A 117,889-nucleotide genomic window follows, 5' to 3' on the forward strand; every position below is an offset into this window, starting at 1 on the left:
TTGTTGTAGAATCGCTGAACTCATATGAGATCCAGACTCCCAAGGAAGTGCCAGACTGCATCGACTTTAAGTCGATCCCGGATGAGTCAGTACTAGATTACAAGAAAACTTAATGTGGACAGATTTTTCAATTTTTCAACTATCTCACTAGTCAAGATTTTCCAATCATGGGTCTACCTAATGACAAAGAGTCATACACGTTCTCAGTTAACGTTCCATTCTTCTTGTTGACCTTCAACAGCTTGTACTTGTGCCAATTTAAATTATTCATGCTTTAAACAAATTTTCAAAATAATTGCGGTAGCTGAGGAGAGAGAATTGGTTTGTTTGTTTGAAAAACACTTGTTTTATTGACGCTATAAACTAGAAGTCCGGTATAAAATCTTTAACCTTATGAATTTTAATTACTTATTGAAAATAGTTTCTCAATTCACTCGAGAATTAGTGACCGTGTCTGCGGTCGAATAGCAATTATTCTAATTCTATCCAGTTTCTCAAACTTCAACTTATAGTCAGAATGTTACAGCAAATTTGTTCAAGATGTAATGGCTAATGAATCAGTCTATAAATAATATATTTCGCAAATGGAAAACCTATACGTATATATACACAACTAAATATGTATAACTAATGATCTTTGTGCTCTATTGGCTCAATAGCAATATATGTATCATTATTTGGCAAAGGTAAATTGTAATTGTGCGACTTACTTTACGTCTCAACATAATAAACAAATAATTTAGGCTAGATTTCTCATTTCAATAATGACATAGTGAGCGAATAGTATAATAATGTTATCATATTATATTTAGGGTGCTACAAATGTGATTATAAAATTGTGTTTGTTAAAGCACGAAGTGTTTGCTTTAAAATATATCGGATAAGCATCGTGGGCGCATATTTCCTTTTCCTCTGTCTATCAAATCTTATTTTCCATTTTTCTCCATGTTTTTCTAGTTTGCACGTATAAAAATAGTTTGTAGCCAAGCTGATTAGAGTATTTCTAAAAATATCTTATCATCAATTTAGGTCGACGTGATATTTACGGCACCATGATTTTCATTTTGGACTAGAATATACAATGTATACTAACTACGTAGTAAAAAGATTAGCATTTAACGGGAATGTGATCATCAGTTCCGTATATATTGCCGTTGAAACTGATACGTGCGAAACTTGACCGTTTACACAATAAGTAATAGATAAACAGAGACATCTCCGAATCGATCGAATGCGTCTCATTGAGATTACAGAAACAACGGCAATATGCATACAATTCACTCACATATGGATTCATGCATACGTACAAAGCGAAGTTCACTAAAGGAATAACGATTTTTTTAAATTCGTAATATTATAATACACCTTGTAAAAATTGACGTAACGTTAAAGTTTCTTTTTTTTACCACTATCGCCGCCTCTGCCATTCGACGGAACTTCCTCAACGTTGTTGCAAAGCTGGGCTTTGTGAAACGAGATGTGAGAATGAACGAAATTGAACGCATCCTTTCCGGCACATATCAAATTGCAAATGATCTCTGAAGGGGATTCATACTCGTTTGGAACAATCCCGTCAACCGACGACTCGAAGAAGCTGAACAGTGGAAACCAAATTCTTGTTCGATTGGAATCCCGTTGCATTAAGGCTTGATTGTTAGCCAGTGTATGATAATACAAAAAGAGTCGAGAAGTTATGTAAAATGCAACAAACACGTCGATAGAGTAGTGCTCGTGCGCTGCCAGAATAAAAAATATTCCAAACATATTAAGCATCCACGTGAACGTGTGCAGGAAGTACAACTGCCTTGATGTATCTGAAAATGAAAAGATTAAGTTGATAGTGTTACTCTCCATTCCTTACTGCAATTTGATATTAGCTATACTGAATGGTGTAGCTTACATTCAGTTATGAAGAAGTTCAACATAGTTAATGCCACTGTATGCCCGCTGAACATGTAATCACCGCAAGTTCGAACTCCTTGAATGGACATACCGGCGCCTCTCCAGATTACATACGCCATAGATATCTTGTTGTAGAGTTCACCATACGCAGTCCTGTAAAAAGACAATAATGTATAATCAGTACTGAAAATCACGTTTACTTACGTCGAAATGAGATCTTATACGTACGCATACCCCGACCATTCTTCATCAGACCCCTTCCTTGGCTGACACTGCAGATGAGCACCAGGTACAGACAGAGAAGTTATGAGCATGGTTACGCATCTCAAAAGGAAGACTGTCCCGGACAGGGCAAAGAATCTTCGTAGTAATATAAACCTGGTGAAAATGTCAAGTCTAGATTAAAATAGGTTTCGCAGAATACAAACAGTTTTGAGGTAAAAATCTGAAATAAACTTTATATAATGAGGAATGTGATTCGATATACGATATTACCTATATCTGTGAAAGATAAGCACCACCAGCCAAATCGCAAACAGTAACGTTCCTGTTACTTCGCACATATCGAAAGCCCACGGTATGTGTGGAACATTATCTAAAAATATGTCTGGTAATGGTGGGTATTTTTTCATGTCAGGTACTCGATCGTGAACAATGACCATAACGAAGGCAGTGATCCATGTGACAATGAAGAGGTACCCTAAGCTTATGAAAGTTTTCCAAATTTCTGGTGGTAGATGAGATGCTTGGCCATCTTCAGACACGGATGCCGAGTACGACTCGTGTTCCATGGAGGCGTCATTGTTAACCACTCCATTGCTGGGTACCTGAAACATCAGTAAAACATTGACTCCAATACTGACTAATTTTGAATAATAATAATAATACCATGTTTGACCGTATCTACTTTGTTCAGAAAGTTGAATTCAAAGATAAGTAAGAAATATATGCGTGAAAAATTGTCACATGACTTCCAGTGTCATTTTACTTTAAGGAGGTTTGTTAGTTTTATGAAGATGCAAAGAAATATTCCACGACTTTTTCAATACTATCCCCACGATTGTAGATATACCTGGATTGAAAATTTTTGTCTACACCATGCACTCGTAGTAAAAAGAAAAAATAAAATTTTCATGCATGGGCTCGTATGAAAGATGCAGCAAAATATTGCATTTTCAATTGAAAATTAGTTGTTGAACAGAATAGAGCTGAACACAGAACTATTGAAACTACAGAGAACATATTCAGGAAGTTGAATAAAAAATTTGATTTGCTTCGCCTGAATCGTTTATAAGTAATCAACACAAATGTAAGCAAATGTGCTAATTGATAGGTTCCATGACCCATAGAGCAGCTCTGTGGGAAAGGTCGATTGGGCCTGAACCAGTATTCTCTGTCACCCTCACCAAAACTAGTGAACCTCTCTAATTCTTACTATTTTTTATCTATACATTCGTAGCTTCACAAATTTCAGCCTTGCTCATTTACTCACATCTTGGCGTTGATGAGTATAGTAAGTGGTCGATGGGAACAAGTCGATCTGTCCCAACTCGTACAAAGTAGTGATGTTGTCTCTTTGCAACTGTTTAATACTGATGTGCAGTCTTTTGATATCTCCAATGCATCTGATACTCATCACTTCAGGCTTCAGATCCTCTTCCGTTAGGGTCAAGAGTGCTCTGCCATCTATTGAATGTACATTTTCAAAAGCGTCCTTAAATCGGCAATGACCATTTTCTTCCAACCAGATTGCAACATCTTGGGTTGTCCATTCCGCCACACTCTTAGTGACCATTTTTCTGGTTATGCATTAATTTGGTTATCGTATATTTTTCTAACTGTGCGTTTTGCCGGTTGGAATAAAGTAAAGTTTTCTGGAAAATGATAGGATTAAGTAAATACAGTAGTAACATTAGACATGTTAGTATGGATAACGAGAATGTCTATTATATATTTGGTATTAAATATAACAATCCATTGTAGGGGGTGATGAGACTTTATAATTTTTGTTAGAACACTAAGAATCTAGTTTATAAATTATGAATAGTGCTCAGCTACAATACTGTGACATACCGATTGACATTCAAATAGAGAAATACATCGTCAGACAGCTAAGAAGTTAAAATTAAAATACACTTCTCATGGCTGCAATAAAAGGGCAATTAGAGGTGTTCCGTATCTAGAAATAGAATGTCCAAAGTGAGTGTCACCTCCACCAATTTTGAGTTTAGCGAACAGCGAGTATATAAAAGTTATAGTAGATAAAACTAAAGAGTGTATATACGTATTACTACATAAAAATTTTATCACTATGACTGTGTCACAATTCTCTCATTACCGAGGAACTGCAATTGTCCAGCTAATGTTGTGCGGAAATATGCATGAACGTTTCAACAAAGGTCAGTGTAATGAATTTCGAAGATGAAAAAAAAAAATTACTGCTTCCCAATATTTGAATCATCAGGAATAGTGCAACAAGTGAGAAATAACTGCAGATCTATTGCGACTTTTATCAGTCATTATATCAGCTGTGCGGGTAAAATGAAGAGCTGAGCATGTGATATTTTAAAAATAAATACATGTATACGCACGTACGTACAGACATGCTACAAAGAAAACTTGTTATTTAGCAACAATTGGCTCAACGATTGACGGTTATAGGTCACGAAATACGTCTGCCAAATTAGATAACACTTATCGCGTGCATCAGCATGCGCCAAATTATATCCAGAAGACAAGAAACGTTTACAGTACGTGTAGAAAATGAGGACATAACAGTACATGTGAGCGGAACACTCGCTGCACTGCCTGATCCTGCCTGTCAGCGACGCGTGTTGCATAGATGCATGGGTGAAATTTTACTCAAATTCTAAATACGTGCCTGGGAAAGTATCAGCGTATTACCAGAATTACACCTCGACGATGCGCTGTCTCTTCTTGTAGAAAAGGAACAATCGGAATAATGCGGAACGCAACATCAGCGACGGAGAAGATTCTGAACCGAGAATCAAAATAAAGTACACTACGAATTGTTTGACGACTCGCGAGCTCTTGCGTAGCACAGCTGACCAGCTGAACGAACGCGGGTCAATTGGAACGCGCCATGTTACGGTATGTACTGAAGTTTTTCCCAGATCCCTCCCTCCGACAGTCGATCGAGTTGCCCGTACGCGCAGGGATGACTCATCGGTCGGTAAGAAAGAGCGGTAAGACAGCGTCACGAGCGCGTCGGATGGACTCTGCCGCGGTTCAAAGGTATATTGGTGTAGTACAGTACAGAGATAACCGAGAGATAAAGAGTGACCAGAAATTCAATTGAACCCGTTGAGTTGGCGAAAATCTTACCGTACGACGATGTTGAATCTGATAACAATTTCGAGTTACGTGTTGCTGAAAAAAAAAAATAGAATAAGCGAAGTTTCAAGCGACAAAAACTATACGCACGTACCAAATTTTGTCAAATTCAAATTCGCCTGTAGCCCCACGCAACTATGCACTGCCTTAAAAAGAATATCGAAAATACGAAGAAGCATACGTTTCGAAATTCCCCAGTTTTACTGTAGCGAGAGCTGATTTGCGTCTATTTCCTGTATACGTACGTGTCGTCAAACGAACTCCCGATCGGCGTAGAATCGAGGATGTCTAAGTAAACTGAGGTGTTTCAATAACAATAATAAGAAGAACAATTACACGGCACAGCGGAGTACCAGGCAATTTCTTTGTACGGCAAATTATACGCTCGATTTAACACTGGAGCAGGTGAATGTCGCAAATGACGAATATGAACTGACCTAAACGCGCAATGACCGTTTCGCATATCCTATTATGTCTATGTCGTACATAGGCGTGATGGATATGCGCATAAGAGATTTACGATACAAATATCAGCACCAATAACAGCAACTATAATCTATGTCGAAATATCGATGAAAACATACAGTACAGAGTATCATTCTATTTACAGATCACATTCTACTACTATGTACTGCATATTGGCAGAGCTGTATCCAAGGCACGTGACATGTGCGTGTCAATTGCCACGAGAATATATTTGTAGCTTTTACCATTTCATACCGCATATTATATTTAAAATTCTGATGCGTTGATACGCTATTCGTCGCGAGAACCCGAGCTTTGTACTTTACATACATACGATAACGCCTGAAAATATAGTACAGAATACCTTTGTTCGGACATGGCATTATATAATACCTGTACGTATGCGTTGGTTGTGTTATTTTTCCTGCCAGCTCTTGAACGATGATATCCATTCCAAATCGTTCAATTTACGATGACCGATTCCGTGAACTATGTAGTAAAAGTTATCATTGCATCGATGTAATTAGTGTGTCCATCGACAGTTAGCACCTCATAAGCACATCGAATTCCTGTGTGCTCACCGCAGCAATCAATCGCTAGATAATTACAGAGATAGCATTTATTCGACACTATTTACTTGTACTTTCTACCGTAGTAAACGATTGTGTTTACTCATCAAAATAAATGCTTAAATAGACATCCGGTAGTGTTAATCGCAAACGGGAGTACAAAAAATGGTGTACAATGATCTTGACTTGAATACTTACTCAAGTGTTTCAAAATACTGCGGATATGCATTTCAAGGACATATACCGAACGGCCTTAACCTTGGCTTGAAACAGAGACCGGTCACGAGACGAGAAAAATATCATTTCAACCATGAAAATATTTACAAATAAAAATACTATAGATTTTGCCTCACAATTAAATAAGCGATTGTTTTGGAACGCAGTTCAGACTGTTTCTATTGTTCGACCTCCCGTTATAAAAACGACCGAGCATCTTACAGGATTTGTAATTATAACCTGATTATAAACTGTGCAGATATAATCACCCCATTTTATGCTAGAGCACGTAGAAGCTGGTGAGCGATATACGTTACGGGAAAAATTCTGCGAGTGTATCATTGCCTGAAATTGGTTGACTTCCTCTGCCTTAGGGATACGAATTTTTTTTCTATACCTATTGCAATGATGTTTCAATTTATGTAACTAAAATGGGGCCCAGGCTGCTGCGCTCCTAAAAAAACAACAGCGCACGTAGATTATAAGTACAGCCACGGTCACGGCTATTTGTTGCCCTTGAGATAGGCAATATAAATTGAACGTGTAACTCCGGTTGCCTAACCCAGGGGTGACAGATGCCGTGACCGTGGCTACACATGCGATAAGCCGCGTACTTCAACTATCGGGCAGTAGAAATGATTTTTTATTTCATTATATAGCTCAGATTCAATGAAATGTTCAATTACTTGATCAAGCTCCGATCTTCAAGATAGCTACAGATTTACTTGTGCATTTGCAAATGCACTCACGTAACTGTTCTGAATTTGTGGGGCCGGATAATATTAGATATCGTATCTAGATCTGTATGTGCGTCACGCAGTAATCATTATTGAATTCAAAGTTCAATTAATTATCTTCTGCATGGGTATAAGTTCGCTATGTAATTTGTTTTTTTCTGAAAATGTTACGATCTGTTAACAAAGACAAAATGTGATACATGTTACATTGACATAGAAGAGATCACTGTAAAAATATCCCTTATTATATTTTACTCTCACATTCTGCATATAAGATACATTCTTGCAAATCTATAATATTAAGTATACTATTGAAAAACAGAGTCAATTTCACCCCTTTGATTTTCCATACATTCGTATAAATTCTTCATAAAATTGCAGAGTGTAATCGATTGTCTTTTATACCTATACATTTTACTCCCTATCAACTAATTAGTCCTGCTATCGTGTACCGTTTTACATTTGGAAGACATCAGAACGTTGCACATTTACTTATACAGATAGCCTGGAAACCAAAATTACCCGACTAGTTTTCGGATATATGAAAAATTTTGTCCGACGACGTTTTGCACTGAGTTTTGTGGGCCTGATTATCATCGCCTGAAGGACACTCCAAGGAGCAATCAGCACTCGAGGTGTCCGAATCCCTGTTTCTCCGCTGGCAGGAGTTATAATTTTCGTTTAAAGCACAGAGATTCGGCGTGCTTGCAGCTGTCTGGGCAATGATTATCTGAGCAGTTGGAACGCTGCCGATGGTTTTCCTCCGATTGGTCGGCTCACCTGTATCGTCAACGACAGATTTCCACCGAACACCCTTTTTCTTACCGCTCCCCATCGACTTGTGCCGTCGAACAAGATACTTGGGAGAGTTATGCGTTCGCAAAGGAGGCCGCGAGCGCGTGTTGTGTTGGCAAAAGTTTTTGCGACGTACGCACGAATGTTTTTGACACGTTTCCAAACGGTTCTCATCATGAGCACTATCCCAACTGCAGTTGGTACTATTTTCCTCCCTCTTCTTGTAGCTACTAGGCGACAATCGCTCTTGGGAAAACGCCGTGTTAACAATGCCCTGCACACCGCATTGCACGGCGTTCCGAACTTGTTCAACGGGCACAGATTGCTCGCCCCCGTTATAATGGGGGCACTGCTTCACCTTGAGAGAACTTTTTCTCTGTGGAGTATAATTAACGTCTATGGTCTCTGTCGCAGGCACGGGCATTGCGGAAAGCTGCATGTCTCCGGCATTTTGTGCGTTGTACCGCGCAATGTTCGTGGCGCTTGGCCACGGCTGGAGATTCGCCGTGACCTTTCCAGTGCCAAAAAACGATTTTTTCGCCGCCTGAGGCGTAACGTTGTAGAGGGACTTTGACGCGAGCTTTTTCACAGCGTCTGCTATCGTTCGGTGTTCTCTTTCCGATTCGATCGAAGCCTCACCAAACTGGATAATGGTTTCAGAAAGGTTTCGAGGTAATCGCGGAGTAGCTGGAGGGGACTCGCTGATCTGGCTGAAACAAACGAAATTAATTTACTAACGATCATGACTCCAGATATTCAATTTGCCTTATTTCTCTCTTTGTATTCGACGTTCTTATTTAAGCTTAGGTATGGAAACTGCATAACTGTTTCTAATCAGCTTAAACCTTACCGCCTGTTATTGAGTGGACTATCAGTCGCATGAGTAGCTAGGCTCGCTGATGACGCACGCGGCGTTGGTAACGTCGCTCCGGTCTCTTCAAGTTCTTCGGAAATGTCGGGTAAAAACATGGTTTGTTTTTCTTCCGGTACCCTAGATACGCGCATGGTTTAAATATTGTAAAATTTGAAGGTAAGAAAGTCTATCGAACTCTAAAGAGCCTAAGTGTGAAAGTCGACAATGTCCAACAGAGTGCCATAATTTTTGCTTAATTGTTGATGAATAATTCACAATAGAAGTGGGGGACTTACGTCATATTGGCAACACTTCCACGGTACGTTTTCTTCTTATAAGGAACCGATGCTTCAGTGTACGGAAGCGTCAAGTCCTCGGTGTCGAAGTAAATATCTTTAACCAGCGGTGGACATCTCATCATCAAAGTATCAACACCCAAATAGGAAACCTGCGAAAAAGTAATCGTTTGCTAATTTATCACTCTGGCAAAATGTCCAACTTTCGACGTATGTTTGAAATATCGAGATTTACAAATTGTGTAGATCAGTGTCCAATTGCAATACTTTGTTTGACTACCCGTCAGTTACCTTTGTATGCCTGTCGATCAGCCAGTTCAACTCAAAGTCCTCATCATCATCTCCGAAAGGATTGATCAGTTGCTCGGCAACCTGTAAAAAATCGTAGCTCAACTGATCTGCAGCTTACTGTACGGCAGAAAGTATTTGAATTCGGTCTGATATTGGTCAAAAAGCTGTGAAGTACCTTGAGCAATCCCATGAAGAAGAAGAACTGCAAAATCGTGAAAAGTGGCAGGTAGATGTCGACTTGCATTTGGAACGGCTTTTTAGCTCCTTCTATGTACTGACGACCAACGAGAGCAATTGCGAAGAAGCTGTACGTCGCCAAAGTAACGACTTGGGTGTACACCAATGGAATCGACACCCAGTCGTAGCTCCATAGAAGACCGCATTTGGACCGAAATTCGTTAAATTCCTGTGTCGATAAAAAAACCGGATGTAAGATCTACGCTTTGTGAATCTACTTGAATGTGCAAGCGGGGACTTTAAATTCGATCGAAAAATATATATGGCTTTTACTCAATCACAATGGTCTACTAGTCTCGGTGTAATTATTAAATTTGGAATGCTTTTTAGTATTAGGTTTATCAGATTTACATCTGCACTGTTTTATCCATGATTAACTTGTTGAACCAAAACTCGCTTCATATTAATTGATTATTGCCCAACGAGAAGGTTTGCTACGAACCTCCATTATTATCTTCAGCCCCTGCGAATCCGTCAACCGTTGGCTATGACGTGCTTCCTTTAGTAAATTGATAAACCACGTGCATGGTATCCAGTAAGTGTTGAACTCCACACTGGGTACGGATTGGAACAGTTCTAGTTCCAAAGCAGTCATAAAACCTGTTGAGCAAACACGACCGCGGCTGAATAAATTCGCAACAAATTCGAATCAAAGCCACTTCAAAGATGAGCCGTTTTGCATGGACAATGATAGAAAATAGCACAAAAGTATAGTTGGTTCGTTCCTATTCATAGTTCAGACGACGGCGGGACATATAGTTCATTGAAGAATGTAGACGTAGCCAATAGACGGTCCAACTATACTTTTTCCTCAGTGACTCAGCTTGTACTCTCAGATATCTCGTAAAGTCGAATTCTTACCAACAGGTGCCAGACGACTGTGAATCGGCTTTCGCAACATGCTTGAATTTTTCTCACCTGAATCGACGACGTGGTCGAGGGTTGGAAAACGCCTTTTAACAGCTGAGCTGATTGAACGGAGGACCAGAATCAAGGAGAGATTTAGGTACCGCATTAAGGACCTCCTCAGTACACGTCCATACTCGTCATTACCAGTCACATAAAGCGCCACGGAATGCATCACTCTTAAACGTGATGAATATGGCTTTAATGCATGCTATGCGGAGCAATACAAATCGGATTGTAAAACTTGATCACGCTTATTCTCTTAAACTCACTTATCAGGCCAAGGTATGGCCATGTATTGTTCCCACCACCGACCAGCGACGTACGATACGTAAAATCCGAGCACAAAACTCAGAGGAATCAAGCTGATGAAAGTGTCACAGTATACCACGATTTGTTCAAAATCTCTGAAAAGAAATAGTTTTAGATACGTGTTCATCTATCGAATCTTAACAACTCCGCTGTGAACCTCCTTAGAGGTGAAAGAAATTTGTGACACTGGAAAAGTACTATAAACGAACCTTTTTTGGGTGGCGGTAAATACGTTGCGGTAAAGGGTTGAAAGAATGGCGAAGAGTACCAGGAAGAGTAGAAGTTCCCTGTAGATCAGTTTGTACAGTGATCCACGCCACATAAGCAGCAGCCTGGTGAAACCCCCGCTAGTTGAGCTTGCAACTTCATATTGATACGAGACCGTCATTATGCAATACCCTTCACTTGCTACCCCGTTTCAGACTGTCTTTGTCCTCGCAACCTTGAACATCTTTTTCGTAACGCTTCGGCTCATTTCGCACGTCCCAGGATGAACATAACTCACTGGATTAGGGGATGGCTGACAAATATGTAATCGAAGCAATGGATCGCCCCGTATAATCGCCGCGTCTTTTCCACATCATCACAAACCATTCGCAGTCACGTCGATGTGCAGATTTTTGCGCCCTGAATATTCGAGGCCTCATTTTACATGCTAACAGCAATTTACATTGTTTCTCTTGCGGTTTCAATCTGCGACCTTTTTTCAGAACACATCGCTTTTGAAATCGTGATGGTATAGGCACACGATAAAACTAATATATGACCCTGAAAAATTCACAACGATTTAATGGGAATGTCCCAGGGGGAGAGGGCAAGACAATACCAAGAGCTTGCGAGGTACGACGAACTTGCTCTTGGAAAAGCGCTAGGCCATCCTTGACAAACTCAAGGGAAAAAACCGGGCGTGTCATGTACTCTGAATATTTTCGCTTTTAAAATACCGCTCATACTGCAGCAGCAATGTTTGCCGGAAATAACCGCTGAAGGATTGTAGTACATACATCAGGACAGTAGGTGCGTTTGGGTCGGGGAAGAATCCACGTTCATTTCCATTCAAGATGCACATTGCCGTCTGTAGTTATTTTCGCAACATTTATTGCTGTATCCGATTTATCAAACGTGTTCATTCCTACTGCGTGATAAATTGCTACTCAAATTTGGGGAGGTATGCATGTTGAACCGATGCCTAAAGTAGAGATGAAAGAAATGATCTGCAACTAGCTGCAGAAAGTTGTGATGAGGACGGATTCGCGATATAACGACGTTGTTAATAAGATCGTTCGCCAATCATGTATTTTGTAAACGATCCTAGTCGTTTCCCTGCAGTTTCCGGTCAACCTCATGTGTTATTACAAAATAAACACGAAAACGGATCATTAAAAAGTCGTACGACATGCACTGAATCCATAAAAGCAAAACGATTGGCGTTATGAATCGTGCATGCGAAGCCGGATTACGATCGTGTTGTAAATTCAATAACTAATCGTCGTTCTGTTTATGTAATAACCAAACCACGTTGGAAATGACGCGATGCCATAGGGTGATCTATGAAAACGCGAATTTCGCATCATTACAGCTAACTCCAATTTTTTCAAGTATCTACAGCTGAAACAGAGAGCACCAGATCAAACACTCAAAGTATAGGCGCTTGACATTTATGGCGGGTGACTTGAATCGTACGCGGTTAAAGACTGAAAATATAATTCGGATGCTTCCCGCCTTTGTTGACCAAGTCGATCAATCGTGTGGCTTATGAGAGTGGAGGTCATTCTGTTCTCTTTGAGACACGCCGTAGAGCCTCGCAGCGTGGGAATCGCGCCAGTATGCAGCCCGGCGGTAAATATAGCTGTGTCCAAAAATGATTTCGCCTGAGAAAATAGTTTTATATTAGATTTCCGGGGCTGTCCAATCGCGTTTACCCGGCTTGCTCGTTTCAATCATGAGATAATGATATCGCGCTACCTTTTCTCCAATACAGGCGAATGATTCTTGCGCCGTTTGATCGCCGCAGAACATCGAAACTGTTCATTAAGTTCTAACTTTGATCAGGCATGGAGCAAACGAGCAAAAAGATGAAAAATTAACTATTACTGGCTCGTCAAAAAATCATAAAATTATAATGTTTCATTTAGTTTGAAGTCGAAGAGATATTACGACTTGACCTCCGTCAATTCGGTATAGCGACTGTTCGTATTTTAATATAGGTATATTTCTTCGAGCAAAACCGTAGAGTCCAAAATCTGAATACGAGAATAGAAATAAAATAATAATAATAATAAGAGTAATGACATGCCGCGAAAAATGCTCGGAGCGTTGACTTACCCTCTTTGGTCATTGCACCGAGTGATTGACCCAGTGAAGAATGTGTTAACAGGATATTGTTATGCATTTTTTCACTCTTATATAAATATTTGCTTCTTTTAGAGCCACCGAGAATGCCGGGTTTGTAAACATTCCTGGATAAATATGACTACACAGGCAATATCGGCTTGGAATGCTTGCACCGTGATTAACCGCATGCAGAGCATTAAATTCATGGCACCGCGTGACGAACACGTCACGTACCTAGCGGAAGATAACTCTAATACGATCAGAATCATGCGTCTGAAACGAATTTATGGAAATTAATAAATCACGATGGATTCCCAATTTTGTTTTCATCGTTTCGTAACGAGTTTAAAGGAATTTCGATGGAGAAAACCATCGGCTTCGGACAGTGTAACACTTGCTAACACTCGATCTATAGAAGACAGATAGTTGAGTTAGTTCCCTCCATTCGTTTCTTGGCGAACGTCAGCGGAAAGCTTTTTGGAAAATTGTTAACTCGTACAAGTTGACGACAAACTGATTTCATCTCACACGACACGTTGAAGGCGGCATAAGTAGGTGCACCGGTTATGCGCTATTCCGCAACCGCCGCGGAGAAGAATTTTCAGCCACAGAGTGCTGTGCAGTCGAGTATCAAGGTAGAACGAGAGTGTTTACGAGCATTCTTAAACGTTCCTTAACGGTAAGTGATCAGAAATAAAATGATAAAATGCACGTTTGCAATTTTTGGTATTTTATACCTCGAAGCATAGTTCCCAAAACGATGAAACCACTTGATCAAACAGTATGGTCACAAGGTTTCGATAAGATCATCAAGGACCTGCATGGATCGGATAATTTGCAGTGTATCATGTTTACGTTTATCAACGCGGATTAATTAGACGAGCGATTGTAACAATATGAAGCAATTATTTCAGCAAATATTTCATGTTCTTTTTTCAAGGAACAAACAAGCCCCAGTAATAACCTCGATGAACATCGTGAGATTGTTTATAGGTATACGGAGAGCAACGGAGCAGGTGACATGCCCTTCAAAAAACTTATAAAACCGTCTACCGTTGGCCTATTTTCGGTCTCCTGTTGGCGAATTTTATTTTTGTTATTCCTTTTTGCGCGGTGCTTCTAAAGTATATAGCGTTAGACGATCTCGGGCGTATCTTACGTATCTTACGTATCGTATGATTAAAACGGCCGTTGAATTACCTTCGAAAAATGTCGGGTCTACTTCACTCTGTCATTGTAGCGGGTCGTTCCGCGGCATTGGAATGGTCCCAAAGATTCGCCAACTAATTTCTAGAAATTACGAAGAGTAATCTATAAGAGCGCTCATGCTTTACATCTCGACTGCATCCACTTGTAGCGTGCTTTTCTTTTGTTTTTATTTTTTTGTTTGTTAAGTGTGCGAATCAGAGCAAACACCGATTAGCCGTTGTTAATCACGAGCACAGTGTTTTAATTTGGTTGATTTTTTCATGTTTGTGGTACAAAGGAGCTTGAAGGCACATCCAAAAATTGAAGAATTTTCATTCGCAACGCAAGATGTGCGCTGTTTAGTATGTCGAAACAGATAAATTCACCAGACAAATTATTGGGAAATAAAATGTCACTGGTTTAGAACTAACAAGTTTTTATCACTATATCCACCACGGAGTGTTAGGGTACAATTTCGAAAATTGTTTTTACAATGCAGACCCGCAAAGCACACAGGTGTGTTTCCATCGGGCGTTACTCGCTTACTGCTGCGAACTGGCATCACAAAACTGGCCGGCAGCCACTCGTCTGTGCATCGTGGCAATAATTAACATTGAGGCTAGTCGATCTTGATTCGATGGCAGTTTCCCAAAATCTAAAAGGGTCGAATGTCAAGCTCAATGCCTGCATACTCGGTAATGCTTGACACAGGCTGCGACGTTGTCCAGTTCCCTTCATCCTTGAGGAAATCTGGATAATCTGCACTGTATCGTTTACCTGGAAAAATACTGCACTCAAATATTTTCAGCAGAGGTATTTGGAAATAGTGAATAACGTGTAGTGTGGCCAAAAATGACCCGGCCAAAGGACAGACGGAAGCAAAATAAATTTGTTTATTTTTTAATAAGACTACCTAGAGTGGTTCGAAAATTACCTCCCCTTCTTTTTCAATTTCTTGACATTAGATGAACTCTATCGAAGCCATTTTTCCTAACATGACGCTGTATTATCCAAGCAGATGTGGTACAATAGCGAAATATTGTCTGGCCTGCGGAGATTAATATCAGCTACTTTCCCTCATACATGCCATGGTTAATGTTTTGCAAGACCATCGATTTTTTATCTTCAATTAAAGAGATTGAACAAGTTAGTAGTTATGAAGCATAAAAATGAAATCGTCAACTTCTAAAACAGTTGAAAAATTTATTCTTACTACCAACTTATGGGTAATTTATTTTTTCGCATAAATAATTTGTACGCATGTTATCTTACCTTTCGGTAAACGTGACATTCCTCGTGAGGTAATAAACAATCTTATCGTTAGTCGCATGTGAGAGGAGATAATATGAAATAAGGACGTACAATTGGTCAGTAACCAATATAAAAGCATTCCATTTTCTTGTGTAAGATTGAAACACAGGTCTCTGTTATATTGTACTGCAGATGTTACAAATATCTCCTGCACCATTGACTCTGAAAACTGATAGTGACAATTAGTATACTTAAAACTTTTTTAAAGTCTATAAACGTATCGTAAACCTTCTCATTTATCTCTATGTATGACATTGTATATTTCTATTCACAAATGTGAATGCTGCCACATAAATGCCCAAAAAAAAACCCAAAATAAAAATCTGCAGAATTTCCCAAGTAACGCTTTTATTCAAAATGTACTCCGCAAAATTATAATTTAAATAGTTCGTAAGTATACGATAGAGCGAATATCGCGGCAGTGTTGCTTTATTGAATAATAAAACTGCCAGCGATAAAGACTTTCCTTCCCATAAATTAAATTCGACCCAATTCCTTGCAACTTGGTCCGCCACGATACGAGTGACCTTAGTCCGATTTCAATGGTCATCCATAGCATTTCGCTCAAATACATCTTGTTCCGGTCATGGATGAATTGCATAAATGTACGCTTTGTTGTTTGTATAAAGAAAAACGACGAAGAAATTATACACAGCAAGGCGGAATGTAATAGCAAGTCGTAACTACATTTTTCAGTCATATGTATACGTTAGGCTTCTAAAGTTCACCAACAATTATCTAATTAGACAATGACCCGATATCATTAGTCGATTTATTCATTAGCGCATTCTTACTACCCTCCGTAAGTTGCAAGTGATGCAACAGAGTATGCAATAAGGTATATTTTTAATTCGAGGACAATTACATAATATATCGTCAATCTCGTACGCGCCTCTATTCGTATTGTCTTCCTTCGGAGTTTGGTGATCGTGTTCGTTGACTGAAAACAGTTAATTAAAATTTGTGACTTAGGGGATTGCGTGTTAAACAGCTCCCGATGATAAAGAAACTACCGGGTCTCCTCTTTCTTTCTTCTATCAATGTCATGTTTAATTATTCAAAGTTTAAATAGCGCTTCATACGGCGAACGCGAAGCACTAAATCGCAATTTTTCAAATTACCCGCCAAACGAATCGGACTTTGCATGCCATCTTTAAATCTTTGATCAATGGTTGAGTCGAGTCGCCTCCACGGTCTTACGACCATAGACTCTATAACTCCATGATATCCACAGCTGAGTCCGCTGAGTCAGTTCAGTCGGTTCAAAAGACAAAAAACCGAAAACTTAGATATTTTGGGATTCGGGATTTGAAAGAAATTCAGCAACTGAGCAGTTAAACAAGCGTGACACGCAACCCTTTCATCAAAATTCACGCGATATTAATCTCCTACTCAGGCGCGTCAGTAAAATTCCATAAAAACTATCAAATCATAACCCATAAATTGTTGTTTTGCCTATATGTTATTTACTCGGAATCAACATTTATTCAAATAGTTGAGAGTTATTTTCACGATATGTAAATAGAGAATCAGTTCTAACAAATAAATATAGAAACAAAATTTAGGGACCTGAGCAAAAACGGAACAAAATATAAAGAACAATTTTGGAGACTCAACACGTACATGAATCTCCAATTCTGAAATCTGTTATATTTCAGTTATAATGGAGGTGGACAGGTCGATACTGCTGCAAAAGCAGGTCCGTGACAATTCCTCCGATCTGCAGAGTGAATTTTACGACATGAAAAACTGGGAAGAACAAATGAAGCGTAAAGACTCTGAGCTTTTGCATGCATCGGGGGATCGGGTATATTTTCCTGAATTACTATTTCATTATTATTACAAGGTTATGTCGTTTGAGTTAAGGAGGAATCAATTAGTTTTTTAATTCAACCGTGCTTGCTATTTTGGCTGAAAGGTACTTCCGCCAATCAGAAGCCGTAAAAAGAGCGCTGCCAAACAAGTTAAGCCAAAGACAACAGAGAATGAGGCAAATAGGAAACGGATCAAGTCGTCAGATTACACTTCGTGGGATAAATTTGATGTGGTAAATGTCACAAGTTTAGAGTTGAAAATTTTTAATCAAAGCACTAGCTTCGCATTGTCTTTAGATTAATTTTGAGCTCTTTTACCTTGAATTTGCTGACGTTCCAGGACAAAGCCTGTGAAGAATTGGATAGGCAGGAAGAACACGAATCATCAGACGAGGAATTGTCCAAAGAAGAACTTGAAAAAAATCACAATCAAGCAGTAGCTCATAAAGAGAAAGGGAACGTTTTTGTCAAAAAACAACAGTGGAGCCAAGCGGTTCAGTCTTACGATGAAGCAATTAAAGTATTTCCCTACGATGCTGTGTTCTACGCTAATCGAGCACTCTGCCATCTCAAGATGGACAAGTGAGTTCTCTGTGCTCAAAGTGCAAAACTCTGGATTGCTCGCGATTTTCAGTTGTGGACGATTTATTCGAGTAGCATAATAAGCTGGCATTTGATATCTTCGATAACAAGAAAAATTTGTTTTCTACTAGTTTATATTCGGCAGAAGCTGACTGCACAGCAGCTATTCAACTCGATGAACTTTACGTAAAAGCCTATCATCGACGAGCCACTGCGAGAAAAGAACTGAAGCAATATAAAGAGGCAATGGAGGATTTAGAAAAAGTGTTGAAACTGGATCCGTCAAACAAGGATGCCAGCAAAATGCTGACATTAGTGAAAAAAAAAATCGAAAGCTCAAAGGTGAGGTGAAAAATGACCGAAAATTTAACGTTTTGATTTGCAATTGTCTATGGGTGTATTGGAAATTCGTAAAATGTGAAACAGTCCGGATAAAAATCTTATATTTTTAGCCCTTACTTGTATCACAATCTGATCTTACTGATGATACACCAATTGAAAAGAAAATTGGGGAAAAACTATGTGGTGGTCCTGTTAAAAAGCCTCAGAATATAGAGGCCACATCTTCAGTAGTTCCAAAACCAACAATTCCCTGTTGGTCATTGGGAGAAGGAGAAGATGTCGCTATTATACAACCGGTCATGAAACCTCCTCACCAGAGATCTAAAGTAGGTGCTGGGACAAGTAACAACAAAGCCATTTGATTTGTCGATACTCGTGATTCCCAATAAATATCTACTAAATTAAATGAAACGAGAAATTGTCAACTTAAAATTTTCAGAAACCGCTACGAAGAATAGAAGTTAGAGAAACAGAATCCAGGAACAGCAATATAGAAGGTACCGTCAAGAAAATAGAACCACTGATAAGTGAAGTAATTCCAGTGCAAGAAGTTGAGCACGATAAAGTTAGACCAACAAATCTCGAGCACGTTGAATTACCACCTGTGCCAAGAACTACGGTACAATTTTTCATGAATTGGAAAAAAAATAAGGACCCGGAATTTCGCTTCCTGTACTTGGAGGTAACGTTTGACGATAATTCTACAAGATTTAGCAGTCCGAATGATCAATTCGACACATTGTTACTTATTTTTTATATTATTTCAGCAAATGCCTGTAGATACAATACACAAGTTATTTAAAGACTCTATGGAACCGGATACATTCAGTGAGATATTAACAATTTTGTCGACTGAATTTATAAACAGAAAAAAGCCATTATTTCGATATCTCGAAGACCTTGCACAAGTAAAGCGATTCGGTGCTCTTACTATGTTCATGTCTACTGCTGATAAAAATGGTAAGATGTTTGTAAGCAGCTAAACATTACGGAAATGATTGTACTCTATATATAATAATCTTTTACAGCTTTGAAAACGATTTTCAAATACTGTGAAGTGTCTGAACATAAATCGCAGGATGAACTTGCATCTCTACAAAAGAAGTATGAAGTTTAAAGAAAACCACGGTATGCTTGATTTGGCACAGCAGCTAGTTTATGAGGTGTTGAATCGCCAGTAAAATAGCTATTGTAGATGAAAATTTCACATAAATTTAAGAAAAAAGAAGTCGACACTTGTGTTTGTAAATCTTTACATTTTGAGTTATCATATTCCAAGATCTTGTGAGAATTGATTCATTATCCGTTCCTAACAAAATAAAAAAGGATGTTAATTTTCCGACTCAAGATCTTACTCTTTAGCCTAATAGCTGTTGATAACGAATCTGATTGTACACATCTTCCAATATCTGACTTTTTTTTTGGCAATTCAGCATTATACATCATAATGTTTCTTTTGGTAAATAAAAGTGACCGTTTCGAAGAAAAAATTTATGTTGCTTTGTTTTTCCTTTTACATCGACGTATTAAAAACAAGAAAACCGGATTGACCGGAATGAGCTCGTTTTTGCCGCAGATCATGCTGGGCCAGTCGTCTATAAATAAGCCCAACGCAAGTCAAGTTTCAAACAATCGTGGGTAACGCGCTACGCGTGGCACATGCGCAGGATTCGGCGTGTGCGAGGGACTCTGCATCGTTTCTACGCGGCCGTAATAAACCGCAACAGAGATTGTCGAGCTGTTGAAGCCCGACTTGAGATGCAGGATTAGTCGAACCGAGCTGATCGCGGTGGACGAGATAATTATTTATAACGATACAAAATACTTACTCGGCATATTCTGCGTATCGAACACGGACGTCGGTAAGTCAGCGCCCTGTAGACTTGGCGCATTTGACATACGTATGATTCGGCAGCTTCGACAGTCAGCTGTAAATCCCAATCCTGCATTATAAAGTAGTCCGATCCTCGTGTCGTCTTCACCATGGTATAAGTATGTAAGGTGTGTTCTTGCGCATCCACATCCGCTTCGTCCGCACACAACGTCATTTACATTTAACTATCATTGTCATGACGTCACGTGGGGGGCTTGTCACGTGACTTTGCTACTCCGCATCTTCGTTTAGAGCATAAAGTATATTCTTACACTATGGTCTGCACTAAAGCTGTGAGAACGCGGTGCGCTGTAAATCTTCGATCACACGGCACATGGGACGAAAAGTTTTGTTCACGAACCGAGGACCTGGCGAGCGGAATTGGTACTAAACGCTCAATGTTCTACGGATGGAGGTTCTTTTGAAAAGCATTGACAATTTCATCAATTTTTCTTTTCCAGATAGATGTCTCGAGCCAAATGGCAAGTTCGACAACGTTAAAATACGTCGCAGCGCTCGACGTTGGGACGACAACTGTTCGATGTCACATCATAGACAAGAATGTGAGAACCATTGGTGCTGCATCGGAAAAGGTTTGATCTATTACAATACATCTAGATGAATTAAAAGTATTAAACCCAACACGGAATTAGCTTCACATTTCTGTGCAGGATCGCGATATGTCTAATTGTTTATATAGTTACGTAAGTGCAGCACTCGAATCTTGGGTGATAAATTATTACATCTACACAGAGATCCATCAATTATCTAGATCTGGCAATATCTGTGCCTGATATCAGAACAGTGACCTAAATAATAATTTTCATTATCCATAATTCATAACAGTGCGTATAATAAATGCTAAAGTTCCTTTCAATTTATTCTGTTACATTTTTCGGTGTAAAAATCGACAAATTTGCTACGGAAATAAGCAATAACATCACTCTAAAGGTGAAATTCGTTACACGTATATCGCAATTATACACAACGCGCATTTCAGTTGCAAAAAAGACTTATTCGTACTTTCGAATACCATTGTTTCGTGATTATTGCGACGGAATTCACTACTGCTGTATTTTAATTAACCGCATCGACAAAATAGCCTCTTTTTGTACGCCAGAACTGGAGCGGTATATATTTATTCAAACCAAAAATTGCCTGAATATAAACAATCTGTTTTAAGCGTCGGTTCGCGATAAGACGGTATATATAATAATTACAGTAATAGATTATATAATACTGAAATTATATACAAATGTATAAGCTGCCAGATTTTAGTATGCAACACAGGTGGATCAGAATAGTTCTGCAAATATTTCTGCACCTTATTCAGTGTTTACTGAATTTTTTGTAACTCCTTTGTCAGCGTAAGCTGAGAAGAATGAGCGTCGTTACTGAGAATCTATGTCCCACAAGAATAACACACATTTACTTGATCGTTGTAGAGAACTAAATTCAAAGCACCTTGTGTCCAACATTTCTGTTGACTTTGCTGCGAAACTGATTAAGTATACATACACACGGTTCATATTACAACTTCAACTTTATATACTGCAATAAAACTTGGAGGCTTCTATTCAGAATATATTAGAGTGTCAATAGATGGTGACTGTAAAGTAAATAAACTGCTTTTGACCATTGCAACTTTTGGCCGATTCTCGCTAGTCCGCAATAATTGTATCTGTTTGAAGAAAAAATTAATTTCTTGTAACCATCAAAGCTGCACGTCTGAATTGAAATAAATAAACAAAACAACACAGAAAACAATCCGGAATAATATAACGTGGATGAATGGACTGCCGTTATCAAACCTTGCACTCATTGTCAGCGTGATGTAATCATATACCACGGTAGAAAGACGGATGAATGTATGACTGGCACAGACGCTTTTATTAGTAGCGATGTGGGCGCGAGATCCATGTAGTACTGTTAGATATATTTTACAGTAACGGTCTCACAATCAACGTGCTTGACATTAAAGCGTAGTGGCTGAAGCTGCGAACACGCTGTTTGTACGAATACTTTTGTACAGCGCGCCTAACTCGATGGAAGCTATGTTTAATCATTATATCCATACTTGATTATTCAGCGCAAATCTATAATTCAGACAAATGTTCTCAGTAACGTGCTTTAATATTATAGGAATCTACGATTAGATATCAGTCAAATACTTGTCGGAACTTTAAGAACACTTTGTTTACATGAGAAAGTAGGATGTAAGAATGTTGAGCTGTTATGGTTACGACAAGTTTTCGGATTTCGAAATTACATTTAGATAATTATGCAAAGTACCGCTGCATTAAACTTAATCGTAAAACTTTTTTCAGGTGGAAATAATATATCCGAAACCCGGATATGTAGAAATCGACCCGGACCGATTATGGGAGACTATAATTCGAGTGATGAAAGATGCTTTGCAAGGTGTTTTTTTTATTTTTTTATTGTCGATCGTTTGAACAGACTTTAAAATGAAACACTTGGCGGAACATTTATTATACCAATAAAATTTTTTCACTACAGATGCAAACTTGGAAGCTAATCAGATCACCTGCATTGGTATATCGACACAACGAGGCAGCTTCACAACATGGAATCGCGAGACAGGGAAACATTATCACAAGTACGTTGTGATCTTCAAAATTTTTATAATTCTTTTACAAACTGGCCTTGTTCTCGAATAAAATTCCTACTGTACCGAATTTACCTGTTATTAAAAATCCGATGCAGTTTCATCACCTGGAAGGACTTGCGAGCAGACCAAATGGTGAAGGATTGGAACTCTTCTTTAACAATGAAGGGGTTGCGTTCCGGTGCACATTTTCTCTACATGATTTCTGGGAGTAAACGTTTCCTAGCTGGCAGCGTATTGAAGCTGATGAATACTCAGGTACATATATACAATATTAGTACGCTCGGATAGACGGGATATATGAGTAAGTACGTTATACCAATCTCGATTTTTTCAGTATTATCGACTCACGTAACGAAGCGTACTTACAAAGATCTCACGTTAATTAAATTAAAATGATCCGCATAAAATTACTCAGCAGATTTCAAGAAACTTGTATAATCTAATACTCAGATACGTAAATTTGAATACTAGTGCCGAACAATATTTGGCGAATTAATATTAAGTTTTTTTAACGCAAGGTTATTCTCGACGTCAACGATACGTGAAAATGTCACGTCCGCTTGCTTTGATTAAAATTCCAATGAATATAAATATAAATTTGACATTGAAATCATACCTATTCTCTGTGTGGAATATAAATTCTCGTTAATCCCGCCAACGACAGTTTTATACAATGTATTTATTTTATAAAAGTGGAATCTCTGATCGGCACACGACGTTAACTACATCAGCATTTCCGAAACAATTTTAAGCTGAGTTTGGGATACTATATTCATAAATGTATTTCATGATATACCTATAATTACCTTTCATTGTTAGACGACGTTGCGGTTGACTTGGGCGTTACACAATGTGCCTGGTCTGAAGGAAGCTGCGATGGGAGGCAAAGCGGTGTTCGGAGGAGTAGATTGCTGGCTTCTCTACAAATTTACAGGTTGGCATACTTATAATCGTTATTACCAATATATCAGTAATCCTGAATCGCTACATGAACGTATTGTCAAGATCTGATTCGATCTCCTTGGAGCGTAGAATAATTCTACCCCACTGCGACTCAAATTGCAAAACAAATAAAATAGTTCATTTTCGAGCTCACTACTCACGAATGTAAAATATAATTCAGGTAAACATATAACCGACGCATCCAGCGCTTCCGCCACCGGACTCTTCGATCCTTTTACGATGCAATGGGCAGGCTGGGCTATAAAGATGTTCAAACTGCCCCGACACATGTTCCCCGAGGTAGTCGACACCGCTGGGAATTTCGGTAACGTCCCAAAGAATTTGTTCGGGGCTGAAATACCAATTCGTTGCTCGGTAAGTATATCTTCGAGGAAATAACACTGTTTTTGGATAAGGCGTTTGAATAGCTGCACTTCGTTACAGAGTATGAGAAACGCTTTCAATCTCATTGTAAATGATTTGACACGTGATCAATCATCACTTTCTGATTTTGTTTTAATTCGTGTAATTTGAAACATGCGGTCAGCGGCATATTTTTCTTATGGGTATATCTAGATAAGTTTTAATAAATTCATTTGATAGTAATTTTCAATTCACGTTTCGCAGATGGCAGATCAAGCAGCTTCCTTGTTTGGATCGACCAGTTTTCAGCCAGGGGATTTGAAGATCACCTTGGGAACGGGGACCTTCGTGAATGTTAACACAGGCACTAATCCTCACGCCTCTTTGACTGGTGAAAACTTTATGCCACGTTTTTCCCGTTCCTATTTTAACGTCGATACTTACAACTATTCAAATTTATGCAGGACTCTATCCGCTCGTGGGCTGGCGATTAGGAGCAGAAACGATCTACGTGGTCGAAGGTGCATCGAACGACACGGGTTCCCTTATCGAATGGGCCAAGTCCATTGGTGGGTGAAGATTAACCATTTAAATGCATCGATAACTCACTGTCTGTTTCAATATTTGCATCCAATTTTCCGATAGGTGCATTAATTGCAGATGTAATTATGCGACTTGATTGCGTAAAAGAATTGAGAAAATGTGCGTTACATGTCTTCTGAGACAGTCAATCTGATCAAACTTTATAAGAGGACAGTATACTTGTATACGAATTGTCGTACAATCTTGAAATTTACAGGAATAATTAACGAGCCTGAGGAAACGTCTGATCTAGCAAAATCCGTCAAAGACTCCGATGGAGTTTATTTTATCCCCGCGTTTAGCGGATTGCAAGTGAGTCCTAAATTTTTATTTCACATCCGCGTTATAATACAAGCATCGTTGCAATTCGTACGTCGACAATGGCAATTCACTAATTACTGTTGTTGCTGACGTAGATTATACCTGTTCTAATTGAAATACTTAATAAATGAATAATCTATTTCCTGCATCGACAGGCACCGATCAATGATCACACAGCGGCCGCGGGTTTCCTCGCAGTGAAGCCTACGTCTCGCAAGGCGCATCTAGTTCGCTCGATCCTGGAAAGTATTGTATTCAGGATACTTCTGATATACGAGTCTCTCCAGCAGGAAACAGAATTTACATATCACAGGATAAGGTGCGTATAATAAACCACGCCATAATTACATGGCACAAAGTCAATTTGGATTATGTTGACCAAGATTTTTGCAAAAAGCATTATATTTTGAATCTATACGGTATATTGCATAAACACGAAATAACTTGTGATAATTTTGAATCCTCAGAGTTGACGGTGGCGTCTCGAAAAACGATTTCATGATGCAGCTACTTGCTGACGTGACTGGTTTGCAAGTCGAACGCGCCATAAGCAGCGAAATGTCTATTTTAGGGGTTGCATTTTTGGCTGGGTTATCCTTTGGTAAGTCGTTCCTCTGTTAAAATAGCACAATCATCAAACACCGTTACTGTGGGTTGCGATTCTACGTAATGAACGTCAAAAATGCGAGCGCATGACCGTTCCAAATTTTTATAAATTGGGGTTCAAGCAACATCTGATACGTGTTACATAGAACTGTGCGCGACATAAGCTTCTAATTCACTTGTGTATGCGTAGGTGTGTGGAATAGCAGAGAAGAATTACTTCAACTTCGTGAAGTGGAGAAAGTGTTCAGTCCAAAACGCGAAAGGCAACAGGATTATCAAGCGATAGTAGAACTATGGCAGAAAGCAGTTGAACGGTTCAAGGATTGGTATTGATACTAATAAAAAAAATTAGATAAAGTTTTCATATCGTTCCTCATCAAAGCGTGACCTTCTATCGCATCTGCAACTGAACCTGGCAAAAATGTTTTACAGCGAAAAATCTAAAAGTAGAGAGTAAATGTACGTACTAAAATGTTGTTTCTGCCTGTGAACGACGATCAGATGTATTTATAACTATGATTGAAGCTGTTCAAAAATATGCGAGAACTAAATATTTGTATCGAATTGTGTTCGGCGCAAGCAGCTCTTTGTACATATTATATAGTAATTAAGAATCGGCACGTAGTAATCATGAGGTTTATATTTTTTGCATATAAGTCTATGTCGTTCTGCGCTAACCAATCCAGTTGACCTTAAATTAAATATTTATATATTAGAATGACCGATTAGCTTTTGAATAGCTCATATGAAAATCGTTGCAATAAAAAACCTTAACTAAAAGTCTGGAACATAAATCGATTTTTACACACGCCATGCATTTAATCTTGCAAACCCAGTTGGCAGCGCTCATTTTGTACAGTGCCTTTTTCAAAAGTATAACTAATTTGGAAACGAAAGAATTATGCATATGATGATATACGTGTATCATGTATGCACATACGTAGGTATATGATAGATATACATGTTATTGTTTTTTGTTCTTCTGAAAACTGATATCATACATGTACAGATATTTTTTACGTATAACAAATGAATAAATCGTTATATTTTATAACCATATACGTCTGATCTCTGAATGGCCCTCCGAAAAACACATCTCGCTTAACTATTATAGGTTTTATTGACGGATGAATAGCGTTTCTAAATTTTCGTTGATTTTGTGTGATAGTTCACTAATCCATGTTTGTTCCCGAACCAGCTGAGTGACTTGCAGTAGAAGCAAAAGGCTGAATAGATTCGGGTTCTTGTCCTATATCAAGGCTTTTAATTATTCTACTTAATCTTCGGGTTCGTGTCCTATATCAAGGCTTTCAATTATTCTACTTAACCTTAGTCGAATCTGTCAACAATTTCTTTGGAGGCAGTTTATCAGATATCAGTTATGAAAGTGGTGTTCTAGCTCCTTGCGATTATTCAGCGTACCCCATTCAATATTGATGTAGGTTTTCTTTTTTTATCGATTACTGGATTTTGTTTATTGGTTCAATTTTTCGCGGGGCCAATGTCTGCATGCAATGTCAATGCATGACAATCTGCTTCGTTGTTACATAAACAGGCATTTTCGTTGTGGTCAATATATTCTTAAGGAAAGCGAAAGGAATAAAATTATTTCACATGGACATATGTATACGCGTATGCTTTGGAGCAATATAAGTCGTTTGTCTATCAGGCATGGAACGTTTTGGGGAAAGTTATGTTTTTCGTAAAAATTTTCGAAAATTCTTACGCACAAATGAACACAAATCAAAAATTACGAGTCGAGTAACCTGCAGTGGCTGATACTCGAATACTTCTTAATATCAATTTCGTTAATAATGCCTCTTCACATATTCTTGTGTCGCTGATAAAAGAATGTAGTGATATTTTAATTTAATAATTTGTGAATATCAATTAATCATTTCACCGATAGTCTATTCCAACATACAATTATAGCAATCGACGTCTAGTCTATTCCCAAGAGTCGTATAGAAGAGTCGTACAGATAGTGATAGCGTACGACTTGTGTCAAAATACACATGTTCCACTATCACCGATGTAATGTACTAAATGCATAATTTATATCATCACTACTTTGCCAATGAAAGATAATTCGGCCCTAACTTTCTCTAGAAAAACAACCTCTTACTTCAATCAGTCGGATTGCAGGTAGTACCGATGGTGTCAATCATTCAAATTAAAAAAGACATCAACAAGAAGGTTTTTTCAAAAAAAAAAAAATATATATATATATATATATACATATACAATTATACATATACATTAGGGTGGTTCTTATTTAGGGTGTTTTCGAAAATTCCTGCGGACGAAACACAACTTTGAGGTTGTGGGATTTCGAAACTTTTATCGCTGGAAATCAGCCAATTTTTTTTTTAAATACCTATGACTACAGGGAAAACGTAAACCAAATTTCAGATTTTTCGAAGCACTATTAAGGCGGGAAAAAAAAAAGAATGTAGTAAGCTCGAATTCCCATGTTATTTAAATGGGAAATTTCACTGCCTTGGAGGCAGTTCTTAGAGTTGACCTCCAGGCTTCAAGTTTTGCGTAAAGTTTTTTTGATTTTTTTTGCAAACTTTTTCCACCTTGTCCGCAGAAATTTTCTAAAACACTCTAAATAAGGACCAGCCTAATATACATATATGTTGGAAAAAAGATGTTGTCCCAATTAGTTGATAGTAGCGTATATATAATAAGTATTCCTCGAGAATGTCGTGTATCCAGAAAATCCACTGTTCAATCTTTAGTTCAATAAATAAATCGAACTACAAAACATCATCCATTACCATTCCCACACTCTATAGGTGACTGGATGAATTCGCGAATGCCTTAACTTTCGACAAAATTTATCTCTGAAGATAAAAGGAATAAAACGATTATCGAGTAGATGAAATAAATATATTGGGCAATAAAAAATGAAATGCTGTTATAGTCGAATGCGAAGAAGTTCTGGAGGGTTCCAAGCATAAAAATTGTTCACACAGGTATCCTCGGCAGCAGTATCCTGCGAGAGCAACCGCCGATTCAAGATACAGCAGAAACCGTTTTCGCCAGAGGCAGTAAATAATTCTACGGAGGATAACTATACGCGTCGAACGTGTATGGTATAAAAGTTTTCGGCCGTTTATTCCCTTCCCTGCAAGCAAAGATCAGGTTTCTAACGCGTCCGTACCGACGAATGCTCAACGTTATACGTATAATATACGTGTGTAAAGTGAGCACAAGTGAGCTTTGTCGCAATACTTATACGGCTGGAAAACACGCAAACTTGTGCTGACTCGAATCATCTAAGTGTTACTCTCGGCGTAGTTGGCGTTTTTTCCCCGCAAGTGCAAGCATGGTGAGTACATAACGTTCCGAACAGTTGTACCGTAGTTGCGAATTGACGCTAACGGATATGATAAAAATTTAGGAAAAATCGTCCTCGTCTTTCCTGTTACATGAGCGATGATCGGGAGCGTAACTCGCTCAGGTTGACAGTATGAAAGTTTGTCCGAGCAGACTTTCTAGTTCACATAATCGCGGAGAGAAAGAAAGGGAGTCAGATCTGCAGTTGTGTATTTATGCACTTGCACGGGGAAACGTGTTCGCGTTATGGATGTGTACCGGATTTTTTTATATCACGGAACAAGCAATCGAACCGCGGCCCGACCAAGTATCGGCATATAACAATCTACCGTAGCCATACGTGCATACGTGTAAATGCGACTTGTTACTGTGACTTTTTATACGAGTTGATAAACGACACAGCTTGTGGGGATAATAAATAAAAATAAGGCCCGAAGGTTAAAATTAAAACACACGACCGACTGTCATTCGTCCCAGTCATTAGAGTCGACCGTCATATTAAATTTGTTAGTTGAAGCTGCGATCTTTAGTAGCCGATCACTCATGGAGGCTGGAATATTGAGGAACTCGTCGCGCGTACGTACTTTCAGTGAGACTTTTTTTGTCCCCCGTTCAAAGGTGTTCGATCTGACTTGCAGCATTACGTACTTCGTATTTTGAGACCTTGTGTATCGAATGATCTTTCAGGGTGATTACAGCACCGTGGTTGACTTGGCGGGAGCCGTCCCTACAGACGTTCGCGCAGTTCCCAACTACAGGATTGACTTTTCATCCTGTGAAAGTCCGGACCGCGAGCATGAATCTGCACAAAACGTCGACGGGTCTAAAGTGAATTTGTTACAACCTACGGATATCGTTCTACAAGTCGGTGAAACTTGTGAGTAAATTATCAATTAATGATTACAGATTATCTCTGTCGCCGTCAGCTTGCCGATAGCGAGAAATGTACATTTTATTGTCATCGGCGATACCTCACGACCCAATGAAAAACGTAGCTCTCTTTCATCAGTTTTGTATAATCTACGCTCACTGGTTTGCGATTCCAATACATAGTTTGTATTTATTTACACAAGCCTGGTCGATGTTCAAGCCGCCAAGTTGAAGAATCGCAGATTAAATACCTGCCAATAAGGTAGGGTTAAATTCAGATTTTGAATTGATAATATTAGCGCCACTCAACAATATCATTAAACTGCAAGCCTCATTGTTTGATGTTAAGCACTTATCGTTTCTTCATCAGCAGCGCATTTGATATCTTGTTGATTGCTTGTCAGATATGATAATTAGTACAATGTTTTTCCCGCGCTTCGTGTTTCCATGGCATCAAACCAGAGTGTTTTTATATTATTTTTAACTCTATCCAATGCCAACAACTTCTTGTTTTCACAACCTGGCTATTGAATTCATTAAATACACTATTCCGACGGAAATTTCGCCGTAGAGCAACTTGGCGATAATCCTGTATTCATCACGGGTTATAAATATTTGCGCAGGTTTCAACACCTCTAGAGATATTTGATTAGCAAGATCGATGTGAATTTTATAAGAGGAATCGAGAGACGCGTTTAAGAAAAGAAAGAAAACTACTAAAGAACAAATAAAACGTCCGTGCGTTACACATTTAAAACATACTCTGAAAGCTTAAGTTTTATCCAAAAGATATCCAAATTCATGTGTTGTATTATTATTAAATTACTAAATTATTATTGATCGGGTACTCTGGTTTGAGCTCGCTCTATTTGTCAAAATGTACTGCATTATTAGAACTTCACGGTCGACGGAACGGTAAAACTGGGAACGCGGAAATTACAAACTGATTAAGTAGTAATTAGAACCCATCATTAATCGCTCTGTCGAACAAGATCAGGAAGCATATTGTAAACGAAAGAAATCACTTGAAAATTGTTCGTAATTATGTGATATATTATCCGTGCACTTTCTTCGCTTTCGTTTTCATTGATTACCGTATAATATTATACACGTGGTATATCGATCAAATATATAGTTAGTAGCTCAATGCAAGACCGGAATGGCTCTCAGACCGTACAGGTAACGTCTGGAATTTTCCAGCAGCTCTGCGTGTGCTGATTATTTATTATTTATGCGCCTCGTACACATGTTCGATTTCCACGACAGTCCCGGTTCTGTGTAACACGCAAGTCGTAATTTCACTGCCAATTTATTCTTAAGGGGGCATAATTTACCAATACTGTATTTACGCCGACGATATTCAGATCTCGATATTTTCGGCATAAGATTATAGACAGGTATATTAGCTATGAGACATTGAAATATTTCACATTATATCGATTACAAATAACAATGCAGGATAGATAATTCTCATACTAAAATAATAATCTCGCGATACAGCGATTTACACTAGGCAGCACTATAGGTCTGAATCCCGAACATAAGTGAGCCACATTTTTTCGGAAACTGAAAATGCGTTTCATCGGACTCGCTTTCGATTACAATTAGATTTCGTGTCTGAAAGTTGTAACAATTGCCATAAATAGGCTGAAAATTTTTATTTTGATCTAGATGGGAACGTCGGCGCTCAATACAAAAAAAAGAGAGAAAAAACTAAAAAAATACCTTGTGGGAAATATGATTTCAATCAACTAAGCAATACAAATCGTTAATCTAAATATTTTGTCGTCTAATCACCTTCATAGGTATTCAAACCAATTAGTCATTCGTCGGTAGAACTGTTTTTCGTTTAATTTGTTCAGGTCACGGAAGGTTGTATCAACCTGATATTTACATCATCACCCATATCCTGTAGCGTTCATAGTTGACTGAAGTCTATTTTTTTTTTGATTCAACGAGTTTTTACTCTCCGTGTATGCTAATCGGAGATTTTATAGGTACGATTATCGATACGCATCAACGCTGCATAAAACAGCGTGTCAAGCATAAGCGTAATGTATATTCTTATACATATATTGCAGCTGTAACTTTTTTGGCAACTGCAGTGTGCATATATACTTAAGCTCGGACAAAGATTTGACAGTGTTCAAAAGATCTCACAACGCTGGCTTATCAACACTGGCGAGTACCGGCTGAGCTGCGGATACTTTGAATGCTTTGAGACACTCGTTGTGAGACTTCGGACTCTCTGCCATAGGCCAGTGACATAATTCGTAAATAACCGGTCGCTTCGATAGTCAGCCGACGTGTTTTCCTTTTTTTGAGAGTCACGTTCTCGCTTTCAAACCCACGCTTAACTCCAGTCTGATCGTTGGCGGACCAGGCGCACCGATTGATAACAGGTGAGATAGATTATATCGAGTGTGCGGTATTCAACCTGCGAATTGTGCAAGTTTCATTTTGTGACAACAGCTATTATATGTGCGTACAGTGTGTAAGTAGTGTAAGCTGATTTTGAATATCGCTTTCAGTTTCGCATGAGAGACTTGTCGGAGTTCTCAACCGTCACAAGTGTTCACAGATAGAGATAAACGAAGTGTGTAGAGTTCACGAGAAGAAGTGAACGTGAGATGGTGCATGGAAATCTTGGCGTCGATTCGTAGACACATTGCGCGGTTTATTTAGATTTTTCATATTTTTTGTCTAACGAGACAAATTCCCGGTTTGAATTGAATCGAAAATCATTTTTAAAACCTCGGCATTCGTCGATCATTGTGTATCGTACTATTTTCAAAATTCCTAATCAACCGGTAAGTTAGCGGAATAAGCTAATCGACTTCTAAAGTGTAATGCGTTACTTATTTCCTCTGACCTCGGTATAAAAATCCATAAACAACAATCAGACTTTTCAATGGGGATTATATAAATACTGCCGACGAATGTGACTGGGGAAAATTCCAGTACATTTCGAATGATTCCTTGTATATTGCCAATGACGTGCGACATATTCCTGCGAACATATCATGTGTAATTTACTGCGGTCAGTGACTTTGATAAAAAGTAATTTTACCACAATATTCACTGTGGACATAAATCTTACAACTTAGAGCATTTGCCTTAAAATAAAGCACGGGTAATTGGAGCAGATATGCGTGATCTAATAGAATACATGAGTTATCAATGCGTAATAAGTAAAAATGGGAATTGGACTGGCAATTTACGATTAGCGTTTTGCATGACCAATTGAAGCGCTTTTTGCGCAGGTGCGGATAACCGGCCTTCTCCCACGTGAATAATTTGACGCTTTATACGTATTACTGTTTAATAAATTGCGTTGAATGTTTCCTGTGTCTCGTCGTTAGATCTAATCCATTGCCGGGAGTGCGTGAAGCATTGTACTTACAATGTTGCGGACATAACTGAAAGGCGGACATTCTCAAATTGAAAATCGAAACTAGTTATTTCGGTCCGTGGCGCCAGACTCGGGAATCGAACTTTAACCGGAGATTTCGACGGGCCATGAATCACAGTGACCGTATAAATTAAACGAGGAGAAATCGCATTAATTTCATATCTGACCCTGGACGATGGACTCTGAATTTAGTGACGTAGATGAATCGCTAACAAATGTCAGAGACGTCTCGGATTAATCCACCGTTCAATTTAAATTATATCATTGTTTTTTCATATACACAGTGGTGCTTTCTATCGTCGAACGAAATCAATGGTTGTTGAAGTTGAAAATTTATTGTTATAAATTATGTCGGCAGAAATTGTTTTCCGCACCGAATCACTCGAATCTATCGAATCCTCCACGGTGCTGAACGATATACTCGCGGAAACAAACTCTAGAGAGTCGCAAAGCTCTGTCAGGATTCTCGTAGAACCATCCCCGCATCAAAATGAATCTTTGCGAATTCACGGTGAGATGTTCCGACGGTTAAATCGTGACAACAATTAAAATACCGTGCACGCAAAAATAAATTACGAATAATACCAGTGTCACGTGTGTTATAAATACCTAACACTTTATATGATACGAAGATGCGTGCGAAAAATAATAAATCATACCTACGCTATGAATAACTGCAACCGTATCAAGTTATTTATTCGTTATAATGTTTCTCTCTCGTGCCGGTAATCACAAAGTCAATCGGCTGCCGTAAGCGACTCGCGTCTTTGAACAACAAATTCTATAAATTGACGTCACCTGCGACACGTGCAAAAACATTATCGACTATACTTTTAAAGCTAACTTACCCGGCGATAATATCATGTTAGTTGTATACAGTAAAAAGGCCCGAGGCGTATTTTGTGATCGGTATTTTCGCAGTCGCCTCGCGCCGATTTGATTACACCTTCATGACCATGGCCTCTGACCGCATGAATAAACTTGATGTGATTGCAAGCATCAGGCATGCTTACTGGAATTTTCTTTGTGGTTCAACAATTATTTTATTACACGCAACAGGATAAATGAATTCGTTTTTCGATTAACGGCACGAGTGGTTTTCTTATCGCGGACTCCGACCTTTGGCTTTATGAAAGTTTAACTTGTGCCATATTGTAAACGTTCAATTCATACCGTCCCAATCTCCTCGTGTTTTGGCCAACCATCCAATTCTCAATTTATCGTTATATTAAAATGAAGGGTTTCGTATCAGTAGCACATCGTGTAGTGTATTAATTTCGAAGGTTAAGAGCCAAGAAAGAAAAAAATTTTTGTAGCTTGTCGATACGCATGTTGAAGCGTTATGGTACCTGTAAGAAATTACATTACCATACCTATAATATGGGTCGCGAGAAAAAGTTGTTGGCATTGAACACGGATGACAATGCGCGGTGTTAATTAATTGGGAAGAAATAATAAGTATGATTTTATTTTCACCTGATTTTAAAGGTTTAAGTTTGACTCAGCTATGGAAAGCAATGCGAGGATTTGTGATGAACAAAGTGTACGAATGACCTCCTGCGGTTTTGCAATACCTTCGTGACGAGATCTAGTTGTACGTACTTGGTTAGTTCACGCGATGATATTACAACATACCCAGTCATCATAAAATTCTGGCTAGAATATATGCTTTCAATTACGTTCCGATAATTTTATTTTGTCAATTTTTGACAAAGATTATATTTTTCTGCAATATTGTACAGAATTATAATATATCTGATTTCTGACGAACAAGCTGTAATAATATTCTTCTGCTCGTCCCGTAATCAATATTTTATAAATAGATTTGCAACCCGGTCCAAAACAAATCGTAAGTATAGTCGTTTTTGTGGCATAGTTTTCAACATTTTAGAAACCAATTCAATTACTACGAGTACCATCAAGTATGATCAAAATCTTATGTCATTAAAACTGTCTTTTTTTCCTCAAAATTGTTTCCCATTGCATTTATAATTTTATTACTATTCAACGTAAAGTCGTCTAAATTTCAGAAATTTAACCGAGACATTTCGTGATCGTGGGGAAAGATTGTCGGGTCAGACAGATAGACCGAAATTATTCTAAAAACTTGTTTTGGGAATACTAGAGCTCCAACAACGTGAAGACTCATGGATATCAAAAAAAGTCATATACGACTGAAACCGATTTCTTATATCACCGTATGAAGAAGAAAAGTTAATTAAGGCCCGGCAGAAATATAGTATTATACCTAATTGTCCAGTAATACGATGTTTACGACATCATGAAATAATTACACATTAAAAATATTTTACTGATTTCTTGAAACGTATTAATTTAATATAATGCATCTTCTATTATCAATACACCTGAGCAAAGTGGAACAGGCCACCAAATTCATGTAATTAATCATTAATCACTCTCCAAGTGTAATTAGATTGTATGCGAGAGAATCTTAACGTTTCTTTGTTCTTCGAGAAGATCTACGTCAATGTTTACTCCCCAAAATGCCCAACCATATTATAAATGCAAGAGCAAATTTTTCCAAACCTTTAAGATGTATGAATTGAACCATGGTGCTGTATAGCGTATCTGACTAGAGTCTTACCCTCATCCTTTCCATTTTGGGCCTTACAATTAGTGATACGCGAGGCATTCTGTCAGCTGTATTTATGAAAACGGTGAATTGGATATTTCTGAAAGTTATGCAAAAAAATTACATAAATTCTGTAGCCAAAACCAAAAATATCAAGCAGGGTAGTTTTTTTTTATTGACTTCTTAACCAATTCATCTTTTTTTTTTATCAAGCTTCTAGGTTACAACATAGCTTCTCTAATACAAAAACCATCTGAACAGTAATAATTTACGGAAGAATTTTTGCAAAGCTTGAATCCTTCAAACGTGCATTGACCTCTGAAAATTAAAAAAAAAAAAGAAAAACTTAAAATAACTATGAAACAAAAATTAATCGGTTAAAAATTAATAAAAAATTACGATTTTACTTGGCCATGATAATTTCGGTTGGAATATTTTTTTTTTTATGGAATTTCAAAACTGCATGTACACACCGTTCGCAGAAATGTTTAATTAATTTACTGACGTCTTCTGAATTTACCCATTGCATGCAAATAAATACGCGGTGATATCAACGTACGGAATGTTGTCACGCAATTAAGATAATCATCGAGGGCAGACCTGTTTTATCTTCGTAATGTTGCCGCCGCCGTCAATAACGGCGTTTGCTGAGCAGGGGCTTTAATTTCATTGTTTTAAAATTAGTTTTACGGATGGGAATCTCCACGAACCGCGCTTACAGCGACTCACAATGAACCACAATTCCAGAGTCGCGATGCAGATGATCGCGCGTGCGCAATGCATGAGTGTGAAGTTAGCTTCGGTTTCCGGATTTTCATTCTAGACGCTCAGTGATCAGCTGATTCACGAAACAATCAAAGGCGAGGTGAAGTTATTTCGCGGTAATGACAAGTTCGATTTCTGAGAACTATGCGATTACATTTTATTCGAAGGATACGTTTGAACTTTTCTTGAGTCACATATTTCCGCGGGAAAAAAAAATATTGCTTTAATCTTAGGATTATACCGACTATTGTTACTTCTCCGATGACAACTACTCTGTAAACGATTCCTGCAGCTGAATTCTGAATCGCAATTGTTTGCGAAAGCCGGAATACATTCTCAACAATTTTTTTTACGCCTACGCGTTTCACAAACTGTTTGTTGACTCTCGCACTGCGTGTAATTCACCGCGTGCATTCCGAATCTTTTATTTATTTTTTAACATTATTTTTCTTTTTTTGTTCACAGCCCAAGCGAACGGAACAGCACAACCAACTATGTCAAGCTACGCTGATGTGAGTTGGTTTACTTTGCATTTTTAGTAGTGCCTAAACTTTCATTAATCAACTTAAGTCCTCATTTTATTCAAGGATGTATGTCTTACTGCATAATTATCGCTCATCTGATCAGTTTGAGATGACAATGAGGGACTAAAAAACTTGTTCTTAGTTTAACGTATTTTCTCTAAAATTTCATATCTCGATATTGCGAAGTTAAATTGTACTTCAACAATATAAAAGTGTAACTATACAACCCCATTGAATTTTGAGTTATTCTTGTATTTTTTCTCAACGAATACGATTTCAGCTGCTACTCGATATTCCACTCCTTTAACAAAACATGTTACAGCGCATAGACATGTTAATTTTAAGCATAAGTCAAATAACCAAGGTCATCATCCATATTCAATCAACGGTTACTTTAGAGTCAAGTACATGACTGTTCGGCTCAACGAAATGGTCATCTATTTAAAAGCAGTGCAGCTAACTCTCAAAGACAAATATACCGCACAGTTACTTGAGATTTAGCCAGTTACGGTTAAATGATGAAATGAAATCAGTCATACATAAAAAGAATGGAATGTGTCAATATCTCATCTTCCTTGTTTATACTTTTTCAAAAATACCAGTATAATGCAATATGTGTACTTTGGTAGTTTGAAACACTATATTTTAATTACGGAGATAAGGAAGATGAAAACTCTATTGATCGAATTACTTTCTTGTTCTAGATTGTACAAAGATCGAGAGACGCGTTCCTGAGTGGTAAGACACGCCCACTGAAATGGAGAATCCAACAATTGAAAGCATTTATTAAAATGATCGATGAAAACATTGCTGATATACACGCAGCTCTGACAACTGATTTGAGACGAGTATGTAAAAGTGTTTCTGACTCTGCTGTACTCAGAGCTACTTTCCTATATTGCTTTGATAAGTAAGAAAATTTTTGTTTTAGTGTAAATATGAGAACGTAGTGTTGGACTTAGACTTTGCAAAAAATGAAGCTATCCTTCTACTGGATAATCTAGCAGAGTGGTCAGCCCCTGAGAAGGTAGATTTATTGATTGTTGTCATTTGTATTACATTCTTACAGCCATCGATGTTAAATTTTTTTTTTTAATTTCAGCCACCGAAAGGGATTGTCAACATTTTAGATTCCGTTAAAATATATAAAGATCCGTATGGTGTGGTTCTAATTATTGGACCATGGAATTATCCTTTCCAACTTTCGGTGGTTCCTATGATAGCTGCTATGGCTGCCGGTAACTGTGTTATTCTTAAACCTTCGGAAGTTTCTTCAGCAACGTCAAAAATTATGGCTGAATTGATTCCAAAGTATTTGGACAACGTAAGTTAACCTAATGATCTACTTTTTGAAGTAACTAAACTCCAGGAAATTGTATCGAGCTTCTAAATTCATTCCAGGAATGCTGTCATGTGATATTGGGTGGTGTGCCTGAGACAACAGAACTGTTGAAGCAAAGATTTGATTACATATTTTATACGGGATCAACGATGGTTGGAAAAATAGTTCGCGATGCTGCGAACAAGTATTTGACTCCAGTGACGCTTGAGCTTGGTGGAAAAAGGTCAGTGACTAGGCGAATTTCTTTACTATCTACCATTTTGAAAACCATCTCAAGCTTTATAATACATTTCTTTTATAGTCCAGTATACATAGACAGCACTGCAGACATAGGGATTACTACTAGGCGACTATTATGGGGAAAATGTATAAATTCTGGACAGACTTGCGTTGCTCCAGATTATGTATTGTGTACTCATGAAGTACAGGAGGCACTCATTAATGAAGCTAAGAAAGTCCTAAAAGAGTGGTACGGCGACAATCCAAAGGACAGTCCAGATCTTACTCGGATGATCAGCGATCGTCATTTTCAGTGAGGCATACTTTATACTTGGGCTGGAAATCAGTTGACAGTCAAATCGTCTAGATAGGAAAGGATTTGTACAAAGAACCATAAATAATAGAATTTACATTTTTATCAAGACGCTTAGCTGGCTTTCTGTCTGGAAATGGTAAAGTCGCTGTCGGAGGAGATATAGACTCTGCTGAGAAATTCATTGCCCCAACAATCTTGGTTGATGTTAAACCAACGGACCCAATAATGAATGATGAAATATTTGGACCTATTCTACCTATCGTTTCCATAGCAAATGCATACGAAGCCATAAAATTCATTAATAGCCGGTATGATTGTATTTTACTAATTGAATTTAACCACGAAGCAAGTTTATCAATACACTCTCTACTTTTTAATCTCATCCTTTTTGCAAAATTCGTTTGGCTGAAATACAATGACGAAAAGAAACTGCCTCACAATAATAATACTGTGTCTATTGAATGTTTTTGGTACAGGGAGAAGCCACTGGCACTTTACATATTCAGTAAAAACGAAGCTGATGTATCTCTGATTTTGGAAAATACAAGTAGCGGGGGCGTATGCGTGAATGAAACGGTCTTACATCTCGCAGGTATACTGACAATCATTTTCTCAATGCGTAAAAATCATTCGTCCTATTTCAAATAACTGATATGCTTCGATTTCATATTACTTATTGGTGGTTTTTGTTGGGCAATACACCATCCCAACCCATACTTTAGTTGCAATGTAATCAGGATTAAATTACTAATCAGAATAGTCTAGCGAGGTTCAATATTGCACCAGACATAACTTATTGTAGATCAGTTTTGAGATACGCATTCTTAACTGTGACAACTTATTTATCACTGAGTAATTCAAACTGATTTTCTGATTTAGTTGACACATTGCCATTCGGTGGTGTCGGTGCTTCCGGAATGGGATCTTATCATGGAAAGTACAGCTTTGATACGTTTGTACATAAAAAAGGAGCCCTCATCAAATCGTTTAATGGTTTGGGAGAGGCTATTGCCTCGTGAGTATTACCTTCCATTTTTATTTTTCTGCATCTTTGATGCTTTTATTTAACCTCAGGTTTGTGTTCATACTGAATTATTTATTCTGAATAATAATTCCAGGTGTCGCTATCCCCCATATACTGATGGCAAACTGAAGTTGCTCGGCATGTTGACCGCGAAGCGAAATATTCCTGGATTTAAATACTTGCCCCATGCTGTTATGTTTGGCTTAGGAATTCTCGTTACTATTGGCTTTAAAGCTGCTCTAAAGGTACACTCCGTTAAGTCTTCATAAATTTAAACCGTTTCACATTTTCATATTTTTCTAACGATCATTCCCCGTTATACGTATAGAGCCAACCTAATCGAAACTTTCATAGATTTATTTCGGATCATCGAACGAATAAAATTTTTTATGTCATTGTTATAATATGCTAGTTTTATTTTTGATTTTTTACGTATTTGTATTCGCAGTTCTACCATTGCCATGTTTTTCTTTTATTTAGTAATATCTTTATCATTGTATATTTGGTTCCATATCTGTGATACCATAACTTTCGCACTTGTTTCGAATTGATAATAATTTTATGCCCGTTGCAAAAAAGTGGCGAATTGCCAAACGATTTCGCTAATAGTCTTCCAGTGAAAAATAGACAGAATCGATTCATCTCAGTAAAATCGTTTCATATGTCTATTTAAAATAGATACTACGTAGAAATAGGAAAAAGAGTAAATCTAATGAAGAATTACGGACCCGAATAGGCTGTCTCATCTTCCATAAGTTCGAAAGTACAAGTCTTACTTTCCTACGTGATAAGCGAAAAAAAAACTGTAAAACCTACCTATACATCTATATCCCATTGTCTTGTTCATTCTATGTATTTTATAGCTGAAAATGATATATGTATACGCACAATTATCTACGCACCCAAGCTTTATAATATCACGTATAAGATTATACACGTCCAAATATAATTTTCAGTATTCTATTATACAGAATATGTAATTGTGTGAAAATAAATACGATACATATTATTCGTTAAATGCTCTGTAAACAACAGCCTGTTGTTCTTTTTTCTGCCATATTGCAAATTTTAGGTACATTTGAAAGTTCCGTAATTTCAATTTTCAAGCTTGGTTCTTTGATTGTTCACTGAAAATTAATAATCCATCTGAGCCATTCATAAAAGTCACTCAAGAACGTAACCGAAATTGAATTGAATATATGAAAACTCTAACTCATCTGCAAAAATATGTTTTTTCAGAGTTTCGGCAGCAACGAGGAATGAATTTATCACAGCGCTACTTTTAACTTATTGTGATTTAGCCTGCATTCCTAACTATACTGTATGGAAGTTGTTTCTACCAACGTGGATCATACATACTCGAACTAATCAACAAGTAAAATTACGCGCTAGTCATTTGATGAAATGTGTGTGATCATTTTTTATAGAATCAATCCTACTTCAAATTCTTCTTGCACAATTTGTACTGAAAGTAGATTAGTGAAAAATGATTAGTGAAACACGGTCTAACAAGTTTCCATCTGACATAGTGATTTTTGAAAGAGTTGTCGGGTGAATAATAATAAAAGTTGTATATAATATGTAATATTTAGTGGAATCAGGACTAAAGTTATTCAAGCATAGATTTTTTTAATGTACTGTTGAATGTTATTGTACTACGTTAGTTTAATATTATTTTTATACTCTAATTAAAAAAAAATACCTCTACTATTATTGCTATTTTATTACGGTGGTTGTAAAGTTGAACGAATTCTCGGTAATCAGCACATCACATTACTATACTGTTATTTTCATAGTTTAATTACAAATGAAAACTAGTGGATTATGTTTTACCGTTGTCCGAAATGTTACGAGGCTGCTGACGTTTCCGCTGTACAAACACGGTGAAACTAAACCCTATCATTTGTTCATTGCCAGGCTTACTCATCTGAAATCTTATATGTCATTTTATAGACCACTTTGGAATTACTTGCAATGATCAATAAAGTTTTTTTCAAAGGCGTCCAACTTACTCAAAACTCTATAATTTGACGTATATTTGTAACCAATCCATCGCGATTTTCGAATCTGAACCGGTGTTCGAGACTGAAATATCAGCTGGTCAAGTACACGCCTTGTATAATCAATTTGCATAAGTATAAAGGTCGCCGAAAAGCTAATAAGATATAAGCTATAGAGTATAAGGTACATACATGCATATGGGCACATTAACCATATTCCTAAATATACGTACCGACGAATGTAAAATGTATAAACTTTGAAGTTAAAAGTGATGTATGTATCATAGAAACGGCGCAAAATATTATAATAAGATGAAATAAAGTACTTTTTCAAATTATATTACCGATTTTTTAAAATTCCATTGCACTGTATGCAGAAAACCGATCATTCGCGGAATACAGGTATAAGGTGCACGATCAACCTTCAAAACACGTTATTCCTGAACGTATATTGAAATGCTAATGTGGAATCTGATCTTGACACTGACACAGTAGCAGTCGTTGGACGAGACTGTACCGACATATAATTGACGATTTTTTTTTCTTAAAAAATAGACCTACAAATGTGAATAGTTTGCAAAACTACAGCAGGAGCCGGTTTTCTTGAGCAACACCTTCGTCGGTGTTATATATTATAGTTTTTCTGCGAAGATATAATAGGGGAACGATAAAATTACCGATCAAAACACGTTTTACCGCAGGTTTCGAGCTATAAGTATAGGTGTGACTGCGAAACTATAATTTCATCCGTTCGATGAGAAAATTAATATGCAGAATGCAATGAGTGTATAGCGTGACTGTCGGTCACATCATATCGATTATAACCGATTATCTTCATATCTGCATAATAAAGGAAATTTCCGACTATCGTGTGATATATTTTGTTGAAACTTGTAATTCCATCGCAGAATATTAGATACATGTAACGTTTCGGATAATTATGCTTGGGAATCTCTGGCGGATTTCGGATGGGGAAATTCGTGGTCAAAAAATGATGTAACGACTAATTGTAAGTAAATATTGTTCTACGATATGGTAAACAGATAAAGACACCTTATCCAAATTTCGCTCAACTATTACAGTGACCACATACGTGACCGAGGTTGTATTGCGAGTCATAAAAACCCGAATTTTGGCAATCGGCTCACAACCAAACACGCACGCAAATTAGATATATCCGACTTTTATGTGAAAAGACTGTTATAGACGTGGGTTACGTGTAATTTTTCTATCCGAATAGGCGACATTACGCTAACACAACCTGTAGTTGGCTCCAATTTCAAATCTATAAATGTCACGTGAAAAAAATGGGAAAACGCAGATTCTGTTCGCTCGTTTGACAGGCAGAAACTTGAGTAGTTTTCTTCAGGGTTTGCACAATGCGATATTTCATTGTCGAACGAGGTATCTCGAGGATTCAAACAGTTTTAACAAGTGTAACAGCTGCATACAGAGTCTCACAAATTTCTGTGTAAAACGATACCAGTCGGCTTTTTTGTCCCGAGCATTGAGCACCTCGGTGAGATTTTATCAAAGAAGAACCAAGACCTGGATACCAGTTAAATGCTGTGGCTGAATCACATTGTTTGAGACAAGAGTTGATCGGTCGATACACGATGCACAATAATCACTCAGAGCATTGAAGATGCACATTGAAATTATGCAACGGAGAAACTGACAAGTGTGCATCGTACCCTGGGGTGCATTTATGCAGATGTGCATTACTTACGCTTATCTATGGGCGGAAATAGCGCTGCGTAAACGTAGACATCGATGTGGGATAGAAAATTTTCATACTTACAAGCGTAAGGATTGCATCGGTCGTTGGATCGTCAGGAAATTTGCTGTCTGATCGTTTTCGGGGTCCAAGATGCGGCCTTTTTATATCGTGGTGTGTTTGGCGACGATTTACGGACTCGTAAGAACGGAACGGATCGTCACCGGTCATCTGATCGAGGATTTTTATCAACAGAAATACGTTCACCAGGTCACTGTCTTTGCCTGCTGGAATAATTTTGGTAGGTCCATCCAGAGACAATTGTCACTAGTTCACAACTTGCGCACAATTAATAAACATCATTTTTCACACAATCAGATTACCGTTTATTCACTGACCTACGGCTGTGATCGAAGCCAAGGTCAGAATGATTCGAAATGATTTAATATCTAGTTTTTACACATTTCTTTCCTGTTTACTGTCAATATTGAACCGTTAGAGAACTGCACCACATTGAAAATTGAACAGTGTTTTAATTATCCACGACAGAAACAACGGCTTTCAATCGAGAGCTGATGAATTCTGGTATAAAAACTGGATTCGTCTACGTTCCCAACGAGAGCTTGAATATGCGCCAAATTCTGACCGTCAACTATTACAAACTCGGCGTTGTCTTGGACTTGGACTGTCCGGGGAGCCGTTTGGTTCTTGATCAGGTGACGTATCGGTTAGGCTTTTCATTTCGGCAGATTTTCACAACGTATCAATTTCCGCCCTTTTCACTTCTCACGCACAAAAAACGTCGATTGAAATCTATAACGCGAACGAAATATCTCAACAGTTTACGGAACAAAACATCCCCTTCAACGAGTCCTACTCTTGGCTCCTCGTTACGAACCAGACGATGCCGAGAACTTTACTGAGCACGCTGCCTCTTACAATCGAAACCGAGTTGGTCGTTGCTCTTGTCGTAGCAAACGACATTTTCGAACTCTACGATGTTTACAACCCGAGTTATCGACACGGGGGTGATCTAAACGTGACTTATATGGGACAGTGGGATGTGCAACAAGGTCTGACCGTCAATTTGACGCAGTACAAGTACCAACGACGTGGCGATCTTCGCGGACTTTCCCTCAACGTCTCGATCGCTGTACGTTGAGCATGCATTGACTTGTTGTTGGCGATTTTTTTAAAACTTAAGCTGACCGGGCTCAACAATTTGATTAACCATATGATTGTGTTTTTAGATCACTCATACTCCTACTCCAGACTTCATGACGTACATAACGTATCCCATTAACCGGCACCTGGATACGATGCACCGTTTCAATTACGCCCTGGTTTGTCAGCTGCGTGACTCTTACAATTTCAAGTAACTGTTACACATGTTTATGTTGATTTTATGACGGAATGTTTTGTACTGATTCAGAAAAACATTCGTTTGTCAAGTCATCGTGCAATTAGTTACGAGACATAGCACGCTTAACGTTCGACGGATTTTCTTGATCGTACAAAACACCCTCCGCTGATTTTCACCCAGTCGACTTTAGTGTCAGACTTATGCCGCGATTAACGAGTGATTCTTTAGGATGAATTTGATGAAAGCCACTTCGTGGGGATATCTCATGGAGAACGGTTCGTTTAACGGAATGCTTGGTGACATGATTGCTGGCAGAGTTGATATTGGCGCAACGCCTCTGCAGTTCAAGGAAGAACGAATCGACGTCGCCGAATTTACAGTTCAAACTTGGCTGGCGAGGTTGAAATTATCATCGTTACATTATAAAAAAAAATTCAAATCGCGGAACTTGGGTCTCTCTAGAGGAGAAATTCGTGTTTAATGCACTCAGGATTCAGGAACACATAGAATTTAATTTTCAACTTCAATGCAAATAAGCAAATACGTAGTTTAATGGAACCCAGAAAATCGAGGCAAATACAGATTGACCGAATCGTTTCTCTTTTTACAATTAGACCCTGCTTCATATTTCGCCATCCAAAGAAAAACACAGTTCGCAACGGTTTCCTTCGGCCCTTCGCGCCCAACGTTTGGATACTCACGATACTGACGGCCTTTGTGTGCTGGTTTCTATTGTACATTACAGTGAAGGTAGAACCTTGTTTGACTCACCGTACGGCCGAAACTACCCTCGATATTCACGCTGCTTCGGAGACTGCTCTGATAGTTGCCGCCTCTTTGTGCCAGCAAGGTAAATTGCCAAGATTTTCCCCTGCTCCGTAATCATCTTTATTTGAACTTGATCGTGGACTCGGTTCACAGTACGAAAATTCCAATATTTGTACGTTACTAAATTTTGCTGCGTTACCTTCTAGTCGGAGACACGCGACGTGACTGCAAGTCGTCAAGCGAACCGAATGAGGTCAATACTGTTTTGTTTTGATTCAGAATTGTCTACTTCACTTCGGTTGTGTATTCCTGATAGGTCACTCTGGGTGAATTTCATCTCAAACATTACACACGTTACCTTAACTTTGCCGACGTTTTACAATATTTAGACAATCAGTTTTGGTCAGAAAAACTGATAGAGCTTCTTCTACGATCCTTAAACAACACGCATATATTTTATTTACATTTTTAGACCTCATCGTTGAAGCAGGATATCACTTTTCACCCCGTGTGACCGTTACGCGATTCTGCCGAAGTCCGACCTATTAGGCATACGTAATTTTCAGGTCTAACGGATGGGCCGCAGTTGTTCTCCGGGCGAATCGTCTTCATCTTCCTTTTCATCTGGGGCCTGCTTTTGTATCAGTTTTACTCAGCCAGTATCGTGGGTTCCTTGCTCGCTCAGCACCCTAGGTATATAAACACCCTAAAGGACCTCCTGGACAGCGATCTGCGTGTAGGAATCGAGGATATCGCCTACAACTACGATTTTTTTGCGGTAAGGCTTGCCTCGTCCGATCTTTCCGAATTTACTCTCGCCTTTATCCGTAAACTTTCGATGTGACGACAGACGACCACTGATCCAGTGGCGCTGCAGCTCTACAAGAAAAAAGTAGCACCCTCCAGGAAGCGGAAGCAGCCCGCGTATTACAGCCCTCGCGATGGTCTTAGCCTCGTACAAAAGGGCGGTTTTGCTTTTCACGTCGACGTTGCCACCGCCTACAAGATAATCACGGTAACCGATCAATATTCGCCCGATCCACTTCCGGAATTCACCTACGATGTTCCCAATTTTCAGGACACTTTTGCCGAGGACGAAATATGCGATCTCGTAGAAATCCAATTGTTTCCTCCGAAACATACGGCTACGGTTACGAGTAAACATTCACCGTTTAAAAAAATGGTCACTTACGGGTCAGTGAGGCGTCTTACTTGTCGAATATACCTCCAAGCCACAAAAGTCTCTGCGATTATTCTTTTTTTTTTCTCACACAGGATGCGGAAAATCATCGAACGAGGGATGGCCGAACGTCTGCGGCACGTTTGGCACTACCGGAAGCCGATTTGTCCAGAGAGTCACAGTGCAATCCCGGTTCCTGTATCCCTCGAGGAATTCTCACCAGCTTTATTTTTGCTCTCGATGGGTATGACGCTGGCTGGCACTCTTATATACCTCGAGAAATACGCCAAGCGACGAACCGCTTTGAAAAAGAAACAGAACTTCCTCGTGACATGTTAACATTTTCATCGCCGTTCGCTTGTACTTACTCTAGGGTGCAAAATACTGTTCGACGGTAGTGCAAGTTTTTCATTTCTTATACGATTCCCGTAGAGCATGGTTTCTAGCTGTATAAACTGTTGAACGAACCAAAAATTATACTTGTACAGCAGATGACTGTAAAGAATATAAAAGTTGTCGGTTAACCGTAAACGTAGACATACATGAATATTTGATCGTAGCCAATCATTGGCAATGGCGAATGGTGATTAATGCAAATCGTAATTGTAGTGACGTATGTATAGAAACACTTACATGAAATCCAAACAGACGTTTGGAATTTAATGCAATAATGTGGAGTATAAAGTATTTAACGGAACAGGGCGATGCGTTTGTAGCAAGTCGCTGATCAAAGGCGGACGATGCGATGAGCACGTAATATCGAGTATGGATGACTGGCGGTCATGTCGTAAATGTCTCGTTGAGGTATTGAGAAAGGTATGACAGTTCGGGTAAAGGGATATTTCCGCGTGTAAACTGTCGTAACGCCAAAGCAGGAAAATGATCAAAGGATTTTCGCGAAGAGATAATAGATGCACGAGAGGTCTTTCAGTATCCATCTGGGCGGATGAAAGACTCGTCGAAATTCACCCCACGTAGGTATCTCCTTCGATTCAAAGAATAAACGTAACGTGATGTTTGAGTTTCCTTTAGCCTCAAGGTAACTTGTCACTTTCATAGATATTGACACGCGTTCGAATAGATTGTGCATATATTTATGTGTATTGATTCAGAGATGAGACCAGAAGCATTAAAAATACGTGGATACTATTTTACGGAATCAATGGCAATAAAAGCATCAGTCGCACGTAATCATTTCGAGTTAATGCTCAGGCTTGAAATAATTGGTTAACGCGTGAGATTCGTTGGAAATGAAAAAAACTCAATAGCTGTGCAGTCGGACAGACGACGATAATCTAAGCTTCTAAATTTTCATACTTTTAGTTTATGGCTCGTTTTTATACACTTGGAATAAACAAGCTTTTGCTTGGTTTTTTTTTTGCATCGAAAGCATTGAATTGTTGACCAAACTGTGCTCACGGCCAGCAGGTACCAAAATGTATTTGATCGGCGAGAAATGGTCTCCTTGACGCTTGACTTTACTTCTGACACTAAAGTCAAACTCATAAAATGTAACGAGTACCGATCACGTTACCTTTCACGGTTTATAGTTCAATAAATGACTATCGTAAATGGGAGTGTGCCTAACATTGCGCAAAACTGCAATGACTTGGCCTTTTTTTCAATATCAAAAACCAGTTATACCCTGATGTGATGTCTTACAGTTATAGTTGACAAATGGTTTCTGCTTTTGCAAGATATGTATCTTTCGATTTTTCTGACCTTCGCACAGCTGTTGGCCAGTGTCACGGCCTCGATAGATCAGAATGAGCTGAGCAATTTAATCATCGACTACATTGATTACAAAAATGCCAGTCGTTTGATTTCGGCATTCCTTTGTCTGCGAGATCTTGGTAAGAACATTGATTTTCCCATCCACAGTAGGTTCAATTCAACTAAGATTGTTGTATTTCTTTTTTAGCGATAATTTGGCACAATTTGTCGATTTTAATACAGTCGAATATTATCGGTATCCTTATTATTTTATTCACAGACTCGGTGTCACTGAGCCAAAAAATAATGAATGCGTCGATTAGCGCAACGATATTTAATCCGTCGAAAATATGCGGTGATAGAGAATCGCTGGAGGATCTCCTCCGCTATAATTACCATAGTATAAATATCGCAACAGACCTTGATTGCGAGAGTAGCAAGGAACTGCTGACTGGGGTGACATTGCCTACTCGTATGAATCTAGAGCTCGAAAGTTGATTTTAGGTCAATGTTCATATGAATATAGCAGACTTGTTTACCTTCCAGATTTCGGCTGGCAAAATGTTCAACCATTCCTACTCCTGGCTTTTGACCAGCAATAATAAGAGCGACGCCCTAGCGTTCATGGGAGGGTTGAATCTGAGCGTCGATGCCGACGTCGTGGTGGCAATCACAGCTGAGGAAACCGTCAAATTATACGATATATTTAATACGGGAAGTGATCGAAACGGGACGTTGAACGCGACATTTATCGGTACCTGGCGGTCGTTGTCCCCTCGTTTGAACATCTTCAAACTGCAAAGCCCGGTTTATCGCCGCCAAAACCTCACCGGGATTACTCTGAAATTTGCTGCCGTGGTGAGACCATCGTTTCCCCGCATCTATCCCCTTTTTTTCATCTACAAAGTCGACTACTGAGCTATTGCTCAATTGCAGACGGCGTACATGGATCCGCGGGAAGATGACCCGATCAAGTATCTTTCCAACCCTGCGAACAGAAGCTACGACACCATATCCAAGATCAATTACGCCCTGGGTGTAATCCCTCGCGACTTCTTCAACTATTCGTAAGTGCGGTTGGTTTAACTATGTACGAACGGCCGAAAACTCAAATAGAATAAACGGTGTACGAACGTTGAGAAAATTTCTTACCAGAGTGGAAATATCCACGTGGTTCGACTACGGTGGACGATGGAATGGGACGCCCTTCTTCGGGATGATGGGTGCCTTGGGACGCAGGGAGGCCGATTTCACTCTTGGCGGTACCGTTGTGACGCAAGAACGGTTGGAGTACTGCACTCCAGTCGTGCAGAACTACCCATTTTGGCGAGCAATGCTTACAGTTATTACTTTGATTAACGCACGAAATTGAGTTTTAAAATCATTTAAGTAAAACGGCTTACAGGACTGGTTTCCTGTTCAAACATCCCGTCAGTCACTCCGTCAGGAATGTTTTCCTGGAGCCGTTGTCGCCTTCTACGTGGAACGCGGTGATGGTCTTGTCACTTCTTGTCACTGTCGTTCTAAGTATCGGGACGCGCTATCACAGGCAAGAAAATGGTAACCCTTGGTCCTTTGGGATCTATTCGACTCTGGCCACACTCTTTCAGCAAGGTGGAGATATAAGAAACCATCGTTGTTGCGAACCGCGGCTTCAAGCCCCTCGAGATCTAAAACTCCAACTGTTCTCAGGGTGGCACAGCTCTCTACCTGGTCAGAGCGGACATCTCCTCTTCATAGTTTTCACGCTCTTCAGCATGCTGCTGTACAACTTTTACAGCGCTTCTGTAGTCTCGTCGCTGCTCTCGACCCCCCCACAAAATATTCGTACGATTGGGGACTTGTTGAATTTTGGAATGCCATCTGCCTACGAGAACGCTTCGTATGTTCCACACTACTTCAAAGTATGTGTATTTCTTCTTGTTGCTCTATCACAGCCGACTGACACCGCATGCGGTTCCATTTGTTTCGAATTTCACGGGGCTTCCAATGAGTATAGATATCAACTGTACCCGCGGAAAAGATGTTCTACGAGAAGATGCTGCTGGATAAAGGTAAACCAAAGATTCTTCCCCGCTCTGATGGCATCCGAAGGGTTAAGGAAGGGGCGTTCGCCTATCACACCACCCCTGCTGACGCTTACGAGGAGATTGCCCAAGAGTTCGCTCAACCTGAGATTTGCAGCTTGGCCGAGATCCCGTTCATCAGGAAGTCAGTGCTTGCGATGTGGGCATCGCGCGAGAATCCCTACAGAGAGCATCTCAAGATCATGTGAGCATAATGGACAAAGGTGACAGCTTCGACAAATGCGAGCACAAATTATGTACTTTTAAATTCTTACATGGCGCAGACATCGGCGTCTGCAGGAAGTCGGAATCCTGGCCAGAGAACAGAAGCGTTGGATTGCTCCGAAACCGGAATGCCTCGGTAGCACCGCAGTTATTAACAGCCTTGCGTTGAACGATGTAGCCCCGGCATTTCTGGGTCTCCTGTGTGGCACTTTTGCCGCAGTATTCATATTCGCTCTGGAACTCGCACACCGTTCGTTGAAAGAAAAGGGGTTAGAAATGCATTTTTTTTCTACCACTTTTCCAATTTTCACTCAAAATGTACAGCAATACGGGACAGTTTGCGACGCGGAATTTATTCGTCAATAAATCGTTGCAATTAGTTACGATGAAAAGTGAAACCGATGCACTAAATTTTGCGGAGAACATGCGGGTTATGATAATTTTTTTCGTTGTAGCCAAGCCACAGGACGTCATAGGCGGAAAAAAATCAGAGTCGGAAAACAACGAGATCCAACGACGGTTAGTCAGCGCATTTCGTATTCAAGTCACTGATGGGCTTGTGTCCTTGTCGACCGTCACAAAATGACCGAAGGCTTTGGTCTTGTCTCCGTTCTCATATATTTAATGTGGTTTTGCGTAAATCACATAACGTGTCAATATCATTTCCATCGTTATGTAGCGCACACACGATATATGTATACTCGCACGTTACTTACATGCTAAATAAAAATCCGGTTTGAAGCAATGAAGCACGTTAGGTATTGTTGGCCATCAACTTCCGAAGGCCTGCGAATCAAGATCATTGATTCAATTAACATCATTCGTTTGGTATGTATAAGTTATTGTGTAAGTAAATAACGGATATCATTAACCATAAATTATCTGTAAATAACAAAGTCCGAATATTATATACAGGCCGCGTGTGGATCCAATGCGGAAAACATTTTGCTGGCACATTACATTCGGGGAAAAAGATTCCGGCTCATTGTAAAGTCGAAGCATATGTTATCCATTCGGATGAATTTCTCAGTACAAATCGCTCGTTTACAAGCATCAATGCCACGTGCTAGTATATCATTGCCCCTCAAAAAGAATAGTGACACAAGGAACAAACACTAGCATGGAATACGGGATTAATTCGTGCCGCATTCAAATGGCATGTTCATATATTTATCTGCATTTCGGAGGCACCACGACCTCTAGGTTAACGATAAGTGGGGGATAAACTCATCCAGGGTATAATACTCACCTGCAAGTGCTCTCCGTTTACACTTTCCTTTGTCTCGACAATAGTCTTCTGCTGCTTAGGTGTATTCGGTAAGTGAAGATTATTTTGCAGCGAATGATATCGTCCCGAATTTCGCACGGACAATTCATAGTCAATTTCAGCAGTGATCTGCAAAGTTACTGTACGACTGTTGATATTGACGTTCTAATCGCATTATCTTGATACAATTGCATGCTTACCAGGAAGTCCAATTTATAGGATCAATTAGCCTCGGCTCTTTTACGTTTTTCTTTATTTATTTATTTAATTTTTTGATTTCTTTTGTTTTTAAACAGTACAGCACGTGATAAGATTTCATTGATCGTTGATTATCCAACTTCTATGCATATTCATTGTTCAGGCATGCAATCGACGATGATGGTATTACCGGCGCTAGTTGTTGTGCTCTTGACTTTGGGATCGACAATGTCCCTCGAGACGTATTCCAATAAATACGACAACGTCAACGTAGACGTTATTCTTCACAGCGACCGACTCCTAAACCAATACATAGCCTGCGTCTTGGACTACGGACCTTGCTCTCCGGACGGACGATATTTCCGAAGTGAGTATTTCAAATTTACAAGCGATTGTCAAAAAGTTTTATTCGGAAGGTCATCGCTATTTTCGATTTCTTTCATCCGGAACTATAATTATGTTTGCACGTCATTTGCATCTATTAAATTTATATATTTGCAAGCAATAAACGTACGAGTGATAATTTCGACTTTCCGGCTTACCAGTTCAAATATTATTGACCAACACTTGGGATGATCGAGATTTTAACAGCACTGATTCGCGATTCTACACGTGTGCAAAAAGTACGGCAAGCAAAAATATTGCTTCATTTATATTTTTTTTTTTTTCGTCCGGTTTGGAGCAGTTTTGGAAAATTCAACCGTCGGAGGTGAAATTGAAAATCGAAAAGAACCGGAGAAACGGAATCGTTCACTTGGTCATTTTTTGTCGGGTTAAATTGACGTGAACTTGTTTCTGCTTCTTTCAGCTATTCTGCCCGACGCACTTGCCACGAACTGTGCTAAGTGTACGGACAAAATGAAGGGTAATGTTCGAAAGATGTCGAACCACATCATGAAGCGGAGACCCGAGGACTGGGCCAAGTTTGTTCAGAAATATGACATTGATGGGAAGTACAGAGAATCTTTCGCACGATTTCTAAACGAACAGAGCTAACCGACGTGTGATACCGCATTACGATTTCCAGTTTGAATCTCGAAATCTTCACTTCAGGCCATTCGTCACTAAGTTTATTTTACTTGAACTATGTATACTTGTATACGATATATCGTATGGAATTGTTGTCTAAAATAAAAAATACTCATTTTTATGAATAAATAAGTAATGATTCATCGTCACATTCAAATGATTCAAAAACATTAATATTCATCGTCGTGTAACTTTCCTTCGTCGCAATCATGTTGTCTAGAACTGCGTATAGTTTCGTCCGACGAATACAACGTTTCGAATAAGTAGTAGCTCGTTGTAAACGATCGTTAGTATAAAACGTAGTACCTCGTACATTTGCCATTACAAAAAAAAACAAAGATTCTTAAAGTTACCGGTGAAACAAGTTTTTCATTCAAAAAAGACTGCGGTAATTTTCCAAAGTGCGTATACGTGATCACGGATTTAATGCGGTTAGCATTCCAGTCGAACCACTGAATCGATTTGGACGAAATTTCCACGGAGCACTGCTCGTATCGAGAAGCTGTGCCGAAATGAGGTTTCACGCCCCGTCACATTTTCGGTTTCGAAATAGCAGTCGCCAATTACGCCATCTTTCGGGATATTCAAATTCGAATATCAGGAAAATCAGCGCTGTGCGATCGCACCTTACGCAAATAAGCGAAGCGCTTTTAAGTTAAGATCGGTTAGGTTTTTACATGCTTACTTTTTCAAGTTTATTTGATTAATTCCACCGAAACTCTCCGTGGGTAAATATTTTATTTATCGTATTTATAATATCGTACGTTTTAACAAAACCATAATAACAAATAATTTAACAATAATAACAAATTCTACATGCATGTTTTAAAAACGACCGAAGACATTTGCGACGGAAATACAAAGTTTTCACTTCATATTTTTTCAGCATCCGCGTTCATTTCCCTCATTGAGTAAATATGCTTTTTCAATTTTTATTCTTCTGGACATCTTGAAGAAATTTGGCGACAAGGGCGTTCCACTGTTCCGGCTCATTTTTGGCGTACCATTCCACCAAAATATCCAAAGTCTTTTTTTGTTTTTCCGTACATTTACGGCACTTCGTTAATACTGCTTCCGGAAAGAATCCTGTTTAATAAACGTAAAGTCATAGGTCAGGCAGAAATATCTACACAAAAAAAAATGCGTTTGGCGGAAAGCTTGAAATTATCAACTTCCGTCTGAGAAAATGCACTTTTGCAGGATATTTGACACGTATTATTGCAATAATCCTAACATTACGTCTTTCAAGGAAATTTCCACTGATAATATATTTACTACGCTCAACACTCTTCACTAAGGATGGAAAAATTTCAGATTAATTCGATTCAAAACTTGAAATATCGATTCTATATGCGGCTTACAGTATGAGATTTATATATTTCGATAAGACTTCCGAACCGCATTCTCGATTGCAACATCATCCGGTTTCTACAGATTTTTCATAAATTCGAGGTGTGAACTATAGTATGAATATTTTCTCTTACAGTTGAAATACGGAGGGAAAAAATTAAAATTCAGACAAATACGTTCCTTTGAAGAATACAGCATCGGCGGTAATGCAGGGTCCCGAGCCTATGAAGCACTTGTAGTACTGATTACGGAGGCGATCGTTTTGAAGAATTTCTATCGCATTAATGTCGTCGTACTTATCGGGGTAAAGTTCCTCGGCTGCGATCATTCCCAAAACGGCGACGGCAAAACCGACAAGAAACGTGATACGGAGCATTGTTGATAGTGTCGAGATAATCTTTCACATCAAACTGGCACTGATTACCGGTTAAACCCCGATATTTATACGGTTATTTAACACGTGTGGGAAGTCCTTCGGCGAGCTAACTTATACGCAATCATCATCCCCTCCTCGACCGCCATGTCACTCGATGGGGATAAATATGCCATTACAAACTGCGGCCTGGTGATGTCTAATTGCTATTGTGCAGCTTAGGTTGTGATCGTTTCTACTTATCTTGTTCATTTTATCATTTGCATATATTTCTTTTTTTTTTCCTATTTTTTCTCGTACCTTGCCAACAAAACGCAAACGCTACAATACCGAGAGTTATAACCGTGGTTACAATCTCAAGTTCAGATACGGCAAAAGTAAATATGACGAGATTCAAAAAAAGATGTTTCGTCTGTAATTATAAGGATATACCTACACGTAGGATACACAACTTTTCTTTTACTATATATGCAGTAAAAACCTTATCCAAAAACTAGAAAAAATACGACGACTCCCCAATATTTTTGACCTTTTAAAGTCCCGTTGCCACGGTTTTTTTTTTTTCCTTCTCATACCATTTATTCACCCAGCCGGCTCTGGAAGGCTTTGGCAATGAATACTACGTGTAGACCTTGACACAGCTTATGATTGAGACTTTCTTCCCGATATCATTGGCGTGAATTTATTGACCTTTCGGCAAGTGAGAAATATTCTGGTTGAATGATCAACTTCTTTCTACAGCAAAAGTTTGCCGTGTTTTAAAGATATTAAATGGTCAGCCGTTGCGTTCGAAGAATAACGCGATAATTGCATGACTGTAATGTTATTGTGGACTTCAATTGGACGCTGTTACGAAACCATAATAATTATCTACCAGATAATTAATATATCAGCTAGAACTGCACTAGTTAAACGCAATTAAATCTTCGGTATTGATTTCTCACTGTATTTTACATCGGTATTAAATCAAACTCGCTATACATACAGTCTGTCAACAAGATATTTCAAAAGCGGAATTGATATTGCTGTCTGGTAATTTGAAATTCTCCACATACCCGAGTTCCGGAATCACAATTGCTGAATTTTTCTTCGTTTTGAATACTTTCTTTTTTTTTTTTTTGCGTAACGAAGCGTTTTTTCACATGCTGGCCTGACGCGCGGATAAAATTTTTTGTTGAAATACTCTCGAGCAAAACTTTGAACAAGCAATATTTTATTGAACATCTACGACTGCACGTTGAAACAAAAAGCTGCTTTCACAAGAATTTCAACGACGACAACGAAATATGCATACAGAATTTTGATATTACAAGCATGTATAATTGAAATATCAAGAGGTATTAATTAATATTGGGATCCAGAAGGTTTCACGCGGAGATCGGCGATCTAGGATCGATGTTTCTTCAGCATCTCCCTTATTTCCCGCTGTGGGCGTCCGCGATGCCTTTGGCGATCAGAGTTTTCCACTCTTCCGGCTCGTTTTCGGTGTACCATACAGCCACGGTGTCGAAATGCTCCCTCTGCTTTACCGTGCATCTACGGCAGTGGCTGGCTACTGCATCCGGAAAATGTGCTGTTTTCATAAAGACAAATCAGCGGTTAGACGCGAAACCCTATACGCCGAATTAGTGACGTTTGGCAGAAGGTTCAAGTTTCTCGTTGCGGAAATTTCGGTCAAATCCATAACGAGAAAATGCGTTTTTGTAAGAAACGTTACGAACTTTTTTTTTTTTTTTCTTTCCTCAACCCAATATCTTGATAATTTTTTATCCAGGCAGAAAATATATTTATCATACGTATTACTGTTTACACATAACCATCGAAACCTGTTATAATTTATCATCCGTGACGGTGTAAAATATTAGGTGAAATTTGGTTAAAAATAGTTTTGTCACGTATTCGGAAGGAAAGCTTCGTGTACATCGTTTAACAAAATTTGTATAATTACAGTTGCGTAAATTTTTGAGTAAGATTTAAATTTGAGCATTCACTCGCAGCGACTTAAGGTGTGAAATTTTGATTCGAATATCGCGTCTTCATCGAAATGATGAACCATCAAGGCTTTTCTAAATCTCAACCTCCTCGGTAACTCGATTTAAAGTAAACGACATATACGTTCCTTTGAAGAATTTCGCGTCCTCGGTAACGCATGGTCCCAAATCCATGAAGCAGTCGTAGTAAGTTTTGCGGACCGCGGGGTTTTGGAGAATTCCCATCACGTCAATGTCGTCGTGTATGTCGGAGTAGAGTTCCTCGGCCGAGACTATCGCCAGAGCGACGATAGCGAAACAGGCGGCAAAGGTGATTCGAAACATCGTTGACGGAAGATGTCGAGATAACGTTTTGCATTAGACTAACTCCGACCGCACGGTAACCCCCGATATTTATACGGTTATTCAACGTGCGGGAAGTGCTTCGCCGAGTTAATAGACGTGCAATCAACATCCACCTCCTTGCCAACCCTTGTCACCCAGGGGAGGTACGGCATGGAATTATAAATTACAGCCCGGTAATGGCCGTAGGTGTGCGCGTTGGGCTGTGATCATTCCTGCGGTGCTCGACGCATTTTATCATTCGCGAAAAGCTTTGCGTCAGCTCATGCCGTGCGCCGATGAAACGCAGGAACTGATGCGAAGAGTTGACCACTCGCATTGCAAATTTCATGTTTGCACATGACTAAACCGGCGATTATAAAAAATTGCATTATATTGTTGTATTATGTCGCAAGTCATTACAGATATTTCATGTAATGACGTGCTTTGAGAATGGCCACCGACCAACGTCAATTAATGCCGATCATAGTGAGTTACAGGGGAAATTATTTCAAAGCACATTGCATGTTTAGTGGGGACTCGTCATTTGCACGATGCTTCGTAACGCGTAGAGCGGATAGCGTTTAACAATTCTACCGCTTAGATCCGTCCATCCGCAAACGTACGGAAATTTCTTTGGATACAAAAATAAATCTTTCACGTCTGGTGGAAGAACCTATGAAATTGATAAAACTCGCCGAGTCACCTAGAATAGATTTATTGATTGAAATGACTGATAGAAACTGTCGGAGTCGATGCAATCAATCAAATTCTACCGGGGTCAAATATTATGGCTGGGCGAGTAGAGTTACCTTGATTCCACGATTTCATTACATGCATATTAATTTCCGTTGTTTTATTCTGCCACAGTGACATTTTGCAGCACTTTCAGACGTAGAATAGTGCTGAAAGTAACGGTGACGATTTTTTTCGATTTTATATCCACAGGAGAATGCAGTTGCCCGAGAGGACATCCGTGTTTTATAGTTAAGATAACTATTTTCATCCAGTGCTAAACTCTAATATTAAATGCGGAGTGGCAATTGAATAATCGCAGTGGCTTGCCATTAAAATAGTTATCGTAATCATGAAATTTGGATATCCTTTTCTTTTCCTTTCTATATGTGTTTACTGTTTTCCTATTAAAGAGAACAGTGGATTTCTAAAATCGAATGTAAACTTAAGTACAGGATCAATATTGTTTTCTCGAAAGCGTCAAACATATCCTTTACTATAACTCTGCGATCGTATTTCTGATCTCTGCTGTTTTTGTAACCGGCAATTTTTTGTTTATACCATTTAAATTATTGGCAGGTTTTAAAGCGTTTCAACTGTCCCGTATTGGACTTTGAGACTAATTGCAATCGTCAATTTTTTACTATCCGAAAATGCTCGGTATTTGAGTTGGTAGATATACCGATTAGATCATGAGTATTTTTAATCGGCAAAGGCTTACGGGCTTAGTTAAGGTATTGATCGTTGAAGCAATTCTGAGAGTAATGCAACAACTGCGTGCCTCTGATTTAGCGTATATGTATAAATACAATAAGATGCTGTCACGACCACAACCAACCCAACGAACAGGCAATATCCGTTTATGTATAACTCGCTTCAAGCGTTCCAATATATTCAGTAGAATATCGAACCTAATTCACTATAAACATTTTTTTTTAACCAATCAAATCCGCAGTATGGGCGATGAGAATTACTTATTTAAATACGCAGGCTTCGAATTGGTTTGCGTAACGATAAAACATTTTTTCTTCCACATGGGAGATGACTCCGTAGTTTGATAAAAAGAACGAAGTTACGTTTATTGAACAATATAATTCAACAACTCTCACATCGTCGAGTTGTAGAATTGCTAATGCTGAATAAATAAAATCAGTATACGGTTTTATGTGTGATCCGGTTGGAAAATTACAATTGTATAATGCTTTCTAATCAGCAGAACTTTTTTTTATTGAAATCCACTGCGAAATACGAGAAAGTGATATAATTATATGCATTTGGCTAAAAAAAATTGGTAACCCAAACTTGAATTTACTCTGATCTGTCTAATTTACATACTGCTGTACGCTTTGGATTAGAAATCTGCCGTTACCCGCGTCAGAGCAAAGAACAGCAATTATCTAGTCAACTCCTATTTAGTCGTTCGTAGGTAGCAAGGCTTCGCGGTATGAAGACTGTGCTAAAATGATTTTTGCACACCTCGCGATCACCTGCAGGTACCATTACCCTCAGCCAGTAAAACGCGAGACAACGATCATTGGCCGGTAGCTACTTCTCAAGCTTCGGTCGATCGATCAGTGGTTCAACTTGTCGGACTTCCATCGATCAGAATACATCGTATATATACATATATATATATATATTTTTTTTTTTTTGCCATACCCGTATATATATATATATTGTGTTGTGTTATATATATATATATATATATATATATATATATATATATATATATATATAGCCTAAGCCCGGATTATTTTGGTGTAAGAAATTGTACGAATAAGCAGAACTGATAATGAGATTAATTTAAATGCTGTCAAAGTTTAACGTCTCGGTCACCGTGCTTTTTGTAATATTGAATATTCGGCTCCAGCTTCGGTGTATAAGATGTACCTATAATGCATGCGTATAAAACTTTTCTCGTTTTTGCGTTTACATCGTTTTTATAAAATAAAAAAAAAAAAAAAGATCGAGACGAACTGTATATATTGCAGATTATTTGGCTCCGAGTCTTTGTTCTCTTTCCTGATTTTTAAGGCCGCTGAAGAGTACATTTTTCACCACTGTCAATGGGATACCTACCGCCCTCTCTTTTTGCACCATCCGTTGAGCTGATTACAGCGGTATTTAAAAGAAAAGATCAATTATCGACTATCGTGCAACGACCGGCCTTGTCATTACACGCACACGCACCGTACACACTCGGGAAAAATGCAGGTCACGCGAAAGTTGTACGAATCGGTTATTTCACTCGAAACGGAACCAGAAATGCAAATATCATGACTAGTCGTCTTGGTCCGAGGTTCGACCGGTTATAGTTATCCATAGCCAGTCTGTGAGGCATAGATCTTCCTCGGGATATAAACCTATCGTCATCAGGGTCATTCAATAGAAAAGAGATCAACGCGGTTTGGCGGCTGTCGGAGGTGTTACGGCACTGCAGATATGCAAAAATACAATTCCACCCCTTTCCTGCAATGTGAAATACCGTTTCGTTTACTCATATGTCAACAAATCCCGCGAGTCGGGATAAATATATGTATGTATATGCATACATGATATACGTATATAAACCGTGGCTAGATAAAATATCGTTACCGTTTTACTGCACAAATTCCGGTACGCTTTCGCAATCGTTAACCTAGATCGCGTTTCCACTCTTCCTATGGTGTTATTATTGCCTTTGGAAAATAAAGCTAATTCATTTAGAATTAGAGATTGCAGATTTTAACCAAGAAACATCATTTCAACCTTCGTTTTTCTTTCACTTTCCTTCTCAAGCATCAACAACAAATTCGCGTGTATAATTTATATGAAGCATGTAAGATTTCTTGACAGCTCCGATAAATCAACATGTGAGAATAATAAGATTCGAAATTTAGTTTGAGTTTATTGTAGATTGAAAAACATGCGCAGTTATACGTTTGTTTCATCGAAATTTTACGAAATGTTAATCTCTCCTAGTGTTTGAGGCCAGGTTTTAATGAGTGCTCAGTGACGTTTCGGATGCAGTGAATGTAACCAGGAACTGCTATTATAATCACCCGTAATTCGAGTCTGCGAAATTACCCTGATTACGTATCAACGACTTTTCGACATTTATTACTGTATTTTTATCGGATTTCTTTAATAAAATGAATTTTTGATTCGAAGCATTCGTATTCTTCCGAGTTGAACGTGTACAAACAGACATCACAATTATGCGCGGCGTGTTTTAAATGCTAAAATGGTCACTCAGTTCCAGTGACTTAAGCTTGGAAATTTAGTATTATCAATTCACCAGCGAAATGTCAAAGCGTCTTTCAAGAATATGCACGTGTCAGCATTGCTAAATGTTGAAGTAGAATTTTCGGCAATTCTAATCGACACATTATATTTTTTGGATCTTTCGAAATCCTGAAAAAATTCTTTTTCCAAACTGTTCGCCCGCTTCGAATTCCCATACATAACGAGCCTTGGGCGTAAGCATTATTCGATATTGACATGAAATACGTGATCACTGCAATGCGTGCTAACGACACGTGGTACGTGTAATGATCGAGACGTTGACTTTGAGCATGGTTTACGACTAGATTTGGCATGTTGAATACCTGCGCATCGTAACGGGACTTTGCGAACCATATAAACAATACCGTATCTGCATACCGGCGCCATCGATGGTTTCGTTTCAATCACGGAGGCATTTCTCACCGATTTATATACCTACGTACGTCAATCCGACTTATATGGTAGATTCCGAACACCGATTTACGGTTTCATAGAGTGAGTAAGTGCGCGATAGTTTGAATAATTTTTAATCGCCGATTATCGATTCGAACATCGGAGTTAGGATTCAAGCATTCTTATTGCGATGTATCGATGGGTCGTGTCTTCGGGCAATCGATATAAAAAAGGTATTGATTTTTACTCCGATGAGCAACCGGGCTATCGATAATCTGCTACTAGCTGATATTCGTCAGATCACGTTAGAGTTGCCGGTTGTCCAGGGAATAAATTAAAAATATATTAAGCACGCAGCTACATGCAGAGGTAACTGACAGAATTTGACATCTTCAAAACCAGTTTTTTCAAATAACATCGCTTTGATAGAGAATAATGAGTGATAAGACTGTCGAGAAACCGGATTCACCTAAAAAATATGCGTTCTATTCAAAAATGTCGAACCACATTTTAAGGTCCACGCTTCTATCAGCGTTGAGTTTACGCTCTTCAAACACTGACCGCAATAGAGTTTTATTATTTCAGAAACATGAAAACTTTGAGCTGCTCTTATCTCTATTGAAACACTTCGAGCGACGAACAGACAGCGTAACGTATCTTTTGTATTAAATGACGGTAAAAAGTTTCACGAGATATAATGTAGCGCGGTATGAATACAAGCTATACGGCAATCGGAGTAAGAGGTAGAAGTCAGCGAATTTTGTGCAACGGTTTTGTGGCCTCGCATAAATTTCTGCAATAAGCAAAGTAAAAAGAATTACTCAACAATCCAACTATCGTATTTATTACCATTCGCGGTTTCTTCTATAATACGTGTAATTCGAAAAACGTTCAGAACCGATGGTTCAAGAAATACGAGCAAGAATGTTCCAGAACGAATCCCAACGGTGGTTACCATGTTATTAAAACATTAATACTTGTTTTTTTGCGTTGGCCCGATGTCTCTTACAGTCGCTGTGAGATCGCTACACAACGATGATATAGTCGATTGATATTTATCGACAGGATATCAATTATACTAGGCTTATAACTACGTATAAGTACGTCTGATAATATTAGTGATCCAATGTGTAAAAAACTTATGAAAAAAGGCCGAACTCGTATTTGGAACAAGATGTGAAGAAAGACGGTCGGTTCCATTTTAGAAGAGTCGACGGGAAAAATATTTCGAGGATCTGCATAAGCAGTTGCTCTTACCTTGATCAGGTGCAAATTGAAAATACAAATACTGGTCGCTGTAAGGTCGAAAGGGATAAATTATTTAATATAAATTCGCAATAAATTAACGAAGTTCATCCGTACAATCCGAAAGCAAAAAGCTCCTGTCTTTTTATATACAAATGAACGATCATTACCGATCAAAATCGCTGCGATGTACTCACGTATATATGCATGTTTATCGGCCGAACGAGCGGTGCCCGCCTTCTGGCGAAAAAAGCGTCCCTCTTACCCACACCGCGGTTCGTTTATATATATATATAAGCGGCATAAAATCTGGTCAGAATAAAGGCTTGCCTGAAGGGGGCCAACTTCGATGCAAGCTACTGCGTTGGATCGGGTGAGAGCCACCTATAAAACGAAGGTTGAAAGTTCCGTTTCGCTTACTTCGGTTTGACATGGCCTCTAGAGTGCTCGCCCTGACAGTGGTGTGCTTCCTGGTGATCGTCGCCTCGACTCAAGTTCGGGGTTACATTTGGCCGAAGCAGAACACCTATTCGACCCGATGGGACAAGGTCAACATCGACGACATCCTGGACAGCACGCGACTCCTGCAATACTATTTCAAGTGCTTGATGGGAACTGGTCCGTGCCCTCCTGACGGCCAGGAGCTTAAGAGTGAGTTTCCTCGTCATGTAATTTCCATTCCGCGGACGCGTCTCAATTTCCGTCCTGCTCGTTTTGCGGTTTTGCGGTTTACGGCTCGTGCTTATTACCAAAGTACAACGTACGTTTGACGTGTCCGAGTGCGCGCTGATGGGGTGAGAATGATTTACCGCTCCCATTCTTGAACAAGATACTCGATATTCATCTTTCTTATACTTGTTTCCATTAAAGACAAGGATTTATTGACCTTTGAGTCATGGTGGTAAGTATTCTTACCACCGACTTTATATGCATTTCTTTGATATGTAGATAAATTTTCAACATATTTCTCCCCCGTTTTTTGCTACTTCTGATAGCATACTAATAGGTTTTCAATACTTGAGAGTAATTATTGCGATATGATGTATAGTATTATTGTTAAAAACAAATTGACTGAAAAAATTCTGAAAACTGAAGGAATGGTTCATTGCCGAAAAACTTACTCCCTCACACATGTACATGTTTTACATAAATTATAAGTTTTTGGGATCAGTGATTATGAATCGGAAATCAGATTTTGAAAATTCATTACGGCGAATCCAATCAGCAACCTCGAAAACCCCTGCACAGAGTTTTTTTTGACCTTTTTCCATCAAATTTGAAATTATCGTCCATCATATAGGATCCACCATCTTGAATTTTTGAAATGCGATTTCAGATTCGTAATCAGTGACCAAAGAAATCATGGAATACTATCTTGTTATAAAGGTTGCCTCGGGGCAATAATGTGTGATTCAAACGGTTAAAACGGGTTAGAATATCCGTGGGGTTCGAATACTATTGAGATTTCTTGAGTAAAATACCCGGCTTAACAATAAGATTGCTCAGAAATCAGAGTGCGGCACTCAAATTATTCTTCTTATCAAACACGGCAACGGAGATAAAGTCTTTGGCATTCCCGACTCGCAAGTGATACGAGTCATTGATCATTCCGTAAGTAAATTTAAGAAATTCAGACGCACCACACTAGACACAGTTAAAAAATCAAACCTCATTAGCCAAGCGGAAGTCGAAATCATTCTACTGTGCCAGTTTTGCTAGCATTATTTTCACTTCTCGACCTTGGAGGCATCCGACTGTGGTTCACTGTGATGGATTTTCTGCCTGGGGACGTAATTGATGCATTCACTTTTGAATTCGGTGCCAATCACCCTGTCACAACACCTGCAATATATGTCATTCGATGTAACCGAATTATTCCCAGTGTAGGTAGTGCCGGGGATGATAATTTAGGTCGCTTACTCAATGCCTCAATGAACTGTGTTAAGTGTGTGTGGCGGTCATTAATCAAGTACTCTCATCTATTACTTGAGTAATACACAGCTTTACAAGCGAGAGAGAGAGAGAGAGAGTGAGCAGAAAACATTAATAATCCTCTCATCCATTATCAAAATCGAATTAATCGACATCGCAATTCCAGATTCGTTCCTAAATTTCCTCTCGTTAACCCTGAAACGAATATTACGTCCTGTGAAAAAAATTAATACACACACAGAGCTTTTTTATGCGTAAAAATTCAAACGTTGCACTTACCATTGATTTTCTTCACGCGTCGCAATAAAGGTGAACGTTCGGAATGCGCAAAATGTAATAATGCCAGAACTGATTATTCACTCACATTATACGCGCAAGACTTGTGATCTTGAAAAGAAAGGAAACGTTTCCTACGAGCGTCTCTGAATTTGGATTTCCAGCCTGACTTTCGTCAAGGTGATGGGACTTCTGATGAAATCGCAGGATCAACGAACCTCGAGCCCGTTCTCTGTAGCTAGTTTCTCCGAGTCTAACGGACTTCTACTTTGTAATTTCTACACGTTCTACATTTTTTCCTGCGACAGCTTTTTCTTATGCATTTTTAACCGTCAGACAGGAAAGAATAAATGATATCCAAATTTGACTCGTACCTCTGCAGCTCCTTCGTTTTATCCCGTCAGGACAAGCTTGATTGCAAATTTTTTTTACACCTACCAAAGTTATCATCGCAATGCATCATTTGCGGGATGAATTTTAAATCAGATACTGCATGCAGGTAGAACCAAACGCGCAGCATTCAAGGTTTCAGTCTATGAACCAAGCCGACGACGGAGGAGTTTCAGCAAAGTCCGGGCGATACTCAAGGGGATATGATTACCTGATGCTCGTCGCTTATACCTACCAGAGAATCGTTATTTTCTGCACGCAAGGAGGCGATCAGCTCTATACGTAATCGCTAAACCTCGCTTCATATTCCAGGAGCGTTTTGTCATTTCTCAGTAGCGAACCGCGCCTTGTCTTAGAGGCACGAACTATCGCTCTGTTTGACGTTGCTACAAATGTAGACCGTTAATTTCCGGGCGTTGGCGCATCCCGTGTATCCGCACGATTCCTTTCTTTCCCTGCAAAACTGGTGGTCATCTTTTAAATTTTCTTGCTTTCAGGGGTGCTGCCGGAAGCGTTGGAAACCGCCTGCGCGAAATGCACCAAGAGTCAAATGGAAGGAGCGGCCAAGGTCATACGATTTCTGAGGTGAGTCTGCTCCCCCACCTCGTGAAAAAATAAATCTGCTCTTTAACATCGTTCACAGAAACATGTCGTAATTTTTCCATTTAACAACGATATTAACGATATAAGATCAAAGAAAAAAAAAAAAAAAGAAAAAACAGTGAAAAATAACAGCAAGGCGAGAATGATAAGTAGTTTTGTTTACAGAGCGAGAACGATGATTCGCGTGTAATTGGTCATAATTAATTCAGCGTTGCGTCACCCTCCAGGCGCCCACGTATTCGAAAAGCCTGATTTGTTATGCTGTATGAGTGGAAGGATTCCTGGGATTGCACGCGGATTACATTGTCTGAGATTGGATCTCGAGATGTGCGTGATAGGAATCTGCAAAAAATCATTTCCGGCGTTATGCAAGACAGTAGCGTATTTACGAGTCGCACGGCACGTACGTTCATGCCGCTGGTGATGATCATTCCGATCTGACCAGGCATTAAATTTTCACAGTTTTAAATGACGATCAACGATACCTTTAACAATTTGGCAAATGTGTTTGGTCTTTCACCTCACCGCGGGCTATATAAACGCTGGACAGCAAACACAGACGGAAATTCTGCGGAATCATAGACGTCACACCAGCTTATCGGACTTAAGATATCGGCCTTCCGATTCGATACCAACAAGGATTTTCCATGCCATGCTATATACATAGCACATATTCTCAAATCCGAATGATTCCACTAAATTTTGCCGATCCAGCCAACCAGGAAATATCTTTTTACTATAAAGAAACAACTTTTTTTTGCTCTGTTCCAAGGCTTATATTTTTCGACGCAATTTCCTAACTCTTAAATCAAGGACGACTGCCTCGTATTTCCTATTAGCGTTATCGTTATGATTTGCTATTGAATAGATGCGTAGAACGGGTTCTTATCAAACGTTTGAAATATAGTATTACGATTATTTTATAGGTTTATTTTCTAACGTATTTTTCATCGTGAACAAGCATGCATTATATATCGTTGAAGTGATGATAGCAATATACACGTCCGCGATAGCGCACTTTCTCACGAAACAGGTTTTTTGATTATTTTTCTGGATCCAAATTCATACATTTGCATCATACAACGATTTATATGAGGCTTCGGAGGCTTTTCATTTTAGGTCGGATTATTTTGAAAAACTTGAAACGCGTAAACCACTTTATCTTCATTTGTTTTATTTTTTGAATCGTGCCGATTAACGTGTCATCGCTCCAGCGCCGGTCTCAGGAATAATCAGTTAGGTAGTGCTACGCAAAACCGAAAAGTCCAGAATGCGTTCAGAGTTCAGTGGGTTCACCTTGAAGCCATGTCACGACAATCAAGCAACAATCTTTCCACTCCAGTAGTTTGATTTTTAATGCAATAACAAGTTTTACCGACTAATACATGAACTGCAGCAATTGATGACAGATTTACAAGTCAGAGGTGGATGTCAAGATGTGCATGAAGTAAACAGCATTTGTATGTGTGTGTGTGTGTGTGCGTGTGTGTGTGTGAGGGAGGGAGGAGGGAGAAAATTCTCGATTAATGCTGTTTATTTGAATTTCAGAGAAAACCGGCAGGACGAGTGGGATCAGCTTTGTGGAAAGTATGACCCGGACGGAAAGTATCGTCAAAAATACATCGAACCATCTCCGGATAACAACACGGCTTGAAAGTTGTTGCCTCATTCTACAGATGGTTCCTTCATTTTTTCAATATTCGCTTTCCCTTTCCTCTGTGCGTCTCTCTCACATCTGTCATGTACATGCCATTTTTATTTTTATACCTAGATATATAGAATATTTATACTACCTTTTTCTCAAACCTGATTTTTTTATTACTCAGTTTTTTCACCAACTCCTGAATCCCATCAAAAAATGCTTTGTGTTTTTTTTCATACTTTTATATTTAAAGTGAGAATATCCTCAGAATCATCGACGTATGTCAAGTCGACGAATCGATCGGTGAAGATTCCTTGATGAATATTTTCTACGCAACTGATTTCTCCCTTTATTACGGAAGTGTTAATATCAGCGACCTTTACACCAGTCAAGTTACCTTGAGTATTTCAATCACAAATTGGTCCGGCGTCAAGAACCTCGCAGGTTTCAGGTGCAGGAGGTAATAAACCAGGCGGTGGTAAGTTGGAGACCTTGCCTAGTTGGAGGAGCAGTTCCGATTACATGAAGCAATTGGATCGAAGCTCTCGCATCTCGGGAAATTTTCAGGGGGTGGGGGAACGGAACCATGGACTCTGAAGACAACCGACATTCCAATTGACATGTGCCACTCGAAGTGACAGTGGAAAAGCCAGTCGCCTGGATTTCCAGTGTAAAATCTAATCCTCGTCGAACCGTTTTGGGGTATAAGAACCGTGTCCTTGAGCGGGGGAATTTTATTTGGACTCTGCGACCCCGTCATCGTCAGCGATTCGTTGCTGCGCGCTATTTCCATAACGTAGAATTTGTAGCCGTGTAAATGGAAAGGGTGGGACAGCGGTGGAAAAGAAACTGGAAATACAGATGCAAAACGTTATTCTCGGCGACGAAGCATCGCTTTCTACTGTCGGAATACTCACGAGCATTGATATCCAACAAGACCAATTCCACGTTAGCCTTGTACGGTAATTCTATGACGTGGGTGCAGATGCAAAAACTGCCATTTGCACACTTGGAGGGTTTGTTTTGCTCGTTGCAAAAGCTCGCGTTTGAGCTTCTGTTCAGCATCATTACAGTGTCGGGGAATTCGTTCGAGATGCCGTTCATTATTCCGGTTTCCAATATCACCGGAGGCCTCACTGCGGGTGACATTTCGTGAGGACGATTAGTCCAACGATTGAAATCGACTTTGCATTAGAAAAATTTAAGAGCTTCTTTTACTGGGATGCACCTACGTTGGAATGGGTTGAACTCCGTTGCTGGGTGATTGATTGTTCCGTGCAGCGTTTCCACTGTCCATTCCCAGTATCCAAAGGTAACGTTCATCCGTGTGATGTCCGTTTCGCCGAGGATATCCGACGGCGACGAGTCTTCGTATCCCTCCAGCTCGCTCACGCAAATTTCAGTCGTTGACGCCTCGCACGACGCGTTCGGGTAATTAAGACGAATTTCGAATGGAAGAGGATTATCCTGCGTGGGCTCCGGTGTGTCAGGATAAATCCCCGTCGCGTTATCTGCGGTACCATAGGACAAAACCCCAACCTGGAAGGCACGTTTCAATTAGTCTTTTGAACAGCCCCTTATTTCGTTGGATTGGTGGTATTATTTTTCAGAGTAATTGTACGCTCAAAATTCGTTGGGGAAAATTCATCGAGCAAATGGTGATAACTCGTCAAATTCTGATATTGGACTTTGACACAACGCTTCCTTTCGCCACGATATTGACGATCCGATGTTCAAGCGACCTTCGGCTTGGTCTAACCGAATCTCAAGCCGAATATCAAGTTAACGAAAAGTTACTAGCCGCAAAAACTAGTGGTACCGGTATCACAGCTAGCGTGCCACCGACCTGGTCGACGCGATCGACGTCGTTGCAGACGAACAGTCCCCTGACATAGATCCAGTAAGCACCGGACGTTTGACTAGCGTTGAGAATGATGTCGAAACGTTCACCCGATTGGGAAACCAACGCGTCGACGGTCTTAGGTTGAACGTCACTTCCGTCGGTAGCGATGACGGTCATGGTGTGATTTTCGATCTGCAATTGCATCGGGCAAATCATACTGGCGGCGTTGATGATCCTCATACGGTAAGAGATTCCGGCCTTGACGTGAAAAGTAGCCAAGGGTGTCTGGGTCGTCCGATTCGTTGCCGGCTGAAATTTCAATGACAGGAGCTAAAATTTAACGCGGGGAAAACTCTCCCGATTCAACAAGTCGGATTTCATCTCAATGGGGAAAACACTCAAGGCTCGTGCACTAGAGCGGTAAAAATTATTTTGCAGTGAATTGCTGACAGATCATGCAGCTCGCTTGTCACGAGAAATCATATCTTACGTCACGCCATCGGCCGAGACCGTTGATCAAAAAGGTAGCCGGTGCTATTCCCGGATTTCTGGTTAAAAGCCCGGGGAAGAACAATTCGGCATACTCGTGCATGTAGTCCGTCAAAACCATCACGTGACCGGATTTATCCTCGGAGTACAATTTCCTTGCCGGTTCGTCACTGATCGGCCGCCTCACTATCAGCGCTCCGTTGTGTCCGTTGGTTTTCTGGAAACCTTCGTTGAACCACCGCGTTAATAAGCAAGCGGCTCGAACGTTTCTGTACGTTGAAAAGCTCACCTGTGTGACTGTGATAGAAGTAGGTCCCGGACTCGTTGACAAAAAAAACGTATCGAAAGCTGCTGCTCTCCGGTATGCCGCACTGAGTGATCTTCGGCACTCCGTCCATCCACTGGGTTCCCTCCTGGAGTATGCCGTGCCAATGGATGGTCGACTCCGTGCCACCCATTTGGTTCTTGACGTTGACGGCGACGAGGTCTCCGAGGCAAACCTGGAGCCAGCCGGATGGAAAATGGCATGAAGAGGCTCCGCGGTAATGTGATCAATAATTCGCCGGTTACGAAACCAGCTGCGGTTACCTGAATGCTTGGCCCGATTCCCATCCTGTTGATAGACATCAGACCGCGCTCTGTACCGTCTCCAGTGATGCACTGCGGGTGCATGCAGTCCTCCAGGACGCCACGAGAGCAGTTTCCACAAGCACTGGAACGAACGGTGCATCAGGTTAATTGGTTGCACTTGATCAAGGTCGAACTGCATGCGCTAAGTGATTGCCGAACCCCGAGGCGTAGCCGGAGTGAGTGGCAGGTGAATCAGAAATGCTCCTTACCGGCATTGCGAGTTTTTTAGCCAATCTTTTTTTTTTTTTTTGTCTTGTCGGACTTTCTATACTTACGAACCCATGGCGTGATAGTGCTCGAGGACGAATGTGTAAACGCAGACTCTGCTGGTCCCGTTTGCCTTGCAAGTTCGGTTGCAGTCCGTTGAGTTTAAATTTTGCACACCCATTCCGTAGAGCCAGCAGTAGAGATTATCCATGGTAACCCGGGACGGTATTTCTGGGTGATCATAAATTAATTAATTATCACCTTCACACAAGACCTTACGTAATATATCTACACTGTCGTTGTATGTTTATTTTCCATCGGCGCGAAATAATCGTTTTGAATCTTTGAGCGTTGCGTTATATCCGGAAAATCTTGTACAGTTCCGCCATCGGGTGTTATAATTCAGTTTACGCAATTGTTGACAGCCTCCTCTGAATCTTGTAAATTAATTTCACCCTTGCGTCAGCTCAATATTGACCCTCGTCATCTCGTCATTCTAATTCATTCGAGCTTATCCCGGCTTCTCTGTCGTTTGTCGTTTGCATAATTTGACGCGATCTAATTCCATCCATGATTTTGATTGCGGGTGGGTATTGCGAAGCAATGTAAACGCGGATGTTACTATTAATTCGAAAAAACTTGGATCGATAGACGTGAGTCTTTTTCAGAAACATCGAGTTTACCTATGACAGGGCCTTGTGCGATGGAGCTGGCAACAATAGATATCGTTAGTAAAAATTTATACGAAATTGCCATTATTATTTTTATCTCCTCTGCGCATATCACTCACTGAATGAAAAATTCTAACCAAATCGTACAGCGCTCGAAAAGAGTTCGCACTGGATATAGTCGGTATCCTGCTGAGTTTATATTGTAACGTATTTTGTTTATTTGAAAGTAATAAAAACATTATTCCTGATAACAATTCTTATCTATTACGAAAACATGTTGCTTCTATTTTACCTCTCGATGTTACTTGCGCAATCACCATCAATAAGTGTGCATGTGTGTAATTGAATTAAAAGCACGAGTATTAGAATACTACAATAATGTCGCATAGAATGGACTTTTTCGAAAAATAAATAAACGTCGCTCAGGCTGACTCGCCTTTATGCATCCGACTGTTTCTCCTTTCCTCCATTGCACTGCTTTCTCGATAATGAAATTTCATTAATTTAACGTTCTAATTACGTCTCGGAGAACAGCTGCGACCGGATCAGAACATATTATTGTCATCTCACTGCTTCCGATGTACAGTTGGATTCCTTGCGCATGGCACAGACGTTGGTGGCATCGACCGTGTCTCTTCAATGCCTTTGGTACGCAATTTCTGAGACAAATATGTTTATTACTTCAGGGGCAATTTGCAGTGCTGACAGTTGGGTGCTCGGCGTTTTGTTTCACGGTGTTCTTTTCAATTCCGTACTCGCGTCATTTAAATTGCCTAATTGATTATTTCCCATTTTCACTCTACACGAGATCGTTTCAATGACGAGCGCTCATCAATAGTTTCTACCTCGCAACGATACGTTTCACTATGTTGGCAAATTCAAGCGTGCCGATATTCCACCGCGATGTATCGTATTATGCTCCGGCAATATCTTTGGTACCACCTGAACCCAGGCAGAACGACAGCTCCGTAACGGATATATGTATGTATAAATCGATGTTAATTAGCTGAGATATCAGAATTCTCGAGTGAATCACATCCGTCGGCTTTACGAAAAGATAATACAGGCTGTAATTATGTGGAAACAAAAGATACAAGACTTGATTGAACGGGATTTAAAATGTTAAGCAAGTAAATTTAGTCCGCGAACGGCTGATTCCTTTTTCAATCACGATGAATGACGTGCAACAGATAAGCCGGTCTACAGCCAAGCAAATATTGAGTCGTATTCTCCACCACAATGCCATGGATTAACGGAGACGGCGTTAATGCTGCGAATCGGACCGCGCCTCTGAAAGCTTTATGAAAAATATGTCCGGTGTGCGATTTTACGATAGGAGCTTGCGCTATTTCGTGATTTCGATTATAAGGGGGAAAAACTTACGAGAATCATGCGTTCGATCATATTCTGCCAACCTCATATTACGAAAATTTGAAAGACCTATAAAAACATTTATTTCTTTTTAAAAAACTTTTTAAATTTGGAATATTCTTGGCGAAATAAAAAAGGCCACCCTTTGTGTACGAAATTGGCGAAGCCATTCCTGGATAACCGTGCGCGAATAATTTTATTAAACAGTTTTTGTCAAAGTGATACGAGTATGAAAGTACGTCTATCTACATACATGTATTTCTGCCTCGTATCGAAACAACGAATCAATAGCTAGTAAACCGATGCAAACACCGTATATTAAAACCGGAATTTGACAATGGGTTCGAACCACGTCGGGCGGATGAAAAACACAAAGGACCATTGGACTTTTGTCCTGTTCATCATCCTGAATTAGTGATATCGGGCGATGCGCCGGCGAATCTTGGTTCGTGGAATTTATTTTGAATCTATATTGTATGATATGCGTAGGCCTGGATGTATTTGCTGTACGTTTCTAGACGTATTTTACAGAAACTAAGTCTTAAAACAGAGTGGTTTAACGGCCGAAGAGCAATGAGCTGTGTAAACACAGGTCTGCCTTATTCCTATTCACAACGAACAATAAAGTCGTTTATCCATGGTTAATCAGATTACTTGGGAGATTGGAATCAATCTGAGCGGAGATACGAACAAGTTAACAGGTATTATAAAATCGAAAGTTCCGAAGTAATCACTTAGGATCGTGATTGCTTTAAATAACATCTTTGTAATTCACTTCAGACTCCGCCGCGGTTCGGTAAATTACAGGTAATGATATAAATTATAATAAGAGCAAAAATGTTTTATTACACTATTAATTAATCGTACGCTCGAATTCAGGAAAAACAAAATCAAACAAAACAAAACAACTAAGATAAGATTAGCGCGAGACTCGTCGATTAATATATCATTTTAAGTCTCGAGTTTTCCGGAAATCTATGTTGAAGGGCATCCCTCAAGCTTCCCGAATTTCGCTTCGAACGCAGCACGATATTTTTGGTCCGGGTCGATCTTTGCGAGGATTTCGTCGAAAACATGTCTCTTCTTCTTGCACAAGTACCCGAGCGTGTCTTTGATTTTCACTTGCTGTTGTGGCGAGCACTTGGCACACGTTGTTTCCAGCGCCTCCTGAAAAACCTCTGCAAACGAAGAAAAGAACGATGTTAGATCTCCGTCTCTGAGTCAGTATCGACTGTCATTCGGTATATTAATTACGTCAAATGATTTATGACTGTAGGACTGATTTTTGTTCTCACTTTCGACAACTCGAAACTGGCACAGAAACCTCATTCTAAATGGCACGACAATTTGCTGCACATAAATTAACCTTGAATCGAACTGACACCTTTTAACCAATCGTCCTTCAAAATTTCGCTTCGAGTCAAGTGATGGGAAAACATGTCAAGCTGATTCGCCTCTGAGTGACAGCTGAGCTCAGCTTTAAAGACTAGAGTTTGCGTTCATTCAAGTCTCGCGACTAGACTGTGCCACACTTGCGAGATTCGCTTGGTTCTCGCATACTCCAGGATATAATTATCCTTATCCGTCTTATCCACGTCTTCGCGGGTTTCTCGAAAAGCGTTTCACGAGCATACAGATATACCCTAATAACACCGACCGCCTAAGCTCCCGAGCGAATCGAGTGTTGATATTTTAATTCGGCAATTCGCTTTCTGTCGACCTTCATTTTGCAACCGCCGCTCGTGAAATCGCGAATATAATAAATCCGGCTGCATCAGCCAAGGATTTAACTCCGCAATACCGAGCTGATTGTGAGACGAAAAGCTTACTGATCTTTCTCAGTGAGAAGTAATAACTGTCTACGCGAAGAAGTCCGCGAAGAGAGTTCGATAAATCGTGCTTATGCGAATCGTTACTCACTTTTTAGCTCCAACGCGTCCTGAGGGCATCCAGTTTCCGCCTTATTCAGTATGCATTTCGTGTACTTCTCGAGGAGTCTATCGTTATTAATAACCCTGTGCGTGTCCACGTTGTCGAATTTCCCACTGTAATATTCTTCGGCTGCAGCCACTGCGGCGAGACAGGCCAAAACCATGAGGCAGTAACACTTCATGCTGATTTCGTTTTCGTCTCCGGGTGGTTAGAATGATCCAAATTGATCAAGCAAGAAGAGTAAGGATGCTGACTGAGCGACGCTGTACCACGAACTGATTGAATTCTGCGTTATTCGCCTATTTATACTATGCAGGACTTGCCTCCGTTTCTTTCTATGCAGTTGAGGTTGAGGTTGCCGTGACCTCAACCCGCTTGGTATGAAAACAAAAACCTGTTCAGGTAGGCTTGGCTGCATGGCGAGACAGTGCAACAAAATATGCACGCGTCATCGGATGTCGGTTAATGTTTAATGGACTGCAGATTCATTAATCCGCGATGACAGTCATTTGTGCGCCTGGCTTACAACAGAGCACATAGTGTATGAAAATCGATCATCACCTCTTTCGCCGTATTTTCCGACAGACATTAGTCGACTTTGTCTATCGATGCAAAATTTCCACAGGGGATTGCGTAATTGAGTTGGCGAGTGAAGTTTAGTACCATTACTCTTATTGACTTCGCTCTCTTGCTCCACTTCATACATGCACGCACTCCAGTCCCCGGTCAGCCTTACTCCGTTACGTAACTCCAGATGGGACGTACCTTTCCACTGGAAACACACATTACGTAAAAGTGGACAGTCATTTTTTTTTAACTATAATAATTATTCCTGAAACATAAATTATTTCTTCTCAGTATCTCCGTCGTTGGTGCAGGTATCAACTGAAATTTGTTTTCGATATTTCGATACTCCCAGTTCTCGGTATCTCCACAGTGTGGCTGCTTGTTTGTGGTTTGTTTCGCAAAAGGTCCGACTGACGACGAAATTGAATATAGCAATGTTTATTACTATCGAATTCTGCGAATAAAATCTGCGTGACGTAGGTACATATACCTACATATACTTCTCGAGCCTGATCGCAGTATCGTTTGCTTGTTTCCGACCAAGCAGCTCAGCGCTAATTGACAGTTATGCGCATTAATTATCTTGACGTAAATATCGCGGCCAACCATCGGAGTAAGATATATAATTCTCTCGGTACGCAAAATTGATTGAAAAATCGAATGAAAGGAGCACCGAAACCGCCGAACATATAATATAACCCCCGCAAACATGAGGCTTGATCGAGAATCCGTCAGTCCTAAAAGTCCACCGATAAAACGCAGAAGGAAGATTAGAAAAAAGTCACCCTACGAAGCTTGCAAGCCCATATGGCGACTGGGGTCGCCTGCGTTTCACGAGGTCGACGTTGCGCCTGCTGTGGAGGGTTGCCGTCTTCGCCGGAGCCCTTCCGTCCTCCGAAAGTCCCTGATTTCAAGGACAAAGGTCCCTTTCTCCCAGAAATCGAGTCCTTGTCATCCCGCAGGAGAGCGGCGGAAGTTCACGGCTCGGAACATCAGCCGTGGAAAACTCTTCGCGAACGTAATGCGATAATGGGGTACAGGGCGAATGCAGAGGGTACAGCAAGCGGGAAATCAGTCGCTTCGTCAAGATCATTGAACGGAAGCTAAAGGCGTCTCTGCGGAAAAAAGCCGGGACGTCGGTTTGCGATGAGAATCCTGCGCCCCAATCCTATCAGGACCAAGGTGTCTGCGATTCTCGCAAGCCGGTCGTATTGCGGTACGAGAAGCGAGGAGGACCTCAAGTTCGATTTCAAGATCGGTAATATCGGGAAATTCGAGGCGCTGAGCAAGCTGGGAAAGCTCGACGTCGCTGACCGCGTCATGACAAAGATGAAGATCTCGAAAGGTTTTCACAATTAGATAGAAAGGGTTTCGCTAGGATTTGCAGACAGTTTTTCGGACGGTAATTCCTATCAACGAGACGCCGATGCCTGCATTAATTCTGTCCAAACTTGTAGGTCAAGTCGGCTGTCTAGTACACTGAGAGAAATTTTTAGTTCCGGTTACCGCTCAGTCCTTAACTATTTTCATTTTTTACCACAATCGAAAAATATACTTCTAGGTAAGAAATGAAAATTAGTTTTCTATCTGTTACCAGAAAGTATCCGTTAATATTCTTTCTCATCACGATCACTGTTACTATATTTTCTTGTAACTATTGTGAAAATTTAATGGTTGTACAACAATAAATTGACGTTAAAGCCTTGTTTGACTAAAAAAGTAGAGTAAACCGAACGAACTGATTTTGCGTTGCAATTGCCAGAAAAAGTACCGACAACAACGCAAAATAGTCACGTGTACCTTGTTTTTCGTAATTCCAACAATATTCAAACAGTTTTTCTTAACGACACATATTTTACTGAATATTTCTAGTTACTATAACAAATGAAATTTTTCTCAATGTAGGTGGCGATGTGTCACACGTCGTAATTCAACTGCCGTCCATGGGTTGTCCGTCGGATATCAGACTCAGAGTCTCGAAGAGTTTCGATCTTCTTCAAAATCTTCAGGTAACGGAATCACCGCGCTGAATTGTCAATTCGGCCGTGCCGAACCAACTCAGAGCCGCCTATTTCAGTTACAAAATTTCACGCGATTCGGACGGCTTGCAAACGAAAATTCCCGAGTGCTGTCCGTTCTCCCGAGCGACGAAAGCTCGGAGATGATAACGCTGCTTCGTGATCTGGTGAAAAAGGTTCGCCCGGACGTCTCGGAAGACAGGCTGTGGGTGATTCAGCCCGACGGTGCCAAATGGTTCGTACCGTTTATTTCGCTTCTGATTTGTATCCCGCGTTCGAGCAGTTCTCCCTTTCTTTAAAATTCCTCCGCCGCGCTTCGGTCTCGCGGAATACAAACCAGAGGAAGAATTGTCTCTGCAGATCTCGCCCTAACGTATCGCCGAAAAAACATCGAGGCATCGAGAGCATGGCTATTGCCTGCTTAGGGAGAAAATCCCCGGCTTTATTCGGCGAGCGATTAGTTTTAACGCTCTTCGTTATTTACCGGTTTCGAATCTGACCGTCGCCATGCCTTGCAGCCCAAGGCCCCGGTGCTTGAATCTCGGATCTCGGCTCCTTTTTCAAAGTCCTGAAACTTACCGAGATCGTGGAGGAAATCGACGTTCTGATTGCTGCCCAGCAGAGGTCGCCCATGACGGATGAGCGATGGTTCGTTATGGTCTCGTACTCTTATCTTCGAGTGCAAGAGGCTGCCCTTGTTGCGGCACGAAACTTATTGCCAGTGCGTTATACCACCGGTCCAGCTCCAATTCCATTTCATCCCTGGTTCGTTTCACCCTTCGATCAATATTATATGGATTAGGGAGTATACGTGGCGTCGCGGGAGCGGAAGTCGAGTGTGCAAACTGCAGGAAGCCATCTTCCACATCGATAATTGATACGCTAACCAGCCTTCACGCGCCGCTGAATTATCTCCCGAGAGATCGGTGCGGCGTGATCCTAACCAGAGATCCGATACCCTGTTATCTGTTTTGCTGCGCGTAGTGTTCGGCCACTGTTTTTACTTCGCGTCTCCGGGGGTTTTGCTGACCTAGCTGTGGTAAATCGGATAGTCGATATTTTCCCACTGCGAATATATGTATGGTATCGAAAAAAAGCTCCTGGCGAAATATCTAAATCTTCTCACACTGCGTGTTGTTCTCACGGTGTGAATGGGAAGTAAACTCAGTTACCATAATTACTTGGATCAGTGTAATTAATCTTTCAAACTCGAAGGACAACCGGTCTAGTCATTTTTTACGTGTTCGAATTATGAATGCCAAAGCAATGCCGGTTGTGTGCGAGGAACGACTGCAAAATAATGCTTCAACATTTTTTTTTTTTCGAGCATTAGGTAGAAGAGACTCAAAAGTCGTTTTCGCGTGGATATTTAATTCGTTTCAGTTCCATTGATTCGCGAATCTGACTTATCAGCAAAAACGTTATAATGACGACAGAATATATTCCAGTCGCTTAGATTAAGTCATTAGTCTGGGTGGAATATAATTGGTACTTTGATCGCTGCATTCGACTAATTCGTTCAACGGATTGATCGAGGTTTATGCAGTTGTGTAAAAAACATCGCGCGCCTTACGTAACTCGTACAAGACGTGTTATTAATTTCTTGCTCTTTCATACACCTCATAATCTAACACAAGGTGTGGAGAATCGTACCAGGCGACTATGTTGGAATTGGTTTTTATACCTTAGTCGTGTTTCGTTTTTTAGAATCTTGGATTTGCACGTCGCTACTTGCATCCATTTATCATTTCTCGTGCGCATTCGATTCTTTAACATGCGATGGTTGACAATGCAATAAATCTGTCAAATAGCTATAAAAATTTCCTTCATTTCCACGCTATCAACCATTTGACGTACTCATGACGTTAAACACGCTGCAGTTTTCATCATGAGAAATATCGTAAGAGTAAAATAAAATCATAGACGAGTAATCTGATGCGTTCAAGCGAAACTGTCGATCACCTTGGCTTTAGCAGCCTTACAGTTTCGCATTATCCATTTAGAAACGAGAAAACTTTTTTCAGGCCCACCGCTCAGCTTTCAAAATTACCTTTTGAATAAATCGAACCCTGCGAATTTTTCACAAACGACGAAAGCTGAGCAGCCCCTTTCGTCTCGAATCTTCATACTTTTGCAAAGGTAAGCAGGATGGGCTATGAAATCGTACTTAAAGAAGTCTAAGTTGATCTAATGTTCTTTTAATTACGCTTGATCCAGCTCTGCGAGGAGCTTGCTCATCTCATTATAGCCTTCCCGAAATACGGTACGTGGTTGATAAAAATCAATTACGGTTTCGTTGGACTGCAGACCGTTTTTATAAGTCTTTAAAAGAGTCCTTTACGTGAGATCGTCGTAGCTAAGGTAAGGCCGGAGGTTTTTTATTTTTTTTCTATCCACAATAAGCGAGCCAGCAAGACGATTCAACTAATTGATTATCTCTGCCCGTAGCACATCACGTGAGAAATACCCGTGTAAACCTGGCGAAAGAGGAACTGGTCATCTTTCTGATGGAAATTTTGCCGGGCGAAATATCGTTCAACAAAGGTGCCTACAAATGTTACACAGAACTCCTTAGCGACTTTGAAAAATACGGTACGTACTTATCTCTCAATTATCATATTACAACATCGACCAGATTCTCGGTAAAGAATGGCAGCCTGTTTACAAAATAAAAATTATTCAAGGCCGTGGCTTTGAGACCTCGAGTTTTAAACAGATCACCGAAACGGCGTGCATAAATTTCGGGCTCGGGCGTCTACAGCGCGAAGGAGACTTGCCGGCCACAGTGCTTTGGAAAATTTGTCAAAAACCAGATTTCACCAGAGCCAGATTCCCTCTTTGCAGGAGGCATACGGCGGAGCCGAGGATCTGCGCTTCGGGCGACGTCTTCCAGACGAAGGGCGGATTGGTCGTTGATTTGTGCTTCTCTGGAGAATTTGGCCGGCAGTGTGGGAAGCGAGCTTCGGGAACGGCAACATGTCGGTTGCTTTAGTCCGGACGTGATTACCTTCGTGGATACGGACAGCTTGAGCTTTTTATACGTTTGTTAACGCGGCTGTTTTGCCGTCCCGACGTTGCAGATTCCCTTTGTGCCGCATGTCCCACGGATATGCGGGCTTGTAAGGGAAGGAGCTTGCGGTTGAGCGCGCTTTTGATGCTTCGGAAACATCGCCGCGCTCAAGCGGAAATTATCAAGTCTAGATTAGCTACGTTTCGGTAGATATATACGTATAGAATCCCTGCTGATGGATTAAGCTCCGCGCGTAACGTACGTGCAGGTATAATAAGCACTTGCCGAGGCAAAAACGTCGCCGGGAATATTACATCATCCCAGACTGCCGCAAAGTACAGAATTGCCATTTGCAATTGGCAAGGTTTTACCTCTAAAATCAGAGAAATCCTTCGCCACGTCTCATCCTCACATTTCTTAAATGAACTTGCGATTAGACACGGAGATTTTGGGTCGGCGACGTCGATCCTCGCTACACCGATCTCTTCGCTTTGCGAGTATTTGTCCAAGAAAGTTTTCACCGATCAAGGGGATCAAGTTTATAAATCGAATGTAAATGACCGCGATACTATTATCGTCTTAGATAAAACAAGGCGCGATGATATGTCCGATAAACGACGTTCCTTTTCTTTTCAACCACATCAGCGATTGGCGCGAACTCTGTAGTGGATGGGACTATCTGGGCGAAATGGAAAGAAACAATAAAGAACGAATGCGTCGAATGACGATGATTATCATGGCGGAAAAAATTCACCGGTACTCCGTATTTTATTGGTGTGCAACAAAACGAGGCAATTCAGTCGAGTCAACTGTGCGTTGTGCTGATGAATAATTAATGACGTTGCCTCAAATCCATTCGCCTGATAATTTTCTATGTGATTTCAATTCGCTAAAAACCTGTAATTATAATACATGAATTGATCGGAAATGTTAACGAACGTGTTTAATCGAGCACGGATGAGTATCCTATATCACAGCATTTATTTCTGACGGACAAAGTGAGGAACAAGAAACCAATTGAAAATAAAAAGATGAAAGTTTTCTGATAACCTGAAGCGTCGAGCAGCATTGCCTTGCACTTGGAATAGGTTTGTATGTACCGTACGCACACTTTACATAAGCGCGGAATTTCAGTTTCCACGTTATAACCGGAAGTGCCCGCTGATGACAAAGTCCTGCCTTGATTGCTTTCAATTCACGTGTTCGCATTTAGATTGGCACGTCACGAGTATGCCCTGTGTATAGATCAGCTCACTAGCTGATGGAATATAACTGCATCAGATCCCAGGAATTTAATTCACTTTTAACCAAGTTTTCAGAGCGGATGAAGAGAAAAAAAATAGCCCGAAGTAATACTTCCGGTACAATGCGTCCGGCTAGCAGTCGTTATCGGTTTGTGCGAAAAACTGTTTCCGTCCTCGACGATGAGAATATTTTCTACACGCCATTCTCCATAGTTCATTGTCTGCAGCAAAATTTCATTTGCGGAACCTAATTTCTTTTTAATTCGTGCAAATTCTCGTTTCCTTGGAATTTAAGATCCGAAATTTTTGCTCCAAGTGCGACAGCGAGAAAACTTTTCTTTCTGCGTAAGCGCTTCGCCGCTTGTTCGCATAACAGCGTTGATTATCTAAGAATTATTCATGCGGAAACGAAATTAATTTTACCAGAGTGCTAACAATCCTTTGTTTTTTCATTACGCGCCGCAATCACGGGGTTTAATAAATTCATTAAATCCGAAGATAAGTACGAAAATTATAGATAATAAAAATGGGGATGAAAGAAAGTTCGAAGAAGAGATGCTTCTAAGCTTCCTTTGATATAATTAGAACGTAATTAATTGAAATCCCATCTAATTGCAACTCGGGTTCCTAATAACCTGCGAAACTGATCAACACCGTACATCGAAGCCGAACAACTACAGACATGTTTGAAATTTCAATCGAATCGCGTAACATGACACACGTGCGATTTATGCCCCCAGATTATCGTTAACCTTAAGTACGCACCCCTTGATCATGCGAAACGATCCTCACGCAGCAGCGGTCTCGTGAAATAACGGGTTGCAGGTCCAGCCAGAAGCGGAACAGGTCACAGGATACGGCTTCCGTTTTCCAATAACCAATCAGAGAGCCATTCCCGCTACGTTACTGCACTATGTATGAATATATTACCCTTCGTTTCACCCTGCACGTCGGCGTCCAGTTGGCTCGTTCATAACCGCACGTTCCTCTCGATTCTGCATTCAAACACCGGTTTCTCAGGCGTCACGTAATTTCTGACTCTCGGTTTCGCGCGCACTTCCCAGTCATTATGCCACATTGTGACCACCGTCATTATCGCCATGTATCACCGTAGCCGTCACAACGCACTTTAGATGCCCTCTATCTAGATTTTTCCCACGCGTTTGTAATTATCACTCACAACGTGGCGGAATTATGGAGAGACGGAGTATTAGGAGTAGAAAGAAGGGAAAGAGAAAGGAAACCGGAGAAGTCAACGTGTAACGAAGAGTAAAAAAAAGATGGAGAACGGAAAAGATGCCAAGGTATTTGCAGGAGAAAAGTAAGGGAAAGAAAACAAAGATAAACTAATGGAGAGCAAGTAGATACTGGATCAAAGAGGGGAAAAAGATACGCAGATTATGCGAGACGGAAAAAGAGAGGGTAATCCACGTGATGAGGGAATGTGACTACTCAGGAGCAGACAAAGGGATTGAAGACTTGATGAGCGACGAAGGACAAGAAATAGAATGGATGAAAAGCGTAAGAACGAAGCGTGAAGGAAAAGGATAGAGTGAGAGAAGGAAGAAGAAAACGTACCGTATACATATAACGAATATTATTGAAGATGTTTTATGTAAGAGTAAATTGAAAAGATGCGGTAGACGCACCATGTATCCCGAAAGGAAATCATTTTCTCTAATAAAAACATAAAAATAAAAAAAATGGAAGAGAAATTATCACTCATCGATTAAAACAGTCACTGTACAAGGTTATTCTCTCTAAAACACTACCAAGCAAGTCATTCACCTTTTCCTAATTACACATATCCGATCAGACAAATCAAGAACGGTCGAACCGCTTTCAATTCCATTATTTCAATATCCTCTTCCTCGGGAACATCACGAGTCGCGAATTATTCGAGAAACGTAACGTTCTTTTAACACTTGTTTCTTTCCCCGAATATCTATGAAGGTGAAGGCCGCGGACGTGTTATTGTCGTGCGTGACGTGCGGCTGCGGAGAACCGTCTGTAATGAAGTGTCTCTTTGGGAATAACTTCGTTCAGTTCCTCTGTACACGGGCATGATATCCGATCGCAGATATAGATGATTCTGTTCTGTTTCGTCCCTTACATGCTCGACGAAATTTGGTTTCGATAAACCGACTTCAGCTTTCCTTAAGTCACGAGTCGGTGCTTTAACACTTCGAAACGCGGACTGATCGCGCAACATACCGACATCTTTGACCAAATTTTAATACAACAATAATCGCGATAATTAGAGAGCTGTGGCGTACTGATATTCAGTACCCTTGTAATAATCTATCTGTCTATCTAATGCAATAAAATATCTCTGTTAGAAACAGTAATGAGATGTTTTGAATGTTGATATATATTACAGTGAGCTTTGTCGTGGAAATTTCCAGATTAGAAATGGTCTGACAACAGAGTTAGTTCCCTACGAAAGTCAAACGCGTTTTACCCTGCTTTGTAGAATTAGCCGATTGCGAATCGATAAGCAAAATGTAAGTTCGGAATAATCAACCTCGACGCTAACTACCATAATTAACCTGGAAAAGCTCGCCGCAACTGTGTTTTGTCGACTAGTCTGGCATGTGATATTAATTTACTCGATTTTGCCAGTTCACGATTCGAGCTATGCGTAGGTATAGAAAAAAGAAGCTGATGAATTATTACACAACAGGTAATTACTATCTGATTCCCGACTCGGCGATGACTTTGACATTCGGAACGAAAGATACTGTACGGAGAAAACGAGAGAGGTCAACGAAAAATTCAATGACTCATGTGGATCCATGTTGTAAATATACAGTGCAAGTATACAACAATTATCGCGAATACGGCCTGGGAACATCCGGCGTCCGGTTTCTATTCTTGAAAGAATTCTGCGACTATTTTTCGCCAGGCTTGTATCACCGTCAATCATGTAAATATATACACTCACACACACAGACATCATCAATTTTTATACGATACGCGCACCGTCCCGCTTCTTAGGGTTGTGCAAACGAGGGCGTGTTCGAGTACCCAAATCCTGACACCAATGGCCAACAGGCGTACCACTTTCCGAAACTACTCCCTATATTCCGATTTTTTAGTGGTCCCAAAAGAGCGACGCAAGGTTTTAGCGAAATAAATCCGCCGCATCCTTTTTACACCCCTCAATTTTCAGCCGAGAGTTCCCGCGGCGTTGGCCTCATTTCCGTATGCATTTATTCAAGTTTTGTAGTAAAAAAATTCATTCTTATCCCCAACGGTACAGATCCTCTCAATTTCTAACCCCTCCGTAATGCGAGCCGCATTCTAGAGTTCAATGATACTTTCGAGTCACCAGTAACTCCGATGTTTCAAGTATCAAAAGTTTCGCAGGCAAATCCAGCCAGGCATGCTCGTAGATATCTTTGGAACCGGTTTATGTTGCATAATAACGTTTAAGTGTTCCTAAACTCCGTTAGTTACGCAAGAGTATCTCGGGAGAGACCCAATCGCAAGCCAACAAAACGTTCAAATCGCAAATACGACACTTGAGATGAGATTCTTGACATTCAACGTTCAACTCGACGCTTTCCGATTGTCGGGAAAATATAAGGAATGTCGCGAAACCGGCACCTGGAGAACGGCGTCCTCGTTCGAAATAATCAGCTCGGTGCCAGTTCGCTGAAACGAGAAAACACGTAGTCCGGTTGCCCTCTCAATTCCCGCCCCCTTTGCCTATCTCTCCCGACACGCGACACGAATCGAAACTTTCCGCCGACGAGCTCGAAATACAGAGGCCAGGGCTACATTATTTGTCCGAAACTCGAGATGCAAATTCTCGGGACAATTCCCGCTCTATCCTTAAATTTTCCATTCAATTTTCGATCCACGAACCTGCAGGTCCAGCAGTCCAAAATCGACGCTTCGTTTTACCATTTCCACTTTCCTTCCTCGCTGTTGTATCTTAGAGTATAATATAAGGGGTACATACAGCTGCATTGGGAAAACGCTGAGCGTATTCTTCGACGTGAATAACCATTCAACATGTAACGTCTCCTGTAGCTGAGTGAGTTTGAGTGAGTAAAAAGATAAATAAAGCGTTGGACGTTTGATGCGAGCCAGCGGGTGTGAATGAAAGCTTCTCGGATCGGTCGGACCAATCAACTTCTGCAGGACGAGGACGGACCGATCCGAGAATCTGATTGAACGTCAAACGTCTAATGCCGAAAGCTCGTTGAATGTTTACTGCCAATGACGGGATCGGAGATATGATTAATGGTAGATCTGAGTGCCGGTGAACCCCCGACGATTGGCTCTAATGATATCTTTCACGGTGAAACGGTTCGGCCGAATATCGAAGAGTGTCTACGATTATCCTGATTGCACGTCCCACTCACTATCCGCTTGCGTATCGCAAACAAAAGGATATCGGCGGCCGGCTGCTTTTTACGCATCTGTCTAAAAAGATGGATCGCGTGTCGGTCGGCAGAATTTTTTCAACCTTCGAGGTTTGACTCGTCCTTTCTGAATCCCTGAACAAATGCGGAGGTAAAATTAATGTCCCAGAAGCCAAAATGTTGTCCGACGAAGAAGCCTCTCCACAATCACGGCGGAATTAAAATGAAACTTTCGGATCAGGATATCACAATCTTTCGGCCTTGATCACCCTGGCTAACCCTCCAAACCGCACGCTTTGTGCGTCGAAACCAATAAAATGACGATTTTAACGGTGAGTATTCAAGCTTTTCGCGTTCGATTATCGGGGAATTTATTTGACGATGATAGGCCCGAATTTGGCACCGTCCAGCCCCCTGATCGTGGGGAAATGTATGTTTTGCGATTGAAATCGGCTGAAATTAGAGGATTGCAGCTAACACAATCACACGCTCGTATCTAATCGCTTTACAGATAATCGCACGGCTATCCGAGTGTCGCACGAACATGTAATAAATACTATATACATTGAAACAAATTGAAATATTGGCGCTACGTTGAAAATAAAATTAGGGTCGTTCGTGTCCCGTTATTCAATGTGAGCAATTCGGTTCACCGTTAACATGTCGCATCCCTAAAACAGAACCGTAACATCTGAAAAAAAGTTTTCTTGCGAATTTCTGGTCAAATTAATTAAAGTAACGAGTTTTTACGGCAGTTTTGAAGAGGGGGGATTTTTTTAGGTGCTGCAGTCTGATTTTGGGCGTGCGATATTATTTCACGTTTCAGATTGCCGTCGGTGTTTTGGAACTCACCGCATTGTTCATACTGACTGGATTCCTCGTGATGTTGTCAGTCTTGTCGCACATCGCCGAGTGGATATTCGTGATTGTCACACCGATGACAAATTATTTTTTACATCAAGTGAACGACCTGATACTTGTGAGTAATAAATTAAAAAAAAAAAATCGGTGTCCTCGTCGTCGCGAATAATTTTTGACTGCCGTAATTTTCATATTCTCATCCGTTCCGATTGCCAGATTATTTTATCGTCACCGTATCAACGAGCTCGCATCGAGTCCTGCTCGCTAATTGTTACGTCGTTTTTAGCTGTTTTCTGTTTCTCCGAACCTGCTTGTTTGTGCCTGATTTTACGATTAAATTCGGATCTGTGTTTGAGTTTGGTATACGAGGGAATTTCACCGTTCGAAAACAATTAATTAATCATTTCGGCACATATTGTCGTTCTTCAAACTGGATAAATATTTGCGTCTGATTTTACGATTAAATTCAGAACTTTGTTTGAGTTCGGTATGGAGGCGTATATAAAATGCGTCAAACGTAAATTCATTATTTATTTTACCGTATATAGATGAAGGGAAGAAAAAATACTGTATAATTAACCGACTATTGCGAGATAATAAATTGCACCATTCGAAAAATGAGTTAAAAAAAAAAATGCAGAGAAAAGAGTAGCCGGAGCTATAGGTACAAACAGACCTTGCCAACGAGGTTTAAGAATTCATAAACAAACACGACAGATTGCGTTAGTTGTGTTCTGACACTGAACAATGCAGACCATGTGCATTCAGAACGAGATGATTCTATTTTCCTCGATTCCTCGCCTGTAAGCCTTGAAATATGTGTATCTAGACCGTATCTGTCACGCCTACATTGATTTGAAATTACAATTCCAGCGAGCTGATTTTTAATTCAATTCAACCTCGTCGAGATGTCGATTGAACAAGTTTCACGCGTTAAGTGTTTGTAAGGGTGTTCTTTCCGCGTTGTTTCTACGGCGCTTGGCCTGAAACTTATTTTCGCTTCAAAATTACGTAGGTACCTTGCGGTATACGTGATTCAAGCCAACGCAGATAAACCGTCGCGTCCTCGCCGCAGAGATCTGCTGTCCGATTAACAAACAATGAGGCTCATTTCCATAATTACACCGGCACCATGTACTCAGCGTATCTACGTACACTGTAATTGTGATGCAAACCGAGTTCAGATGGCCAGACGAGGTGCACGCGAACTATGCGACATTCTTCGCGTTAGAATGTCTTTTCTTTATATTGTATACTATATCACACACACCTTCGTGCAAACAATATTCGTCGTTGCATGGGTAATCGGAAATTCGGCAGGATTTGTAAAGGGTTCGGTCGGAGGCGCGGACTATGTGTCGAAAGTTGTAGCCAAAGAGAAAAGTGTACGTGACGCATTTCGCAACAAACCGACCTAAGTATGACCCTGATTATCGGCGGTTGTTTTTTTTATTTTTAATCATGGCGTAGAGTGTACAGAAAAAAAACATTTTTCACTGGGTTTTAAATTTGTTGGAATGGAGTTTAATTTTTACTGCTCCCAAAATTGGAAACATAATTTGTGCGAGAAAAAAAGTGAGACGGAACGAACAAAACGTAAATTCGTATTCTTAGAATTTATATTCAATCCGATTTTTCTCATTTTTTAATTACTTGCTCCGCCTGTAGATTCTGAACCAAAAGCCTGCCCACTTTCATCATGTTTTCAAAATATTCCTTTTTCAACAGAAGATTCGTGAAAGATATTAAAAACCAATCGATTAGGGTTACTCATTCAAAATTGGATTTTTGTGTTTTTGTAAGCAGTAAAAATCAAGCCCGTGGTCTATAATATATACGTATTTACGTAAAATACGACCTCGAAACCGAAAATCTTGATTATTCATAACTTCGTTGCAAATAAAACGATACAGAGAGTAAATAACTGAGTGTTACGTATGTCGCGAAAATTATACGTGGTCCAGAGTCACCGAAACCTCGACTTTTCAAGGACAGTTTCCAACCCCGGTCCGGTGTCTGGTTGTAGGGATGAAATTCGGGGCGGGACAGGAAAGTCGAGGGATTCGGTTTGCCGCTGGGCTTACCGTCAAAAACACGTTGTAAACAAGGCATGGCCGACGAGCCCTCTGCCAGTTAATCTTGTACTCGTGGTTGCTCTCAGATCCTGATCGTCTTAACGGCCCGGCTAAGTTCCCGTGTGACGGTCGAAATGTTTCACTGCCAAGGGACTGATTCCTCGAATAGCCAACGCCCGAACCTCGACGACATCGACGAGCTTCTTTCTCCCCCTGATGAATTAGATCTTGAAGAATACCTGGAGAATAATGGACCGAGTGGCGGATCGAGCTGTTCCTGAAGCATCGCACGAGTATAAATAACCTGGCCATTACGCAAATCGTCGAATTACACGTCATACGGTGGTTATGGTTGGGATATATTTTTCCTGTTACGAATCTACTGGCTTTCAGCTTTGAAAACAATCGCATGACAATTTTTTGCCTATGATCATATCACATGTGCTTTTAAACGAAACTACAATATCATTGTACACCGTCGCACAATAATCGTCGGCGTCATTTTTTGACGAAAGTAAAAAACGATTTTATTTTCGAATACGGCTCAGGACTATTTATTTCTTTCTCAAGTCGTATAACGAATTAGTAAAGAATCTATATTCCAGTAATTCGCGGTATGTTTCGTACGTTTTTTCACTTTACCAATGAAATCGAGGCCGGGTAAAATTAAATTCGGCCACGAGGCCACGAGATATTAATTATGCATCGTATGGTATTATACGCATGTCAGAATCCTGGGTTTCCGCATCTTTTTCAATTCTCTAGCTATCGTCTAACTTGGGTATCGACTCTCAAAATTTTCCTCATCTTCTCGCCTTTGTTCTCCTACGTACAATAATAGAGACTTGATGAAAAAATGTGGAGTAAAAAATAACAGCTATTGCCGAGTAGAACACACTTTATTTTGACATAAATTATAACAATTTAAGTTTGCTCTACACGACAATAGTTGTTATTTTTTACTTCACATTTTTTTTCATATTTGAGTTTTTTGAGTCTATATTATACGTACATATTTTTCAATCTTGGACTTACATCGTCTCGATTGAAATATTTGGAATGATGCAGCCTGACCCTATTAGCTCTGATTACATACCTACCTGCTTATCTGAGACAACAGAAAACTTTGAGGGAGAACAAAATTGAAGAAAATTATTTCCACGGTAAGTTTATTCTGGCTTTCACCTGTATAAACGGCGTTGATTAATTTTTGCAGATGAAATCTTATTTTCTTTCGCAAATCAAAAATGGAAATAAACGGCATCGTTTCGATTATCAAGGCTCTGCTGTATAAGTAATGAATAACGACGGGCAATTTTGTGAATATCGTATTAGAATTATTTGATATTTGATTTTTAATATTGTCGTTTCCCTTTGACGATCGAGCGGTGACGTCAACGTGATTTTTTTTCTTTTCTCACCGTATTTACCGTTTTCCACTTTACGCATCCGAGTGCATAGCAATATACTTACGATATCGATGAGTTTTGTGAACTGGAAGTGAATGCATAAAAAATGGGGACGCTTATTGAAGTTCATAAAACCAAACAGATTGCGGCGCGGCAAAAGAAATAGCAGGAAAAATGAATTGAAACCGGACACTCTTCAACTGTCCACGAGATTTCGTTTGAATCGTTATTTTTCATCATAATTCCAAATTTTCAGTTTGATTAATTTTCACCGCTCGCGAAACATGAACGTAAGTACGTAGACTTTTACTTCGGAGGAGCTCCGTAACGCAGAGATTTCGATAACGCTTTTAATCCATCGGCTCTTGTTAGTACTAAAAGTAATTATACCGTGTCTCTCAGTCTCGCCGAATAACCTCAAAAATGGCACTACATCGATACACGGACTAAGTGGAAACGCAAAGTGCTCACATCATAATTGAACGAAGCAATTAGTAGCCGATAGCAAAGGTTGATCCAAGATAATTAATTGTACACAAAGCCGCGTCAGGATATTTCGTTCGAGCGAAGTTTCAACTTCGCCTGAAAGGCTGTGAAATCGAGATTACGGGTCACGATTAGAGCTCGAATCTCAAATTTTAGCACTCCTGAAATATAATTCTCCTTCAGAGTACAAAGTCCCGATTGTTCGATTGCTTTTCACGCTTTATATATGCATATACATTGAGAGAGAAATCCCTCCCAAGATATGCGATACGTGACCCATTCGAAATGGGATTTGAATAATTGAATCAATATTCCGGAGCTCGTAAAATTGCTTCGATATAATTTGATCGATCAATAACGAGTTCGACCTCCATTTCGTCACAAACATACGTTGACAATAAAATTTCCACGAAACGTTCCGCGTCGATATTTGAAAATTAGTTTTGTTTCGCCACTTCGGTTTCCCCTCCTGTCAGGCGTTTCAGCGTCTTGATTCAGTAATTTTCACCTCGCGTAACTTTTGGAACAAACCGATATCGGTAAAAATTATCTCTTATACTCACATTACGATGTCTTTGACGTACGTTCGTTTCTTTCCGGCAACAATGCTTCCATTTCTCCGCGTGACACGAATCGTCAGTTCCGCTTGTCCTCGCCGAACCGCGAAGCGACAAAGTTTACCGAAAATCTGGCAACGAAATGGCTGGGAGCAAAATGAGTTCCCGTAACGAGAAACTCGCGTTGAATTACGGAAGAGCACGAGGGTTGCTAGAAAATAACTTTTTCCCAGGATGACCGCGTTATTCCGTTAGCACAGCTGTCCGCAATCCGGCCGCAACTGCGTACTTGGCATACTGCCTCTATTCCATACGACCACTTCCGGTTGCACGAAAAATGAAACATAACGAATTTGCAAGCGATCCGGCGTATCTACGTCTATGCACTTTCTATCGCGAGTTTAAGAATTGTGAAAATAGGGGGTGGTCGTATAAAAAAAAAATGGAACGAAGGCCAAACTGTTGAACGGGAAAGATTAAACTCGAGGATAATCACCGCGGGGTGGCTCAACTGCGATCCGGAGCTCCGCGTGCTAATTAGATAATGACTAATCGATGCTTTCCTTACTACCGGATAGACTGAAGCCCTGCTGGCAGATTTGTGCACCAAGGCACCCTTCCTCCGATCGGTTCTCAGGCCGGAATACACGTCGTATTTGAACACAGCCGGCACCGTCATCCTGGGATGGATCGTCGTCGCCTGGGTATCCCACGTACAGAGAATTTGCCCTTTGCAATGCTAATTATTCACTAATTATCCAGCAGCGCTATTCGCCAAATGATCACAGGTGTAACGCGGCTGAACGCGGCGTGTTGTATTACAATAACGGATGTCGGAAAGGCAGGTACACGCAAGTATCCCGTTCAAGTTTATCGAATGAATATTCGATTTCCGACTTACGACTGTTTTCATTTGACAAACACGTTATGCATAGAGGGAGTGGCCGGAAAGGTTAACGTGCGAATATCCTCGGGAGTCGAAGCTCGGAAGCTGCGAGATCCGCGCGATCCTCAGCGTGCTTTAGAAAATTGCAAATGTAGATATACCGCGTGCTGTGATAAATCGTTGTTACTCCGGAGAACGAGGTCAGCGCTGTAAATGCGCGATCAAATCAGATATCTGATCTCCACGTAGTTCCGCGATGCGGATCGCTTCTCCGAGTTACGGCGGAAGGTGGTAGGTATTATTTGAGGAAAAATAACGCGGGCCTGTCGTCGATCGACGCAATGATTATGCTCGTGAAGCCGCCGCCCTTCTCGGCGAACAAGCCTTTGTCGAGTGACAACGCCGCGACGATTTACCCCGTAAATCGGTGCGAGAGGAGAGACTATTTCAGACTTTGCATTACCGAACACAATCACTCGCTGACGAAGCAAGCCTGGACCCTCAGGTTGACCCAGGTTTTTCTTCTTTCGATATTTTCTAATTTTTTCCCCCTTCTTCTTCTTCTTCTTCTTCTTCATATTCCTTTTATTTTTCTTCTTCTTCTTCTCGCTTCTATTATTTCGCACTTTTATTGCTTCAACTTGAGTTGTTACAGGATCTTGAGACCCGCAGGCTTCACGAATCGAGGGGAAATTTCCGAGAAAAATTTATAGCCCACCCTCTATTCCCTCTCACATCGCGTTGTACCACTTTGATAAGCTTTAAAAATAAAAGAATCCTGTCGTCGGATACCTGCTAAAGATATGACTGATATACATTTTCCTCCCCGACTTTCTCCCACCATTTTCTGCCGCAGTTGTTTTCATTTTATTACCGCTCTTCTATATCGCTTATCGCTCTGTAAGTTATACGGTCTCACGTTACGTTAGTAGAATCGACATTTTTACTCTGTGAAAATTGTCCAGTGATTCAACGACGTCACGAGTATTTTTAATTTTACTTTTGCTCTTCTTTGTTATCTCAGGTAATCTGGGCGCTAATCGCGCCGCTGACAATCAGCGCCTTGGCTGTGGCGATGGTCTGTCCGACGACGATGAAATGGTTGCTGCGACAGGTGGCTCCTAGTCGAGAAGAGGCCGTTTTAAAGTTCGTGGAAAGCGTGCAGGCTGCTTTGCCGAATTTTTGACTTTTAAAACACCGTCGATAACCGAAGCGTGCGGCAGATACGGTCTGGCAATATACGGCAAGGAAATCACGCGTAAAACGAAATGAAAACAAGAGATATATGTGAGTACGCATATAAATAATATACACGGTGTACATACCTGTGCCTATCTGTAAGATGTGCGAAAAGTGGAAAGACTTTATGGGGGCGGTTACGTGAGTGGTGATAATAAATCAGGAAATCTCCGTGAAAGTTTTCCTCCTCGTCCCAAGAACGCCGAGTTTCTCTTCGGTTTTCTTTTTCGCTTCTTACTTTTCCCATCGATTCGCCGTGTCGTAATCCCTCGAGAATCTCCGAGGAAGCCCTCGCGCGGGATTTTTTAAATTCTTGTCAAATAATATTCATCGAAATTGATCGTTTCTCTTTATATTATGTTATTACCTACCACCGATCATCTTTTTTCGTTATCCACGAAGAGAAACGACGCGTGTTCCATCCAAGAGTCTGCAGTTTACGTTTTTATACAGTCGAATTTTAACGCCCTCCGCTCTTCATCGTCGAATAACCTCCAGCACGGAGTGAGTTTCGAAGGTGCAGTTCTCAGCGATCGAGTCTCCCAACCATCCGTCCCCGTAATCTCGAATCGTCGAAATATCGGGGTTAATCCCGTGCATCGATCCCCGTTACATTTTTTCCCATTGCTAACGATGCGCCGAGATTTGTCACGACGTTCGTCGTCTGGCCGTCGCTTTGGATAAAGATTTTCCCTACAGCCGTGGCATTGTGTCTGTTACAGGAAAAAAAAGAAGCACGCGTCTGGCACGGAGTCCTAATTAAATTTCTCACCCATAGTCGGTCCTGCTTCTACCGTTTGAATTTGCATCCGGACTCTGATTCCTCCAGAGGCTCGCTTTGCCCGGGGACCAAAGTAGACTTGGGCTTGTGAAATAATCTAGTTAACAAACGAATGAATAAAGGATGATCACACTTAGCGGAGAAAGAATGGAGCGAAAGAAAATTCGTAGTTGGTATACATATACAGTATATACAGATATACATACATGAAGGAATGCCTAGGAAGATCGGACCGTGGAGAATTCAGTTATACCTGAGATTCCATCCAGTCTTGCTGCAACTTCTATATCGGTAGGACAGAATCGCTATCCGCGCTGTAACATTGCACACTCGAGAATTGCAGCGCAAGTGCTATCTCGGCAATTTTTCTTTTTTTTTACTCAGCTTGCCCAGCACTTTTCAGCCTCGGAGTTGAGCTTTACATCTATCTACTTTCCACGAATAATAATCACACGACACGTCGCACAGGATTTTTGAAAGAAGGAAAAAAAAAAACGGTAATAAAAATAAAAAAACCGATCAGGAAATACGGTTGTACGTACGTTATACCCATGACCTATTAAATTTCCCTGACAATGTCAAGCTAGGACAAAGCTCACCGCCAGATCTTTACCACACGGTACCAACTGCAGCTTCAAGTCTCCTCTGAGCGTAAGCACCGCGGGACGAGTAGAGCTTTTCTCGATGCACCAATCAATACCTAATTACGGGGTTCAAGGTGAGCCAAGTTTCAAACGGCCATGTAACGTTCCTTAACGCACTTCGTAATTTCGGTTCGCTCTCGATTCTCACGATGCAGGAATATCGAACAGAGTTACGAGAAATCGACTGTGCATGTACCGCCTGCCTTCCGAGGAATAGCGACCAGCTGCTTCGCGCAGCTGTACACAACGAGCTTTCCCGTGCAGGTTTCGCGACGTACCGACCCTCGAAATGGGTAACAAAGGCTTCCGGTTTTACGCACACGCAGACTTTTCGCTAAGCTCTTAAATGGGCTCCTGCGCTCCGTCCGAGTCCGTTTAATATCCGGATGACAAAGCCAGAGCGCAGTTTTACCAGGAAGCAGCAATAACGACATCTCTCCGGAGAGCTTTTTCTCCGGCTAAGCGACGTTCGGTGTTTTTTCCCCCCTCGTGTTACGCATCGGGAACGCGTGTGAAATCGGATTTCATGTCTAAACAGATTCGTTTACAGTTTAAAGGGCCTGCAGCGAGGCGAGATCAAAAGGCGTCGGGATGAATAACGATTAAGTTCGCGAGGCGCCGTAGCTTCGGGAAATCCTTGTATAGGATTATAGCGTATTTCACTCGCACCATCTTTGGGAAGCTCGGCTAAAATTGCTTCCAGCTAACGTGAGACGCCCTGAGATGCCGAGATCCCGAACCCTTCCGCCCTTCCTGCAAGCCCCCACCCTCCTCCTCTTTCTCTACATTTTCTCCTTACTCTCGCGATCTTAACTCCTTAGTGCGCACGAGGGCACTCTCATTTCCCGGACGGAGTCATCCTTCCGGATGTTGCACATCGGTAGTCTCATACGATATTCTACGGATCTCTTAAAGGCACCCTGGAACTTATTCATGCCATGCCGGTGAGCTTTCTCCCTCCACGGTCAGCCCCGTGCATTAGCATCATCCCCGGCGTGTCCAGCTGAGCTCTCCGGCATCGTTCTACAATTTATGGATTATTCGCGGATGAATTTGAAACCCTGAAATTTTTCCGCCCGTTTTGACGTATGGCGGCACAGCTACCGACGAGGTTTGCACGAACTCGATGTTTGTTCCTCACTAGGGTGGATTTGTTGCCCAAAGTCTAATCCCGGCTTTTGCGAATACACAGAGTGGGAATTAATCACTGAGGATGATTCTCAGACGCGTGTTGTTCCGTTACCAATAATAAGCTTGGAGACTCGAGCGGGTGACGTTGAAATTCGTGTCTCGACGTTTGTACCTTTTCATCGTTACAGTTAGATGTCCCAACTTTGAGGCCTGAATAATTATTATCGATGCGACGAAAAGAAGAAGAAACTAGGTAATTTTGAGAAAAACATTTTTGAAAATCCATGAAACATTCTGCTCGACAAAAATGCGTGGCATCCCGAACGAATTATGCTGATGCATCACTGTCTTCGTACAAATTCGAGACAACGTTGCGCGGGTTGTCTGGATTGACGGAAATTGCGCGGTTATTGTGTGCGATTGGAGATGAATTGCAGGGGCGGAGGGAGGCAGCTAATGTGTTTCGACCCGTGTACATCCGAGTGAATAGATTGACAAGCCGGTCGACACCGTGGGTCAGAAACAGCTCAGCAATGTCGGTTCTCGCATTCCAGAGACTCCCGAAGCTTCGAATTTCCGAGAATGCGATCCAGCGGTCATTCAGACCCGGCTCCAAGGGATACTGGACAATTATAAACGTTCGGCATTCCGTCCGTACAATAGTCCCTCTAATTTGTATTCTAATTGAACGAGCGGTTATCCGTGTTTCAAGTCGGTTGAAGATCTCACGATCCGGGCATAAAACGAGCCAAGAGCCTCTAGAACTATAATTACGGACAGAGGATTTCGGGGTAAATGCCGCACTTCGTCGATTTTCCCATACGTCATTCTTCCGCGCCGATCATCAGCGCCGAGAGGCGGATCGGTATGTATTATACATAAAATCTACCTCAGACGTGACAAGCGAGCCAAAACGTACCGGCAGGGTTTACCGGTAAACACTACCGCGTATAAATATAATCCACGAAGTAATTTAGCAAAGGGTACGGCAAGTGCCTCGGAGTTAAAGCCCCCTAATTTCTTCGTACAAGACACCTCGAAGCGAAGTAACACGGAGACATCGGCTTCTCGAGAGCTTTTATCCCCTGCAAGCTGCCAAGGGTGGTGGAAATAGAGTGCTCGCCTTGGGTGTCGGTCTTGCCCGCGGGTTCCTAATGAATTTGAAATAAGTGGGTAGACGGCTGGGTTTCGGTAGATCTCGGTAGGCGCTCGACACATTTCCTGATAATTGTCGGCGAACTTTGTATGCCGTTTCCGCTCTTTCCTATCCCTTCCTTTTCTCCCTCTGCAGGATTGGGACTCCGAGGAGGCGAAAGTTTCGCCTCGAGTTAATTGTGGGAGTTGCCGAAGCTCGGCTCGCAGGCGGTAAAAGGGGGGGCAATAAGGCATGTTTTATACCGCCGGGACGGTGAAAATTCGTTACGTTCGATTGCACTTCTTTTATTTTCCGCGATCCGCTAAATTTTACCCGCAATCGACATCCGGCGGGTTACAATTAACCTCAACTGTTCCAACTGCTCTAACTGCTCCGTATAACTTTCCGCGGCTGTGTGCAGGACACGCACAAGATTGCAAACACACACACACACACGTGATCCTCCATACCTTTTCCGCTTCGTGTGCCGGCTGCTGGCCGCCACCGCTTTCTTTTAATCCGAGGTGTATAACTCCGCGTGGAAGGAAAAGTTAGATTAAAAATGTAATCGAGGATGTAAAAAAAGAAAAAAGAAAAAAAAAAAATAAAATAAATGAAACACTCCAACAATATTCGGTCCAGCCATAAAACAAGCCACTATAATTACACTCCCGCAATTACATCTTTTTCATTCGATAACTTTGTTAACGTGTAACTCGCTTATTTAAATCCACGGAGCGTGCCAGCCTTGAGACTTGTATAACTTCTTCCGTTTCTGCGGTTGCTAAATTTTATCGGACACCCGTAAGAGCGCCTGTATATGCGAAAAGTAACGCGAAGTCACCTTGCATAGGTAGCTGTATCACGCATCCTTTTTTATCACCATAATTCATAATCCCTTTCCTCGAAAGGTTTACCAAAAAGCCTCGCAGGTCCGCCGCTGCTTCGTCTCTCCCAGATCCAAAAGCCCGCTAAGGCGGTAACTATAATTTAACCATCTCCCTGGGGATGAAACCGCCTTATTGGGACCTTATTATCCGCCATTCGACTCGCGTCGTCCACTCTATCGCGTGTACGTTTCCCCGAAGCCCTCTTGGTCTTCCGACACTTCACCTGCGTGGCGGCGTTGCCGAGGAAACCCTAGTTATACCAGACTAAAGGTGACTTTATCTTTTCTTCCCAGATTCTCGAGGCCGGCTCAAAGTATAACGCGCACCGACAAGATTGCCAGCGAACCTTCGCTGGATTTGAGTCATATTTATATTTATTTTTTCTTTTTTTTTCACACTCTTCCTCCTCGTTTCCGCGAGTCATAGAATTCTGCTTCGCTTTTGTTGCTGGGTATTTTCCGACGGCTAAATAAAATCTTAACTGTTACCTGAATTCGTGCCAGAAACTTATCGTCTAGTAACACGCCTTTCCGACGTATTCACTCCGTCGACATACGTATATTCGTTAACCCTTTGAGTCATAGTGGCAAGTATTCTGCCCACCAATTTTATATCCATTTTTTCTATAGTTAGAGAACTTTTCAATATATTTCCTCGCGGATTTTTGCTCTTTCTTAAAGTATACTAATAGGTTTTCAATGTTTGAAATAAATTATTGCGATATAATGTAAATTATTATTGTTAGAAACAAATGGATTGAAAAGAATCGTAAAAATTGAAGGAATAATTCAATTGCGAGAAAGTTACCCCTCTACACGTATACATGTTTTACATGAATCGTAAGTCTTTTGGGTCGCTGATTACGAATCTGAAATCATATTTTTGAAAATACAGTACGGCCAGTCGAATCAATGACTCCCAAAATCTTTGCGTAGAGTTTTTTGACCGTATTCGAAGAAATTTGAAATTTCCGTCTACCATATTGGCTCCGCAGTCTTGAATTTTTGAATGAATACGATTTCAGATTCGTAATCAGCGACTCGAAAATTATGGAATACTATGTTGTTATAAAAGTTGACTCAGCACAGTAACATGTGACTCAAAGGGTTAATATGTCCGATTATATTCGAGACTTCTCCTTTAATGGCCTGAGGAAACGCCGGATATGAGCGCTCGCGTTGTGTACACACGGAGATACGTTTTGTACCCTAATAATATGCCACATGAACAGCTTTGCGTCCTGTGGCATAAGCGCTAAAGGCTCGTGACGAGTTTCATTGTCAGACTCGTCAACTCGTCTCGACGAGAAGATCGGTGGTATTCGACTAAAACGTACTTCAGGGATGCATGCTAGCTACCGGTATTGTTTAAACCGATGAGTTGTTCGTCACGCCGGATTTTATAATAAACGCCGGACGGATGTGAATGACAGCCATTATTACTTGTACCTTTCAGTACGGATATGTCGTTCAAGCGTAGTGGCGATAGTTGAACTGAAGAATACTGATGCAGAAAAATATTAAAAACAATTTTTTGGATCAACGAAACGGATGAGGGGTGATCTCTGGAACATGACTGCGCATTTTCCTTGACTTTTTTTTCCAGATTCTTACAGATACAGGTCAGTTGTAGGTGTGCAAAAGGAGACGAAGTATAAGGTTGAGCATAAATTTTCCAAATTCCTCATTTCGCGTGTATAGGACAGACGATTCTCCAAAGCGATGTGTGCACAGAGGTTGCAAAGATAAAAAAAAAATTCATGGCGAGCCTTGTTGTACTCAAGGGTTCGTATCTGGAACTTTTACGATTATAGCTACTGGGAATGTCTTCGTCTGGCGAATCGTTGGGGTTGGTATATAGGAGAAATCTCATCGCAGCGACGCCCTGTGCAGAAAGTAATTGAAACGTACGGCAGCCGGCGAACTGGGGAGGATTTTTATTTCTATCTTTTTCGATCTGGGCATTTACAGATTCGCGACTTTAATCTGTGAGTTTTCATCGGCACGCCGATACGCGCGTATGCGTAACCTTGGATTTTTGCTGGATATTGGTGAAAAGGGAGGGAGTGATAAAAAAACAGCGGAGAGAAGAAACCGATCGGGGTGGAGAAATACGGTGTGCGGAACAATCCAATCTTCAACCTGCGTTGATGACGTGCCCTCATTCCGGGATATTGAGCGCCATCGAGGGTGAACTGAAATATTTACCCATTCAAATCCATGCTCGATTTCATACCGCGACCGAGTGTCACTCTTCATCCCTATACGTTCGATATGCTAAATCTACTGCGAAATATTTTCGCGCTTGTGTTATACGTGTACTACGTTTGCATTACTATGCCAACCCAGGTGTGAAAAATTTTTCCTTCCGGCATTAGGAATATTGCTTAGATATCACAGTATCGAGAGCGACGATAGTAAATGCCAATTACCATTCTATGCGATGTGCGGACCTAAGGCGTAACTTACACCGAACAATTATTAACCCGATGCACGGTGCAAAGAAATTCCGCGCCCGTCTCAAAGGTATAAACAATTTTTTACGAGTTAGCTGGTGACAGTGTTTCGTACACTTTTATCGTTGCTCCTGGTCGGTATGGACTATAAACTTACAGTAAAAAACGTCCCGTGACTTGCGTGATAAACAATTTTAATAAAACTATGTGACGTAACTACTTTAGCGTTGCTTATAATAAAGCAATATACATATATATATATAATACATATAACAATAAAACATATACCAAGACTTCGTTCTTACCGAATGCTATTCAGGCGGATGGCGTTCGATAAAGAGGTGAAAAAAAAAAAATTCATCCCACTCATTTTCCATTTCCTTACGTTGTATTGTATCAGAGAAATCGCGTAACTCTTCCGACTCTAACGCAGAAGGCGACATGTCCCATTGGTTGTGTAACTTTACTAATCTAATATCAACGAGATTCAACCGAATTGAAATTCATGCCGTAATATGGAAATCCCCAGACGTTGCAACTCGTTATTCTTTCGATATAATTATCCAACTACATCGCCTCAGGTAGAAGCATTTCTGCGACTTAATACGACCGGTAATGATATTCACAGTACATCGGTTGTCCTCGACATCTGTGCGATGTTGTGAACACTATTATTCAAATTCACTATTCCCCGGATGCTCAAACTCCTTCTGTAGAGACTGAACTAATAATCTGGCCAATCAGGGCCCAATTAACGCGAGTTATGATTCGAGAACAGTCTCTGCTTTGAGGATGGAGAATGTTTAGAAACGGAATAGACTAATATCAACGCATGTGCACGCTTAATCCGCGGCTCTACCCTACGTCAGAATATATATTAATCGCATTATACCAATTCAACAGGCATTTCTCTCGAGTTCTGCAGGCATAGCTTTGCTGATTAGCCTTCGTCACGGGGAGTCGACGTTGCGAATTTATTAATTTCAGTTGCCAATGTATAATCCACATGTCTGAGATAATTTTGTGATCGGCGTCGTCGACATTCTGCATAAAATTAGTTATACACGCGATCTTAACTTTACTGTGAGAATGCTTCGGCTGCAGTGTTGCGATGTACCTACGAAGGATTCTTCACATCCAAGGATTTCAGTTAGACTGAAACATGGCGCGCTTTACCTTCGGTGGCAAATGATACGTAGACGTGTACTTTTCTGCTGCGGGCAGCGATTTGACTTGACTGACATTCCATTTCAAGATTAAGTTGCGGTAGAGTGTTCGGAGGGGGTTCAAGGATCTGGATAAAAGTTCAGCGGTAAAGGAGCGATATTTCGATGGCCCTTAAAGTTTCCTGCAAGACAAGAAATATCACCGGTTGAATGCTCCCTTCCGAAATGTTTCTTTTCCTTTCACCACCAGGAGCGGACGGCGAAGGATTACAACGAAAGGTTGGTACGCTTGCCATTCCGGAATGTTTCAAATCCTCGCCTTAACAAAGCACAACTGCGAATTGGTGGATGGTGGGTAGCAAAACCTACCTAAGCGTACGCTTACCAAATTCGTGATTTATATACACTAGGTTTGAAACTGGGTGAAATTTCACGCGGATTGCCCCCCGTATAAACAGGTTTGTGCTTCTCCCTCGCAGACCGGGTGTTATGTCCTGCATGTCGGTACTAACACGAGCAATACATATGCACATAATATTACGTACGTACATATGTATGCCTGCGTGTACGTATGGATGTGCATGTACGCAGCTTGCAGGAGAGAGACACCCACACACAAAAACATACCCACCGGTGTGGCGACAAGCGGGAGGTGAGCGGGTGCAAATCGAGTGTGGGCAAAATAGAACGGAGACGGGATCCAGGGATAGGACTCGGGGAGAATCTGCATGGGAACCGCGTGTTCCGAACAGCTGGTCTTGATGCGGTATAATTCCTGCACATCGCAATATGCATGAAAGATATTTTGGAGCGTGGGTGTGTGATTTAACCTTGTCGCCACTTCCGCGAAACTCTCGAGCCTTTGTTTTAACGCGGGGGTCGTTGTTTGTTTTTATCGCCCTGAGAAAGGTAAAGCAATATCGCAGATCGAGCTTCAACACCCTTTTGGACAAGGTCCCAGTGTGGAAGTCGTCTATTCTAGGATTGCGCTCGATTGGAAGGTGGTGAAAATTACGAAGGGAAAACTTGGACGTGATTTTCCAAGAGTTCGTATCAGCGGATCGCTAACGTTATGATGTTAACTTCGGGGGAGGGATGAAACCGTTTTACTATAGAGTTTCCGGTTCATGAGGACCGGCGACGGGATTCTATATCAGTGCCAACAATTATATGCAACTTCGCCATCTGTGCATCCGACAGGTTTCCTGCCGCGCAACTGTCTCTCATTAAATACAGCAGCCTCATTCCGGGGTCGTAGATCTCACATTGTCGCGTCTTCTCCCCGTTTGTCGTGTCCCGGTACACCGCAACGGACAACCGGAATTTACTCCTCTGCAAACAGGCCAACGACGACGTTTCCCTTTTGAAGATAAATATTTGATTAATGACTGGGCGTTTATTCTATACGGATATCGCGAGTGCGTCGATTGGAAGAGAAAAATTTCATCACTTCTGCACTTGCGGAGAGTTTTTAATTTCTTGATGATTTTTTTTATTGTTATTTTTTTTTATTCGTCAATCGGGGAATAAACGTTGAGGCCAAATATCGAGGGTTGATTTTTTACTCGACGTTCGTTGCGCAGAAATTCGAGTCGTCTCAAACACGTTCGAGAAGTGCAAAGAGTATTCAGCTAGTGAAATACATGAGAGCGATCAGATGGTGAGTCTCTTGAGCTCTTGGAAGCTTCTTCAGTCAGCAATACATTCGGCTCCTCCGGTTTGAAGAGCTTTGCAGAGAATAGGATGTATTATTATGTGCTATAGCCGTAGAATTTGATCTCTGCATTATCCGTCTTCGAAACTTGCCCGGACAAATACAGAGTAGAATTTGTTCGGCTATACACAATCAATAGAGAGAGAAGGAGAGAGAGAGAGAGAAGCGTTTATTCGCCTTGGGACAAGTCTCCTCGGATGCGAGTATAAACAGTACATAGACGAAGCAGGAAAAGAAAAAATTATAAGCTAAATCGAAAAGAAGCAATAAAATTAAAATTGGTACTAAACTAAGATACGTGTGAGGAAAGAGAAAATAAAACTATAGTTAAACGAGTAAAGAGATAAAAAATCAATAAACATAAAATGTAGAAATATATAAAAATATGAATAAGCAGAAATGGACGCGCAGTCGAAGTAAAATAAAATAAAATTAATAAAAATATACACTAAAACGAGAGAGAGAGAGATTGTTCACCTTTCTTCGGTATGGAATCATTAATTTTTTTTTACTAGTGACAGGGTCGTTCCAGTGACTTTGAAAGAGGTAAGCGATCTTAACGCCGATGTAAAAAAAGCTGACAATGGATGACCCATCCGTAATAATGGCTGTAATCACACTTGATGGACACTCGAGGTTAGCTGGCAACTCCAGGCCACAGATCAATGATGCTGGGGATAGAATAATACCATCTCCTAAGTATGCATTATACCTTTAATAGGGATGCATTTACGGAGGATTAATTCCTCGAGGCTGTTAGTTTCACGGCTTTCCAGGCTTATACGTAGCTCCAAGTTGGTTTTTACGCCAAGTAGATCTGGTACCTCGACTGTATTCAGCTCTGCAAGAATTAATCTCAGTATACGCGAGTCGGATCGTGGGAACGATAAACTTTGAGAAATCCAAGAAGAAACTTTTGCTGTGTAACGTATCTTACAAGAAGTTATTAAAAACAAGCTTATTGCCCGGCAGTTTTGAAATTTTCGGAAAGAATCACGAGCGGCTTCTCACATTATATTTTCTCTGAGCGAGGCACAAGTATTGATCAATTTACTGATCTTTACAGTCGTCTTAGTAACTGCTCGACGCAAAAATAACTCCTCCATGGCGAGAATTCACGACGCACAAAGCGAAACCAGGTTTTCAGGACTCGTCGTGGTTGTGAGCTTTGCTCGTACACGGATTCACATATTCACTTGCGGTGGTTGTATATTTTTCATCAATGAAAATGGTCCCAGCCGGCGAACAAACGTGGGATAAATAATAAATTACACGCGTCCAAAGTATCGCTTGACTTATTCACTCAGCTTTCCGCGCGCGTTTGGTATACCTACCTTCTCCTAATACCCTGAAAGAGTTTCCAAGTGGATAGCCAAGCCCCAGATCAACGTTCTTTGTTTCTTTGTATCTAATCTCACTTCGTGATCCGCTGGGATGAATTTTCTATTTTTTTATCTTTTTCCTTCTTTAGACCCGCAAGCGGTAAAAGATGAGCCTCGAAACCTTTCTCCAAATCGCAATGCACCAGTCATGCGATCAGGCATCGATGGGACTGGAATCTCACGTCATCTAACAATTGTATTCGATGGCTTTGTTTGTCCTACGACCTCTTCTTTCCTTATCTTTTTACAGGAAAACAGGAAGAGCTTGTTTCTTGTTTGGAACCTGTGGCTAAACAAAAACTATTAATTTTATCTATTCTCGTACGAGATGAGGGGATCTAGTTGTGATCGAAACACGTCAAACATTCCTTTGATCCTTCACCGCTTGTAGCAATTTAACTTGTGTTTGAAACCCCGGTGTCACACTATGTTTAATTACATCGTGCTAATCAACGTCATCCATATTTATAACCTCAACTAATTAGTGGCTGCATGAAAGTTATCCTGGGTTTAGATCAATCGGTACCCACCCTTTAGATGCGTGCTTGTCTGCGTAGTTTCGAGTACAAGAAACTTTTCACTCCCCGTTCAGCGGTGAATTGGTAACTGTAACAAATCGAATTCACATATAACTGAAGTTTCAGGGAAAAATGTTCTAAACTGCGTAAACAATTAGCAAAATTAATAAAATGAATGCCGTTCTACTTACAATTGAATTTAATGCGAAGGTAAGAACGGAGGCTGAACTTTGCCACGTGAACTAATGATATACAGACAAATGGAGTCGCTCACGCGGCGACAGTTGGTCTTGCAAATGTCAAAATTTGGTTAATCATCTTAGAGGAATTTGAACATGGAATAAGATTGAATCCCCGAGTGAATTTACCCCCGAGAAAATAATTCAAATCGCTCGACTTCTGAATTTCTTACCCCAGCAAAAGTACTGTTCATTTGACAACGTGCACTTGTTACGTACCTAGAAACGTCTACGTCTGATCACCTCGGAAACAAAAAAAAAACAAATCACAATAATCGAACCATTTACGGGCATTGCTAAAATCTGTTGTTATCAGAAACAACGTCTAATTACCGCCCGGTTACAAAGTTCAAATTACTTACGCTGCAGGCCACAGGAGAATTCTATATGTTTCTCAAATTTCAAAGCCTGCTCATGTAACTCACAACACGATAGTAGTGTTACGATTTCACTGATCTTTCGAATCCTCTTTTCCGATCGATTCGAGGTCTGAGTATTGCACGGGTTTTACCCTAACCTGAATAAATATTATCGAAGTGGATTTGGAGGTAGAATCATTTCGATTACCTGTAAGCTCGGTTTTCGTTCCTGGTTACGCACAGTGAGGAGTAACGACAGCCTTACGGTGCACGACTCGCAGTGTAATTGGAAATTCTGTAACGATGGAGAACCAGGGACGTTGCATCGATCGAGCCACGAATGCAATCTATCTCTAACTGAGCATCAATGAAATCATGCTGGCCACGTGCAGCCTGCTGTGCATAACAATTGGGGCGCACGCATGCTTCGACAATTCGGTCGCATCGACTCGATTGTCGATTTTCGAGCCAATCCTACGTATCAGGTCCTCCGGACGGGCTGGTGAGATTCACCTCTCAGAAATGCACGTCAATGTAGGTACATGGATAACCGGTTAATAGAAATTGGGCTATTTCTGGAACGGGAACGTTACTACCGAGCGGTTTGGATCAATCGTTTTGACTCTTGATACACCTATTCGGCCACTTTCGCATTTCCTACGGACTACAAAAGTTACTCAGTCACCTGATTTCCTCTGAGAACCCGACTCCTCGACGTAGACATTGGATCTTGTAAATCAGCCCCAATTAGTTCCAGTCTACGACAACCCATTCCGGTAATTACACTGATCGGGAGGTAAGAGCTACTCCGAGCGTCGCGACCTTGTACCTACTCGGAACCACCGTAAGGTACGTATTATATACTCAACGTGGACTCGCGCAGTACGTCGTGGTTTGAGAATTTCGTAATCTGAGTCAACAAGATTGTTCGGAATTGTTATTTTAGGCCCCCTGGGGTTTCCCGGGGTCCTCCAGGGTTCTCCGCCGCCCTTAATGTCCAGGCTCCTGATTAATTGGAGTTGAGCGCGCACACGAAAGCCCAGACAGCCTCGAGGGTCGCCGTAAACTGTCGCGCTGGTCCCGGACTTGCAGCCTTCGTTTATAGACTCATTTGATCGAGTTTAAACTGTCCTGCGCTGCCTAATACACAATTACAACTTGCCAAGAGTCTTAACACCCAGAATTAGACTGCCTGCCCGTTCTGACCACGAAATCCCATCGTAGGAAAATTTTTTCATAGAAATATCAGCCATATCCAGCGAATCCTGTAACAAGTAGCTCTCTCAATGACGGACGACGAAACGCGTTGGCAAAAAACCAGGACGTTGGTCAAAGGAAACTCAATACAACGTCGACTAGGTATATATTACTAAATTGAACTTTTTAATTCTTGCAAGGCTCGCCTATAGAGTTGTAATAAAGTTCAATTACCGCTTCAATTACCATACGTTTCGAGTTACACGTCACGGGAGAATTGAACGCCCGAAACGTTATATTAAACTAGACCAGAGATGCTCATAAAACTCCGGTTGCATATTCAGAGTACACTCTTAATTCATACTGGGAACAAGAGCCTCGGGATATGCTAGTTGGTTTTACATTATACGGAATTGTGATACTGTTATTGGTACAGGTGGATAAGAGCACTCGCGAGCGTGGGTTAGTATAATTACAAGTTCGTTTTGTCATTCGGAGAATAAATATTAATGTACGATGACGTTCTTGTGTCTGCCTAGACTCGCGGTAAAAATATTTCGAATCAGAACAACAACGGTCTATGAAATTGTTACGCATTTCTCACCACGGAACAAAAGGTCTTACTGTTAGTAAGGGTGTTCATATTCTTCACGGGCTCGTGTTGCCCCGACTAACCCGACGATTAATCAGCCCTCGGACCGCGGGCGTGATTTTACCCTGATTCTCTACCCATGTCGAAATTCGAAGTTCGACCAGTGATTGGATTGGTCAACTTAGCGTGAATCAGAGCTAATCAGAGCACGAAACAAGCGGGAATAGAACCAGACGGAGAAAATGAATGGATGGGAAAAAACTACTAGTTGAGTTTGACTCCGTGGAATCGAAGGGTAAACGCGTTGCGGGAGGTCCTTTAGCATCCACTTCGAAATTCGTGGGTTGTTTGGGGCTCTTCTGATTACGAACATCAGCGACATCCTTTGCGGCTTGAACCCTATCTAGAGAATGGAGAGGCCAGGGTTTCGTATAAGATAAGCGATCTTGATGTGGGGTGGTGGTTGCTTTAACGGTGTATCGGAGGGTGTGTCTCGGATTTCCTGATAATGTAATAAACCCTTTAACGCGATAGCGAAAGATCCGGCCACCCAGTTTACGTTTCCTTGCCTGAATTTCTATAGAATTTATCTCCCGCTTAAACCGCATGTGGCGCAAACACGTTTCGGCAAGAGTGTGAAAACACGTGAGGTATCAATCGTAAAGTTCGCTTGAAAAAATTCAAACCCTGCAGCGGGTAAGCTTAGAATTAAAGTCACTGGAAAATTTCGAGAAAACTTTGCCGACTATAAATGATTGACTTAGGTGGCCCGATAGATCGGTAAATCTTGATGATAGACGCGTTAGAGCTTAGACGGTATCAAGGACTGTGATGGAGCTTCAGGCGCTCCGACCTGTCTCAGACGCTTTCAAACAGATGGGCCGCGTTGAATAAGATCCACGGCTTCCGCGTTCGCATTTTCCACTGCTCGGTGTACAAAACAGCGAATGATTTGTGCAAGACTAATGGTGGCTCGGGTCACTGGTATTCCGTACACCACGTCCTCTTAATTACCTCAGCTGGCAGAGATATGCTGTAATATTTTATCAACATTGATTCTACTGCATCTTGCGTGGGACGATGTTGTTTTTCATCATTTATTTACTTGTAAACGGAACAGGGGATTTTATATCTTATGTAGTTATCAAAGACTGAAGTTTCAACTTTTCTGGGTACCTTCAATACTTGATATTTTGCAATTTCACTTTACGGCAGATGTTTTCCGTAACTAAATTGTAAAAACAGGGCAAAGAATTCACCCGCATGAGAACCGGAATTTTTCGAATATTTTAGCTAAGGTAAACGCGGAATGATACAAAATAGGGAAAGGAAGATGCAATTTGAATTTTATTCAGCTGAATATTTGCGTTCAGCTCAATCGAGTTTCACGTGTAACAGTAATGCATCAAAAGCATCAAATTTCCTCGGCATTATATAGTAGAATTCCAACACAATATGCACCGCTTCCAATCAAATTTATTATCGTGGAATATTAACCCATCAACGAGTTCATTCGATTAGATCCACGTCTAGCACTCCCCTGTAATGGCTTTCAAACACATTCGAGTACTACTAGAAATTACCATTTTACACAGTTCCACGCTTGAGATAAATGTTTGCGCATCCTGATCCACGCGTCTTGAAAAAATGTACAGTCAAGTTTTCATTCGATTCTTACAGTTCTTACCAATTGGCTACGCAAGTCAAGTACTTGGACTCATACTTTAGAAGTGCCAAGTAAGATCCGTGATGGGAAACTGGGTAGGAAGGAAGTTTCACGAGCGAGAAACGCTCCGGGAGGGAAAATGGAGAGAGCGAAGAGAGGTGGGAGAAGATAGTCTCGCCCGCAGGTTGTCTAATTGGGTCATCGCTGGTGCTTCCGGAGTTTCTGGGATAAGCATAAGCGCAACGTGACGAGATGCGGCATAGTCAGGGCGGTTTATTTCAAGCGAAAATATTACAGTATCAGTTAAGCACCGCGTCTTCAACATTATGAACACGGGCATCCAGAGCTAGCGATGAAAAAACATCCCATCATTGAGAACTTGAGCGAATTAGCCTTATATATATACCTATCGTTTCGAAATCCTTGAGTGCCGAGGGAACAAGTATTTTTGGTTGCAAGTATTCGTGGGTGACTATGCGGAGATATTTCTTTGCCTTGAACTCGAAGCCTGGATAACCCGGCTAAGCAAGCTTTTCTCGTTTTTTGGCTAAAGGGTAAACTCCCACTACAGAGTATTAGAATTGGCCGGACTCAACGCGCTAACGGTAAGTTTCAAAATAGAAGAGTGACATGAAAAATTCGATCCTTCGGCCTTCGATCAAATTATTATTCACCATTTTTCAATATTATTACGTGTTAAGTACGATAGCTGCCTGCACACTAGGCGCTGCACAAATCCCACCAGTCTCTGCCTCCGGAGATGCAAATACGTATTAATTTCCGCGCTTCCAGTTAATGCAAACAGAAATTGTAGTCAGACTCCATTCCGCATGCGACGCAACATTATCTCTCATGTCCGCAGGTCTAAAAGCGAGACTGAGGTTGTTCTTCAACCGGGCATCACACCTGTCCGACATCTTACGCCCCTTGTAATTACAGCAGAGCCAGCGCGTAAATTAGCCACGTGGATATCGCTGCAATTCGAAATTACGCAGCCCAATTAGATCCGTTGTACAACGACCATGCATCAAAGACCCGACAAGGCAAGATGGGTGCGTCGGTTCGTAGATGGCGTCTCGCGTTCGGCGCGAGGTGTAATATCACACCTACCTATACAAGGACCCGTCACGCCATAACCAGTCTCGCGTTCGGGTCAAGACGCGAAATAAGATGAACGAGACACCGGAGCTCCGGCTGAAGAGGCTTCTCTACACTCCCGAATTTTCTTCAATTCCACTTGGCCCGAGGTCTCACTTACCTCAATATTTTAATTTTCACCCCGTCTATCTTATTTGCAGTGTCGTTTGTTCACGCGAGAGAAAACAGCCGTATCTGAGACGATTGGAAAGAAGACTGATGGTCGTACAGCCATCAATTGCTTGCGTGTGTACCGTCAAAATTTACCACTGAACTGAGCGGCGCGCGGTGTTCTTGCAATTAAATCTGACAAACACGAGAAAATAGTCGACACAAGTTCGAAACGATCTCTAATTCTCTGAAAATTTAGCCTACCCTTGAAAGTAGCCTGATTCACTTATCCGCGGCCCCCGGTATCGACATCCTATACCTGTCAGGATCTCTGATCATTGCCCCGAATTCCGACAACAGAATTAACGCTTCGCGAAGCGTTCGAACTGCAAGCTGAGTAAGAGTAAATTTGTCCAAAACTATTTATACCCAAGGTTTTTCAATTTCTTCTCTCTTCGTGACATCTGAAATTTTTCATCCGTTGACAACCGGTGGATATAGCTGGTAGTGCGGTTTATTTACCACGTGACAAAGGCCCGCAGAGTAGCTTGTAGGTACTATAACGATTGGAACTCTTGTTCCGCTGACGAAGCTGACGTCAAACTTTGGCTTCCCAGTCTTCCATTGACTTGGAAACTGGCACCGTAGGTCCGTCTTCTCTTCGACGGTGCCTCCCCAAAGTACAACCTGAGAAGACATTACTTTGAGGATGACGAGGACGTCGAGGCTGAAGTTTAACGGCAGCTTCGTTGGCAGGTCAAGAGTTTCAATCATGATGAAATTCAACCTCGCGTCAAACGGTCAAAGGTACACTCTACTATTGTATCACCACGGCGGTGTTTGGTCGACGGAAATTTTTTCATCAAATCGACAAACGTTGCCGAGGAACTTTTTTATTTATTCCAGACTAATTGTGCCTTTCAACGAACGACAATTTCCGGTAGAGCTGCTTCACTGATCGTACGAATACTTCAACAGCCCCGCGCGGTTCAGAATCAAATCTACAATATCTGGCGTTATCGTTCGTACAAGATTTTAGACACATCAGGTATATTACACGTTGACGCCTTGGTTCAGAGTCAAACCTTTGAAGTTATATCTGCATAGATGATAGTGCCAGAAAGCCTAACCCCGTATCAGATAAATCGCTACCCTAAGCTAACTTGAAAACTAAACGTCATCGTTGTTCCTGGCGGTAATAATTCCTCCTCTTGCATATACGTGCGGATCTTCTGGTTACAGCTTTATAACAGTTTTAGGCCTCTCGTAAATCCGACCGCCTAGAAATGAATTTGGACACTGATTTACCTCGTTAACGCGGCGTAGTAATTTTCCCTTCAGTTTTTCACTTTCCTCGCCTTATCAGTTCACCTCCAGACATGTTTTTAATTTTATATCCTTCACAGTTTCGGCGTCAAGATTTTCAGGCATGTGTTCTTTCGGGTTGCTAATATTTACGTTGCTACCTACCAAAAACGCGCGGGAATATGTTTATTTAATCTTTTCGCCGACGCTTTTCTCTAGCATAACTATTTGTTTTTATTGATCTCTCCCGTTTAGTCTTTCGTGTAATACGGAGATTGCAAGCTGCTGCAGATGCCGTTTCTCGATCGAAGTTTTACGTTTTTCTGGAATGCCGAAAGTTTTTGGTGTACGACGTGGAAGTGAGGGAAGAATAATCAGAAACTTGGTAAATCAACTGCAATGCAGACAATTCTACGACGAAAACTTTTCCCAAAGTTTCATGGCGGTAAAATATGCTATATATGAAATATGATCCAATAGGATGAATAAATATTTTCGTGTTATTGAACCGAGCATCCAATTTTGACGTTGATCTATTTTCAACGAGAAAAAAGTCTCGGCCGTCAACATCCCTCTATTTTTCCTTCCTCCCTTGCCCCCATCTGTCAAACTCTCTTTTTCGCCTATAACTCAATGCTTTCACTCCGTATCGAGAACTTAATATCGCTTCGTGTACGTCACCGGCATAAGCTCATAATCAGCGATACAAATAATAAGACATATTTTTTGTCCGCCTTCGCTCGCTTACGGTCGTTTGTTCGTCACTTTGATCGAACCAAAAGCAATGTTCCAACGAAGCGGACAAATAAGAAGAAGAAAAGAGAAAAATACAAACCGAGGAAAGAAAAGAAACAGGAAAGTTCGAATAGCGACAGTTTAGGGAAGTTTCTCCATCTCGGTAAAACACCCTCAAATCCTTTCTACCCTGATAGAAAGATGGCGGAACAATTTATCTCTTAAGCTAATTGTAAGCTGACTAACCGTAGTCAGTTCCACTTCTGCGTAATCCTGATATCCTTTATCTGATAATTCCCGGTGTAAAACTAGGCCCGATTTTTCTCCAAAGAAAAAATGTAGGTGCTGTTAGGATACGGCTGAATAATTCGTGTTTATTTTTAGGACTCACTTGAGCCTTGCTTGACCATAAGCCTCACGCGTCGAAACATCCCGAGTAAAGTGTGCGAGGCATTTTTCTCTGAAAACAACCGTGAAAGAAGTAGGAAAAACACATATTCGGGGTAATAAGAGTCCAGCGCAAAAAGCGTGTGTCGTTAAATCTTCGAAGAAGCGATACAGCTGCAGGTTCCGTCGTTGGCAAAAATTGCGAACGTGACATATTGCCAGAAACCAATGCCGCACGTGCCAACTAAAAGGAAGCAGGTTCGATTACCTCACATAAAACTCGTATACACCCACCTAGTTGGAATACGATATTCTTAGAAGACAATAACGGAGGATAGACAGGAGTTTTACTCTGATCCGTAGTAACTAACTTCCACAAACTTGGAATCCGATCCCAAAACGATATCCTGACAAAGTAGCACTTTGCGCACGCGTTTTTGGTTGACATTCGAATGAACACAGCGTCGCGTTAAAGCTATCATTAGTTGCGAGGCGAGAGAATCGATAAAACAATTATTTCCACGAGCTCTGGAGTGTCTTCTGGCCCCGATTTTACCGGGTATCCAACCTCGACGCTGATTATAGATTTTCTCACCACCGAAGGCCGGGCATCTCTGCACCCTCAGAGCCATTTCCTGGTGAATTAGTCGTGCTTTTTCACTCGCGGGAGATGAGTCTGATTTCCGGAAACCTCCAGGGTCTCCCATTTTCTGGACGTCGAGCTTGCGGTCAACGGAGAATGGAATTCAGATCCGAAATGTCTTCACGAGCGGGTGCTCCGCCGGTCGATTTTGACGTTGTCGCATGTATCTCGAATTATCCAAGTCCACGTATCTAAAAACGCAAAAAGGCTGTACAGCCATATTCTACATGCAATTCTGAACAGAAACTACTCCAATCTGTCATCATTCAACGCAAAAATAAAGAAATGGCATGATTTCTACAAATTTCCATTATTCAAAGGAACAGTTATTGCAATACAAATGCAATTCTCAATTTCACTTCAGTAATTCGTTGTGGAAAAAAATTCTTGGCTGGTATTTCAACTCTCGCTTGCGCTGGAAAGTTAGCGGTTACGTGGGAAGGGTATTAAATAGAAATGTTTCTTTAGCGCAACGCCGCCGACTCTTGGCACTGTGGAGGCAAAGCCAGACGCCGTTTTCGTTCACCCGGAATTAATAACACTGAAACTGTTGAAGCTGCTTTCGTTAAGCATTTGAGTTTATAGTCGCCTCTCGCCTATGACGAACACTCAACTCGAAGAGCCGTAACAACCCACTTCAATAACTTTCAAGAATTATTTAAGATCACTTCCACGCTATTTGCTCCGTACTTTGTCGAAGAGGGTTAAAATACTTTCAAATCTTAGGCCAGTAAAACTTGCGGTTTACGGGCCGTCATGCAGCTCCATCTTGTCTAGTCACGATCGGACACCCGATCAAATGGAAATGCAGACTACGAAAAGCCTGGATTATATTATCGAGGTCCAATTAATAATGCCGAAGGTGACATCGGTGTCGATCACTCGGCATCTGAACCTATTTATATATCCTATGCCCCCGCACGTATACATGCACGACATAATCCAACTCAGCCCTCCCACGTCACGTGTGGGTGGCATTCAATCACAAACTTCGCTTCGAAACTCTCCGTATCCCGGACGAAATTTCAGCATACAATGTATCATATTCACGAGCTTTTGAAGCTACTGATACAACACGAATCGCTGCAACCCCGGTCGAGGATTTGACTTCAGCCCAAAAACACGAACAGCTTTGCGCCGCCTCGACGCGTGTTTTGCAGTGAAGAATCACACCCGAAAATCCAGCGCAATTAGCAAATCGTAAAACCGGTTTTCCGGCTGTGCGAGTCTTCGGTGTTTCGGTATAAGCTCGAATCGACTCACGAGGCCGTTCAAGGTGTACGTTTGTTCTTTGCATCAGCAGGCTCGCCCCTGTGTCTGCATAACGGATGAAAAGTCAACTTTGTTAGCGGTCCGGAGTGTTCGAAATTTAATTTCTGCCTCTAAAAGAGCTTTGCCACCCCCGTCAAACCCACCCTTCAACTCTCGCCGGCGCGCATGTACAGGTCCTCTGTTTTCTCAGGAGTCTTCAGCAGCACGTAAGCTCATGCCGCCTGTGTGTAAAGATCGCGTGAATTTATGGGTGCGAACCGCGACCGAGCCTCGGTTACTAAAATCGTAATTATAGCGGCACGCTTGAACGATCCCCGGTTTAATGTTCTCCTGTGTAAATTTTTCTACTTCGAACGTGGAATCCTGCCCAGACGAGGCCTCGGTGATCCCCGGCGAAGGTCATTAGCCATCGCTTCAGCCGGCGTCAACGCAAGCACAATTAATTATACGAGCCCTAGAAAATATATTCAGCACTTACGCGTGATACTCTACGCATTCCAAACCCAACCGCGTCACTCGCGTTTAGGTCGCTCGCTTCGCGCTTATTCTCCCCGAAGAGCGAAGCACCAATTTTCGTCAACCGACTTGAGCAATAAATTAATTCAGAATAAGCGTTGAATTAATTAAATCGGCGAGATACACGAAAGGCTCACCCGCGAATTTGTCTCGAGTTAAGGTGGGTAATAATTAACGTCAATATGATTACCTCGGCTCTCACTAGCACCTGTCGCACTACGAATCCTGTCTAAATTCATCACTCCGAAGATCTGTACAAGGCTGCGAATTACATCGTGCCGTGATCAAGACCGAGGAAAAAACCCTCGTTGTCAACAGTCCGAATCGTCGTGTCAACGGTGAAGAAAACTTTCTTCGAGCGGATGTCAATCGGTAGCAAGGCGCTCTTGAGCACCTGATTACGGCTACGGGGAAATATACGCGATTTGGCTGTCTACAAATTTTCCAACTTCAAATTACTGCGATTACGAAACCGGCGATGCTTCGTGGATGCGCGAAGCTGACTCACTGTCTGTTTCAGACCGCAAAATTCACTTCTTCGTAGATGACGGATGTCATTAAGAGTCAGAATGTACGAGAGGCTTTCCACGGGTAGACAATCACCCTGCAGGTCAGGATAATGGGATGAACAAATTAGCAAGGGTTGAACCGGGTGAATGATTAGATTTCGAAACTCTGCTGATAAATTTCGAACTGTTTCTATTAGGTATTCTACACCAGCGTCACTTTATAAAAATTTGAAAACACCATGGAATTCGACCTTCGAGTCGACTTACCAAACCTCGCGTCGTGAGTTTTCTGTAAATTGCAAGGCACGCACAACGGATTAAGAGACTGTACAGAGACGTACTGTTTTTGACGTCAAGTCTCTGTTTAATAATCCCGTGATTCGTTTGCGGATCGAAAAGCTATTACACGCACCAAAGCCACGTCGGTATTTCCCTGTCACTGCACAATCCGTGCTCTTACAATCAGATCAGTTCCCTCAGGACCCCCCCTTCAGAATCAGTTTGTATTATAACGGTAACGTATGGAGTACTTTAATCGGGTATTTCACGTGCCACCAGGCAAAGGATTGCATTATATTACGCGCAATGTGTGAGTTTTGCGAGCACATTGCACCTGTAGCGGCGTCACTGACGTAATTTCGAGGCGAAACGTGATGAAAAAACGATATGCATTTCCAATGCGCGGGGGAATTGTCTGGAGCTATTCTTTTCGGTCGAATTTTCTTCCATTTCTTTTTCGCCACGGCGGGCGAAGAGACAGTTGAACAGCATTCGAGAATGGGAAAAAGGGAATAACGACGAGAACAACGTTGATGTTGCCGTGGGAATTGCCGCTTGAGAGCCACGTGCGATTCTCTTTTGATTTACAGTTTCTTTTTATCTCTGCAGGAGCTTTGACGACACCTTTTTACTGAGTTATTATCTCGGACGGGGTACCTGTATATGCGCATACCGTCAACCGGGATTGGTCGTCGTGAAAATGCTGACCGATTACGCGGAGATTTTTTTCTCTCCCCTGATCGCGTGCCGGTGCGTAACAAAAGTCGTTTATCTTATCTTGATCCCGGATTCAGTGGCGTAAACTTTTCAGCATCTTCCGCCAACCGAACAGCTCGGAAGGTATAAGTCTCCAAAACAAGAAAAGTTCCCAAAAGTGGAGTAAAAAAATAAATTTGCTTCATAATTCACTCTTAGTATCATTTCAGGACACATTACTTTCTATATCATGCTACATCTTCACCACGACGTGATTAAGAGCCGATT

General features: G+C 40.9%; 13 protein-coding genes and 3 long non-coding RNA genes across 64 annotated transcripts; 11 read left to right on the forward strand and 5 right to left on the reverse strand.

Moving 5' to 3' along the window:
• Positions 1 to 330: 330 nt before the first annotated feature.
• Positions 331 to 5,691, reverse strand: LOC124306537 (sphingomyelin synthase-related protein 1-like). 7 transcript variants are annotated; one of them, XM_046767535.1, is made up of 6 exons: positions 5,502 to 5,691; positions 3,395 to 3,776; positions 2,398 to 2,729; positions 2,131 to 2,280; positions 1,901 to 2,055; positions 331 to 1,814 (listed from the first exon to the last, which is right to left on the reverse strand). In XM_046767535.1, the coding sequence occupies exons 2-6, from the start codon at positions 3,695 to 3,697 to the stop codon at positions 1,387 to 1,389; spliced, it is 1,368 nt and encodes a 455-aa protein (XP_046623491.1). In that variant the 5' UTR covers positions 3,698 to 3,776; positions 5,502 to 5,691; the 3' UTR covers positions 331 to 1,386. The 7 variants fall into 7 exon arrangements, with proteins under 7 accessions (XP_046623491.1, XP_046623756.1, XP_046623406.1 ...); XM_046767800.1 differs by lacking the exon at positions 5,502 to 5,691 and adding an exon at positions 5,248 to 5,267; XM_046767450.1 differs by lacking the exon at positions 5,502 to 5,691 and adding an exon at positions 4,784 to 5,236.
• A 1,775-nt stretch (positions 5,692 to 7,466) lies between these two features.
• On the reverse strand, positions 7,467 to 44,158 carry LOC124304666 (bestrophin-4-like). 19 transcript variants are annotated; one of them, XM_046763389.1, is made up of 14 exons: positions 24,113 to 24,129; positions 23,816 to 23,929; positions 15,728 to 15,935; positions 15,390 to 15,578; positions 14,468 to 15,232; positions 11,143 to 11,701; positions 10,894 to 11,028; positions 10,634 to 10,800; positions 10,158 to 10,315; positions 9,654 to 9,884; positions 9,479 to 9,559; positions 9,188 to 9,339; positions 8,889 to 9,029; positions 7,467 to 8,748 (listed from the first exon to the last, which is right to left on the reverse strand). In XM_046763389.1, exons 6-14 carry the CDS (start codon positions 11,319 to 11,321, stop codon positions 7,770 to 7,772), a joined length of 2,223 nt encoding a protein of 740 aa, XP_046619345.1. In that variant the 5' UTR covers positions 11,322 to 11,701; positions 14,468 to 15,232; positions 15,390 to 15,578; positions 15,728 to 15,935; positions 23,816 to 23,929; positions 24,113 to 24,129; the 3' UTR covers positions 7,467 to 7,769. The 19 variants fall into 19 exon arrangements, with proteins under 19 accessions (XP_046619345.1, XP_046619174.1, XP_046619687.1 ...); XM_046763218.1 differs by lacking the exon at positions 24,113 to 24,129 and adding an exon at positions 20,334 to 20,432 and having other exon boundaries at positions 15,728 to 15,928; positions 23,816 to 23,830; XM_046763731.1 differs by lacking the exons at positions 23,816 to 23,929; positions 24,113 to 24,129 and adding an exon at positions 20,334 to 20,425 and having other exon boundaries at positions 11,143 to 11,375; positions 11,439 to 11,701.
• LOC124307178 (uncharacterized) lies at positions 8,927 to 10,705 on the forward strand. Its single transcript, XR_006908761.1, has 3 exons — positions 8,927 to 9,068; positions 9,173 to 10,016; positions 10,583 to 10,705. It is a non-coding gene; the product is annotated as an uncharacterized LOC124307178 (long non-coding RNA).
• Positions 17,003 to 19,988, forward strand: LOC124306436 (RNA polymerase II-associated protein 3). 2 transcript variants are annotated; one of them, XM_046767194.1, is made up of 9 exons: positions 17,003 to 17,166; positions 17,425 to 17,573; positions 17,685 to 17,813; positions 17,921 to 18,162; positions 18,294 to 18,504; positions 18,615 to 18,830; positions 18,944 to 19,186; positions 19,272 to 19,464; positions 19,533 to 19,988. In XM_046767194.1, exons 2-9 carry the CDS (start codon positions 17,430 to 17,432, stop codon positions 19,619 to 19,621), a joined length of 1,467 nt encoding a protein of 488 aa, XP_046623150.1. In that variant the 5' UTR covers positions 17,003 to 17,166; positions 17,425 to 17,429; the 3' UTR covers positions 19,622 to 19,988. The 2 variants fall into 2 exon arrangements, with proteins under 2 accessions (XP_046623150.1, XP_046623236.1); XM_046767280.1 differs by having other exon boundaries at positions 17,003 to 17,162.
• Positions 20,119 to 26,882, forward strand: LOC124305976 (putative glycerol kinase 5). 12 transcript variants are annotated; one of them, XM_046766440.1, is made up of 14 exons: positions 20,119 to 20,366; positions 20,669 to 20,761; positions 20,839 to 20,970; positions 22,705 to 22,798; positions 22,898 to 22,997; positions 23,105 to 23,264; positions 23,829 to 23,943; positions 24,133 to 24,326; positions 24,579 to 24,705; positions 24,779 to 24,883; positions 25,114 to 25,208; positions 25,373 to 25,536; positions 25,685 to 25,818; positions 26,014 to 26,882. In XM_046766440.1, the coding sequence occupies exons 3-14, from the start codon at positions 20,857 to 20,859 to the stop codon at positions 26,154 to 26,156; spliced, it is 1,545 nt and encodes a 514-aa protein (XP_046622396.1). In that variant the 5' UTR covers positions 20,119 to 20,366; positions 20,669 to 20,761; positions 20,839 to 20,856; the 3' UTR covers positions 26,157 to 26,882. The 12 variants fall into 12 exon arrangements, with proteins under 12 accessions (XP_046622396.1, XP_046622213.1, XP_046622584.1 ...); XM_046766177.1 differs by lacking the exon at positions 20,119 to 20,366 and adding an exon at positions 20,369 to 20,505; XM_046766257.1 differs by lacking the exon at positions 20,669 to 20,761.
• Positions 29,588 to 42,571, forward strand: LOC124305776 (aldehyde dehydrogenase, dimeric NADP-preferring). 5 transcript variants are annotated; one of them, XM_046765619.1, is made up of 13 exons: positions 29,588 to 29,744; positions 29,856 to 30,045; positions 37,274 to 37,320; positions 38,037 to 38,180; positions 38,264 to 38,359; positions 38,435 to 38,656; positions 38,734 to 38,897; positions 38,976 to 39,206; positions 39,317 to 39,517; positions 39,686 to 39,801; positions 40,089 to 40,224; positions 40,328 to 40,478; positions 41,473 to 42,571. In XM_046765619.1, the coding sequence occupies exons 1-13, from the start codon at positions 29,712 to 29,714 to the stop codon at positions 41,494 to 41,496; spliced, it is 1,755 nt and encodes a 584-aa protein (XP_046621575.1). In that variant the 5' UTR covers positions 29,588 to 29,711; the 3' UTR covers positions 41,497 to 42,571. The 5 variants fall into 5 exon arrangements, with proteins under 5 accessions (XP_046621575.1, XP_046621665.1, XP_046621843.1 ...); XM_046765709.1 differs by lacking the exons at positions 29,588 to 29,744; positions 29,856 to 30,045 and adding an exon at positions 32,168 to 32,311; XM_046765887.1 differs by lacking the exons at positions 29,588 to 29,744; positions 29,856 to 30,045 and adding an exon at positions 32,302 to 32,440.
• On the forward strand, positions 42,806 to 47,792 carry LOC124305604 (ionotropic receptor 75a-like). Of its 4 annotated transcripts, XM_046765310.1 has the most exons (10): positions 44,104 to 44,251; positions 44,500 to 44,666; positions 44,792 to 45,103; positions 45,201 to 45,325; positions 45,542 to 45,712; positions 45,928 to 46,163; positions 46,648 to 46,859; positions 46,932 to 47,096; positions 47,160 to 47,275; positions 47,357 to 47,792. In XM_046765310.1, exons 1-10 carry the CDS (start codon positions 44,104 to 44,106, stop codon positions 47,598 to 47,600), a joined length of 1,896 nt encoding a protein of 631 aa, XP_046621266.1. In that variant the 3' UTR covers positions 47,601 to 47,792. The 4 variants fall into 4 exon arrangements, with proteins under 4 accessions (XP_046621352.1, XP_046621266.1, XP_046621175.1 ...); XM_046765396.1 differs by lacking the exon at positions 44,104 to 44,251 and adding an exon at positions 42,806 to 43,242 and having other exon boundaries at positions 47,160 to 47,792; XM_046765219.1 differs by having other exon boundaries at positions 47,160 to 47,792.
• Positions 47,793 to 48,899: 1,107 nt separating this feature from the next.
• Positions 48,900 to 53,057, forward strand: LOC124307030 (ionotropic receptor 75a-like). The gene is made up of 11 exons (XM_046768361.1): positions 48,900 to 49,114; positions 49,255 to 49,430; positions 49,521 to 49,832; positions 49,911 to 50,041; positions 50,130 to 50,300; positions 50,380 to 50,878; positions 50,974 to 51,245; positions 51,325 to 51,534; positions 51,721 to 52,093; positions 52,181 to 52,582; positions 52,894 to 53,057. The coding sequence occupies exons 1-9, from the start codon at positions 48,961 to 48,963 to the stop codon at positions 51,815 to 51,817; spliced, it is 2,022 nt and encodes a 673-aa protein (XP_046624317.1). The 5' UTR covers positions 48,900 to 48,960; the 3' UTR covers positions 51,818 to 52,093; positions 52,181 to 52,582; positions 52,894 to 53,057.
• Positions 52,896 to 53,726, forward strand: LOC124310255 (ejaculatory bulb-specific protein 3-like). The gene is made up of 2 exons (XM_046774066.1): positions 52,896 to 53,097; positions 53,539 to 53,726. Exons 1-2 carry the CDS (start codon positions 52,896 to 52,898, stop codon positions 53,724 to 53,726), a joined length of 390 nt encoding a protein of 129 aa, XP_046630022.1.
• Positions 53,727 to 54,478: 752 nt separating this feature from the next.
• Positions 54,479 to 57,847, reverse strand: LOC124310256 (uncharacterized). The gene is made up of 4 exons (XM_046774067.1): positions 57,602 to 57,847; positions 56,901 to 57,055; positions 55,290 to 55,506; positions 54,479 to 54,845 (listed from the first exon to the last, which is right to left on the reverse strand). Exons 1-4 carry the CDS (start codon positions 57,795 to 57,797, stop codon positions 54,685 to 54,687), a joined length of 729 nt encoding a protein of 242 aa, XP_046630023.1. The 5' UTR covers positions 57,798 to 57,847; the 3' UTR covers positions 54,479 to 54,684.
• Positions 57,848 to 63,745: 5,898 nt separating this feature from the next.
• On the forward strand, positions 63,746 to 68,478 carry LOC124306870 (ejaculatory bulb-specific protein 3-like). The gene is made up of 3 exons (XM_046768014.1): positions 63,746 to 64,082; positions 66,527 to 66,614; positions 68,181 to 68,478. Exons 1-3 carry the CDS (start codon positions 63,863 to 63,865, stop codon positions 68,284 to 68,286), a joined length of 414 nt encoding a protein of 137 aa, XP_046623970.1. The 5' UTR covers positions 63,746 to 63,862; the 3' UTR covers positions 68,287 to 68,478.
• On the reverse strand, positions 66,516 to 74,166 carry LOC124305424 (laccase-1-like). Of its 5 annotated transcripts, none has more exons than XR_006908394.1 (12): positions 72,551 to 74,166; positions 72,234 to 72,300; positions 72,127 to 72,152; positions 71,512 to 71,674; positions 71,195 to 71,318; positions 70,896 to 71,106; positions 70,608 to 70,831; positions 70,121 to 70,426; positions 69,507 to 69,813; positions 69,192 to 69,410; positions 68,672 to 69,123; positions 66,516 to 66,632 (listed from the first exon to the last, which is right to left on the reverse strand). XR_006908394.1 is itself a non-coding variant. In XM_046764897.1 (11 exons), exons 1-11 carry the CDS (start codon positions 72,612 to 72,614, stop codon positions 68,771 to 68,773), a joined length of 2,064 nt encoding a protein of 687 aa, XP_046620853.1. In that variant the 5' UTR covers positions 72,615 to 74,166; the 3' UTR covers positions 67,790 to 68,770. The 5 variants fall into 5 exon arrangements, 3 of the variants coding, with proteins under 3 accessions (XP_046620853.1, XP_046621024.1, XP_046621093.1); XR_006908392.1 differs by lacking the exon at positions 66,516 to 66,632 and adding an exon at positions 67,790 to 68,367; XM_046764897.1 differs by lacking the exon at positions 66,516 to 66,632 and having other exon boundaries at positions 67,790 to 69,123.
• A 145-nt stretch (positions 74,167 to 74,311) lies between these two features.
• On the reverse strand, positions 74,312 to 78,650 carry LOC124306929 (ejaculatory bulb-specific protein 3-like). Of its 2 annotated transcripts, XM_046768230.1 has the most exons (3): positions 78,582 to 78,650; positions 76,128 to 76,189; positions 74,312 to 74,701 (listed from the first exon to the last, which is right to left on the reverse strand). In XM_046768230.1, exons 1-3 carry the CDS (start codon positions 78,633 to 78,635, stop codon positions 74,461 to 74,463), a joined length of 357 nt encoding a protein of 118 aa, XP_046624186.1. In that variant the 5' UTR covers positions 78,636 to 78,650; the 3' UTR covers positions 74,312 to 74,460. The 2 variants fall into 2 exon arrangements, with proteins under 2 accessions (XP_046624186.1, XP_046624098.1); XM_046768142.1 differs by lacking the exons at positions 76,128 to 76,189; positions 78,582 to 78,650 and adding an exon at positions 75,406 to 75,704 and having other exon boundaries at positions 74,312 to 74,663.
• LOC124307089 (uncharacterized) lies at positions 75,107 to 75,561 on the forward strand. Its single transcript, XR_006908743.1, has 2 exons — positions 75,107 to 75,333; positions 75,369 to 75,561. It is a non-coding gene; the product is annotated as an uncharacterized LOC124307089 (long non-coding RNA).
• A 946-nt stretch (positions 78,651 to 79,596) lies between the features above and the next one.
• Positions 79,597 to 94,089, forward strand: LOC124310257 (uncharacterized). The gene is made up of 4 exons (XM_046774068.1): positions 79,597 to 80,363; positions 80,451 to 80,594; positions 80,847 to 81,028; positions 93,928 to 94,089. The coding sequence occupies exons 2-4, from the start codon at positions 80,510 to 80,512 to the stop codon at positions 94,087 to 94,089; spliced, it is 429 nt and encodes a 142-aa protein (XP_046630024.1). The 5' UTR covers positions 79,597 to 80,363; positions 80,451 to 80,509.
• LOC124307125 (uncharacterized) lies at positions 87,469 to 90,103 on the forward strand. Its single transcript, XR_006908750.1, has 2 exons — positions 87,469 to 87,608; positions 89,624 to 90,103. It is a non-coding gene; the product is annotated as an uncharacterized LOC124307125 (long non-coding RNA).
• Positions 94,090 to 117,889: the final 23,800 nt, after the last annotated feature.

The sequence above is a fragment of the Neodiprion virginianus genome, chromosome 1 (assembly GCF_021901495.1).
Source record: "Neodiprion virginianus isolate iyNeoVirg1 chromosome 1, iyNeoVirg1.1, whole genome shotgun sequence".
Taxonomy (NCBI): Eukaryota; Metazoa; Arthropoda; class Insecta; order Hymenoptera; family Diprionidae; genus Neodiprion; species Neodiprion virginianus.

Coding starts and splice junctions, on each gene's coding strand:
- LOC124306537 (XM_046767535.1), bottom strand. CDS start 3,697: ATGGTCACTAAGAGTGTGGCGGAATGGACAACCCAAGATGTTGCAATC. Junction 2,056..2,130: donor GAAGAATGGTCGGGGTATGC/GTACGTATAAGA, acceptor GTCTTTTTACAG/GACTGCGTATGGTGAACTCT. Junction 1,815..1,900: donor GAACTTCTTCATAACTGAAT/GTAAGCTACACC, acceptor TTTCATTTTCAG/ATACATCAAGGCAGTTGTAC.
- LOC124304666 (XM_046764495.1), bottom strand. CDS start 11,321: ATGACGGTCTCGTATCAATATGAAGTTGCAAGCTCAACTAGCGGGGGT. Junction 10,801..10,893: donor GCCATACCTTGGCCTGATAA/GTGAGTTTAAGA, acceptor ATCACGTTTAAG/AGTGATGCATTCCGTGGCGC. Junction 9,560..9,653: donor TCTTCATGGGATTGCTCAAG/GTACTTCACAGC, acceptor GATTTTTTACAG/GTTGCCGAGCAACTGATCAA.
- LOC124306436 (XM_046767194.1), top strand. CDS start 17,430: ATGGAGGTGGACAGGTCGATACTGCTGCAAAAGCAGGTCCGTGACAAT. Junction 17,814..17,920: donor CGTGGGATAAATTTGATGTG/GTAAATGTCACA, acceptor CTGACGTTCCAG/GACAAAGCCTGTGAAGAATT. Junction 19,187..19,271: donor TTCGCTTCCTGTACTTGGAG/GTAACGTTTGAC, acceptor ATATTATTTCAG/CAAATGCCTGTAGATACAAT.
- LOC124305976 (XM_046766100.1), top strand. CDS start 20,653: ATGGTCTGCACTAAAGCTGTGAGAACGCGGTGCGCTGTAAATCTTCGA. Junction 25,209..25,372: donor CCGCGTTTAGCGGATTGCAA/GTGAGTCCTAAA, acceptor CTGCATCGACAG/GCACCGATCAATGATCACAC. Junction 25,819..26,013: donor TTTGGCTGGGTTATCCTTTG/GTAAGTCGTTCC, acceptor GTGTATGCGTAG/GTGTGTGGAATAGCAGAGAA.
- LOC124305776 (XM_046765619.1), top strand. CDS start 29,712: ATGGAGGCTGGAATATTGAGGAACTCGTCGCGC. Junction 38,181..38,263: donor TGACAACTGATTTGAGACGA/GTATGTAAAAGT, acceptor TTTTTGTTTTAG/TGTAAATATGAGAACGTAGT. Junction 39,207..39,316: donor ATCAGCGATCGTCATTTTCA/GTGAGGCATACT, acceptor ATTTTTATCAAG/ACGCTTAGCTGGCTTTCTGT.
- LOC124305604 (XM_046765219.1), top strand. CDS start 44,104: ATGCGGCCTTTTTATATCGTGGTGTGTTTGGCGACGATTTACGGACTC. Junction 44,667..44,791: donor GCCGTTTGGTTCTTGATCAG/GTGACGTATCGG, acceptor ATATCTCAACAG/TTTACGGAACAAAACATCCC. Junction 45,713..45,927: donor GTTCAAACTTGGCTGGCGAG/GTTGAAATTATC, acceptor TTTTACAATTAG/ACCCTGCTTCATATTTCGCC.
- LOC124307030 (XM_046768361.1), top strand. CDS start 48,961: ATGTATCTTTCGATTTTTCTGACCTTCGCACAGCTGTTGGCCAGTGTC. Junction 51,246..51,324: donor AGAGAGCATCTCAAGATCAT/GTGAGCATAATG, acceptor TACATGGCGCAG/ACATCGGCGTCTGCAGGAAG. Junction 51,535..51,720: donor CGTTCGTTGAAAGAAAAGGG/GTTAGAAATGCA, acceptor TTTTCGTTGTAG/CCAAGCCACAGGACGTCATA.
- LOC124310255 (XM_046774066.1), top strand. CDS start 52,896: ATGCAATCGACGATGATGGTATTACCGGCGCTAGTTGTTGTGCTCTTG. Junction 53,098..53,538: donor GGACGGACGATATTTCCGAA/GTGAGTATTTCA, acceptor TGCTTCTTTCAG/CTATTCTGCCCGACGCACTT.
- LOC124310256 (XM_046774067.1), bottom strand. CDS start 57,797: ATGTTTCGAATCACCTTTGCCGCCTGTTTCGCTATCGTCGCTCTGGCG. Junction 55,507..56,900: donor CGGACGCCCACAGCGGGAAA/TAAGGGAGATGC, acceptor TTGATGTGAAAG/ATTATCTCGACACTATCAAC. Junction 54,846..55,289: donor CGATGCTGTATTCTTCAAAG/GAACGTATTTGT, acceptor TTTATTAAACAG/GATTCTTTCCGGAAGCAGTA.
- LOC124306870 (XM_046768014.1), top strand. CDS start 63,863: ATGGCCTCTAGAGTGCTCGCCCTGACAGTGGTGTGCTTCCTGGTGATC. Junction 64,083..66,526: donor TGACGGCCAGGAGCTTAAGA/GTGAGTTTCCTC, acceptor TCTTGCTTTCAG/GGGTGCTGCCGGAAGCGTTG. Junction 66,615..68,180: donor AAGGTCATACGATTTCTGAG/GTGAGTCTGCTC, acceptor TTTGAATTTCAG/AGAAAACCGGCAGGACGAGT.
- LOC124305424 (XM_046764897.1), bottom strand. CDS start 72,614: ATGAAATTTCATTATCGAGAAAGCAGTGCAATGGAGGAAAGGAGAAAC. Junction 72,301..72,550: donor AAACAGTCGGATGCATAAAG/GCGAGTCAGCCT, acceptor TAAACTCAGCAG/GATACCGACTATATCCAGTG. Junction 69,814..70,120: donor ACGTCGATCGCGTCGACCAG/GTCGGTGGCACG, acceptor CGTGCCTTCCAG/GTTGGGGTTTTGTCCTATGG.
- LOC124306929 (XM_046768142.1), bottom strand. CDS start 75,598: ATGAAGTGTTACTGCCTCATGGTTTTGGCCTGTCTCGCCGCAGTGGCT. Junction 74,664..75,405: donor GGACGCGTTGGAGCTAAAAA/GTGAGTAACGAT, acceptor CTTCGTTTGCAG/AGGTTTTTCAGGAGGCGCTG.
- LOC124310257 (XM_046774068.1), top strand. CDS start 80,510: ATGGAAATTTTGCCGGGCGAAATATCGTTCAACAAAGGTGCCTACAAA. Junction 80,595..80,846: donor TAGCGACTTTGAAAAATACG/GTACGTACTTAT, acceptor CCCTCTTTGCAG/GAGGCATACGGCGGAGCCGA. Junction 81,029..93,927: donor CCTTCGTGGATACGGACAGC/TTGAGCTTTTTA, acceptor TTGTTATCTCAG/GTAATCTGGGCGCTAATCGC.